The sequence below is a fragment of the Balaenoptera ricei genome, chromosome 3, assembly GCF_028023285.1.
Source record: "Balaenoptera ricei isolate mBalRic1 chromosome 3, mBalRic1.hap2, whole genome shotgun sequence".
NCBI classification, from domain to species: domain Eukaryota; kingdom Metazoa; phylum Chordata; class Mammalia; order Artiodactyla; family Balaenopteridae; genus Balaenoptera; species Balaenoptera ricei.
The window spans coordinates 160,960,141-161,104,319 of record NC_082641.1 but is presented as its reverse complement, the minus strand read 5'-3'; positions in this window follow the sequence as shown (position 1 = coordinate 161,104,319).

Here is a 144,179-nt window from a genome sequence, read left to right as displayed (position 1 = left end):
TATATCATCCCCAAAGACCTATGGAATACCAAGAGTGGTCTACTCAACACTTTGTAATAACCTACATGGACAAGGAGTCAAAGATGTATACATATATGTATATGTGTACATGAACAAGATTCTGTACACCTAGAACAAAAGACATTTTTCAATCATATTTGCTCTGATAAAAATTAAAACTTAAAGACACAAACAAGAATTAAGGAGGCTAAAACTTATGGGGGTTTGTCCTGGCACATTCCACTCTAATCTGCAACCTAAAAGCACAACTTGCAGCAAGGTTCTGTTTCCCTAGCAAGCAGAGTTGGCAACGTAGAAATGCTGCCACCCTAAGGCCGTTTCCTCAAACAGCAGCTTTAAATCCACTGCTAATGGTCACTAATATTCACAAGGACTGCAGGGCTGTAAGTGACTCATGCTCTCAAAAACTGTCCTGGGGTAGGGAATGCCCAAAGAAATCCAAACGCGGCAAATTTTTCAAGAAGGCAATTTGAAGTTGTAAGTTTAGCTCAATCTTTAAAAAAAATGAAAAGGACATTGATAAATGCAAAACATCAGGAATTATTAGACGCATACAAGTCCAATCTACACAAAGGTATCACCTCTCACCAGTCAAAATGACCATCAGCAAAATGTCAACAAACGATAGATGTTGAAGAAGTTGTGGAGAATAGCGTAAGCTCTCGGTCTAAGTGGGATGTAAACTGGTAACAGCCAATAATAGGAACAGAATGGCAGAGCGTTTAAAGGTAAAAATTGAGTTACCATATGATCCAGAAGGCCCACTATTGGGCCTGTCACATGTGAAAGGCAGAATCAAAAAGAATCAGGATGGAAAATCGTGTATTGCAGCAGTATTTACAATAGCCAAGACATGGAAGCAAACAAAATGTCCATCAACAGATAAATGGACAAAGAAGAATTGGTATACCCACCGAATGGAATAGTAGCCTCGGAAAAGAAATGAACAATGCCGTTCTCAGGACTACACATGAGCCTAGAAATAATCATATTACGTTAAGTAAGTCAAAAGGGAATGACAAATATCCTATGATATCATTTATACATGTTATCCTAAGATTGCTACCAATGAACATATTTCCACAGAAAAAGACACTCACAGACTTATAAAACAAACTAATGGTTAACCAAAATGAAAGGTGGGAGGACGGATAAATTAGGATTATGGGGCTAACATACATATACTAAGGTATGTTAAATGTATATAAACATATAACATATAAACTATATGCATTATATAATCACCAATCCATATAAAATATATAATGACAAAACACCTACCAAATACCAAGGGAGGTCTACTCAACATTCTGTAATAACATACATGGTAACAGGATCCGAAGATGAACAGACATATGTATGAATCGTTGAGCAGATTCTGTACAGCCAGACAATCACAACACTCTAATCAAATTTACTGCAATAAGAAATAGAAATTAAATTTTAAAAACAAACATAAGTAAGGAGACATAAACTTCTGGGGGCTTGTCCCAGCACATTCCACTCTAATTTACAACCTCGGAACACTACCTCCAAAAAGACTCTGTTGCCCTGGTAACAAGAGTTGAGAACGTAATAATGCTGCCGCCTTGTGGCTGTTTTCCACAACAGCAGCTTTAAACCCAGTGCTAATGGTCGCTTAATAGTCACAAGGACTGCAGGGCTGTAAAGGACACCTGCCCTCAAAAAATGTCCTGGGATAGGGAATAGGCAAGAAAATTCAACACATGACAAAGTTTTCAAAAAGTCAATATGAAGAGGGAAGTTGTACTCACTCTTTAAAAAAAAAGGAAAAGAAAAAAAAGGACATGCCTAAAGCTCAGTATAAGTAATTATTAGCCGCATGCAAATCCATCGTCCACAAAGGATTCAGCTCACACCAGTCAAATGACCATCAGCAAAAAGTCTACGAACTATAAATGCTGAAGAGGTTTTAAGGAGCTGTGTACCTTCTAGCTGCTGGTGGGATGTAAAGTGGTAACAGCACTAATGAGAACTGAATGGAGCTGCTTTAAAAGGTAAAAACTGAGCTAGGATATGATGTGGCCGAACCCCTAAATGGGCCTATACCCGAAGAAGACCACAATCGGAAAGGCACAAACAGGCAAACATGCACTGCAGCGATACTGAAATAGCCAAGACATGGAAGCAAAAAAAAGGTCCATAAACAAATGAATGGACAAAGAAGAAGTGGTACATGTACAGAATGGAATATTAGCCACGAAAAATAATAAAAGAATGGCATATGCAGCACCACAGATGAGCCTAGAGATAATCACACAACGTGAAGTAAGTCAGAATGCGAAAGACAAATGTCCTATGATATCACTTATGGTATCTGAAAATTCATAAAAATGAACATATATCCATAGAGAAAGACAATCTCAGATTGAGAAGACAAACTTATGGTCAAGCCAATGAAAAGGTGTGAGGAATGGATAAATTAGGATATTGGGATTAACAAACATATACTAAGACATATAAAATATATCATCACCAAAGACCTATGGAATACCAAGAGTGGTCTACTCAACACTTTGTAATAACCTACATGGACAAGGAGTCAAAGATGTATACATATATGTATATGTGTACATGAACAAGATTCTGTACACCTAGAACAAAAGACATTTTTCAATCATATTTGCTCTGATAAAAATTAAAACTTAAAGACACAAACAAGAATTAAGGAGGCTAAAACTTATGGGGGTTTGTCCTGGCACATTCCACTCTAATCTGCAACCTAAAAGCACAACTTGCAGCAAGGTTCTGTTTCCCTAGCAAGCAGAGTTGGCAACGTAGAAATGCTGCCACCCTAAGGCCGTTTCCTCAAACAGCAGCTTTAAATCCACTGCTAATGGTCACTAATATTCACAAGGACTGCAGGGCTGTAAGTGACTCATGCTCTCAAAAACTGTCCTGGGGTAGGGAATGCCCAAAGAAATCCAAACGCGGCAAATTTTTCAAGAAGGCAATTTGAAGTTGTAAGTTTAGCTCAATCTTTAAAAAAAATGAAAAGGACATTGATAAATGCAAAACATCAGGAATTATTAGACGCATACAAGTCCAATCTACACAAAGGTATCACCTCTCACCAGTCAAAATGACCATCAGCAAAATGTCAACAAACGATAGATGTTGAAGAAGTTGTGGAGAATAGCGTAAGCTCTCGGTCTAAGTGGGATGTAAACTGGTAACAGCCAATAATAGGAACAGAATGGCAGTGCGTTTAAAGGTAAAAATTGAGTTACCATATGATCCAGAAGGCCCACTATTGGGCCTGTCACATGTGAAAGGCAGAATCAAAAAGAATCAGGATGGAAAATCGTGTATTGCAGCAGTATTTACAATAGCCAAGACATGGAAGCAAACAAAATGTCCATCAACAGATAAATGGACAAAGAAGAATTGGTATACCCACCGAATGGAATAGTAGCCTCAGAAAAGAAATGAACAATGCCGTTCTCAGGACTACACATGAGCCTAGAAATAATCATATTACGTTAAGTAAGTCAAAAGGGAATGACAAATATCCTATGATATCATTTATACATGTTATCCTAAGATTGCTACCAATGAACATATTTCCACAGAAAAAGACACTCACAGACTTATAAAACAAACTAATGGTTAACCAAAATGAAAGGTGGGAGGACGGATAAATTAGGATTATGGGGCTAACATACATATACTAAGGTATGTTAAATGTATATAAACATATAACATATAAACTATATGCATTATATAATCACCAATCCATATAAAATATATAATGACAAAACACCTACCAAATACCAAGGGAGGTCTACTCAACATTCTGTAATAACATACATGGTAACAGGATCCGAAGATGAACAGACATATGTATGAATCGTTGAGCAGATTCTGTACAGCCAGACAATCACAACACTCTAATCAAATTTACTGCAATAAGAAATAGAAATTAAATTTTAAAAACAAACATAAGTAAGGAGACATAAACTTCTGGGGGCTTGTCCCAGCACATTCCACTCTAATTTACAACCTCGGAACACTACCTCCAAAAAGACTCTGTTGCCCTGGTAACAAGAGTTGAGAACGTAATAATGCTGCCGCCTTGTGGCTGTTTTCCACAACAGCAGCTTTAAACCCAGTGCTAATGGTCGCTTAATAGTCACAAGGACTGCAGGGCTGTAAAGGACACCTGCCCTCAAAAAATGTCCTGGGATAGGGAATAGGCAAGAAAATTCAACACATGACAAAGTTTTCAAAAAGTCAATATGAAGAGGGAAGTTGTACTCACTCTTTAAAAAAAAGGAAAAGAAAAAAAGGACATGCCTAAAGCTCAGTATAAGTAATTATTAGCCGCATGCAAATCCATCGTCCACAAAGGATTCAGCTCACACCAGTCAAATGACCATCAGCAAAAAGTCTACGAACTATAAATGCTGAAGAGGTTTTAAGGAGCTGTGTACCTTCTAGCTGCTGGTGGGATGTAAAGTGGTAACAGCACTAATGAGAACTGAATGGAGCTGCTTTAAAAGGTAAAAACTGAGCTAGGATATGATGTGGCCAAACCCCTAAATGGGCCTATACCCGAAGAAGACCACAATCGGAAAGGCACAGACAGGCAAACATGCACTGCAGCGATACTGAAATAGCCAAGACATGGAAGCAAAAAAAAGGTCCATAAACAAATGAATGGACAAAGAAGAAGTGGTACATGTACAGAATGGAATATTAGCCACGAAAAATAATAAAAGAATGGCATATGCAGCACCACAGATGAGCCTAGAGATAATCACACAACGTGAAGTAAGTCAGAATGCGAAAGACAAATATCCTACGATATCACTTATGGTATCTGAAAATTCATAAAAATGAACATATATCCATAGAGAAAGACAATCTCAGATTGAGAAGACAAACTTATGGTCAAGCCAATGAAAAGGTGTGAGGAATGGATAAATTAGGATATTGGGATTAACAAACATATACTAAGACATATAAAATATATCATCCCCAAAGACCTATGGAATACCAAGAGTGGTCTACTCAACACTTTGTAATAACCTACATGGAAAAGAACACAAAGATCAATAGATATATGTATATGTGTTCATGAACAAGATTCTGTACACCTAGAACAAAAGACATATTTCAATCAAATTTGCTCTGATAAAAATTAAAACTTAAAGACACAAACAAGAATTAAGGAGGCTAAAACTTATGGGGGTTTGTCCTGGCACATTCCACTCTAATCTGCAACCTAAAAGCACAACTTGCAGCAAGGTTCTGTTTCCCTAGCAAGCAGAGTTGGCAACGTAGAAATGCTGCCACCCTAAGGCCGTTTCCTCAAACAGCAGCTTTAAATCCACTGCTAATGGTCACTAATATTCACAAGGACTGCAGGGCTGTAAATGACTCATGCCCTCAAAAACTGTCCTGGGGTAGGGAATGCCCAAAGAAATCCAAACGCGGCAAATTTTTCAAGAAGGCAATTTGAAGTTGTAAGTTTAGCTCAATCTTTAAAAAAAATGAAAAGGACATTGATAAACGCAAAACATCAGGAATTATTAGACGCATGCAAATCCAATCTACACAAAGGTGTCACCTCTCACCAGTCAAAATGACCATCAGCAAAAAGTCAACAAACGATAGATGTTGAAGAAGTTGTGGAGAATAGCGTAAGCTCTCGGTCTAAGTGGGATGTAAACTGGTAACAAGCATATAATAGGAACAGAATGGCAGTGCGTTTAAAGGTAAAAATTGAGTCACCATATGATCCAGAAGGCCCACTATTGGGCCTGTCACCTGTGAAAGCCAGAATCAAAAAGACGCAGGATGGAAAATCGTGTATTGCAGCAGTATTTACAATAGCCAAGACCTGGAAGCAACAAAAATGTCCATCATCAGATGAATGGACGAAAAAGTGGTCCATGTACACAATGCAATATTAGACACAGAAAAGAATGAAACAATGCTGTTTGCAGCACCATAGATGAGGCTACAGATAATCACACAACTTGAAGTAAGTCAGAAAGCGAGAGACACATATCCTATGATATCACGTATAGGTCTTATCTAAAATTTCATAGGAATGAACCTCTTTCCACAGAGAAGTACACTCACGTGTTCAGAAAACAAGCTTGTGGTTAACCAAATGGAAAGGTGTGAGGAATGTATAATGGAGGATATTGTGTTTAACAGACGTATGCTAATACTTATAAAATATATAATCATCAGACATACCGAATACCAAGAGAGGTCTATACAACATTCTGTAATAACCTATATGGAACAGGAGCCAAACATGAAAAGATATATGAATCAATGAAAGACATTCTGTACACCTAGAACAAACACAACATTGAAATCAAATTTGCTCTGAGAAAAATGAAAATTCAACTGAGAATACCAACAACAAATAAGTAGACATAGTTTTCGGGGGTTTATCCTGGCACATTCCACTCTACTCTACAACCTACAAACAGGACTTCCAGGAAGGCTCTGCTGCCCTAGTAACCAGAGTTGGGAATATAGAAATGCTGCCCCCTTTTGGCCGTTGCCTGCAACAGCAGCTTTAAACGCAGAACTAATGGTCATGTGATATTCACAATTACTACAGGGCTGTAAACGACACCTGCCCTCAAAAAATGTCCTGGTGCAGGTAATGGCCACAGGAATTCAGAACATGGCACATTTTTCAAGGAAACAATTTGAAGAGGTAAGTTTCTCTGTTTCACCTAAAAAAAAGAAAGAAAACGGACGTAGATGAAAGCTCAATATCAGGAATTATTAGACGCATACAAATCCAAACTACAAAAAGGTATCACCTCCCAACACTCAAAATGCCATCAGTAAAAACTCTACAAACAATAAATGCTGAAGGGGTTTGAGAGATCTGTGTACCCTGTAGTTGCTGGTGGGATGTAAACTGGTAACAGCCAGTAGTGAGAACAGAATGGAGGTGCGTTGAAAGGTAAAAATTGAACTACCATATGATCTAGTAGGCCCACTGCTGGGCCTAATCCCTGAGAAGACCAGAATCCAAAAGACACAGGCTGGCAATCCTGCACTGCATCAATATTTAGCATAGCCAAGACTTGGAAGTCACCAAAATGTCCATCAACAGATGAATGCACAAAGAAGAAGTGGTCCGTATACACAATGGAATATTCGCCATGGAAAAGGATGAAACACTGCTCTTTGCAGCACCATAGATGAGCCTAGAGATAATCACAGAACATGAGGTAAGTCGGAAAGCAGACGACAAATAACCTGTGATATCACTCCTAGCTGTTACCTAACAACTGACACGTATGCACATATTTCCACAGAGAAAGACTCTCACAGACTTAGAAAACAAACTATGGTTATCTAAAAGGAAAGGTGGGAGGAATGGATACATTAAGATTAGGGTTACCATACGTATACAAATACATATTAAACACATGTATCAAAAAGACCGACCATAGATTGGTCCTCCATGTCTCTCAGAGGAAGGCGAAGGATGAGCGTGGCTCCTGAGTCATCTAGCTGAGCTGTCATCGTGCAAACTGATGTCCAAGAGCCCAGGCAAGAGAGGAGGCAGCCTTGACCAGAGCTTTTCTCAACCGCCAAAGAATTATATTTATAACAGCTTTTGAATGGTGTATTTATAAATCGGTGGAAGTGGAGAGAATATTTTATGGAACATAAATTTATTCATGAGTAAAATATATTAGCCAGGCTAGGAAATGCTAGATTGTTCAGAGACGTTTTAGTCTGGCCCAAGAAACCCAATATCTCGAAGAAATTGGTTTTTTTCTCTAAGTACACAAGACAATACGTATCGATGCCAAACTGACATTGTCATTGTTATTGATAATAATAGCACAGGACATTGTTATTGATAATAATAGCACAGATCTCAGCTCATCAGCTAGCATGTTCTTGTGTTCTGCTCTTATTGGGTTTACTTGTTAGTGAGTTTGTTTATCTTTGCTGAGTGTTAATGTACTATTTTCTCTTTCTGAAAGGATTTTTAATTTTTTAATCTTTTAAAACTAAATTATTGTACTACTTCTGGACCAAATATTTTGAAAAACTTAGAGTTCCAACAGCCCCATGTCCACAGAACAATGATTTTGATGTCTTAGCTTGTGTAAGAACACTCCCACAAGTTAACCATTTCATTTCGCCGAAACAATCATACCACATTCAGTTGATAATATCCTTCTCTCCCAAATTTACTTGTACTTCAAATAAAACAGAAAAAACAAACAAAAAAAAAAGACCGACCATATACCAAGGGAGGTCTACTGAACGCTCTGTAATAATTTACACGGGGGCTTGCCTGGTGGCACCGTGGTTAAGAATCCGCCTGCCAATGCAGGGGACACAGGTTCGATCCCTGGTTCAGGAAGATCCCACATGCTGCAGAGCAACAAAGCTCGTGCACCACAACTAATGATCCTACGCTCTGGAGCCCACGAGCCATAACTACTGAGCCCAGGCACCACAACTACTGAAGCCCGCACGCCTAGAGCCCGTACTCCGCAACAAGAGAAGCCACTGCAGTGAGAAGCCCGTGCACCGCAACGGAGAGTGGCCCCCGCTCACGGCAACTGGAGAAAGCCCACATGCAGCAACGAAGATCCAACTCTGCCAAAAATAAATAAATAAATAAATACAATTTACAAAAAAAATACTAGTAATTTACATGGGAAGAGGATCTGTACATGAATAGACATATATAATGTTCAATTGAACCTGATTGTGTACACCCAGAACAAACACTATTCTACTCATTACCCCAATTTAAAAAATTAAAACCACGAACGACAATTAATGAGACATAAAGTTATTGGGGCTTTCCCTGGCATATCCCATTCTAATTTACAACCTAGGAACACAACTTTCAGGAAGGCTCTGCTGCCCTAGTAACCAGATTTGGGAATGGAGAAATGCTGCCGCCTTGTGGCCGTCTCCCACAATAGCAGCTTTAAACACAGGGCTAACGGTCACTTGAGATTCACGGTAATTGTAGGGCCGTAAATGACACGTGTCCTCAAAAAATGTCCTGGGGTAGGTAATGGCCAAGAAAGTTCACAACACGGAAAATTTCTCAAGAAGACAGTTTGAAGAGGTAAGTGTTCCTCACTCTGTTGTTTTAAAAAAAGAAGAACATGGATAAAAGCTCCATATCAGGAATTATTGGTTGGATGCAAATCCAAACTACAAAAAGATGTCGCCACCCAATATTCAAAATGCCATCCGTAAAAAGTCTACAAACAATGAATGCTGACGGGTTGGAGGAGAAATGCATACCCACTGTGCTGTTGGTTGGATGTAAAGTGGTAACAGCTAATCAGGAGAACAGAATGGAGCTGCGTTTAAAAGGTAAAAATTGAGCTACCATATGATGCGGCCGATCCCCTAATGGGCCTATACCCTAAGAAGACCAGAATCGGAAAGGCACAGACAGGCAAACATGCACTGCAGCAATATTGAAATAGCCAAGACATGGAAGCAAAAAAAAGCTCCATAAACAAATGAATGGACAAAGACAAAGTGGTACATGTACAGAATGGAATATTAGCCGTGAAAAAAAATAAAAGAATGGCATATGCAGCACCACAGATGAGCCTAGAGATAATCACACAACGTGAAGTAAGTCAGAATGCGAAAGACAAATGTCCTATGATATCACTTATGGTATCTGAAAATTCATAAAAATGAACATATATCCATAGAGAAAGACAATCTCAGATTGAGAAAACAAACTTATGGTTAAGCCGATGAAAAGGTGTGAGGAATGGATAAATTAGGATATTGGGGTTAACAAACATATACTAAGACATATAAAATATATCATCCCCAAAGACCTATGGAATACCAAGAGTGGTCTACTCAACACTTTGTAATAACCTACATGGACAAGGAGTCAAAGATGTATACATATATGTATATGTGTACATGAACAAGATTCTGTACACCTAGAACAAAAGACATTTTTCAATCATATTTGCTCTGATAAAAATTAAAACTTAAAGACACAAACAAGAATTAAGGAGGCTAAAACTTATGGGGGTTTGTCCTGGCACATTCCACTCTAATCTGCAACCTAAAAGCACAACTTGCAGCAAGGTTCTGTTTCCCTAGCAAGCAGAGTTGGCAACGTAGAAATGCTGCCACCCTAAGGCCGTTTCCTCAAACAGCAGCTTTAAATCCACTGCTAATGGTCACTAATATTCACAAGGACTGCAGGGCTGTAAGTGACTCATGCTCTCAAAAACTGTCCTGGGGTAGGGAATGCCCAAAGAAATCCAAACGCGGCAAATTTTTCAAGAAGGCAATTTGAAGTTGTAAGTTTAGCTCAATCTTTAAAAAAAATGAAAAGGACATTGATAAATGCAAAACATCAGGAATTATTAGACGCATACAAGTCCAATCTACACAAAGGTATCACCTCTCACCAGTCAAAATGACCATCAGCAAAATGTCAACAAACGATAGATGTTGAAGAAGTTGTGGAGAATAGCGTAAGCTCTCGGTCTAAGTGGGATGTAAACTGGTAACAGCCAATAATAGGAACAGAATGGCAGTGCGTTTAAAGGTAAAAATTGAGTTACCATATGATCCAGAAGGCCCACTATTGGGCCTGTCACATGTGAAAGGCAGAATCAAAAAGAATCAGGATGGAAAATCGTGTATTGCAGCAGTATTTACAATAGCCAAGACATGGAAGCAAACAAAATGTCCATCAACAGATAAATGGACAAAGAAGAATTGGTATACCTACCGAATGGAATAGTAGCCTCGGAAAAGAAATGAACAATGCCGTTCTCAGGACTACACATGAGCCTAGAAATAATCATATTACGTTAAGTAAGTCAAAAGGGAATGACAAATATCCTATGATATCATTTATACATGTTATCCTAAGATTGCTACCAATGAACATATTTCCACAGAAAAAGACACTCACAGACTTATAAAACAAACTAATGGTTAACCAAAATGAAAGGTGGGAGGACGGATAAATTAGGATTATGGGGCTAACATACATATACTAAGGTATGTTAAATGTATATAAACATATAACATATAAACTATATGCATTATATAATCACCAATCCATATAAAATATATAATGACAAAACACCTACCAAATACCAAGGGAGGTCTACTCAACATTCTGTAATAACATACATGGTAACAGGATCCGAAGATGAACAGACATATGTATGAATCGTTGAGCAGATTCTGTACAGCCAGACAATCACAACACTCTAATCAAATTTACTGCAATAAGAAATAGAAATTAAATTTTAAAAACAAACATAAGTAAGGAGACATAAACTTCTGGGGGCTTGTCCCAGCACATTCCACTCTAATTTACAACCTCGGAACACTACCTCCAAAAAGACTCTGTTGCCCTGGTAACAAGAGTTGAGAACGTAATAATGCTGCCGCCTTGTGGCTGTTTTCCACAACAGCAGCTTTAAACCCAGTGCTAATGGTCGCTTAATAGTCACAAGGACTGCAGGGCTGTAAAGGACACCTGCCCTCAAAAAGTGTCCTGGGATAGGGAATAGGCAAGAAAATTCAACACATGACAAAGTTTTCAAAAAGTCAATATGAAGAGGGAAGTTGTACTCACTCTTTAAAAAAAAAGGAAAAGAAAAAAAAGGACATGCCTAAAGCTCAGTATAAGTAATTATTAGCCGCATGCAAATCCATCGTCCACAAAGGATTCAGCTCACACCAGTCAAATGACCATCAGCAAAAAGTCTACGAACTATAAATGCTGAAGAGGTTTTAAGGAGCTGTGTACCTTCTAGCTGCTGGTGGGATGTAAAGTGGTAACAGCACTAATGAGAACTGAATGGAGCTGCTTTAAAAGGTAAAAACTGAGCTAGGATATGATGTGGCCGAACCCCTAAATGGGCCTATACCCGAAGAAGACCACAATCGGAAAGGCACAGACAGGCAAACATGCACTGCAGCGATACTGAAATAGCCAAGACATGGAAGCAAAAAAAAGGTCCATAAACAAATGAATGGACAAAGAAGAAGTGGTACATGTACAGAATGGAATATTAGCCACGAAAAATAATAAAAGAATGGCATATGCAGCACCACAGATGAGCCTAGAGATAATCACACAACGTGAAGTAAGTCAGAATGCGAAAGACAAATATCCTACGATATCACTTATGGGATCTGAAAATTCATAAAAATGAACATATATCCATAGAGAAAGACAATCTCAGATTGAGAAGACAAACTTATGGTCAAGCCAATGAAAAGGTGTGAGGAATGGATAAATTAGGATATTGGGATTAACAAACATATACTAAGACATATAAAATATATCATCCCCAAAGACCTATGGAATACCAAGAGTGGTCTACTCAACACTTTGTAATAACCTACATGGAAAAGAACACAAAGATCAATAGATATATGTATATGTGTTCATGAACAAGATTCTGTACACCTAGAACAAAAGACATATTTCAATCAAATTTGCTCTGATAAAAATTAAAACTTAAAGACACAAACAAGAATTAAGGAGGCTAAAACTTATGGGGGTTTGTCCTGGCACATTCCACTCTAATCTGCAACCTAAAAGCACAACTTGCAGCAAGGTTCTGTTTCCCTAGCAAGCAGAGTTGGCAACGTAGAAATGCTGCCACCCTAAGGCCGTTTCCTCAAACAGCAGCTTTAAATCCACTGCTAATGGTCACTAATATTCACAAGGACTGCAGGGCTGTAAATGACTCATGCCCTCAAAAACTGTCCTGGGGTAGGGAATGCCCAAAGAAATCCAAACGCGGCAAATTTTTCAAGAAGGCAATTTGAAGTTGTAAGTTTAGCTCAATCTTTAAAAAAAATGAAAAGGACATTGATAAACGCAAAACATCAGGAATTATTAGACGCATGCAAATCCAATCTACACAAAGGTGTCACCTCTCACCAGTCAAAATGACCATCAGCAAAAAGTCAACAAACGATAGATGTTGAAGAAGTTGTGGAGAATAGCGTAAGCTCTCGGTCTAAGTGGGATGTAAACTGGTAACAAGCATATAATAGGAACAGAATGGCAGTGCGTTTAAAGGTAAAAATTGAGTCACCATATGATCCGGAAGGCCCACTATTGGGCCTGTCACCTGTGAAAGCCAGAATCAAAAAGACGCAGGATGGAAAATCGTGTATTGCAGCAGTATTTACAATAGCCAAGACCTGGAAGCAACAAAAATGTCCATCATCAGATGAATGGACGAAAAAGTGGTCCATGTACACAATGCAATATTAGACACAGAAAAGAATGAAACAATGCTGTTTGCAGCACCATAGATGAGGCTACAGATAATCACACAACTTGAAGTAAGTCAGAAAGCGAGAGACACATATCCTATGATATCACGTATAGGTCTTATCTAAAATTTCATAGGAATGAACCTCTTTCCACAGAGAAGTACACTCACGTGTTCAGAAAACAAGCTTGTGGTTAACCAAATGGAAAGGTGTGAGGAATGTATAATGGAGGATATTGTGTTTAACAGACGTATGCTAATACTTATAAAATATATAATCATCAGACATACCGAATACCAAGAGAGGTCTATACAACATTCTGTAATAACCTATATGGAACAGGATCCAAACATGAAAAGATATATGAATCAATGAAAGACATTCTGTACACCTAGAACAAACACAACATTGCAATCAAATTTGCTCTGAGAAAAATGAAAATTCAACTGAGAATACCAACAACAAATAAGTAGACATAGTTTCCGGGGGTTTATCCTGGCACATTCCACTCTACTCTACAACCTACAAACAGGACTTCCAGGAAGGCTCTGCTGCCCTAGTAACCAGAGTTGGGAATATAGAAATGCTGCCCCCTTTTGGCCGTTGCCTGCAACAGCAGCTTTAAACGCAGAACTAATGGTCATGTGATATTCACAATTACTACAGGGCTGTAAACGACACCTGCCCTCAAAAAATGTCCTGGTGCAGGTAATGGCCACAGGAATTCAGAACATGGCACATTTTTCAAGGAAACAATTTGAAGAGGTAAGTTTCTCTGTTTCACCTAAAAAAAAGAAAGAAAACGGACGTAGATGAAAGCTCAATATCAGGAATTATTAGACGCATACAAATCCAAACTACAAAAAGGTATCACCTCCCAACACTCAACATGCCATCAGTAAAAAGTCTACAAACAATAAATGCTGAAGGGGTTTTAGAGATCTGTGTACCCTGTAGTTGCTGGTGGGATGTAAACTGGTAACAGCCAGTAGTGAGAACAGAATGGAGGTGCGTTGAAAGGTAAAAATTGAACTACCATATGATCTAGTAGGCCCACTGCTGGGCCTAACCCCTGAGAAGACCAGAATCCAAAAGACACAGGCTGGCAATCCTGCACTGCATCAATATTTAGCATAGCCAAGACTTGGAAGTCACCAAAATGTCCATCAACAGATGAATGCACAAAGAAGAAGTGGTCCATATACACAATGGAATATTCGCCATGGAAAAGGATGAAACACTGCTCTTTGCAGCACCATAGATGAGCCTAGAGATAATCACAGAACATGAGGTAAGTCGGAAAGCAGACGACAAATAACCTGTGATATCACTCCTAGCTGTTACCTAACAACTGACACGTATGCACATATTTCCACAGAGAAAGACTCTCACAGACTTAGAAAACAAACTATGGTTATCTAAAAGGAAAGGTGGGAGGAATGGATACATTAAGATTAGGGTTACCAAACGTATACAAATACATATTAAACACATGTATCAAAAAGACCGACCATAGATTGGTCCTCCATGTCTCTCAGAGGAAGGCGAAGGATGAGCGTGGCTCCTGAGTCATCTAGCTGAGCTGTCATCGTGCAAACTGATGTCCAAGAGCCCAGGCAAGAGAGGAGGCAGCCTTGACCAGAGCTTTTCTCAACCGCCAAAGAATTATATTTATAACAGCTTTTGAATGGTGTATTTATAAATCGGTGGAAGTGGAGAGAATATTTTATGGAACATAAATTTATTCATGAGTAAAATATATTAGCCAGGCTAGGAAATGCTAGATTGTTCAGAGACGTTTTAGTCTGGCCCAAGAAACCCAATATCTCGAAGAAATTGGTTTTTTTCTCTAAGTACACAAGACAATACGTATCGATGCCAAACTGACATTGTCATTGTTATTGATAATAATAGCACAGGACATTGTTATTGATAATAATAGCACAGATCTCAGCTCATCAGCTAGCATGTTCTTGTGTTCTGCTCTTATTGGGTTTACTTGTTAGTGAGTTTGTTTATCTTTGCTGAGTGTTAATGTACTATTTTCTCTTTCTGAAAGGATTTTTAATTTTTTAATCTTTTAAAACTAAATTATTGTACTACTTCTGGACCAAATATTTTGAAAAACTTAGAGTTCCAACAGCCCCATGTCCACAGAACAATGATTTTGATGTCTTAGCTTGTGTAAGAACACTCCCACAAGTTAACCATTTCATTTCACCGAAACAATCATACCACATTCAGTTGATAATATCCTTCTCTCCCAAATTTACTTGTACTTCAAATAAAACAGAAAAAACAAACAAACAAAAAAAGACCGACCATATACCAAGGGAGGTCTACTGAACGCTCTGTAATAATTTACACGGGGGCTTGCCTGGTGGCACCGTGGTTAAGAATCCGCCTGCCAATGCAGGGGACACAGGTTCGATCCCTGGTTCAGGAAGATCCCACATGCTGCAGAGCAACAAAGCTCGTGCACCACAACTAATGATCCTACGCTCTGGAGCCCACGAGCCATAACTACTGAGCCCAGGCACCACAACTACTGAAGCCCGCACGCCTAGAGCCCGTACTCCGCAACAAGAGAAGCCACTGCAGTGAGAAGCCCGTGCACCGCAACGGAGAGTGGCCCCCGCTCACGGCAACTGGAGAAAGCCCACATGCAGCAACGAAGATCCAACTCTGCCAAAAATAAATAAATAAATAAATAAAATTTACCAAAAAAATACTAGTAATTTACATGGGAAGAGGATCTGTACATGAATAGACATATATAATGTTCAATTGAACCTGATTGTGTACACCCAGAACAAACACTATTCTACTCATTACCCCAATTTAAAAAATTAAAACCACGAACGACAATTAATGAGACATAAAGTTATTGGGGCTTTCCCTGGCATATCCCATTCTAATTTACAACCTAGGAACACGACTTTCAGGAAGGCTCTGCTGCCCTAGTAACCAGATTTGGGAATGGAGAAATGCTGCCGCCTTGTGGCCGTCTCCCACAATAGCAGCTTTAAACACAGGGCTAACGGTCACTTGAGATTCACGGTAATTGTAGGGCCGTAAATGACACGTGTCCTCAAAAAATGTCCTGGGGTAGGTAATGGCCAAGAAAGTTCACAACACGGAAAATTTCTCAAGAAGACAGTTTGAAGAGGTAAGTGTTCCTCACTCTGTTGTTTTAAAAAAAGAAGAACATGGATAAAAGCTCCATATCAGGAATTATTGGTTGGATGCAAATCCAAACTACAAAAAGATGTCGCCACCCAATATTCAAAATGCCATCCGTAAAAAGTCTACAAACAATGAATGCTGACGGGTTGGAGGAGAAATGCATACCCACTGTGCTGTTGGTTGGATGTAAAGTGGTAACAGCTAATCAGGAGAACAGAATGGAGCTGCGTTTAAAAGGTAAAAATTGAGCTACCATATGATGCGGCCGATCCCCTAATGGGCCTATACCCTAAGAAGACCAGAATCGGAAAGGCACAGACAGGCAAACATGCACTGCAGCAATATTGAAATAGCGAAGACATGGAAGCAAAAAAAAGCTCCATAAACAAATGAATGGACAAAGACAAAGTGGTACATGTACAGAATGGAATATTAGCCGTGAAAAAAAATAAAAGAATGGCATATGCAGCACCACAGATGAGCCTAGAGATAATCACACAACGTGAAGTAAGTCAGAATGCGAAAGACAAATGTCCTATGATATCACTTATGGTATCTGAAAATTCATAAAAATGAACATATATCCATAGAGAAAGACAATCTCAGATTGAGAAAACAAACTTATGGTTAAGCCGATGAAAAGGTGTGAGGAATGGATAAATTAGGATATTGGGGTTAACAAACATATACTAAGACATATAAAATATATCATCCCCAAAGACCTATGGAATACCAAGAGTGGTCTACTCAACACTTTGTAATAACCTACATGGACAAGGAGTCAAAGATGTATACATATATGTATATGTGTACATGAACAAGATTCTGTACACCTAGAACAAAAGACATTTTTCAATCATATTTGCTCTGATAAAAATTAAAACTTAAAGACACAAACAAGAATTAAGGAGGCTAAAACTTATGGGGGTTTGTCCTGGCACATTCCACTCTAATCTGCAACCTAAAAGCACAACTTGCAGCAAGGTTCTGTTTCCCTAGCAAGCAGAGTTGGCAACGTAGAAATGCTGCCACCCTAAGGCCGTTTCCTCAAACAGCAGCTTTAAATCCACTGCTAATGGTCACTAATATTCACAAGGACTGCAGGGCTGTAAGTGACTCATGCTCTCAAAAACTGTCCTGGGGTAGGGAATGCCCAAAGAAATCCAAACGCGGCAAATTTTTCAAGAAGGCAATTTGAAGTTGTAAGTTTAGCTCAATCTTTAAAAAAAATGAAAAGGACATTGATAAATGCAAAACATCAGGAATTATTAGACGCATACAAGTCCAATCTACACAAAGGTATCACCTCTCACCAGTCAAAATGACCATCAGCAAAATGTCAACAAACGATAGATGTTGAAGAAGTTGTGGAGAATAGCGTAAGCTCTCGGTCTAAGTGGGATGTAAACTGGTAACAGCCAATAATAGGAACAGAATGGCAGTGCGTTTAAAGGTAAAAATTGAGTTACCATATGATCCAGAAGGCCCACTATTGGGCCTGTCACATGTGAAAGGCAGAATCAAAAAGAATCAGGATGGAAAATCGTGTATTGCAGCAGTATTTACAATAGCCAAGACATGGAAGCAAACAAAATGTCCATCAACAGATAAATGGACAAAGAAGAATTGGTATACCTACCGAATGGAATAGTAGCCTCGGAAAAGAAATGAACAATGCCGTTCTCAGGACTACACATGAGCCTAGAAATAATCATATTACGTTAAGTAAGTCAAAAGGGAATGACAAATATCCTATGATATCATTTATACATGTTATCCTAAGATTGCTACCAATGAACATATTTCCACAGAAAAAGACACTCACAGACTTATAAAACAAACTAATGGTTAACCAAAATGAAAGGTGGGAGGACGGATAAATTAGGATTATGGGGCTAACATACATATACTAAGGTATGTTAAATGTATATAAACATATAACATATAAACTATATGCATTATATAATCACCAATCCATATAAAATATATAATGACAAAACACCTACCAAATACCAAGGGAGGTCTACTCAACATTCTGTAATAACATACATGGTAACAGGATCCGAAGATGAACAGACATATGTATGAATCGTTGAGCAGATTCTGTACAGCCAGACAATCACAACACTCTAATCAAATTTACTGCAATAAGAAATAGAAATTAAATTTTAAAAACAAACATAAGTAAGGAGACATAAACTTCTGGGGGCTTGTCCCAGCACATTCCACTCTAATTTACAACCTCGGAACACTACCTCCAAAAAGACTCTGTTGCCCTGGTAACAAGAGTTGAGAACGTAATAATGCTGCCGCCTTGTGGCTGTTTTCCACAACAGCAGCTTTAAACCCAGTGCTAATGGTCGCTTAATAGTCACAAGGACTGCAGGGCTGTAAAGGACACCTGCCCTCAAAAAATGTCCTGGGATAGGGAATAGGCAAGAAAATTCAACACATGACAAAGTTTTCAAAAAGTCAATATGAAGAGGGAAGTTGTACTCACTCTTTAAAAAAAAAGGAAAAGAAAAAAAAGGACATGCCTAAAGCTCAGTATAAGTAATTATTAGCCGCATGCAAATCCATCGTCCACAAAGGATTCAGCTCACACCAGTCAAATGACCATCAGCAAAAAGTCTACGAACTATAAATGCTGAAGAGGTTTTAAGGAGCTGTGTACCTTCTAGCTGCTGGTGGGATGTAAAGTGGTAACAGCACTAATGAGAACTGAATGGAGTTGCTTTAAAAGGTAAAAACTGAGCTAGGATATGATGTGGCCGAACCCCTAAATGGGCCTATACCCGAAGAAGACCACAATCGGAAAGGCACAGACAGGCAAACATGCACTGCAGTGATACTGAAATAGCCAAGACATGGAAGCAAAAAAAAGGTCCATAAACAAATGAATGGACAAAGAAGAAGTGGTACATGTACAGAATGGAATATTAGCCACGAAAAATAATAAAAGAATGGCATATGCAGCACCACAGATGAGCCTAGAGATAATCACACAACGTGAAGTAAGTCAGAATGCGAAAGACAAATGTCCTATGATATCACTTATGGTATCTGAAAATTCATAAAAATGAACATATATCCATAGAGAAAGACAATCTCAGATTGAGAAGACAAACTTATGGTCAAGCCAATGAAAAGGTGTGAGGAATGGATAAATTAGGATATTGGGATTAACAAACATATACTAAGACATATAAAATATATCATCCCCAAAGACCTATGGAATACCAAGAGTGGTCTACTCAACACTTTGTAATAACCTACATGGAAAAGAACACAAAGATAAATAGATATATGTATATGTGTTCATGAACAAGATTCTGTACACCTAGAACAAAAGACATTTTTCAATCATATTTGCTCTGATAAAAATTAAAACTTAAAGACACAAACAAGAATTAAGGAGGCTAAAACTTATGGGGGTTTGTCCTGGCACATTCCACTCTAATCTGCAACCTAAAAGCACAACTTGCAGCAAGGTTCTGTTTCCCTAGCAAGCAGAGTTGGCAACGTAGAAATGCTGCCACCCTAAGGCCGTTTCCTCAAACAGCAGCTTTAAATCCACTGCTAATGGTCACTAATATTCACAAGGACTGCAGGGCTGTAAGTGACTCATGCTCTCAAAAACTGTCCTGGGGTAGGGAATGCCCAAAGAAATCCAAACGCGGCAAATTTTTCAAGAAGGCAATTTGAAGTTGTAAGTTTAGCTCAATCTTTAAAAAAAATGAAAAGGACATTGATAAATGCAAAACATCAGGAATTATTAGACGCATACAAGTCCAATCTACACAAAGGTATCACCTCTCACCAGTCAAAATGACCATCAGCAAAATGTCAACAAACGATAGATGTTGAAGAAGTTGTGGAGAATAGCGTAAGCTCTCGGTCTAAGTGGGATGTAAACTGGTAACAGCCAATAATAGGAACAGAATGGCAGTGCGTTTAAAGGTAAAAATTGAGTTACCATATGATCCAGAAGGCCCACTATTGGGCCTGTCACATGTGAAAGGCAGAATCAAAAAGAATCAGGATGGAAAATCGTGTATTGCAGCAGTATTTACAATAGCCAAGACATGGAAGCAAACAAAATGTCCATCAACAGATAAATGGACAAAGAAGAATTGGTATACCTACCGAATGGAATAGTAGCCTCGGAAAAGAAATGAACAATGCCGTTCTCAGGACTACACATGAGCCTAGAAATAATCATATTACGTTAAGTAAGTCAAAAGGGAATGACAAATATCCTATGATATCATTTATACATGTTATCCTAAGATTGCTACCAATGAACATATTTCCACAGAAAAAGACACTCACAGACTTATAAAACAAACTAATGGTTAACCAAAATGAAAGGTGGGAGGACGGATAAATTAGGATTATGGGGCTAACATACATATACTAAGGTATGTTAAATGTATATAAACATATAACATATAAACTATATGCATTATATAATCACCAATCCATATAAAATATATAATGACAAAACACCTACCAAATACCAAGGGAGGTCTACTCAACATTCTGTAATAACATACATGGTAACAGGATCCGAAGATGAACAGACATATGTATGAATCGTTGAGCAGATTCTGTACAGCCAGACAATCACAACACTCTAATCAAATTTACTGCAATAAGAAATAGAAATTAAATTTTAAAAACAAACATAAGTAAGGAGACATAAACTTCTGGGGGCTTGTCCCAGCACATTCCACTCTAATTTACAACCTCGGAACACTACCTCCAAAAAGACTCTGTTGCCCTGGTAACAAGAGTTGAGAACGTAATAATGCTGCCGCCTTGTGGCTGTTTTCCACAACAGCAGCTTTAAACCCAGTGCTAATGGTCGCTTAATAGTCACAAGGACTGCAGGGCTGTAAAGGACACCTGCCCTCAAAAAATGTCCTGGGATAGGGAATAGGCAAGAAAATTCAACACATGACAAAGTTTTCAAAAAGTCAATATGAAGAGGGAAGTTGTACTCACTCTTTAAAAAAAAAGGAAAAGAAAAAAAAGGACATGCCTAAAGCTCAGTATAAGTAATTATTAGCCGCATGCAAATCCATCGTCCACAAAGGATTCAGCTCACACCAGTCAAATGACCATCAGCAAAAAGTCTACGAACTATAAATGCTGAAGAGGTTTTAAGGAGCTGTGTACCTTCTAGCTGCTGGTGGGATGTAAAGTGGTAACAGCACTAATGAGAACTGAATGGAGCTGCTTTAAAAGGTAAAAACTGAGCTAGGATATGATGTGGCCGAACCCCTAAATGGGCCTATACCCGAAGAAGACCACAATCGGAAAGGCACAGACAGGCAAACATGCACTGCAGCGATACTGAAATAGCCAAGACATGGAAGCAAAAAAAAGGTCCATAAACAAATGAATGGACAAAGAAGAAGTGGTACATGTACAGAATGGAATATTAGCCACGAAAAATAATAAAAGAATGGCATATGCAGCACCACAGATGAGCCTAGAGATAATCACACAACGTGAAGTAAGTCAGAATGCGAAAGACAAATGTCCTATGATATCACTTATGGTATCTGAAAATTCATAAAAATGAACATATATCCATAGAGAAAGACAATCTCAGATTGAGAAGACAAACTTATGGTCAAGCCAATGAAAAGGTGTGAGGAATGGATAAATTAGGATATTGGGATTAACAAACATATACTAAGACATATAAAATATATCATCCCCAAAGACCTATGGAATACCAAGAGTGGTCTACTCAACACTTTGTAATAACCTACATGGAAAAGAACACAAAGATAAATAGATATATGTATATGTGTTCATGAACAAGATTCTGTACACCTAGAACAAAAGACATTTTTCAATCATATTTGCTCTGATAAAAATTAAAACTTAAAGACACAAACAAGAATTAAGGAGGCTAAAACTTATGGGGGTTTGTCCTGGCACATTCCACTCTAATCTGCAACCTAAAAGCACAACTTGCAGCAAGGTTCTGTTTCCCTAGCAAGCAGAGTTGGCAACGTAGAAATGCTGCCACCCTAAGGCCGTTTCCTCAAACAGCAGCTTTAAATCCACTGCTAATGGTCACTAATATTCACAAGGACTGCAGGGCTGTAAGTGACTCATGCTCTCAAAAACTGTCCTGGGGTAGGGAATGCCCAAAGAAATCCAAACGCGGCAAATTTTTCAAGAAGGCAATTTGAAGTTGTAAGTTTAGCTCAATCTTTAAAAAAAATGAAAAGGACATTGATAAATGCAAAACATCAGGAATTATTAGACGCATACAAGTCCAATCTACACAAAGGTATCACCTCTCACCAGTCAAAATGACCATCAGCAAAATGTCAACAAACGATAGATGTTGAAGAAGTTGTGGAGAATAGCGTAAGCTCTCGGTCTAAGTGGGATGTAAACTGGTAACAGCCAATAATAGGAACAGAATGGCAGTGCGTTTAAAGGTAAAAATTGAGTTACCATATGATCCAGAAGGCCCACTATTGGGCCTGTCACATGTGAAAGGCAGAATCAAAAAGAATCAGGATGGAAAATCGTGTATTGCAGCAGTATTTACAATAGCCAAGACATGGAAGCAAACAAAATGTCCATCAACAGATAAATGGACAAAGAAGAATTGGTATACCCACCGAATGGAATAGTAGCCTCGGAAAAGAAATGAACAATGCCGTTCTCAGGACTACACATGAGCCTAGAAATAATCATATTACGTTAAGTAAGTCAAAAGGGAATGACAAATATCCTATGATATCATTTATACATGTTATCCTAAGATTGCTACCAATGAACATATTTCCACAGAAAAAGACACTCACAGACTTATAAAACAAACTAATGGTTAACCAAAATGAAAGGTGGGAGGACGGATAAATTAGGATTATGGGGCTAACATACATATACTAAGGTATGTTAAATGTATATAAACATATAACATATAAACTATATGCATTATATAATCACCAATCCATATAAAATATATAATGACAAAACACCTACCAAATACCAAGGGAGGTCTACTCAACATTCTGTAATAACATACATGGTAACAGGATCCGAAGATGAACAGACATATGTATGAATCGTTGAGCAGATTCTGTACAGCCAGACAATCACAACACTCTAATCAAATTTACTGCAATAAGAAATAGAAATTAAATTTTAAAAACAAACATAAGTAAGGAGACATAAACTTCTGGGGGCTTGTCCCAGCACATTCCACTCTAATTTACAACCTCGGAACACTACCTCCAAAAAGACTCTGTTGCCCTGGTAACAAGAGTTGAGAACGTAATAATGCTGCCGCCTTGTGGCTGTTTTCCACAACAGCAGCTTTAAACCCAGTGCTAATGGTCGCTTAATAGTCACAAGGACTGCAGGGCTGTAAAGGACACCTGCCCTCAAAAAATGTCCTGGGATAGGGAATAGGCAAGAAAATTCAACACATGACAAAGTTTTCAAAAAGTCAATATGAAGAGGGAAGTTGTACTCACTCTTTAAAAAAAAAGGAAAAGAAAAAAAAGGACATGCCTAAAGCTCAGTATAAGTAATTATTAGCCGCATGCAAATCCATCGTCCACAAAGGATTCAGCTCACACCAGTCAAATGACCATCAGCAAAAAGTCTACGAACTATAAATGCTGAAGAGGTTTTAAGGAGCTGTGTACCTTCTAGCTGCTGGTGGGATGTAAAGTGGTAACAGCACTAATGAGAACTGAATGGAGCTGCTTTAAAAGGTAAAAACTGAGCTAGGATATGATGTGGCCGAACCCCTAAATGGGCCTATACCCGAAGAAGACCACAATCGGAAAGGCACAGACAGGCAAACATGCACTGCAGCGATACTGAAATAGCCAAGACATGGAAGCAAAAAAAAGGTCCATAAACAAATGAATGGACAAAGAAGAAGTGGTACATGTACAGAATGGAATATTAGCCACGAAAAATAATAAAAGAATGGCATATGCAGCACCACAGATGAGCCTAGAGATAATCACACAACGTGAAGTAAGTCAGAATGCGAAAGACAAATGTCCTACGATATCACTTATGGTATCTGAAAATTCATAAAAATGAACATATATCCATAGAGAAAGACAATCTCAGATTGAGAAGACAAACTTATGGTCAAGCCAATGAAAAGGTGTGAGGAATGGATAAATTAGGATATTGGGATTAACAAACATATACTAAGACATATAAAATATATCATCCCCAAAGACCTATGGAATACCAAGAGTGGTCTACTCAACACTTTGTAATAACCTACATGGAAAAGAACACAAAGATAAATAGATATATGTATATGTGTTCATGAACAAGATTCTGTACACCTAGAACAAAAGACATATTTCAATCAAATTTGCTCTGATAAAAATTAAAACTTAAAGACACAAACAAGAATTAAGGAGGCTAAAACTTATGGGGGTTTGTCCTGGCACATTCCACTCTAATCTGCAACCTAAAAGCACAACTTGCAGCAAGGTTCTGTTTCCCTAGCAAGCAGAGTTGGCAACGTAGAAATGCTGCCACCCTAAGGCCGTTTCCTCAAACAGCAGCTTTAAATCCACTGCTAATGGTCACTAATATTCACAAGGACTGCAGGGCTGTAAATGACTCATGCCCTCAAAAACTGTCCTGGGGTAGGGAATGCCCAAAGAAATCCAAACGCGGCAAATTTTTCAAGAAGGCAATTTGAAGTTGTAAGTTTAGCTCAATCTTTAAAAAAAATGAAAAGGACATTGATAAACGCAAAACATCAGGAATTATTAGACGCATGCAAATCCAATCTACACAAAGGTGTCACCTCTCACCAGTCAAAATGACCATCAGCAAAAAGTCAACAAACGATAAATGTTGAAGAAGTTGTGGAGAATAGCGTAAGCTCTCGGTCTAAGTGGGATGTAAACTGGTAACAAGCATATAATAGGAACAGAATGGCAGTGCGTTTAAAGGTAAAAATTGAGTCACCATATGATCCGGAAGGCCCACTATTGGGCCTGTCACCTGTGAAAGCCAGAATCAAAAAGACGCAGGATGGAAAATCGTGTATTGCAGCAGTATTTACAATAGCCAAGACCTGGAAGCAACAAAAATGTCCATCATCAGATGAATGGACGAAAAAGTGGTCCATGTACACAATGCAATATTAGACACAGAAAAGAATGAAACAATGCTGTTTGCAGCACCATAGATGAGGCTACAGATAATCACACAACTTGAAGTAAGTCAGAAAGCGAGAGACACATATCCTATGATATCACGTATAGGTCTTATCTAAAATGTCATAGGAATGAACCTCTTTCCACAGAGAAGTACACTCACGTGTTCAGAAAACAAGCTTGTGGTTAACCAAATGGAAAGGTGTGAGGAATGTATAATGGAGGATATTGTGTTTAACAGACGTATGCTAATACTTATAAAATATATAATCATCAGACATACCGAATACCAAGAGAGGTCTATACAACATTCTGTAATAACCTATATGGAACAGGATCCAAACATGAAAAGATATATGAATCAATGAAAGACATTCTGTACACCTAGAACAAACACAACATTGCAATCAAATTTGCTCTGAGAAAAATGAAAATTAAACTGAGAATACCAACAACAAATAAGTAGACATAGTTTTCGGGGGTTTATCCTGGCACATTCCACTCTACTCTACAACCTACAAACAGGACTTCCAGGAAGGCTCTGCTGCCCTAGTAACCAGAGTGGGGAATATAGAAATGCTGCCCCCTTTTGGCCGTTGCCTGCAACAGCAGCTTTAAACGCAGAACTAATGGTCATGTGATACTCACAATTACTACAGGGCTGTAAACGACACCTGCCCTCAAAAAATGTCCTGGGGCAGGTAATGGCCACAGGAATTCAGAACATGGCACATTTTTCAAGGAAACAATTTGAAGAGGTAAGTTTCTCTGTTTCACCTAAAAAAAAGAAAGAAAACGGACGTAGATGAAAGCTCAATATCAGGAATTATTAGACGCATACAAATCCAAACTACAAAAAGGTATCACCTCCCAACACTCAACATGCCATCAGTAAAAAGTCTACAAACAATAAATGCTGAAGGGGTTTTAGAGATCTGTGTACCCTGTAGTTGCTGGTGGGATGTAAACTGGTAACAGCCAGTAGTGAGAACAGAATGGAGGTGCGTTGAAAGGTAAAAATTGAACTACCATATGATCTAGTAGGCCCACTGCTGGGCCTAACCCCTGAGAAGACCAGAATCCAAAAGACACAGGCTGGCAATCCTGCACTGCATCAATATTTAGCATAGCCAAGACTTGGAAGTCACCAAAATGTCCATCAACAGATGAATGCACAAAGAAGAAGTGGTCCGTATACACAATGGAATATTCGCCATGGAAAAGGATGAAACACTGCTCTTTGCAGCACCATAGATGAGCCTAGAGATAATCACAGAACATGAGGTAAGTCGGAAAGCAGACGACAAATAACCTGTGATATCACTCCTAGCTGTTACCTAACAACTGACACGTATGCACATATTTCCACAGAGAAAGACTCTCACAGACTTAGAAAACAAACTATGGTTATCTAAAAGGAAAGGTGGGAGGAATGGATACATTAAGATTAGGGTTACCAAACGTATACAAATACATATTAAACACATGTATCAAAAAGACCGACCATAGATTGGTCCTCCATGTCTCTCAGAGGAAGGCGAAGGATGAGCGTGGCTCCTGAGTCATCTAGCTGAGCTGTCATCATGCAAACTGATGTCCAAGAGCCCAGGCAAGAGAGGAGGCAGCCTTGACCAGAGCTTTTCTCAACCGCCAAAGAATTATATTTATAACAGCTTTTGAATGGTGTATTTATAAATCGGTGGAAGTGGAGAGAATATTTTATGGAACATAAATTTATTCATGAGTAAAATATATTAGCCAGGCTAGGAAATGCTAGATTGTTCAGAGACGTTTTAGTCTGGCCCAAGAAACCCAATATCTCGAAGAAATTGGTTTTTTTCTCTAAGTACACAAGACAATACGTATCGATGCCAAACTGACATTGTCATTGTTATTGATAATAATAGCACAGGACATTGTTATTGATAATAATAGCACAGATCTCAGCTCATCAGCTAGCATGTTCTTGTGTTCTGCTCTTATTGGGTTTACTTGTTAGTGAGTTTGTTTATCTTTGCTGAGTGTTAATGTACTATTTTCTCTTTCTGAAAGGATTTTTAATTTTTTAATCTTTTAAAACTAAATTATTGTACTACTTCTGGACCAAATATTTTGAAAAACTTAGAGTTCCAACAGCCCCATGTCCACAGAACAATGATTTTGATGTCTTAGCTTGTGTAAGAACACTCCCACAAGTTAACCATTTCATTTCGCCGAAACAATCATACCACATTCAGTTGATAATATCCTTCTCTCCCAAATTTACTTGTACTTCAAATAAAACAGAAAAAACAAACAAACAAAAAAAGACCGACCATATACCAAGGGAGGTCTACTGAATGCTCTGTAATAATTTACACGGGGGCTTGCCTGGTGGCACCGTGGTTAAGAATCCGCCTGCCAATGCAGGGGACACAGGTTCGATCCCTGGTTCAGGAAGATCCCACATGCTGCAGAGCAACAAAGCTCGTGCACCACAACTAATGATCCTACGCTCTGGAGCCCACGAGCCATAACTACTGAGCCCAGGCACCACAACTACTGAAGCCCGCACGCCTAGAGCCCGTACTCCGCAACAAGAGAAGCCACTGCAGTGAGAAGCCCATGCACCGCAACAGAGAGTGGCCCCCGCTCACGGCAACTGGAGAAAGCCCACATGCAGCAACGAAGATCCAACTCTGCCAAAAATAAATAAATAAATAAATAAAATTTACCAAAAAAATACTAGTAATTTACATGGGAAGAGGATCTGTACATGAATAGACATATATAATGTTCAATTGAACCTGATTGTGTACACCCAGAACAAACACTATTCTACTCATTACCCCAATTTAAAAAATTAAAACCACGAACGACAATTAATGAGACATAAAGTTATTGGGGCTTTCCCTGGCATATCCCATTCTAATTTACAACCTAGGAACACGACTTTCAGGAAGGCTCTGCTGCCCTAGTAACCAGATTTGGGAATGGAGAAATGCTGCCGCCTTGTGGCCGTCTCCCACAATAGCAGCTTTAAACACAGGGCTAACGGTCACTTGAGATTCACGGTAATTGTAGGGCCGTAAATGACACGTGTCCTCAAAAAATGTCCTGGGGTAGGTAATGGCCAAGAAAGTTCACAACACGGAAAATTTCTCAAGAAGACAGTTTGAAGAGGTAAGTGTTCCTCACTCTGTTGTTTTAAAAAAAGAAGAACATGGATAAAAGCTCCATATCAGGAATTATTGGTTGGATGCAAATCCAAACTACAAAAAGATGTCGCCACCCAATATTCAAAATGCCATCCGTAAAAAGTCTACAAACAATGAATGCTGACGGGTTGGAGGAGAAATGCATACCCACTGTGCTGTTGGTTGGATGTAAAGTGGTAACAGCTAATCAGGAGAACAGAATGGAGCTGCGTTTAAAAGGTAAAAATTGAGCTACCATATGATGCGGCCGATCCCCTAATGGGCCTATACCCTAAGAAGACCAGAATCGGAAAGGCACAGACAGGCAAACATGCACTGCAGCAATATTGAAATAGCCAAGACATGGAAGCAAAAAAAAGCTCCATAAACAAATGAATGGACAAAGACAAAGTGGTACATGTACAGAATGGAATATTAGCCGTGAAAAAAAATAAAAGAATGGCATATGCAGCACCACAGATGAGCCTAGAGATAATCACACAACGTGAAGTAAGTCAGAATGCGAAAGACAAATGTCCTATGATATCACTTATGGTATCTGAAAATTCATAAAAATGAACATATATCCATAGAGAAAGACAATCTCAGATTGAGAAAACAAACTTATGGTTAAGCCGATGAAAAGGTGTGAGGAATGGATAAATTAGGATATTGGGGTTAACAAACATATACTAAGACATATAAAATATATCATCCCCAAAGACCTATGGAATACCAAGAGTGGTCTACTCAACACTTTGTAATAACCTACATGGACAAGGAGTCAAAGATGTATACATATATGTATATGTGTACATGAACAAGATTCTGTACACCTAGAACAAAAGACATTTTTCAATCATATTTGCTCTGATAAAAATTAAAACTTAAAGACACAAACAAGAATTAAGGAGGCTAAAACTTATGGGGGTTTGTCCTGGCACATTCCACTCTAATCTGCAACCTAAAAGCACAACTTGCAGCAAGGTTCTGTTTCCCTAGCAAGCAGAGTTGGCAACGTAGAAATGCTGCCACCCTAAGGCCGTTTCCTCAAACAGCAGCTTTAAATCCACTGCTAATGGTCACTAATATTCACAAGGACTGCAGGGCTGTAAGTGACTCATGCTCTCAAAAACTGTCCTGGGGTAGGGAATGCCCAAAGAAATCCAAACGCGGCAAATTTTTCAAGAAGGCAATTTGAAGTTGTAAGTTTAGCTCAATCTTTAAAAAAAATGAAAAGGACATTGATAAATGCAAAACATCAGGAATTATTAGACGCATACAAGTCCAATCTACACAAAGGTATCACCTCTCACCAGTCAAAATGACCATCAGCAAAATGTCAACAAACGATAGATGTTGAAGAAGTTGTGGAGAATAGCGTAAGCTCTCGGTCTAAGTGGGATGTAAACTGGTAACAGCCAATAATAGGAACAGAATGGCAGTGCGTTTAAAGGTAAAAATTGAGTTACCATATGATCCAGAAGGCCCACTATTGGGCCTGTCACATGTGAAAGGCAGAATCAAAAAGAATCAGGATGGAAAATCGTGTATTGCAGCAGTATTTACAATAGCCAAGACATGGAAGCAAACAAAATGTCCATCAACAGATAAATGGACAAAGAAGAATTGGTATACCTACCGAATGGAATAGTAGCCTCGGAAAAGAAATGAACAATGCCGTTCTCAGGACTACACATGAGCCTAGAAATAATCATATTACGTTAAGTAAGTCAAAAGGGAATGACAAATATCCTATGATATCATTTATACATGTTATCCTAAGATTGCTACCAATGAACATATTTCCACAGAAAAAGACACTCACAGACTTATAAAACAAACTAATGGTTAACCAAAATGAAAGGTGGGAGGACGGATAAATTAGGATTATGGGGCTAACATACATATACTAAGGTATGTTAAATGTATATAAACATATAACATATAAACTATATGCATTATATAATCACCAATCCATATAAAATATATAATGACAAAACACCTACCAAATACCAAGGGAGGTCTACTCAACATTCTGTAATAACATACATGGTAACAGGATCCGAAGATGAACAGACATATGTATGAATCGTTGAGCAGATTCTGTACAGCCAGACAATCACAACACTCTAATCAAATTTACTGCAATAAGAAATAGAAATTAAATTTTAAAAACAAACATAAGTAAGGAGACATAAACTTCTGGGGGCTTGTCCCAGCACATTCCACTCTAATTTACAACCTCGGAACACTACCTCCAAAAAGACTCTGTTGCCCTGGTAACAAGAGTTGAGAACGTAATAATGCTGCCGCCTTGTGGCTGTTTTCCACAACAGCAGCTTTAAACCCAGTGCTAATGGTCGCTTAATAGTCACAAGGACTGCAGGGCTGTAAAGGACACCTGCCCTCAAAAAATGTCCTGGGATAGGGAATAGGCAAGAAAATTCAACACATGACAAAGTTTTCAAAAAGTCAATATGAAGAGGGAAGTTGTACTCACTCTTTAAAAAAAAAGGAAAAGAAAAAAAAGGACATGCCTAAAGCTCAGTATAAGTAATTATTAGCCGCATGCAAATCCATCGTCCACAAAGGATTCAGCTCACACCAGTCAAATGACCATCAGCAAAAAGTCTACGAACTATAAATGCTGAAGAGGTTTTAAGGAGCTGTGTACCTTCTAGCTGCTGGTGGGATGTAAAGTGGTAACAGCACTAATGAGAACTGAATGGAGTTGCTTTAAAAGGTAAAAACTGAGCTAGGATATGATGTGGCCGAACCCCTAAATGGGCCTATACCCGAAGAAGACCACAATCGGAAAGGCACAGACAGGCAAACATGCACTGCAGCGATACTGAAATAGCCAAGACATGGAAGCAAAAAAAAGGTCCATAAACAAATGAATGGACAAAGAAGAAGTGGTACATGTACAGAATGGAATATTAGCCACGAAAAATAATAAAAGAATGGCATATGCAGCACCACAGATGAGCCTAGAGATAATCACACAACGTGAAGTAAGTCAGAATGCGAAAGACAAATATCCTACGATATCACTTATGGTATCTGAAAATTCATAAAAATGAACATATATCCATAGAGAAAGACAATCTCAGATTGAGAAGACAAACTTATGGTCAAGCCAATGAAAAGGTGTGAGGAATGGATAAATTAGGATATTGGGATTAACAAACATATACTAAGACATATAAAATATATCATCCCCAAAGACCTATGGAATACCAAGAGTGGTCTACTCAACACTTTGTAATAACCTACATGGAAAAGAACACAAAGATAAATAGATATATGTATATGTGTTCATGAACAAGATTCTGTACACCTAGAACAAAAGACATTTTTCAATCATATTTGCTCTGATAAAAATTAAAACTTAAAGACACAAACAAGAATTAAGGAGGCTAAAACTTATGGGGGTTTGTCCTGGCACATTCCACTCTAATCTGCAACCTAAAAGCACAACTTGCAGCAAGGTTCTGTTTCCCTAGCAAGCAGAGTTGGCAACGTAGAAATGCTGCCACCCTAAGGCCGTTTCCTCAAACAGCAGCTTTAAATCCACTGCTAATGGTCACTAATATTCACAAGGACTGCAGGGCTGTAAGTGACTCATGCTCTCAAAAACTGTCCTGGGGTAGGGAATGCCCAAAGAAATCGAAACGCGGCAAATTTTTCAAGAAGGCAATTTGAAGTTGTAAGTTTAGCTCAATCTTTAAAAAAAATGAAAAGGACATTGATAAATGCAAAACATCAGGAATTATTAGACGCATACAAGTCCAATCTACACAAAGGTATCACCTCTCACCAGTCAAAATGACCATCAGCAAAATGTCAACAAACGATAGATGTTGAAGAAGTTGTGGAGAATAGCGTAAGCTCTCGGTCTAAGTGGGATGTAAACTGGTAACAGCCAATAATAGGAACAGAATGGCAGTGCGTTTAAAGGTAAAAATTGAGTTACCATATGATCCAGAAGGCCCACTATTGGGCCTGTCACATGTGAAAGGCAGAATCAAAAAGAATCAGGATGGAAAATCGTGTATTGCAGCAGTATTTACAATAGCCAAGACATGGAAGCAAACAAAATGTCCATCAACAGATAAATGGACAAAGAAGAATTGGTATACCTACCGAATGGAATAGTAGCCTCGGAAAAGAAATGAACAATGCCGTTCTCAGGACTACACATGAGCCTAGAAATAATCATATTACGTTAAGTAAGTCAAAAGGGAATGACAAATATCCTATGATATCATTTATACATGTTATCCTAAGATTGCTACCAATGAACATATTTCCACAGAAAAAGACACTCACAGACTTATAAAACAAACTAATGGTTAACCAAAATGAAAGGTGGGAGGACGGATAAATTAGGATTATGGGGCTAACATACATATACTAAGGTATGTTAAATGTATATAAACATATAACATATAAACTATATGCATTATATAATCACCAATCCATATAAAATATATAATGACAAAACACCTACCAAATACCAAGGGAGGTCTACTCAACATTCTGTAATAACATACATGGTAACAGGATCCGAAGATGAACAGACATATGTATGAATCGTTGAGCAGATTCTGTACAGCCAGACAATCACAACACTCTAATCAAATTTACTGCAATAAGAAATAGAAATTAAATTTTAAAAACAAACATAAGTAAGGAGACATAAACTTCTGGGGGCTTGTCCCAGCACATTCCACTCTAATTTACAACCTCGGAACACTACCTCCAAAAAGACTCTGTTGCCCTGGTAACAAGAGTTGAGAACGTAATAATGCTGCCGCCTTGTGGCTGTTTTCCACAACAGCAGCTTTAAACCCAGTGCTAATGGTCGCTTAATAGTCACAAGGACTGCAGGGCTGTAAAGGACACCTGCCCTCAAAAAATGTCCTGGGATAGGGAATAGGCAAGAAAATTCAACACATGACAAAGTTTTCAAAAAGTCAATATGAAGAGGGAAGTTGTACTCACTCTTTAAAAAAAAAGGAAAAGAAAAAAAAGGACATGCCTAAAGCTCAGTATAAGTAATTATTAGCCGCATGCAAATCCATCGTCCACAAAGGATTCAGCTCACACCAGTCAAATGACCATCAGCAAAAAGTCTACGAACTATAAATGCTGAAGAGGTTTTAAGGAGCTGTGTACCTTCTAGCTGCTGGTGGGATGTAAAGTGGTAACAGCACTAATGAGAACTGAATGGAGTTGCTTTAAAAGGTAAAAACTGAGCTAGGATATGATGTGGCCGAACCCCTAAATGGGCCTATACCCGAAGAAGACCACAATCGGAAAGGCACAGACAGGCAAACATGCACTGCAGCGATACTGAAATAGCCAAGACATGGAAGCAAAAAAAAGGTCCATAAACAAATGAATGGACAAAGAAGAAGTGGTACATGTACAGAATGGAATATTAGCCACGAAAAATAATAAAAGAATGGCATATGCAGCACCACAGATGAGCCTAGAGATAATCACACAACGTGAAGTAAGTCAGAATGCGAAAGACAAATATCCTACGATATCACTTATGGTATCTGAAAATTCATAAAAATGAACATATATCCATAGAGAAAGACAATCTCAGATTGAGAAGACAAACTTATGGTCAAGCCAATGAAAAGGTGTGAGGAATGGATAAATTAGGATATTGGGATTAACAAACATATACTAAGACATATAAAATATATCATCCCCAAAGACCTATGGAATACCAAGAGTGGTCTACTCAACACTTTGTAATAACCTACATGGAAAAGAACACAAAGATCAATAGATATATGTATATGTGTTCATGAACAAGATTCTGTACACCTAGAACAAAAGACATATTTCAATCAAATTTGCTCTGATAAAAATTAAAACTTAAAGACACAAACAAGAATTAAGGAGGCTAAAACTTATGGGGGTTTGTCCTGGCACATTCCACTCTAATCTGCAACCTAAAAGCACAACTTGCAGCAAGGTTCTCTTTCCCTAGCAAGCAGAGTTGGCAACGTAGAAATGCTGCCACCCTAAGGCCGTTTCCTCAAACAGCAGCTTTAAATCCACTGCTAATGGTCACTAATATTCACAAGGACTGCAGGGCTGTAAATGACTCATGCCCTCAAAAACTGTCCTGGGGTAGGGAATGCCCAAAGAAATCCAAACGCGGCAAATTTTTCAAGAAGGCAATTTGAAGTTGTAAGTTTAGCTCAATCTTTAAAAAAAATGAAAAGGACATTGATAAACGCAAAACATCAGGAATTATTAGACGCATGCAAATCCAATCTACACAAAGGTGTCACCTCTCACCAGTCAAAATGACCATCAGCAAAAAGTCAACAAACGATAGATGTTGAAGAAGTTGTGGAGAATAGCGTAAGCTCTCGGTCTAAGTGGGATGTAAACTGGTAACAAGCATATAATAGGAACAGAATGGCAGTGCGTTTAAAGGTAAAAATTGAGTCACCATATGATCCGGAAGGCCCACTATTGGGCCTGTCACCTGTGAAAGCCAGAATCAAAAAGACGCAGGATGGAAAATCGTGTATTGCAGCAGTATTTACAATAGCCAAGACCTGGAAGCAACAAAAATGTCCATCATCAGATGAATGGACGAAAAAGTGGTCCATGTACACAATGCAATATTAGACACAGAAAAGAATGAAACAATGCTGTTTGCAGCACCATAGATGAGGCTACAGATAATCACACAACTTGAAGTAAGTCAGAAAGCGAGAGACACATATCCTATGATATCACGTATAGGTCTTATCTAAAATGTCATAGGAATGAACCTCTTTCCACAGAGAAGTACACTCACGTGTTCAGAAAACAAGCTTGTGGTTAACCAAATGGAAAGGTGTGAGGAATGTATAATGGAGGATATTGTGTTTAACAGACGTATGCTAATACTTATAAAATATATAATCATCAGACATACCGAATACCAAGAGAGGTCTATACAACATTCTGTAATAACCTATATGGAACAGGATCCAAACATGAAAAGATATATGAATCAATGAAAGACATTCTGTACACCTAGAACAAACACAACATTGCAATCAAATTTGCTCTGAGAAAAATGAAAATTAAACTGAGAATACCAACAACAAATAAGTAGACATAGTTTTCGGGGGTTTATCCTGGCACATTCCACTCTACTCTACAACCTACAAACAGGACTTCCAGGAAGGCTCTGCTGCCCTAGTAACCAGAGTGGGGAATATAGAAATGCTGCCCCCTTTTGGCCGTTGCCTGCAACAGCAGCTTTAAACGCAGAACTAATGGTCATGTGATACTCACAATTACTACAGGGCTGTAAACGACACCTGCCCTCAAAAAATGTCCTGGGGCAGGTAATGGCAACAGGAATTCAGAACATGGCACATTTTTCAAGGAAACAATTTGAAGAGGTAAGTTTCTCTGTTTCACCTAAAAAAAAGAAAGAAAACGGACGTAGATGAAAGCTCAATATCAGGAATTATTAGACGCATACAAATCCAAACTACAAAAAGGTATCACCTCCCAACACTCAACATGCCATCAGTAAAAAGTCTACAAACAATAAATGCTGAAGGGGTTTTAGAGATCTGTGTACCCTGTAGTTGCTGGTGGGATGTAAACTGGTAACAGCCAGTAGTGAGAACAGAATGGAGGTGCGTTGAAAGGTAAAAATTGAACTACCATATGATCTAGTAGGCCCACTGCTGGGCCTAACCCCTGAGAAGACCAGAATCCAAAAGACACAGGCTGGCAATCCTGCACTGCATCAATATTTAGCATAGCCAAGACTTGGAAGTCACCAAAATGTCCATCAACAGATGAATGCACAAAGAAGAAGTGGTCCGTATACACAATGGAATATTCGCCATGGAAAAGGATGAAACACTGCTCTTTGCAGCACCATAGATGAGCCTAGAGATAATCACAGAACATGAGGTAAGTCGGAAAGCAGACGACAAATAACCTGTGATATCACTCCTAGCTGTTACCTAACAACTGACACGTATGCACATATTTCCACAGAGAAAGACTCTCACAGACTTAGAAAACAAACTATGGTTATGTAAAAGGAAAGGTGGGAGGAATGGATACATTAAGATTAGGGTTACCAAACGTATACAAATACATATTAAACACATGTATCAAAAAGACCGACCATAGATTGGTCCTCCATGTCTCTCAGAGGAAGGCGAAGGATGAGCGTGGCTCCTGAGTCATCTAGCTGAGCTGTCATCATGCAAACTGATGTCCAAGAGCCCAGGCAAGAGAGGAGGCAGCCTTGACCAGAGCTTTTCTCAACCGCCAAAGAATTATATTTATAACAGCTTTTGAATGGTGTATTTATAAATCGGTGGAAGTGGAGAGAATATTTTATGGAACATAAATTTATTCATGAGTAAAATATATTAGCCAGGCTAGGAAATGCTAGATTGTTCAGAGACGTTTTAGTCTGGCCCAAGAAACCCAATATCTCGAAGAAATTGGTTTTTTTCTCTAAGTACACAAGACAATACGTATCGATGCCAAACTGACATTGTCATTGTTATTGATAATAATAGCACAGGACATTGTTATTGATAATAATAGCACAGATCTCAGCTCATCAGCTAGCATGTTCTTGTGTTCTGCTCTTATTGGGTTTACTTGTTAGTGAGTTTGTTTATCTTTGCTGAGTGTTAATGTACTATTTTCTCTTTCTGAAAGGATTTTTAATTTTTTAATCTTTTAAAACTAAATTATTGTACTACTTCTGGACCAAATATTTTGAAAAACTTAGAGTTCCAACAGCCCCATGTCCACAGAACAATGATTTTGATGTCTTAGCTTGTGTAAGAACACTCCCACAAGTTAACCATTTCATTTCGCCGAAACAATCATACCACATTCAGTTGATAATATCCTTCTCTCCCAAATTTACTTGTACTTCAAATAAAACAGAAAAAACAAACAAAAAAAAAAAGACCGACCATATACCAAGGGAGGTCTACTGAACGCTCTGTAATAATTTACACGGGGGCTTGCCTGGTGGCACCGTGGTTAAGAATCCGCCTGCCAATGCAGGGGACACAGGTTCGATCCCTGGTTCAGGAAGATCCCACATGCTGCAGAGCAACAAAGCTCGTGCACCACAACTAATGATCCTACGCTCTGGAGCCCACGAGCCATAACTACTGAGCCCAGGCACCACAACTACTGAAGCCCGCACGCCTAGAGCCCGTACTCCGCAACAAGAGAAGCCACTGCAGTGAGAAGCCCGTGCACCGCAACGGAGAGTGGCCCCCGCTCACGGCAACTGGAGAAAGCCCACATGCAGCAACGAAGATCCAACTCTGACAAAAATAAATAAATAAATAAATAAAATTTACCAAAAAAATACTAGTAATTTACATGGGAAGAGGATCTGTACATGAATAGACATATATAATGTTCAATTGAACCTGATTGTGTACACCCAGAACAAACACTATTCTACTCATTACCCCAATTTAAAAAATTAAAACCACGAACGACAATTAATGAGACATAAAGTTATTGGGGCTTTCCCTGGCATATCCCATTCTAATTTACAACCTAGGAACACGACTTTCAGGAAGGCTCTGCTGCCCTAGTAACCAGATTTGGGAATGGAGAAATGCTGCCGCCTTGTGGCCGTCTCCCACAATAGCAGCTTTAAACACAGGGCTAACGGTCACTTGAGATTCACGGTAATTGTAGGGCCGTAAATGACACGTGTCCTCAAAAAATGTCCTGGGGTAGGTAATGGCCAAGAAAGTTCACAACACGGAAAATTTCTCAAGAAGACAGTTTGAAGAGGTAAGTGTTCCTCACTCTGTTGTTTTAAAAAAAGAAGAACATGGATAAAAGCTCCATATCAGGAATTATTGGTTGGATGCAAATCCAAACTACAAAAAGATGTCGCCACCCAATATTCAAAATGCCATCCGTAAAAAGTCTACAAACAATGAATGCTGACGGGTTGGAGGAGAAATGCATACCCACTGTGCTGTTGGTTGGATGTAAAGTGGTAACAGCTAATCAGGAGAACAGAATGGAGCTGCGTTTAAAAGGTAAAAATTGAGCTACCATATGATGCGGCCGATCCCCTAATGGGCCTATACCCTAAGAAGACCAGAATCGGAAAGGCACAGACAGGCAAACATGCACTGCAGCAATATTGAAATAGCGAAGACATGGAAGCAAAAAAAAGCTCCATAAACAAATGAATGGACAAAGACAAAGTGGTACATGTACAGAATGGAATATTAGCCGTGAAAAAAAATAAAAGAATGGCATATGCAGCACCACAGATGAGCCTAGAGATAATCACACAACGTGAAGTAAGTCAGAATGCGAAAGACAAATGTCCTATGATATCACTTATGGTATCTGAAAATTCATAAAAATGAACATATATCCATAGAGAAAGACAATCTCAGATTGAGAAAACAAACTTATGGTTAAGCCGATGAAAAGGTGTGAGGAATGGATAAATTAGGATATTGGGGTTAACAAACATATACTAAGACATATAAAATATATCATCCCCAAAGACCTATGGAATACCAAGAGTGGTCTACTCAACACTTTGTAATAACCTACATGGACAAGGAGTCAAAGATGTATACATATATGTATATGTGTACATGAACAAGATTCTGTACACCTAGAACAAAAGACATTTTTCAATCATATTTGCTCTGATAAAAATTAAAACTTAAAGACACAAACAAGAATTAAGGAGGCTAAAACTTATGGGGGTTTGTCCTGGCACATTCCACTCTAATCTGCAACCTAAAAGCACAACTTGCAGCAAGGTTCTGTTTCCCTAGCAAGCAGAGTTGGCAACGTAGAAATGCTGCCACCCTAAGGCCGTTTCCTCAAACAGCAGCTTTAAATCCACTGCTAATGGTCACTAATATTCACAAGGACTGCAGGGCTGTAAGTGACTCATGCTCTCAAAAACTGTCCTGGGGTAGGGAATGCCCAAAGAAATCCAAACGCGGCAAATTTTTCAAGAAGGCAATTTGAAGTTGTAAGTTTAGCTCAATCTTTAAAAAAAATGAAAAGGACATTGATAAATGCAAAACATCAGGAATTATTAGACGCATACAAGTCCAATCTACACAAAGGTATCACCTCTCACCAGTCAAAATGACCATCAGCAAAATGTCAACAAACGATAGATGTTGAAGAAGTTGTGGAGAATAGCGTAAGCTCTCGGTCTAAGTGGGATGTAAACTGGTAACAGCCAATAATAGGAACAGAATGGCAGTGCGTTTAAAGGTAAAAATTGAGTTACCATATGATCCAGAAGGCCCACTATTGGGCCTGTCACATGTGAAAGGCAGAATCAAAAAGAATCAGGATGGAAAATCGTGTATTGCAGCAGTATTTACAATAGCCAAGACATGGAAGCAAACAAAATGTCCATCAACAGATAAATGGACAAAGAAGAATTGGTATACCTACCGAATGGAATAGTAGCCTCGGAAAAGAAATGAACAATGCCGTTCTCAGGACTACACATGAGCCTAGAAATAATCATATTACGTTAAGTAAGTCAAAAGGGAATGACAAATATCCTATGATATCATTTATACATGTTATCCTAAGATTGCTACCAATGAACATATTTCCACAGAAAAAGACACTCACAGACTTATAAAACAAACTAATGGTTAACCAAAATGAAAGGTGGGAGGACGGATAAATTAGGATTATGGGGCTAACATACATATACTAAGGTATGTTAAATGTATATAAACATATAACATATAAACTATATGCATTATATAATCACCAATCCATATAAAATATATAATGACAAAACACCTACCAAATACCAAGGGAGGTCTACTCAACATTCTGTAATAACATACATGGTAACAGGATCCGAAGATGAACAGACATATGTATGAATCGTTGAGCAGATTCTGTACAGCCAGACAATCACAACACTCTAATCAAATTTACTGCAATAAGAAATAGAAATTAAATTTTAAAAACAAACATAAGTAAGGAGACATAAACTTCTGGGGGCTTGTCCCAGCACATTCCACTCTAATTTACAACCTCGGAACACTACCTCCAAAAAGACTCTGTTGCCCTGGTAACAAGAGTTGAGAACGTAATAATGCTGCCGCCTTGTGGCTGTTTTCCACAACAGCAGCTTTAAACCCAGTGCTAATGGTCGCTTAATAGTCACAAGGACTGCAGGGCTGTAAAGGACACCTGCCCTCAAAAAATGTCCTGGGATAGGGAATAGGCAAGAAAATTCAACACATGACAAAGTTTTCAAAAAGTCAATATGAAGAGGGAAGTTGTACTCACTCTTTAAAAAAAAAGGAAAAGAAAAAAAAGGACATGCCTAAAGCTCAGTATAAGTAATTATTAGCCGCATGCAAATCCATCGTCCACAAAGGATTCAGCTCACACCAGTCAAATGACCATCAGCAAAAAGTCTACGAACTATAAATGCTGAAGAGGTTTTAAGGAGCTGTGTACCTTCTAGCTGCTGGTGGGATGTAAAGTGGTAACAGCACTAATGAGAACTGAATGGAGTTGCTTTAAAAGGTAAAAACTGAGCTAGGATATGATGTGGCCGAACCCCTAAATGGGCCTATACCCGAAGAAGACCACAATCGGAAAGGCACAGACAGGCAAACATGCACTGCAGCGATACTGAAATAGCCAAGACATGGAAGCAAAAAAAAGGTCCATAAACAAATGAATGGACAAAGAAGAAGTGGTACATGTACAGAATGGAATATTAGCCACGAAAAATAATAAAAGAATGGCATATGCAGCACCACAGATGAGCCTAGAGATAATCACACAACGTGAAGTAAGTCAGAATGCGAAAGACAAATATCCTACGATATCACTTATGGTATCTGAAAATTCATAAAAATGAACATATATCCATAGAGAAAGACAATCTCAGATTGAGAAGACAAACTTATGGTCAAGCCAATGAAAAGGTGTGAGGAATGGATAAATTAGGATATTGGGATTAACAAACATATTCTAAGACATATAAAATATATCATCCCCAAAGACCTATGGAATACCAAGAGTGGTCTACTCAACACTTTGTAATAACCTACATGGAAAAGAACACAAAGATAAATAGATATATGTATATGTGTTCATGAACAAGATTCTGTACACCTAGAACAAAAGACATTTTTCAATCATATTTGCTCTGATAAAAATTAAAACTTAAAGACACAAACAAGAATTAAGGAGGCTAAAACTTATGGGGGTTTGTCCTGGCACATTCCACTCTAATCTGCAACCTAAAAGCACAACTTGCAGCAAGGTTCTGTTTCCCTAGCAAGCAGAGTTGGCAACGTAGAAATGCTGCCACCCTAAGGCCGTTTCCTCAAACAGCAGCTTTAAATCCACTGCTAATGGTCACTAATATTCACAAGGACTGCAGGGCTGTAAGTGACTCATGCTCTCAAAAACTGTCCTGGGGTAGGGAATGCCCAAAGAAATCCAAACGCGGCAAATTTTTCAAGAAGGCAATTTGAAGTTGTAAGTTTAGCTCAATCTTTAAAAAAAATGAAAAGGACATTGATAAATGCAAAACATCAGGAATTATTAGACGCATACAAGTCCAATCTACACAAAGGTATCACCTCTCACCAGTCAAAATGACCATCAGCAAAATGTCAACAAACGATAGATGTTGAAGAAGTTGTGGAGAATAGCGTAAGCTCTCAGTCTAAGTGGGATGTAAACTGGTAACAGCCAATAATAGGAACAGAATGGCAGTGCGTTTAAAGGTAAAAATTGAGTTACCATATGATCCAGAAGGCCCACTATTGGGCCTGTCACATGTGAAAGGCAGAATCAAAAAGAATCAGGATGGAAAATCGTGTATTGCAGCAGTATTTACAATAGCCAAGACATGGAAGCAAACAAAATGTCCATCAACAGATAAATGGACAAAGAAGAATTGGTATACCTACCGAATGGAATAGTAGCCTCGGAAAAGAAATGAACAATGCCGTTCTCAGGACTACACATGAGCCTAGAAATAATCATATTACGTTAAGTAAGTCAAAAGGGAATGACAAATATCCTATGATATCATTTATACATGTTATCCTAAGATTGCTACCAATGAACATATTTCCACAGAAAAAGACACTCACAGACTTATAAAACAAACTAATGGTTAACCAAAATGAAAGGTGGGAGGACGGATAAATTAGGATTATGGGGCTAACATACATATACTAAGGTATGTTAAATGTATATAAACATATAACATATAAACTATATGCATTATATAATCACCAATCCATATAAAATATATAATGACAAAACACCTACCAAATACCAAGGGAGGTCTACTCAACATTCTGTAATAACATACATGGTAACAGGATCCGAAGATGAACAGACATATGTATGAATCGTTGAGCAGATTCTGTACAGCCAGACAATCACAACACTCTAATCAAATTTACTGCAATAAGAAATAGAAATTAAATTTTAAAAACAAACATAAGTAAGGAGACATAAACTTCTGGGGGCTTGTCCCAGCACATTCCACTCTAATTTACAACCTCGGAACACTACCTCCAAAAAGACTCTGTTGCCCTGGTAACAAGAGTTGAGAACGTAATAATGCTGCCGCCTTGTGGCTGTTTTCCACAACAGCAGCTTTAAACCCAGTGCTAATGGTCGCTTAATAGTCACAAGGACTGCAGGGCTGTAAAGGACACCTGCCCTCAAAAAATGTCCTGGGATAGGGAATAGGCAAGAAAATTCAACACATGACAAAGTTTTCAAAAAGTCAATATGAAGAGGGAAGTTGTACTCACTCTTTAAAAAAAAAGGAAAAGAAAAAAAAGGACATGCCTAAAGCTCAGTATAAGTAATTATTAGCCGCATGCAAATCCATCGTCCACAAAGGATTCAGCTCACACCAGTCAAATGACCATCAGCAAAAAGTCTACGAACTATAAATGCTGAAGAGGTTTTAAGGAGCTGTGTACCTTCTAGCTGCTGGTGGGATGTAAAGTGGTAACAGCACTAATGAGAACTGAATGGAGTTGCTTTAAAAGGTAAAAACTGAGCTAGGATATGATGTGGCCGAACCCCTAAATGGGCCTATACCCGAAGAAGACCACAATCGGAAAGGCACAGACAGGCAAACATGCACTGCAGCGATACTGAAATAGCCAAGACATGGAAGCAAAAAAAAGGTCCATAAACAAATGAATGGACAAAGAAGAAGTGGTACATGTACAGAATGGAATATTAGCCACGAAAAATAATAAAAGAATGGCATATGCAGCACCACAGATGAGCCTAGAGATAATCACACAACGTGAAGTAAGTCAGAATGCGAAAGACAAATATCCTACGATATCACTTATGGTATCTGAAAATTCATAAAAATGAACATATATCCATAGAGAAAGACAATCTCAGATTGAGAAGACAAACTTATGGTCAAGCCAATGAAAAGGTGTGAGGAATGGATAAATTAGGATATTGGGATTAACAAACATATACTAAGACATATAAAATATATCATCCCCAAAGACCTATGGAATACCAAGAGTGGTCTACTCAACACTTTGTAATAACCTACATGGAAAAGAACACAAAGATCAATAGATATATGTATATGTGTTCATGAACAAGATTCTGTACACCTAGAACAAAAGACATATTTCAATCAAATTTGCTCTGATAAAAATTAAAACTTAAAGACACAAACAAGAATTAAGGAGGCTAAAACTTATGGGGGTTTGTCCTGGCACATTCCACTCTAATCTGCAACCTAAAAGCACAACTTGCAGCAAGGTTCTCTTTCCCTAGCAAGCAGAGTTGGCAACGTAGAAATGCTGCCACCCTAAGGCCGTTTCCTCAAACAGCAGCTTTAAATCCACTGCTAATGGTCACTAATATTCACAAGGACTGCAGGGCTGTAAATGACTCATGCCCTCAAAAACTGTCCTGGGGTAGGGAATGCCCAAAGAAATCCAAACGCGGCAAATTTTTCAAGAAGGCAATTTGAAGTTGTAAGTTTAGCTCAATCTTTAAAAAAAATGAAAAGGACATTGATAAACGCAAAACATCAGGAATTATTAGACGCATGCAAATCCAATCTACACAAAGGTGTCACCTCTCACCAGTCAAAATGACCATCAGCAAAAAGTCAACAAACGATAGATGTTGAAGAAGTTGTGGAGAATAGCGTAAGCTCTCGGTCTAAGTGGGATGTAAACTGGTAACAAGCATATAATAGGAACAGAATGGCAGTGCGTTTAAAGGTAAAAATTGAGTCACCATATGATCCGGAAGGCCCACTATTGGGCCTGTCACCTGTGAAAGCCAGAATCAAAAAGACGCAGGATGGAAAATCGTGTATTGCAGCAGTATTTACAATAGCCAAGACCTGGAAGCAACAAAAATGTCCATCATCAGATGAATGGACGAAAAAGTGGTCCATGTACACAATGCAATATTAGACACAGAAAAGAATGAAACAATGCTGTTTGCAGCACCATAGATGAGGCTACAGATAATCACACAACTTGAAGTAAGTCAGAAAGCGAGAGACACATATCCTATGATATCACGTATAGGTCTTATCTAAAATGTCATAGGAATGAACCTCTTTCCACAGAGAAGTACACTCACGTGTTCAGAAAACAAGCTTGTGGTTAACCAAATGGAAAGGTGTGAGGAATGTATAATGGAGGATATTGTGTTTAACAGACGTATGCTAATACTTATAAAATATATAATCATCAGACATACCGAATACCAAGAGAGGTCTATACAACATTCTGTAATAACCTATATGGAACAGGATCCAAACATGAAAAGATATATGAATCAATGAAAGACATCCTGTACACCTAGAACAAACACAACATTGCAATCAAATTTGCTCTGAGAAAAATGAAAATTCAACTGAGAATACCAACAACAAATAAGTAGACATAGTTTTCGGGGGTTTATCCTGGCACATTCCACTCTACTCTACAACCTACAAACAGGACTTCCAGGAAGGCTCTGCTGCCCTAGTAACCAGAGTGGGGAATATAGAAATGCTGCCCCCTTTTGGCCGTTGCCTGCAACAGCAGCTTTAAACGCAGAACTAATGGTCATGTGATACTCACAATTACTACAGGGCTGTAAACGACACCTGCCCTCAAAAAATGTCCTGGGGCAGGTAATGGCCACAGGAATTCAGAACATGGCACATTTTTCAAGGAAACAATTTGAAGAGGTAAGTTTCTCTGTTTCACCTAAAAAAAAGAAAGAAAACGGACGTAGATGAAAGCTCAATATCAGGAATTATTAGACGCATACAAATCCAAACTACAAAAAGGTATCACCTCCCAACACTCAACATGCCATCAGTAAAAAGTCTACAAACAATAAATGCTGAAGGGGTTTTAGAGATCTGTGTACCCTGTAGTTGCTGGTGGGATGTAAACTGGTAACAGCCAGTAGTGAGAACAGAATGGAGGTGCGTTGAAAGGTAAAAATTGAACTACCATATGATCTAGTAGGCCCACTGCTGGGCCTAACCCCTGAGAAGACCAGAATCCAAAAGACACAGGCTGGCAATCCTGCACTGCATCAATATTTAGCATAGCCAAGACTTGGAAGTCACCAAAATGTCCATCAACAGATGAATGCACAAAGAAGAAGTGGTCGGTATACACAATGGAATATTCGCCATGGAAAAGGATGAAACACTGCTCTTTGCAGCACCATAGATGAGCCTAGAGATAATCACAGAACATGAGGTAAGTCGGAAAGCAGACGACAAATAACCTGTGATATCACTCCTAGCTGTTACCTAACAACTGACACGTATGCACATATTTCCACAGAGAAAGACTCTCACAGACTTAGAAAACAAACTATGGTTATCTAAAAGGAAAGGTGGGAGGAATGGATACATTAAGATTAGGGTTACCAAACGTATACAAATACATATTAAACACATGTATCAAAAAGACCGACCATAGATTGGTCCTCCATGTCTCTCAGAGGAAGGCGAAGGATGAGCGTGGCTCCTGAGTCATCTAGCTGAGCTGTCATCGTGCAAACTGATGTCCAAGAGCCCAGGCAAGAGAGGAGGCAGCCTTGACCAGAGCTTTTCTCAACCGCCAAAGAATTATATTTATAACAGCTTTTGAATGGTGTATTTATAAATCGGTGGAAGTGGAGAGAATATTTTATGGAACATAAATTTATTCATGAGTAAAATATATTAGCCAGGCTAGGAAATGCTAGATTGTTCAGAGACGTTTTAGTCTGGCCCAAGAAACCCAATATCTCGAAGAAATTGGTTTTTTTCTCTAAGTACACAAGACAATACGTATCGATGCCAAACTGACATTGTCATTGTTATTGATAATAATAGCACAGGACATTGTTATTGATAATAATAGCACAGATCTCAGCTCATCAGCTAGCATGTTCTTGTGTTCTGCTCTTATTGGGTTTACTTGTTAGTGAGTTTGTTTATCTTTGCTGAGTGTTAATGTACTATTTTCTCTTTCTGAAAGGATTTTTAATTTTTTAATCTTTTAAAACTAAATTATTGTACTACTTCTGGACCAAATATTTTGAAAAACTTAGAGTTCCAACAGCCCCATGTCCACAGAACAATGATTTTGATGTCTTAGCTTGTGTAAGAACACTCCCACAAGTTAACCATTTCATTTCGCCGAAACAATCATACCACATTCAGTTGATAATATCCTTCTCTCCCAAATTTACTTGTACTTCAAATAAAACAGAAAAAACAAACAAAAAAAAAAAGACCGACCATATACCAAGGGAGGTCTACTGAACGCTCTGTAATAATTTACACGGGGGCTTGCCTGGTGGCACCGTGGTTAAGAATCCGCCTGCCAATGCAGGGGACACAGGTTCGATCCCTGGTTCAGGAAGATCCCACATGCTGCAGAGCAACAAAGCTCGTGCACCACAACTAATGATCCTACGCTCTGGAGCCCACGAGCCATAACTACTGAGCCCAGGCACCACAACTACTGAAGCCCGCACGCCTAGAGCCCGTACTCCGCAACAAGAGAAGCCACTGCAGTGAGAAGCCCGTGCACCGCAACGGAGAGTGGCCCCCGCTCACGGCAACTGGAGAAAGCCCACATGCAGCAACGAAGATCCAACTCTGCCAAAAATAAATAAATAAATAAATAAAATTTACCAAAAAAATACTAGTAATTTACATGGGAAGAGGATCTGTACATGAATAGACATATATAATGTTCAATTGAACCTGATTGTGTACACCCAGAACAAACACTATTCTACTCATTACCCCAATTTAAAAAATTAAAACCACGAACGACAATTAATGAGACATAAAGTTATTGGGGCTTTCCCTGGCATATCCCATTCTAATTTACAACCTAGGAACACGACTTTCAGGAAGGCTCTGCTGCCCTAGTAACCAGATTTGGGAATGGAGAAATGCTGCCGCCTTGTGGCCGTCTCCCACAATAGCAGCTTTAAACACAGGGCTAACGGTCACTTGAGATTCACGGTAATTGTAGGGCCGTAAATGACACGTGTCCTCAAAAAATGTCCTGGGGTAGGTAATGGCCAAGAAAGTTCACAACACGGAAAATTTCTCAAGAAGACAGTTTGAAGAGGTAAGTGTTCCTCACTCTGTTGTTTTAAAAAAAGAAGAACATGGATAAAAGCTCCATATCAGGAATTATTGGTTGGATGCAAATCCAAACTACAAAAAGATGTCGCCACCCAATATTCAAAATGCCATCCGTAAAAAGTCTACAAACAATGAATGCTGACGGGTTGGAGGAGAAATGCATACCCACTGTGCTGTTGGTTGGATGTAAAGTGGTAACAGCTAATCAGGAGAACAGAATGGAGCTGCGTTTAAAAGGTAAAAATTGAGCTACCATATGATGCGGCCGATCCCCTAATGGGCCTATACCCTAAGAAGACCAGAATCGGAAAGGCACAGACAGGCAAACATGCACTGCAGCAATATTGAAATAGCCAAGACATGGAAGCAAAAAAAAGCTCCATAAACAAATGAATGGACAAAGACAAAGTGGTACATGTACAGAATGGAATATTAGCCGTGAAAAAAAATAAAAGAATGGCATATGCAGCACCACAGATGAGCCTAGAGATAATCACACAACGTGAAGTAAGTCAGAATGCGAAAGACAAATGTCCTATGATATCACTTATGGTATCTGAAAATTCATAAAAATGAACATATATCCATAGAGAAAGACAATCTCAGATTGAGAAAACAAACTTATGGTTAAGCCGATGAAAAGGTGTGAGGAATGGATAAATTAGGATATTGGGGTTAACAAACATATACTAAGACATATAAAATATATCATCCCCAAAGACCTATGGAATACCAAGAGTGGTCTACTCAACACTTTGTAATAACCTACATGGACAAGGAGTCAAAGATGTATACATATATGTATATGTGTACATGAACAAGATTCTGTACACCTAGAACAAAAGACATTTTTCAATCATATTTGCTCTGATAAAAATTAAAACTTAAAGACACAAACAAGAATTAAGGAGGCTAAAACTTATGGGGGTTTGTCCTGGCACATTCCACTCTAATCTGCAACCTAAAAGCACAACTTGCAGCAAGGTTCTGTTTCCCTAGCAAGCAGAGTTGGCAACGTAGAAATGCTGCCACCCTAAGGCCGTTTCCTCAAACAGCAGCTTTAAATCCACTGCTAATGGTCACTAATATTCACAAGGACTGCAGGGCTGTAAGTGACTCATGCTCTCAAAAACTGTCCTGGGGTAGGGAATGCCCAAAGAAATCCAAACGCGGCAAATTTTTCAAGAAGGCAATTTGAAGTTGTAAGTTTAGCTCAATCTTTAAAAAAAATGAAAAGGACATTGATAAATGCAAAACATCAGGAATTATTAGACGCATACAAGTCCAATCTACACAAAGGTATCACCTCTCACCAGTCAAAATGACCATCAGCAAAATGTCAACAAACGATAGATGTTGAAGAAGTTGTGGAGAATAGCGTAAGCTCTCGGTCTAAGTGGGATGTAAACTGGTAACAGCCAATAATAGGAACAGAATGGCAGTGCGTTTAAAGGTAAAAATTGAGTTACCATATGATCCAGAAGGCCCACTATTGGGCCTGTCACATGTGAAAGGCAGAATCAAAAAGAATCAGGATGGAAAATCGTGTATTGCAGCAGTATTTACAATAGCCAAGACATGGAAGCAAACAAAATGTCCATCAACAGATAAATGGACAAAGAAGAATTGGTATACCCACCGAATGGAATAGTAGCCTCGGAAAAGAAATGAACAATGCCGTTCTCAGGACTACACATGAGCCTAGAAATAATCATATTACGTTAAGTAAGTCAAAAGGGAATGACAAATATCCTATGATATCATTTATACATGTTATCCTAAGATTGCTACCAATGAACATATTTCCACAGAAAAAGACACTCACAGACTTATAAAACAAACTAATGGTTAACCAAAATGAAAGGTGGGAGGACGGATAAATTAGGATTATGGGGCTAACATACATATACTAAGGTATGTTAAATGTATATAAACATATAACATATAAACTATATGCATTATATAATCACCAATCCATATAAAATATATAATGACAAAACACCTACCAAATACCAAGGGAGGTCTACTCAACATTCTGTAATAACATACATGGTAACAGGATCCGAAGATGAACAGACATATGTATGAATCGTTGAGCAGATTCTGTACAGCCAGACAATCACAACACTCTAATCAAATTTACTGCAATAAGAAATAGAAATTAAATTTTAAAAACAAACATAAGTAAGGAGACATAAACTTCTGGGGGCTTGTCCCAGCACATTCCACTCTAATTTACAACCTCGGAACACTACCTCCAAAAAGACTCTGTTGCCCTGGTAACAAGAGTTGAGAACGTAATAATGCTGCCGCCTTGTGGCTGTTTTCCACAACAGCAGCTTTAAACCCAGTGCTAATGGTCGCTTAATAGTCACAAGGACTGCAGGGCTGTAAAGGACACCTGCCCTCAAAAAATGTCCTGGGATAGGGAATAGGCAAGAAAATTCAACACATGACAAAGTTTTCAAAAAGTCAATATGAAGAGGGAAGTTGTACTCACTCTTTAAAAAAAAGGAAAAGAAAAAAAAGGACATGCCTAAAGCTCAGTATAAGTAATTATTAGCCGCATGCAAATCCATCGTCCACAAAGGATTCAGCTCACACCAGTCAAATGACCATCAGCAAAAAGTCTACGAACTATAAATGCTGAAGAGGTTTTAAGGAGCTGTGTACCTTCTAGCTGCTGGTGGGATGTAAAGTGGTAACAGCACTAATGAGAACTGAATGGAGCTGCTTTAAAAGGTAAAAACTGAGCTAGGATATGATGTGGCCGAACCCCTAAATGGGCCTATACCCGAAGAAGACCACAATCGGAAAGGCACAGACAGGCAAACATGCACTGCAGCGATACTGAAATAGCCAAGACATGGAAGCAAAAAAAAGGTCCATAAACAAATGAATGGACAAAGAAGAAGTGGTACATGTACAGAATGGAATATTAGCCACGAAAAATAATAAAAGAATGGCATATGCAGCACCACAGATGAGCCTAGAGATAATCACACAACGTGAAGTAAGTCAGAATGCGAAAGACAAATATCCTACGATATCACTTATGGGATCTGAAAATTCATAAAAATGAACATATATCCATAGAGAAAGACAATCTCAGATTGAGAAGACAAACTTATGGTCAAGCCAATGAAAAGGTGTGAGGAATGGATAAATTAGGATATTGGGATTAACAAACATATACTAAGACATATAAAATATATCATCCCCAAAGACCTATGGAATACCAAGAGTGGTCTACTCAACACTTTGTAATAACCTACATGGAAAAGAACACAAAGATCAATAGATATATGTATATGTGTTCATGAACAAGATTCTGTACACCTAGAACAAAAGACATATTTCAATCAAATTTGCTCTGATAAAAATTAAAACTTAAAGACACAAACAAGAATTAAGGAGGCTAAAACTTATGGGGGTTTGTCCTGGCACATTCCACTCTAATCTGCAACCTAAAAGCACAACTTGCAGCAAGGTTCTCTTTCCCTAGCAAGCAGAGTTGGCAACGTAGAAATGCTGCCACCCTAAGGCCGTTTCCTCAAACAGCAGCTTTAAATCCACTGCTAATGGTCACTAATATTCACAAGGACTGCAGGGCTGTAAATGACTCATGCCCTCAAAAACTGTCCTGGGGTAGGGAATGCCCAAAGAAATCCAAACGCGGCAAATTTTTCAAGAAGGCAATTTGAAGTTGTAAGTTTAGCTCAATCTTTAAAAAAAATGAAAAGGACATTGATAAACGCAAAACATCAGGAATTATTAGACGCATGCAAATCCAATCTACACAAAGGTGTCACCTCTCACCAGTCAAAATGACCATCAGCAAAAAGTCAACAAACGATAGATGTTGAAGAAGTTGTGGAGAATAGCGTAAGCTCTCGGTCTAAGTGGGATGTAAACTGGTAACAAGCATATAATAGGAACAGAATGGCAGTGCGTTTAAAGGTAAAAATTGAGTCACCATATGATCCGGAAGGCCCACTATTGGGCCTGTCACCTGTGAAAGCCAGAATCAAAAAGACGCAGGATGGAAAATCGTGTATTGCAGCAGTATTTACAATAGCCAAGACCTGGAAGCAACAAAAATGTCCATCATCAGATGAATGGACGAAAAAGTGGTCCATGTACACAATGCAATATTAGACACAGAAAAGAATGAAACAATGCTGTTTGCAGCACCATAGATGAGGCTACAGATAATCACACAACTTGAAGTAAGTCAGAAAGCGAGAGACACATATCCTATGATATCACGTATAGGTCTTATCTAAAATGTCATAGGAATGAACCTCTTTCCACAGAGAAGTACACTCACGTGTTCAGAAAACAAGCTTGTGGTTAACCAAATGGAAAGGTGTGAGGAATGTATAATGGAGGATATTGTGTTTAACAGACGTATGCTAATACTTATAAAATATATAATCATCAGACATACCGAATACCAAGAGAGGTCTATACAACATTCTGTAATAACCTATATGGAACAGGATCCAAACATGAAAAGATATATGAATCAATGAAAGACATTCTGTACACCTAGAACAAACACCACATTGCAATCAAATTTGCTCTGAGAAAAATGAAAATTCAACTGAGAATACCAACAACAAATAAGTAGACATAGTTTTCGGGGGTTTATCCTGGCACATTCCACTCTACTCTACAACCTACAAACAGGACTTCCAGGAAGGCTCTGCTGCCCTAGTAACCAGAGTGGGGAATATAGAAATGCTGCCCCCTTTTGGCCGTTGCCTGCAACAGCAGCTTTAAACGCAGAACTAATGGTCATGTGATATTCACAATTACTACAGGGCTGTAAACGACACCTGCCCTCAAAAAATGTCCTGGGGCCGGTAATGGCCACAGGAATTCAGAACATGGCACATTTTTCAAGGAAACAATTTGAAGAGGTAAGTTTCTCTGTTTCACCTAAAAAAAAGAAAGAAAACGGACGTAGATGAAAGCTCAATATCAGGAATTATTAGACGCATACAAATCCAAACTACAAAAAGGTATCACCTCCCAACACTCAAAATGCCATCAGTAAAAAGTCTACAAACAATAAATGCTGAAGGGGTTTGAGAGATCTGTGTACCCTGTAGTTGCTGGTGGGATGTAAACTGGTAACAGCCAGTAGTGAGAACAGAATGGAGGTGCGTTGAAAGGTAAAAATTGAACTACCATATGATCTAGTAGGCCCACTGCTGGGCCTAACCCCTGAGAAGACCAGAATCCAAAAGACACAGGCTGGCAATCCTGCACTGCATCAATATTTAGCATAGCCAAGACTTGGAAGTCACCAAAATGTCCATCAACAGATGAATGCGCAAAGAAGAAGTGGTCCGTATACACAATGGAATATTCGCCATGGAAAAGGATGAAACACTGCTCTTTGCAGCACCATAGATGAGCCTAGAGATAATCACAGAACATGAGGTAAGTCGGAAAGCAGACGACAAATAACCTGTGATATCACTCCTAGCTGTTACCTAACAACTGACACGTATGCACATATTTCCACAGAGAAAGACTCTCACAGACTTAGAAAACAAACTATGGTTATCTAAAAGGAAAGGTGGGAGGAATGGATACATTAAGATTAGGGTTACCATACGTATACAAATACATATTAAACACATGTATCAAAAAGACCGACCATAGATTGGTCCTCCATGTCTCTCAGAGGAAGGCGAAGGATGAGCGTGGCTCCTGAGTCATCTAGCTGAGCTGTCATCGTGCAAACTGATGTCCAAGAGCCCAGGCAAGAGAGGAGGCAGCCTTGACCAGAGCTTTTCTCAACCGCCAAAGAATTATATTTATAACAGCTTTTGAATGGTGTATTTATAAATCGGTGGAAGTGGAGAGAATATTTTATGGAACATAAATTTATTCATGAGTAAAATATATTAGCCAGGCTAGGAAATGCTAGATTGTTCAGAGACGTTTTAGTCTGGCCCAAGAAACCCAATATCTCGAAGAAATTGGTTTTTTTCTCTAAGTACACAAGACAATACGTATCGATGCCAAACTGACATTGTCATTGTTATTGATAATAATAGCACAGGACATTGTTATTGATAATAATAGCACAGATCTCAGCTCATCAGCTAGCATGTTCTTGTGTTCTGCTCTTATTGGGTTTACTTGTTAGTGAGTTTGTTTATCTTTGCTGAGTGTTAATGTACTATTTTCTCTTTCTGAAAGGATTTTTAATTTTTTAATCTTTTAAAACTAAATTATTGTACTGCTTCTGGACCAAATATTTTGAAAAACTTAGAGTTCCAACAGCCCCATGTCCACAGAACAATGATTTTGATGTCTTAGCTTGTGTAAGAACACTCCCACAAGTTAACCATTTCATTTCGCCGAAACAATCATACCACATTCAGTTGATAATATCCTTCTCTCCCAAATTTACTTGTACTTCAAATAAAACAGAAAAAAAAAAAAAAAAAAGACCGACCATATACCAAGGGAGGTCTACTGAACGCTCTGTAATAATTTACACGGGGGCTTGCCTGGTGGCACCGTGGTTAAGAATCCGCCTGCCAATGCAGGGGACACAGGTTCGATCCCTGGTTCAGGAAGATCCCACATGCTGCAGAGCAACTAAGCTCGTGCACCACAACTAATGATCCTACGCTCTGGAGCCCACGAGCCATAACTACTGAGCCCAGGCACCACAACTACTGAAGCCCGCACGCCTAGAGCCCGTACTCCGCAACAAGAGAAGCCACTGCAGTGAGAAGCCCGTGCACCGCAACGGAGAGTGGCCCCCGCTCACGGCAACTGGAGAAAGCCCACATGCAGCAACGAAGATCCAACTCTGCCAAAAATAAATAAATAAATAAATACAATTTACCAAAAAAATACTAGTAATTTACATGGGAAGAGGATCTGTACATGAATAGACATATATAATGTTCAATTGAACCTGATTGTGTACACCCAGAACAAACACTATTCTACTCATTACCCCAATTTAAAAAATTAAAACCACGAACGACAATTAATGAGACATAAAGTTATTGGGGCTTTCCCTGGCATATCCCATTCTAATTTACAACCTAGGAACACGACTTTGAGGAAGGCTCTGCTGCCCTAGTAACCAGATTTGGGAATGGAGAAATGCTGCCGCCTTGTGGCCGTCTCCCACAATAGCAGCTTTAAACACAGGGCTAACGGTCACTTGAGATTCACGGTAATTGTAGGGCCGTAAATGACACGTGTCCTCAAAAAATGTCCTGGGGTAGGTAATGGCCAAGAAAGTTCACAACACGGAAAATTTCTCAAGAAGACAGTTTGAAGAGGTAAGTGTTCCTCACTCTGTTGTTTTAAAAAAAGAAGAACATGGATAAAAGCTCCATATCAGGAATTATTGGTTGGATGCAAATCCAAACTACAAAAAGATGTCGCCACCCAATATTCAAAATGCCATCCGTAAAAAGTCTACAAACAATGAATGCTGACGGGTTGGAGGAGAAATGCATACCCACTATGCTGTTGGTTGGATGTAAAGTGGTAACAGCTAATCAGGAGAACAGAATGGAGCTGCGTTTAAAAGGTAAAAATTGAGCTACCATATGATGCGGCCGATCCCCTAATGGGCCTATACCCTAAGAAGACCAGAATCGGAAAGGCACAGACAGGCAAACATGCACTGCAGCAATATTGAAATAGCCAAGACATGGAAGCAAAAAAAAGCTCCATAAACAAATGAATGGACAAAGACAAAGTGGTACATGTACAGAATGGAATATTAGCCGTGAAAAAAAATAAAAGAATGGCATATGCAGCACCACAGATGAGCCTAGAGATAATCACACAACGTGAAGTAAGTCAGAATGCGAAAGACAAATGTCCTATGATATCACTTATGGTATCTGAAAATTCATAAAAATGAACATATATCCATAGAGAAAGACAATCTCAGATTGAGAAAACAAACTTATGGTTAAGCCGATGAAAAGGTGTGAGGAATGGATAAATTAGGATATTGGGGTTAACAAACATATACTAAGACATATAAAATATATCATCCCCAAAGACCTATGGAATACCAAGAGTGGTCTACTCAACACTTTGTAATAACCTACATGGACAAGGAGTCAAAGATGTATACATATATGTATATGTGTACATGAACAAGATTCTGTACACCTAGAACAAAAGACATTTTTCAATCATATTTGCTCTGATAAAAATTAAAACTTAAAGACACAAACAAGAATTAAGGAGGCTAAAACTTATGGGGGTTTGTCCTGGCACATTCCACTCTAATCTGCAACCTAAAAGCACAACTTGCAGCAAGGTTCTGTTTCCCTAGCAAGCAGAGTTGGCAACGTAGAAATGCTGCCACCCTAAGGCCGTTTCCTCAAACAGCAGCTTTAAATCCACTGCTAATGGTCACTAATATTCACAAGGACTGCAGGGCTGTAAGTGACTCATGCTCTCAAAAACTGTCCTGGGGTAGGGAATGCCCAAAGAAATCCAAACGCGGCAAATTTTTCAAGAAGGCAATTTGAAGTTGTAAGTTTAGCTCAATCTTTAAAAAAAATGAAAAGGACATTGATAAATGCAAAACATCAGGAATTATTAGACGCATACAAGTCCAATCTACACAAAGGTATCACCTCTCACCAGTCAAAATGACCATCAGCAAAATGTCAACAAACGATAGATGTTGAAGAAGTTGTGGAGAATAGCGTAAGCTCTCGGTCTAAGTGGGATGTAAACTGGTAACAGCCAATAATAGGAACAGAATGGCAGTGCGTTTAAAGGTAAAAATTGAGTTACCATATGATCCAGAAGGCCCACTATTGGGCCTGTCACATGTGAAAGGCAGAATCAAAAAGAATCAGGATGGAAAATCGTGTATTGCAGCAGTATTTACAATAGCCAAGACATGGAAGCAAACAAAATGTCCATCAACAGATAAATGGACAAAGAAGAATTGGTATACCTACCGAATGGAATAGTAGCCTCGGAAAAGAAATGAACAATGCCGTTCTCAGGACTACACATGAGCCTAGAAATAATCATATTACGTTAAGTAAGTCAAAAGGGAATGACAAATATCCTATGATATCATTTATACATGTTATCCTAAGATTGCTACCAATGAACATATTTCCACAGAAAAAGACACTCACAGACTTATAAAACAAACTAATGGTTAACCAAAATGAAAGGTGGGAGGACGGATAAATTAGGATTATGGGGCTAACATACATATACTAAGGTATGTTAAATGTATATAAACATATAACATATAAACTATATGCATTATATAATCACCAATCCATATAAAATATATAATGACAAAACACCTACCAAATACCAAGGGAGGTCTACTCAACATTCTGTAATAACATACATGGTAACAGGATCCGAAGATGAACAGACATATGTATGAATCGTTGAGCAGATTCTGTACAGCCAGACAATCACAACACTCTAATCAAATTTACTGCAATAAGAAATAGAAATTAAATTTTAAAAACAAACATAAGTAAGGAGACATAAACTTCTGGGGGCTTGTCCCAGCACATTCCACTCTAATTTACAACCTCGGAACACTACCTCCAAAAAGACTCTGTTGCCCTGGTAACAAGAGTTGAGAACGTAATAATGCTGCCGCCTTGTGGCTGTTTTCCACAACAGCAGCTTTAAACCCAGTGCTAATGGTCGCTTAATAGTCACAAGGACTGCAGGGCTGTAAAGGACACCTGCCCTCAAAAAATGTCCTGGGATAGGGAATAGGCAAGAAAATTCAACACATGACAAAGTTTTCAAAAAGTCAATATGAAGAGGGAAGTTGTACTCACTCTTTAAAAAAAAGGAAAAGAAAAAAAAGGACATGCCTAAAGCTCAGTATAAGTAATTATTAGCCGCATGCAAATCCATCGTCCACAAAGGATTCAGCTCACACCAGTCAAATGACCATCAGCAAAAAGTCTACGAACTATAAATGCTGAAGAGGTTTTAAGGAGCTGTGTACCTTCTAGCTGCTGGTGGGATGTAAAGTGGTAACAGCACTAATGAGAACTGAATGGAGCTGCTTTAAAAGGTAAAAACTGAGCTAGGATATGATGTGGCCGAACCCCTAAATGGGCCTATACCCGAAGAAGACCACAATCGGAAAGGCACAGACAGGCAAACATGCACTGCAGCGATACTGAAATAGCCAAGACATGGAAGCAAAAAAAAGGTCCATAAACAAATGAATGGACAAAGAAGAAGTGGTACATGTACAGAATGGAATATTAGCCACGAAAAATAATAAAAGAATGGCATATGCAGCACCACAGATGAGCCTAGAGATAATCACACAACGTGAAGTAAGTCAGAATGCGAAAGACAAATATCCTACGATATCACTTATGGGATCTGAAAATTCATAAAAATGAACATATATCCATAGAGAAAGACAATCTCAGATTGAGAAGACAAACTTATGGTCAAGCCAATGAAAAGGTGTGAGGAATGGATAAATTAGGATATTGGGATTAACAAACATATACTAAGACATATAAAATATATCATCCCCAAAGACCTATGGAATACCAAGAGTGGTCTACTCAACACTTTGTAATAACCTACATGGAAAAGAACACAAAGATCAATAGATATATGTATATGTGTTCATGAACAAGATTCTGTACACCTAGAACAAAAGACATATTTCAATCAAATTTGCTCTGATAAAAATTAAAACTTAAAGACACAAACAAGAATTAAGGAGGCTAAAACTTATGGGGGTTTGTCCTGGCACATTCCACTCTAATCTGCAACCTAAAAGCACAACTTGCAGCAAGGTTCTCTTTCCCTAGCAAGCAGAGTTGGCAACGTAGAAATGCTGCCACCCTAAGGCCGTTTCCTCAAACAGCAGCTTTAAATCCACTGCTAATGGTCACTAATATTCACAAGGACTGCAGGGCTGTAAATGACTCATGCCCTCAAAAACTGTCCTGGGGTAGGGAATGCCCAAAGAAATCCAAACGCGGCAAATTTTTCAAGAAGGCAATTTGAAGTTGTAAGTTTAGCTCAATCTTTAAAAAAAATGAAAAGGACATTGATAAACGCAAAACATCAGGAATTATTAGACGCATGCAAATCCAATCTACACAAAGGTGTCACCTCTCACCAGTCAAAATGACCATCAGCAAAAAGTCAACAAACGATAGATGTTGAAGAAGTTGTGGAGAATAGCGTAAGCTCTCGGTCTAAGTGGGATGTAAACTGGTAAGAAGCATATAATAGGAACAGAATGGCAGTGCGTTTAAAGGTAAAAATTGAGTCACCATATGATCCGGAAGGCCCACTATTGGGCCTGTCACCTGTGAAAGCCAGAATCAAAAAGACACAGGATGGAAAATCGTGTATTGCAGCAGTATTTACAATAGCCAAGACCTGGAAGCAACAAAAATGTCCATCATCAGATGAATGGACGAAAAAGTGGTCCATGTACACAATGCAATATTAGACACAGAAAAGAATGAAACAATGCTGTTTGCAGCACCATAGATGAGGCTACAGATAATCACACAACTTGAAGTAAGTCAGAAAGCGAGAGACACATATCCTATGATATCACGTATAGGTCTTATCTAAAATTTCATAGGAATGAACCTCTTTCCACAGAGAAGTACACTCACGTGTTCAGAAAACAAGCTTGTGGTTAACCAAATGGAAAGGTGTGAGGAATGTATAATGGAGGATATTGTGTTTAACAGACGTATGCTAATACTTATAAAATATATAATCATCAGACATACCGAATACCAAGAGAGGTCTATACAACATTCTGTAATAACCTATATGGAACAGGATCCAAACATGAAAAGATATATGAATCAATGAAAGACATTCTGTACACCTAGAACAAACACCACATTGCAATCAAATTTGCTCTGAGAAAAATGAAAATTCAACTGAGAATACCAACAACAAATAAGTAGACATAGTTTTCGGGGGTTTATCCTGGCACATTCCACTCTACTCTACAACCTACAAACAGGACTTCCAGGAAGGCTCTGCTGCCCTAGTAACCAGAGTGGGGAATATAGAAATGCTGCCCCCTTTTGGCCGTTGCCTGCAACAGCAGCTTTAAACGCAGAACTAATGGTCATGTGATATTCACAATTACTACAGGGCTGTAAACGACACCTGCCCTCAAAAAATGTCCTGGGGCAGGTAATGGCCACAGGAATTCAGAACATGGCACATTTTTCAAGGAAACAATTTGAAGAGGTAAGTTTCTCTGTTTCACCTAAAAAAAAGAAAGAAAACGGACGTAGATGAAAGCTCAATATCAGGAATTATTAGACGCATACAAATCCAAACTACAAAAAGGTATCACCTCCCAACACTCAAAATGCCATCAGTAAAAAGTCTACAAACAATAAATGCTGAAGGGGTTTGAGAGATCTGTGTACCCTGTAGTTGCTGGTGGGATGTAAACTGGTAACAGCCAGTAGTGAGAACAGAATGGAGGTGCGTTGAAAGGTAAAAATTGAACTACCATATGATCTAGTAGGCCCACTGCTGGGCCTAACCCCTGAGAAGACCAGAATCCAAAAGACACAGGCTGGCAATCCTGCACTGCATCAATATTTAGCATAGCCAAGACTTGGAAGTCACCAAAATGTCCATCAACAGATGAATGCGCAAAGAAGAAGTGGTCCGTATACACAATGGAATATTCGCCATGGAAAAGGATGAAACACTGCTCTTTGCAGCACCATAGATGAGCCTAGAGATAATCACAGAACATGAGGTAAGTCGGAAAGCAGACGACAAATAACCTGTGATATCACTCCTAGCTGTTACCTAACAACTGACACGTATGCACATATTTCCACAGAGAAAGACTCTCACAGACTTAGAAAACAAACTATGGTTATCTAAAAGGAAAGGTGGGAGGAATGGATACATTAAGATTAGGGTTACCATACGTATACAAATACATATTAAACACATGTATCAAAAAGACCGACCATAGATTGGTCCTCCATGTCTCTCAGAGGAAGGCGAAGGATGAGCGTGGCTCCTGAGTCATCTAGCTGAGCTGTCATCGTGCAAACTGATGTCCAAGAGCCCAGGCAAGAGAGGAGGCAGCCTTGACCAGAGCTTTTCTCAACCGCCAAAGAATTATATTTATAACAGCTTTTGAATGGTGTATTTATAAATCGGTGGAAGTGGAGAGAATATTTTATGGAACATAAATTTATTCATGAGTAAAATATATTAGCCAGGCTAGGAAATGCTAGATTGTTCAGAGACGTTTTAGTCTGGCCCAAGAAACCCAATATCTCGAAGAAATTGGTTTTTTTCTCTAAGTACACAAGACAATACGTATCGATGCCAAACTGACATTGTCATTGTTATTGATAATAATAGCACAGGACATTGTTATTGATAATAATAGCACAGATCTCAGCTCATCAGCTAGCATGTTCTTGTGTTCTGCTCTTATTGGGTTTACTTGTTAGTGAGTTTGTTTATCTTTGCTGAGTGTTAATGTACTATTTTCTCTTTCTGAAAGGATTTTTAATTTTTTAATCTTTTAAAACTAAATTATTGTACTGCTTCTGGACCAAATATTTTGAAAAACTTAGAGTTCCAACAGCCCCATGTCCACAGAACAATGATTTTGATGTCTTAGCTTGTGTAAGAACACTCCCACAAGTTAACCATTTCATTTCGCCGAAACAATCATACCACATTCAGTTGATAATATCCTTCTCTCCCAAATTTACTTGTACTTCAAATAAAACAGAAAAAAAAAAAAAAAAAAGACCGACCATATACCAAGGGAGGTCTACTGAACGCTCTGTAATAATTTACACGGGGGCTTGCCTGGTGGCACCGTGGTTAAGAATCCGCCTGCCAATGCAGGGGACACAGGTTCGATCCCTGGTTCAGGAAGATCCCACATGCTGCAGAGCAACTAAGCTCGTGCACCACAACTAATGATCCTACGCTCTGGAGCCCACGAGCCATAACTACTGAGCCCAGGCACCACAACTACTGAAGCCCGCACGCCTAGAGCCCGTACTCCGCAACAAGAGAAGCCACTGCAGTGAGAAGCCCGTGCACCGCAACGGAGAGTGGCCCCTGCTCACGGCAACTGGAGAAAGCCCACATGCAGCAACGAAGATCCAACTCTGCCAAAAATAAATAAATAAATAAATACAATTTACCAAAAAAATACTAGTAATTTACATGGGAAGAGGATCTGTACATGAATAGACATATATAATGTTCAATTGAACCTGATTGTGTACACCCAGAACAAACACTATTCTACTCATTACCCCAATTTAAAAAATTAAAACCACGAACGACAATTAATGAGACATAAAGTTATTGGGGCTTTCCCTGGCATATCCCATTCTAATTTACAACCTAGGAACACGACTTTGAGGAAGGCTCTGCTGCCCTAGTAACCAGATTTGGGAATGGAGAAATGCTGCCGCCTTGTGGCCGTCTCCCACAATAGCAGCTTTAAACACAGGGCTAACGGTCACTTGAGATTCACGGTAATTGTAGGGCCGTAAATGACACGTGTCCTCAAAAAATGTCCTGGGGTAGGTAATGGCCAAGAAAGTTCACAACACGGAAAATTTCTCAAGAAGACAGTTTGAAGAGGTAAGTGTTCCTCACTCTGTTGTTTTAAAAAAAGAAGAACATGGATAAAAGCTCCATATCAGGAATTATTGGTTGGATGCAAATCCAAACTACAAAAAGATGTCGCCACCCAATATTCAAAATGCCATCCGTAAAAAGTCTACAAACAATGAATGCTGACGGGTTGGAGGAGAAATGCATACCCACTATGCTGTTGGTTGGATGTAAAGTGGTAACAGCTAATCAGGAGAACAGAATGGAGCTGCGTTTAAAAGGTAAAAATTGAGCTACCATATGATGCGGCCGATCCCCTAATGGGCCTATACCCTAAGAAGACCAGAATCGGAAAGGCACAGACAGGCAAACATGCACTGCAGCAATATTGAAATAGCCAAGACATGGAAGCAAAAAAAAGCTCCATAAACAAATGAATGGACAAAGACAAAGTGGTACATGTACAGAATGGAATATTAGCCGTGAAAAAAAATAAAAGAATGGCATATGCAGCACCACAGATGAGCCTAGAGATAATCACACAACGTGAAGTAAGTCAGAATGCGAAAGACAAATGTCCTATGATATCACTTATGGTATCTGAAAATTCATAAAAATGAACATATATCCATAGAGAAAGACAATCTCAGATTGAGAAAACAAACTTATGGTTAAGCCGATGAAAAGGTGTGAGGAATGGATAAATTAGGATATTGGGGTTAACAAACATATACTAAGACATATAAAATATATCATCCCCAAAGACCTATGGAATACCAAGAGTGGTCTACTCAACACTTTGTAATAACCTACATGGACAAGGAGTCAAAGATGTATACATATATGTATATGTGTACATGAACAAGATTCTGTACACCTAGAACAAAAGACATTTTTCAATCATATTTGCTCTGATAAAAATTAAAACTTAAAGACACAAACAAGAATTAAGGAGGCTAAAACTTATGGGGGTTTGTCCTGGCACATTCCACTCTAATCTGCAACCTAAAAGCACAACTTGCAGCAAGGTTCTGTTTCCCTAGCAAGCAGAGTTGGCAACGTAGAAATGCTGCCACCCTAAGGCCGTTTCCTCAAACAGCAGCTTTAAATCCACTGCTAATGGTCACTAATATTCACAAGGACTGCAGGGCTGTAAGTGACTCATGCTCTCAAAAACTGTCCTGGGGTAGGGAATGCCCAAAGAAATCCAAACGCGGCAAATTTTTCAAGAAGGCAATTTGAAGTTGTAAGTTTAGCTCAATCTTTAAAAAAAATGAAAAGGACATTGATAAATGCAAAACATCAGGAATTATTAGACGCATACAAGTCCAATCTACACAAAGGTATCACCTCTCACCAGTCAAAATGACCATCAGCAAAATGTCAACAAACGATAGATGTTGAAGAAGTTGTGGAGAATAGCGTAAGCTCTCGGTCTAAGTGGGATGTAAACTGGTAACAGCCAATAATAGGAACAGAATGGCAGTGCGTTTAAAGGTAAAAATTGAGTTACCATATGATCCAGAAGGCCCACTATTGGGCCTGTCACATGTGAAAGGCAGAATCAAAAAGAATCAGGATGGAAAATCGTGTATTGCAGCAGTATTTACAATAGCCAAGACATGGAAGCAAACAAAATGTCCATCAACAGATAAATGGACAAAGAAGAATTGGTATACCTACCGAATGGAATAGTAGCCTCGGAAAAGAAATGAACAATGCCGTTCTCAGGACTACACATGAGCCTAGAAATAATCATATTACGTTAAGTAAGTCAAAAGGGAATGACAAATATCCTATGATATCATTTATACATGTTATCCTAAGATTGCTACCAATGAACATATTTCCACAGAAAAAGACACTCACAGACTTATAAAACAAACTAATGGTTAACCAAAATGAAAGGTGGGAGGACGGATAAATTAGGATTATGGGGCTAACATACATATACTAAGGTATGTTAAATGTATATAAACATATAACATATAAACTATATGCATTATATAATCACCAATCCATATAAAATATATAATGATACAACACCTACCAAATACCAAGGGAGGTCTACTCAACATTCTGTAATAACATACATGGTAACAGGATCCGAAGATGAACAGACATATGTATGAATCGTTGAGCAGATTCTGTACAGCCAGACAATCACAACACTCTAATCAAATTTACTGCAATAAGAAATAGAAATTAAATTTTAAAAACAAACATAAGTAAGGAGACATAAACTTCTGGGGGCTTGTCCCAGCACATTCCACTCTAATTTACAACCTCGGAACACTACCTCCAAAAAGACTCTGTTGCCCTAGTAACAAGAGTTGAGAACGTAATAATGCTGCCGCCTTGTGGCTGTTTTCCACAACAGCAGCTTTAAACCCAGTGCTAATGGTCGCTTAATAGTCACAAGGACTGCAGGGCTGTAAAGGACACCTGCCCTCAAAAAATGTCCTGGGATAGGGAATAGGCAAGAAAATTCAACACATGACAAAGTTTTCAAAAAGTCAATATGAAGAGGGAAGTTGTACTCACTCTTTAAAAAAAAAGGAAAAGAAAAAAAAGGACATGCCTAAAGCTCAGTATAAGTAATTATTAGCCGCATGCAAATCCATCGTCCACAAAGGATTCAGCTCACACCAGTCAAATGACCATCAGCAAAAAGTCTACGAACTATAAATGCTGAAGAGGTTTTAAGGAGCTGTGTACCTTCTAGCTGCTGGTGGGATGTAAAGTGGTAACAGCACTAATGAGAACTGAATGGAGCTGCTTTAAAAGGTAAAAACTGAGCTAGGATATGATGTGGCCGAACCCCTAAATGGGCCTATACCCGAAGAAGACCACAATCGGAAAGGCACAGACAGGCAAACATGCACTGCAGCGATACTGAAATAGCCAAGACATGGAAGCAAAAAAAAAGGTCCATAAACAAATGAATGGACAAAGAAGAAGTGGTACGTGTACAGAATGGAATATTAGCCACGAAAAATAATAAAAGAATGGCATATGCAGCACCACAGATGAGCCTAGAGATAATCACACAACGTGAAGTAAGTCAGAATGCGAAAGACAAATATCCTACGATATCACTTATGGGATCTGAAAATTCATAAAAATGAACATATATCCATAGAGAAAGACAATCTCAGATTGAGAAGACAAACTTATGGTCAAGCCAATGAAAAGGTGTGAGGAATGGATAAATTAGGATATTGGGATTAACAAACATATACTAAGACATATAAAATATATCATCCCCAAAGACCTATGGAATACCAAGAGTGGTCTACTCAACACTTTGTAATAACCTACATGGAAAAGAACACAAAGATCAATAGATATATGTATATGTGTTCATGAACAAGATTCTGTACACCTAGAACAAAAGACATATTTCAATCAAATTTGCTCTGATAAAAATTAAAACTTAAAGACACAAACAAGAATTAAGGAGGCTAAAACTTATGGGGGTTTGTCCTGGCACATTCCACTCTAATCTGCAACCTAAAAGCACAACTTGCAGCAAGGTTCTCTTTCCCTAGCAAGCAGAGTTGGCAACGTAGAAATGCTGCCACCCTAAGGCCGTTTCCTCAAACAGCAGCTTTAAATCCACTGCTAATGGTCACTAATATTCACAAGGACTGCAGGGCTGTAAATGACTCATGCCCTCAAAAACTGTCCTGGGGTAGGGAATGCCCAAAGAAATCCAAACGCAGCAAATTTTTCAAGAAGGCAATTTGAAGTTGTAAGTTTAGTTCAATCTTTAAAAAAAATGAAAAGGACATTGATAAACGCAAAACATCAGGAATTATTAGACGCATGCAAATCCAATCTACACAAAGGTATCACCTCTCACCAGTCAAAATGACCATCAGCAAAAAGTCAACAAACGATAGATGTTGAAGAAGTTGTGGAGAATAGCGTAAGCTCTCGGTCTAAGTGGGATGTAAACTGGTAACAAGCATATAATAGGAACAGAATGGCAGTGCGTTTAAAGGTAAAAATTGAGTCACCATATGATCCGGAAGGCCCACTATTGGGCCTGTCACCTGTGAAAGCCAGAATCAAAAAGACACAGGATGGAAAATCGTGTATTGCAGCAGTATTTACAATAGCCAAGACCTGGAAGCAACAAAAATGTCCATCATCAGATGAATGGACGAAAAAGTGGTCCATGTACACAATGCAATATTAGACACAGAAAAGAATGAAACAATGCTGTTTGCAGCACCATAGATGAGGCTACAGATAATCACACAACTTGAAGTAAGTCAGAAAGCGAGAGACACATATCCTATGATATCACGTATAGGTCTTATCTAAAATTTCATAGGAATGAACCTCTTTCCACAGAGAAGTACACTCACGTGTTCAGAAAACAAGCTTGTGGTTAACCAAATGGAAAGGTGTGAGGAATGTATAATGGAGGATATTGTGTTTAACAGACGTATGCTAATACTTATAAAATATATAATCATCAGACATACCGAATACCAAGAGAGGTCTATACAACATTCTGTAATAACCTATATGGAACAGGATCCAAACATGAAAAGATATATGAATCAATGAAAGACATTCTGTACACCTAGAACAAACACCACATTGCAATCAAATTTGCTCTGAGAAAAATGAAAATTCAACTGAGAATACCAACAACAAATAAGTAGACATAGTTTTCGGGGGTTTATCCTGGCACATTCCACTCTACTCTACAACCTACAAACAGGACTTCCAGGAAGGCTCTGCTGCCCTAGTAACCAGAGTTGGGAATATAGAAATGCTGCCCCCTTTTGGCCGTTGCCTGCAACAGCAGCTTTAAACGCAGAACTAATGGTCATGTGATATTCACAATTACTACAGGGCTGTAAACGACACCTGCCCTCAAAAAATGTCCTGGGGCAGGTAATGGCCACAGGAATTCAGAACATGGCACATTTTTCAAGGAAACAATTTGAAGAGGTAAGTTTCTCTGTTTCACCTAAAAAAAAGAAAGAAAACGGACGTAGATGAAAGCTCAATATCAGGAATTATTAGACGCATACAAATCCAAACTACAAAAAGGTATCACCTCCCAACACTCAAAATGCCATCAGTAAAAAGTCTACAAACAATAAATGCTGAAGGGGTTTGAGAGATCTGTGTACCCTGTAGTTGCTGGTGGGATGTAAACTGGTAACAGCCAGTAGTGAGAACAGAATGGAGGTGCGTTGAAAGGTAAAAATTGAACTACCATATGATCTAGTAGGCCCACTGCTGGGCCTAACCCCTGAGAAGACCAGAATCCAAAAGACACAGGCTGGCAATCCTGCACTGCATCAATATTTAGCATAGCCAAGACTTGGAAGTCACCAAAATGTCCATCAACAGATGAATGCGCAAAGAAGAAGTGGTCCGTATACACAATGGAATATTCGCCATGGAAAAGGATGAAACACTGCTCTTTGCAGCACCATAGATGAGCCTAGAGATAATCACAGAACATGAGGTAAGTCGGAAAGCAGACGACAAATAACCTGTGATATCACTCCTAGCTGTTACCTAACAACTGACACGTATGCACATATTTCCACAGAGAAAGACTCTCACAGACTTAGAAAACAAACTATGGTTATCTAAAAGGAAAGGTGGGAGGAATGGATACATTAAGATTAGGGTTACCATACGTATACAAATACATATTAAACACATGTATCAAAAAGACCGACCATAGATTGGTCCTCCATGTCTCTCAGAGGAAGGCGAAGGATGAGCGTGGCTCCTGAGTCATCTAGCTGAGCTGTCATCGTGCAAACTGATGTCCAAGAGCCCAGGCAAGAGAGGAGGCAGCCTTGACCAGAGCTTTTCTCAACCGCCAAAGAATTATATTTATAACAGCTTTTGAATGGTGTATTTATAAATCGGTGGAAGTGGAGAGAATATTTTATGGAACATAAATTTATTCATGAGTAAAATATATTAGCCAGGCTAGGAAATGCTAGATTGTTCAGAGACGTTTTAGTCTGGCCCAAGAAACCCAATATCTCGAAGAAATTGGTTTTTTTCTCTAAGTACACAAGACAATACGTATCGATGCCAAACTGACATTGTCATTGTTATTGATAATAATAGCACAGGACATTGTTATTGATAATAATAGCACAGATCTCAGCTCATCAGCTAGCATGTTCTTGTGTTCTGCTCTTATTGGGTTTACTTGTTAGTGAGTTTGTTTATCTTTGCTGAGTGTTAATGTACTATTTTCTCTTTCTGAAAGGATTTTTAATTTTTTAATCTTTTAAAACTAAATTATTGTACTGCTTCTGGACCAAATATTTTGAAAAACTTAGAGTTCCAACAGCCCCATGTCCACAGAACAATGATTTTGATGTCTTAGCTTGTGTAAGAACACTCCCACAAGTTAACCATTTCATTTCGCCGAAACAATCATACCACATTCAGTTGATAATATCCTTCTCTCCCAAATTTACTTGTACTTCAAATAAAACAGAAAAAAAAAAAAAAAAGACCGACCATATACCAAGGGAGGTCTACTGAACGCTCTGTAATAATTTACACGGGGGCTTGCCTGGTGGCACCGTGGTTAAGAATCCGCCTGCCAATGCAGGGGACACAGGTTCGATCCCTGGTTCAGGAAGATCCCACATGCTGCAGAGCAACTAAGCTCGTGCACCACAACTAATGATCCTACGCTCTGGAGCCCACGAGCCATAACTACTGAGCCCAGGCACCACAACTACTGAAGCCCGCACGCCTAGAGCCCGTACTCCGCAACAAGAGAAGCCACTGCAGTGAGAAGCCCGTGCACCGCAACGGAGAGTGGCCCCCGCTCACGGCAACTGGAGAAAGCCCACATGCAGCAACGAAGATCCAACTCTGCCAAAAATAAATAAATAAATAAATACAATTTACCAAAAAAATACTAGTAATTTACATGGGAAGAGGATCTGTACATGAATAGACATATATAATGTTCAATTGAACCTGATTGTGTACACCCAGAACAAACACTATTCTACTCATTACCCCAATTTAAAAAATTAAAACCACGAACGACAATTAATGAGACATAAAGTTATTGGGGCTTTCCCTGGCATATCCCATTCTAATTTACAACCTAGGAACACGACTTTGAGGAAGGCTCTGCTGCCCTAGTAACCAGATTTGGGAATGGAGAAATGCTGCCGCCTTGTGGCCGTCTCCCACAATAGCAGCTTTAAACACAGGGCTAACGGTCACTTGAGATTCACGGTAATTGTAGGGCCGTAAATGACACGTGTCCTCAAAAAATGTCCTGGGGTAGGTAATGGCCAAGAAAGTTCACAACACGGAAAATTTCTCAAGAAGACAGTTTGAAGAGGTAAGTGTTCCTCACTCTGTTGTTTTAAAAAAAGAAGAACATGGATAAAAGCTCCATATCAGGAATTATTGGTTGGATGCAAATCCAAACTACAAAAAGATGTCGCCACCCAATATTCAAAATGCCATCCGTAAAAAGTCTACAAACAATGAATGCTGACGGGTTGGAGGAGAAATGCATACCCACTATGCTGTTGGTTGGATGTAAAGTGGTAACAGCTAATCAGGAGAACAGAATGGAGCTGCGTTTAAAAGGTAAAAATTGAGCTACCATATGATGCGGCCGATCCCCTAATGGGCCTATACCCTAAGAAGACCAGAATCGGAAAGGCACAGACAGGCAAACATGCACTGCAGCAATATTGAAATAGCCAAGACATGGAAGCAAAAAAAAGCTCCATAAACAAATGAATGGACAAAGACAAAGTGGTACATGTACAGAATGGAATATTAGCCGTGAAAAAAAATAAAAGAATGGCATATGCAGCACCACAGATGAGCCTAGAGATAATCACACAACGTGAAGTAAGTCAGAATGCGAAAGACAAATGTCCTATGATATCACTTATGGTATCTGAAAATTCATAAAAATGAACATATATCCATAGAGAAAGACAATCTCAGATTGAGAAAACAAACTTATGGTTAAGCCGATGAAAAGGTGTGAGGAATGGATAAATTAGGATATTGGGGTTAACAAACATATACTAAGACATATAAAATATATCATCCCCAAAGACCTATGGAATACCAAGAGTGGTCTACTCAACACTTTGTAATAACCTACATGGACAAGGAGTCAAAGATGTATACATATATGTATATGTGTACATGAACAAGATTCTGTACACCTAGAACAAAAGACATTTTTCAATCATATTTGCTCTGATAAAAATTAAAACTTAAAGACACAAACAAGAATTAAGGAGGCTAAAACTTATGGGGGTTTGTCCTGGCACATTCCACTCTAATCTGCAACCTAAAAGCACAACTTGCAGCAAGGTTCTGTTTCCCTAGCAAGCAGAGTTGGCAACGTAGAAATGCTGCCACCCTAAGGCCGTTTCCTCAAACAGCAGCTTTAAATCCACTGCTAATGGTCACTAATATTCACAAGGACTGCAGGGCTGTAAGTGACTCATGCTCTCAAAAACTGTCCTGGGGTAGGGAATGCCCAAAGAAATCCAAACGCGGCAAATTTTTCAAGAAGGCAATTTGAAGTTGTAAGTTTAGCTCAATCTTTAAAAAAAATGAAAAGGACATTGATAAATGCAAAACATCAGGAATTATTAGACGCATACAAGTCCAATCTACACAAAGGTATCACCTCTCACCAGTCAAAATGACCATCAGCAAAATGTCAACAAACGATAGATGTTGAAGAAGTTGTGGAGAATAGCGTAAGCTCTCGGTCTAAGTGGGATGTAAACTGGTAACAGCCAATAATAGGAACAGAATGGCAGTGCGTTTAAAGGTAAAAATTGAGTTACCATATGATCCAGAAGGCCCACTATTGGGCCTGTCACATGTGAAAGGCAGAATCAAAAAGAATCAGGATGGAAAATCGTGTATTGCAGCAGTATTTACAATAGCCAAGACATGGAAGCAAACAAAATGTCCATCAACAGATAAATGGACAAAGAAGAATTGGTATACCTACCGAATGGAATAGTAGCCTCGGAAAAGAAATGAACAATGCCGTTCTCAGGACTACACATGAGCCTAGAAATAATCATATTACGTTAAGTAAGTCAAAAGGGAATGACAAATATCCTATGATATCATTTATACATGTTATCCTAAGATTGCTACCAATGAACATATTTCCACAGAAAAAGACACTCACAGACTTATAAAACAAACTAATGGTTAACCAAAATGAAAGGTGGGAGGACGGATAAATTAGGATTATGGGGCTAACATACATATACTAAGGTATGTTAAATGTATATAAACATATAACATATAAACTATATGCATTATATAATCACCAATCCATATAAAATATATAATGACAAAACACCTACCAAATACCAAGGGAGGTCTACTCAACATTCTGTAATAACATACATGGTAACAGGACCCGAAGATGAACAGACATATGTATGAATCGTTGAGCAGATTCTGTACAGCCAGACAATCACAACACTCTAATCAAATTTACTGCAATAAGAAATAGAAATTAAATTTTAAAAACAAACATAAGTAAGGAGACATAAACTTCTGGGGGCTTGTCCCAGCACATTCCACTCTAATTTACAACCTCGGAACACTACCTCCAAAAAGACTCTGTTGCCCTGGTAACAAGAGTTGAGAACGTAATAATGCTGCCGCCTTGTGGCTGTTTTCCACAACAGCAGCTTTAAACCCAGTGCTAATGGTCGCTTAATAGTCACAAGGACTGCAGGGCTGTAAAGGACACCTGCCCTCAAAAAATGTCCTGGGATAGGGAATAGGCAAGAAAATTCAACACATGACAAAGTTTTCAAAAAGTCAATATGAAGAGGGAAGTTGTACTCACTCTTTAAAAAAAAGGAAAAGAAAAAAAAGGACATGCCTAAAGCTCAGTATAAGTAATTATTAGCCACATGCAAATCCATCGTCCACAAAGGATTCAGCTCACACCAGTCAATTGACCATCAGCAAAAAGTCTACGAACTATAAATGCTGAAGAGGTTTTAAGGAGCTGTGTACCTTCTAGCTGCTGGTGGGATGTAAAGTGGTAACAGCACTAATGAGAACTGAATGGAGCTGCTTTAAAAGGTAAAAACTGAGCTAGGATATGATGTGGCCGAACCCCTAAATGGGCCTATACCCGAAGAAGACCACAATCGGAAAGGCACAGACAGGCAAACATGCACTGCAGCGATACTGAAATAGCCAAGACATGGAAGCAAAAAAAAGGTCCATAAACAAATGAATGGACAAAGAAGAAGTGGTACATGTACAGAATGGAATATTAGCCACGAAAAATAATAAAAGAATGGCATATGCAGCACCACAGATGAGCCTAGAGATAATCACACAACGTGAAGTAAGTCAGAATGCGAAAGACAAATATCCTACGATATCACTTATGGGATCTGAAAATTCATAAAAATGAACATATATCCATAGAGAAAGACAATCTCAGATTGAGAAGACAAACTTATGGTCAAGCCAATGAAAAGGTGTGAGGAATGGATAAATTAGGATATTGGGATTAACAAACATATACTAAGACATATAAAATATATCATCCCCAAAGACCTATGGAATACCAACAGTGGTCTACTCAACACTTTGTAATAACCTACATGGAAAAGAACACAAAGATCAATAGATATATGTATATGTGTTCATGAACAAGATTCTGTACACCTAGAACAAAAGACATATTTCAATCAAATTTGCTCTGATAAAAATTAAAACTTAAAGACACAAACAAGAATTAAGGAGGCTAAAACTTATGGGGGCTTGTCCTGGCACATTCCACTCTAATCTGCAACCTAAAAGCACAACTTGCAGCAAGGTTCTCTTTCCCTAGCAAGCAGAGTTGGCAACGTAGAAATGCTGCCACCCTAAGGCCGTTTCCTCAAACAGCAGCTTTAAATCCACTGCTAATGGTCACTAATATTCACAAGGACTGCAGGGCTGTAAATGACTCATGCCCTCAAAAACTGTCCTGGGGTAGGGAATGCCCAAAGAAATCCAAACGCGGCAAATTTTTCAAGAAGGCAATTTGAAGTTGTAAGTTTAGCTCAATCTTTAAAAAAAATGAAAAGGACATTGATAAACGCAAAACATCAGGAATTATTAGACGCATGCAAATCCAATCTACACAAAGGTGTCACCTCTCACCAGTCAAAATGACCATCAGCAAAAAGTCAACAAACGATAGATGTTGAAGAAGTTGTGGAGAATAGCGTAAGCTCTCGGTCTAAGTGGGATGTAAACTGGTAACAAGCATATAATAGGAACAGAATGGCAGTGCGTTTAAAGGTAAAAATTGAGTCACCATATGATCCGGAAGGCCCACTATTGGGCCTGTCACCTGTGAAAGCCAGAATCAAAAAGACGCAGGATGGAAAATCGTGTATTGCAGCAGTATTTACAATAGCCAAGACCTGGAAGCAACAAAAATGTCCATCATCAGATGAATGGACGAAAAAGTGGTCCATGTACACAATGCAATATTAGACACAGAAAAGAATGAAACAATGCTGTTTGCAGCACCATAGATGAGGCTACAGATAATCACACAACTTGAAGTAAGTCAGAAAGCGAGAGACACATATCCTATGATATCACGTATAGGTCTTATCTAAAATTTCATAGGAATGAACCTCTTTCCACAGAGAAGTACACTCACGTGTTCAGAAAACAAGCTTGTGGTTAACCAAATGGAAAGGTGTGAGGAATGTATAATGGAGGATATTGTGTTTAACAGACGTATGCTAATACTTATAAAATATATAATCATCAGACATACCGAATACCAAGAGAGGTCTATACAACATTCTGTAATAACCTATATGGAACAGGATCCAAACATGAAAAGATATATGAATCAATGAAAGACATTCTGTACACCTAGAACAAACACCACATTGCAATCAAATTTGCTCTGAGAAAAATGAAAATTCAACTGAGAATACCAACAACAAATAAGTAGACATAGTTTTCGGGGGTTTATCCTGGCACATTCCACTCTACTCTACAACCTACAAACAGGACTTCCAGGAAGGCTCTGCTGCCCTAGTAACCAGAGTGGGGAATATAGAAATGCTGCCCCCTTTTGGCCGTTGCCTGCAACAGCAGCTTTAAACGCAGAACTAATGGTCATGTGATATTCACAATTACTACAGGGCTGTAAACGACACCTGCCCTCAAAAAATGTCCTGGGGCAGGTAATGGCCACAGGAATTCAGAACATGGCACATTTTTCAAGGAAACAATTTGAAGAGGTAAGTTTCTCTGTTTCACCTAAAAAAAAGAAAGAAAACGGACGTAGATGAAAGCTCAATATCAGGAATTATTAGACGCATACAAATCCAAACTACAAAAAGGTATCACCTCCCAACACTCAAAATGCCATCAGTAAAAAGTCTACAAACAATAAATGCTGAAGGGGTTTGAGAGATCTGTGTACCCTGTAGTTGCTGGTGGGATGTAAACTGGTAACAGCCAGTAGTGAGAACAGAATGGAGGTGCGTTGAAAGGTAAAAATTGAACTACCATATGATCTAGTAGGCCCACTGCTGGGCCTAACCCCTGAGAAGACCAGAATCCAAAAGACACAGGCTGGCAATCCTGCACTGCATCAATATTTAGCATAGCCAAGACTTGGAAGTCACCAAAATGTCCATCAACAGATGAATGCACAAAGAAGAAGTGGTCCGTATACACAATGGAATATTCGCCATGGAAAAGGATGAAACACTGCTCTTTGCAGCACCATAGATGAGCCTAGAGATAATCACAGAACATGAGGTAAGTCGGAAAGCAGACGACAAATAACCTGTGATATCACTCCTAGCTGTTACCTAACAACTGACACGTATGCACATATTTCCACAGAGAAAGACTCTCACAGACTTAGAAAACAAACTATGGTTATCTAAAAGGAAAGGTGGGAGGAATGGATACATTAAGATTAGGGTTACCATACGTATACAAATACATATTAAACACATGTATCAAAAAGACCGACCATAGATTGGTCCTCCATGTCTCTCAGAGGAAGGCGAAGGATGAGCGTGGCTCCTGAGTCATCTAGCTGAGCTGTCATCGTGCAAACTGATGTCCAAGAGCCCAGGCAAGAGAGGAGGCAGCCTTGACCAGAGCTTTTCTCAACCGCCAAAGAATTATATTTATAACAGCTTTTGAATGGTGTATTTATAAATCGGTGGAAGTGGAGAGAATATTTTATGGAACATAAATTTATTCATGAGTAAAATATATTAGCCAGGCTAGGAAATGCTAGATTGTTCAGAGACGTTTTAGTCTGGCCCAAGAAACCCAATATCTCGAAGAAATTGGTTTTTTTCTCTAAGTACACAAGACAATACGTATCGATGCCAAACTGACATTGTCATTGTTATTGATAATAATAGCACAGGACATTGTTATTGATAATAATAGCACAGATCTCAGCTCATCAGCTAGCATGTTCTTGTGTTCTGCTCTTATTGGGTTTACTTGTTAGTGAGTTTGTTTATCTTTGCTGAGTGTTAATGTACTATTTTCTCTTTCTGAAAGGATTTTTAATTTTTTAATCTTTTAAAACTAAATTATTGTACTACTTCTGGACCAAATATTTTGAAAAACTTAGAGTTCCAACAGCCCCATGTCCACAGAACAATGATTTTGATGTCTTAGCTTGTGTAAGAACACTCCCACAAGTTAACCATTTCATTTCGCCGAAACAATCATACCACATTCAGTTGATAATATCCTTCTCTCCCAAATTTACTTGTACTTCAAATAAAACAGAAAAAACAAACAAACAAAAAAAGACCGACCATATACCAAGGGAGGTCTACTGAACGCTCTGTAATAATTTACACGGGGGCTTGCCTGGTGGCACCGTGGTTAAGAATCCGCCTGCCAATGCAGGGGACACAGGTTCGATCCCTGGTTCAGGAAGATCCCACATGCTGCAGAGCAACAAAGCTCGTGCACCACAACTAATGATCCTACGCTCTGGAGCCCACGAGCCATAACTACTGAGCCCAGGCACCACAACTACTGAAGCCCGCACGCCTAGAGCCCGTACTCCGCAACAAGAGAAGCCACTGCAGTGAGAAGCCCGTGCACCGCAACGGAGAGTGGCCCCCGCTCACGGCAACTGGAGAAAGCCCACATGCAGCAACGAAGATCCAACTCTGCCAAAAATAAATAAATAAATAAATAAAATTTACCAAAAAAATACTAGTAATTTACATGGGAAGAGGATCTGTACATGAATAGATATATATAATGTTCAATTGAACCTGATTGTGTACACCCAGAACAAACACTATTCTACTCATTACCCCAATTTAAAAAATTAAAACCACGAACGACAATTAATGAGACATAAAGTTATTGGGGCTTTCCCTGGCATATCCCATTCTAATTTACAACCTAGGAACACGACTTTCAGGAAGGCTCTGCTGCCCTAGTAACCAGATTTGGGAATGGAGAAATGCTGCCGCCTTGTGGCCGTCTCCCACAATAGCAGCTTTAAACACAGGGCTAACGGTCACTTGAGATTCACAGTAATTGTAGGGCCGTAAATGACACGTGTCCTCAAAAAATGTCCTGGGGTAGGTAATGGCCAAAAAAGTTCACAACACGGAAAATTTCTCAAGAAGACAGTTTGAAGAGGTAAGTGTTCCTCACTCTGTTGTTTTAAAAAAAGAAGAACATGGATAAAAGCTCCATATCAGGAATTATTGGTTGGATGCAAATCCAAACTACAAAAAGATGTCGCCACCCAATATTCAAAATGCCATCCGTAAAAAGTCTACAAACAATGAATGCTGACGGGTTGGAGGAGAAATGCATACCCACTATGCTGTTGGTTGGATGTAAAGTGGTAACAGCTAATCAGGAGAACAGAATGGAGCTGCGTTTAAAAGGTAAAAATTGAGCTACCATATGATGCGGCCGATCCCCTAATGGGCCTATACCCTAAGAAGACCAGAATCGGAAAGGCACAGACAGGCAAACATGCACTGCAGCAATATTGAAATAGCCAAGACATGGAAGCAAAAAAAAGCTCCATAAACAAATGAATGGACAAAGACAAAGTGGTACATGTACAGAATGGAATATTAGCCGTGAAAAAAAATAAAAGAATGGCATATGCAGCACCACAGATGAGCCTAGAGATAATCACACAACGTGAAGTAAGTCAGAATGCGAAAGACAAATGTCCTATGATATCACTTATGGTATCTGAAAATTCATAAAAATGAACATATATCCATAGAGAAAGACAATCTCAGATTGAGAAAACAAACTTATGGTTAAGCCGATGAAAAGGTGTGAGGAATGGATAAATTAGGATATTGGGGTTAACAAACATATACTAAGACATATAAAATATATCATCCCCAAAGACCTATGGAATACCAAGAGTGGTCTACTCAACACTTTGTAATAACCTACATGGACAAGGAGTCAAAGATGTATACATATATGTATATGTGTACATGAACAAGATTCTGTACACCTAGAACAAAAGACATTTTTCAATCATATTTGCTCTGATAAAAATTAAAACTTAAAGACACAAACAAGAATTAAGGAGGCTAAAACTTATGGGGGTTTGTCCTGGCACATTCCACTCTAATCTGCAACCTAAAAGCACAACTTGCAGCAAGGTTCTGTTTCCCTAGCAAGCAGAGTTGGCAACGTAGAAATGCTGCCACCCTAAGGCCGTTTCCTCAAACAGCAGCTTTAAATCCACTGCTAATGGTCACTAATATTCACAAGGACTGCAGGGCTGTAAGTGACTCATGCTCTCAAAAACTGTCCTGGGGTAGGGAATGCCCAAAGAAATCCAAACGCGGCAAATTTTTCAAGAAGGCAATTTGAAGTTGTAAGTTTAGCTCAATCTTTAAAAAAAATGAAAAGGACATTGATAAATGCAAAACATCAGGAATTATTAGACGCATACAAGTCCAATCTACACAAAGGTATCACCTCTCACCAGTCAAAATGACCATCAGCAAAATGTCAACAAACGATAGATGTTGAAGAAGTTGTGGAGAATAGCGTAAGCTCTCGGTCTAAGTGGGATGTAAACTGGTAACAGCCAATAATAGGAACAGAATGGCAGTGCGTTTAAAGGTAAAAATTGAGTTACCATATGATCCATAAGGCCCACTATTGGGCCTGTCACATGTGAAAGGCAGAATCAAAAAGAATCAGGATGGAAAATCGTGTATTGCAGCAGTATTTACAATAGCCAAGACATGGAAGCAAACAAAATGTCCATCAACAGATAAATGGACAAAGAAGAATTGGTATACCCACCGAATGGAATAGTAGCCTCGGAAAAGTAATGAACAATGCCGTTCTCAGGACTACACATGAGCCTAGAAATAATCATATTACGTTAAGTAAGTCAAAAGGGAATGACAAATATCCTATGATATCATTTATACATGTTATCCTAAGATTGCTACCAATGAACATATTTCCACAGAAAAAGACACTCACAGACTTATAAAACAAACTAATGGTTAACCAAAATGAAAGGTGGGAGGACGGATAAATTAGGATTATGGGGCTAACATACATATACTAAGGTATGTTAAATGTATATAAACATATAACATATAAACTATATGCATTATATAATCACCAATCCATATAAAATATATAATGACAAAACACCTACCAAATACCAAGGGAGGTCTACTCAACATTCTGTAATAACATACATGGTAACAGGATCCGAAGATGAACAGACATATGTATGAATCGTTGAGCAGATTCTGTACAGCCAGACAATCACAACACTCTAATCAAATTTACTGCAATAAGAAATAGAAATTAAATTTTAAAAACAAACATAAGTAAGGAGACATAAACTTCTGGGGGCTTGTCCCAGCACATTCCACTCTAATTTACAACCTCGGAACACTACCTCCAAAAAGACTCTGTTGCCCTGGTAACAAGAGTTGAGAACGTAATAATGCTGCCGCCTTGTGGCTGTTTTCCACAACAGCAGCTTTAAACCCAGTGCTAATGGTCGCTTAATAGTCACAAGGACTGCAGGGCTGTAAAGGACACCTGCCCTCAAAAAATGTCCTGGGATAGGGAATAGGCAAGAAAATTCAACACATGACAAAGTTTTCAAAAAGTCAATATGAAGAGGGAAGTTGTACTCACTCTTTAAAAAAAAAGGAAAAGAAAAAAAAGGACATGCCTAAAGCTCAGTATAAGTAATTATTAGCCGCATGCAAATCCATCGTCCACAAAGGATTCAGCTCACACCAGTCAAATGACCATCAGCAAAAAGTCTACGAACTATAAATGCTGAAGAGGTTTTAAGGAGCTGTGTACCTTCTAGCTGCTGGTGGGATGTAAAGTGGTAACAGCACTAATGAGAACTGAATGGAGCTGCTTTAAAAGGTAAAAACTGAGCTAGGATATGATGTGGCCGAACCCCTAAATGGGCCTATACCCGAAGAAGACCACAATCGGAAAGGCACAGACAGGCAAACATGCACTGCAGCGATACTGAAATAGCCAAGACATGGAAGCAAAAAAAAGGTCCATAAACAAATGAATGGACAAAGAAGAAGTGGTACATGTACAGAATGGAATATTAGCCACGAAAAATAATAAAAGAATGGCATATGCAGCACCACAGATGAGCCTAGAGATAATCACACAACGTGAAGTAAGTCAGAATGCGAAAGACAAATGTCCTATGATATCACTTATGGTATCTGAAAATTCATAAAAATGAACATATATCCATAGAGAAAGACAATCTCAGATTGAGAAGACAAACTTATGGTCAAGCCAATGAAAAGGTGTGAGGAATGGATAAATTAGGATATTGGGATTAACAAACATATACTAAGACATATAAAATATATCATCCCCAAAGACCTATGGAATACCAAGAGTGGTCTACTCAACACTTTGTAATAACCTACATGGAAAAGAACACAAAGATAAATAGATATATGTATATGTGTTCATGAACAAGATTCTGTACACCTAGAACAAAAGACATTTTTCAATCATATTTGCTCTGATAAAAATTAAAACTTAAAGACACAAACAAGAATTAAGGAGGCTAAAACTTATGGGGGTTTGTCCTGGCACATTCCACTCTAATCTGCAACCTAAAAGCACAACTTGCAGCAAGGTTCTGTTTCCCTAGCAAGCAGAGTTGGCAACGTAGAAATGCTGCCACCCTAAGGCCGTTTCCTCAAACAGCAGCTTTAAATCCACTGCTAATGGTCACTAATATTCACAAGGACTGCAGGGCTGTAAGTGACTCATGCTCTCAAAAACTGTCCTGGGGTAGGGAATGCCCAAAGAAATCCAAACGCGGCAAATTTTTCAAGAAGGCAATTTGAAGTTGTAAGTTTAGCTCAATCTTTAAAAAAAATGAAAAGGACATTGATAAATGCAAAACATCAGGAATTATTAGACGCATACAAGTCCAATCTACACAAAGGTATCACCTCTCACCAGTCAAAATGACCATCAGCAAAATGTCAACAAACGATAGATGTTGAAGAAGTTGTGGAGAATAGCGTAAGCTCTCGGTCTAAGTGGGATGTAAACTGGTAACAGCCAATAATAGGAACAGAATGGCAGTGCGTTTAAAGGTAAAAATTGAGTTACCATATGATCCATAAGGCCCACTATTGGGCCTGTCACATGTGAAAGGCAGAATCAAAAAGAATCAGGATGGAAAATCGTGTATTGCAGCAGTATTTACAATAGCCAAGACATGGAAGCAAACAAAATGTCCATCAACAGATAAATGGACAAAGAAGAATTGGTATACCCACCGAATGGAATAGTAGCCTCGGAAAAGTAATGAACAATGCCGTTCTCAGGACTACACATGAGCCTAGAAATAATCATATTACGTTAAGTAAGTCAAAAGGGAATGACAAATATCCTATGATATCATTTATACATGTTATCCTAAGATTGCTACCAATGAACATATTTCCACAGAAAAAGACACTCACAGACTTATAAAACAAACTAATGGTTAACCAAAATGAAAGGTGGGAGGACGGATAAATTAGGATTATGGGGCTAACATACATATACTAAGGTATGTTAAATGTATATAAACATATAACATATAAACTATATGCATTATATAATCACCAATCCATATAAAATATATAATGACAAAACACCTACCAAATACCAAGGGAGGTCTACTCAACATTCTGTAATAACATACATGGTAACAGGATCCGAAGATGAACAGACATATGTATGAATCGTTGAGCAGATTCTGTACAGCCAGACAATCACAACACTCTAATCAAATTTACTGCAATAAGAAATAGAAATTAAATTTTAAAAACAAACATAAGTAAGGAGACATAAACTTCTGGGGGCTTGTCCCAGCACATTCCACTCTAATTTACAACCTCGGAACACTACCTCCAAAAAGACTCTGTTGCCCTGGTAACAAGAGTTGAGAACGTAATAATGCTGCCGCCTTGTGGCTGTTTTCCACAACAGCAGCTTTAAACCCAGTGCTAATGGTCGCTTAATAGTCACAAGGACTGCAGGGCTGTAAAGGACACCTGCCCTCAAAAAATGTCCTGGGATAGGGAATAGGCAAGAAAATTCAACACATGACAAAGTTTTCAAAAAGTCAATATGAAGAGGGAAGTTGTACTCACTCTTTAAAAAAAAAGGAAAAGAAAAAAAAGGACATGCCTAAAGCTCAGTATAAGTAATTATTAGCCGCATGCAAATCCATCGTCCACAAAGGATTCAGCTCACACCAGTCAAATGACCATCAGCAAAAAGTCTACGAACTATAAATGCTGAAGAGGTTTTAAGGAGCTGTGTACCTTCTAGCTGCTGGTGGGATGTAAAGTGGTAACAGCACTAATGAGAACTGAATGGAGCTGCTTTAAAAGGTAAAAACTGAGCTAGGATATGATGTGGCCGAACCCCTAAATGGGCCTATACCCGAAGAAGACCACAATCGGAAAGGCACAGACAGGCAAACATGCACTGCAGCGATACTGAAATAGCCAAGACATGGAAGCAAAAAAAAGGTCCATAAACAAATGAATGGACAAAGAAGAAGTGGTACATGTACAGAATGGAATATTAGCCCCGAAAAATAATAAAAGAATGGCATATGCAGCACCACAGATGAGCCTAGAGATAATCACACAACGTGAAGTAAGTCAGAATGCGAAAGACAAATATCCTATGATATCACTTATGGTATCTGAAAATTCATAAAAATGAACATATATCCATAGAGAAAGACAATCTCAGATTGAGAAGACAAACTTATGGTCAAGCCAATGAAAAGGTGTGAGGAATGGATAAATTAGGATATTGGGATTAACAAACATATACTAAGACATATAAAATATATCATCCCCAAAGACCTATGGAATACCAAGAGTGGTCTACTCAACACTTTGTAATAACCTACATGGAAAAGAACACAAAGATCAATAGATATATGTATATGTGTTCATGAACAAGATTCTGTACACCTAGAACAAAAGACATATTTCAATCAAATTTGCTCTGATAAAAATTAAAACTTAAAGACACAAACAAGAATTAAGGAGGCTAAAACTTATGGGGGTTTGTCCTGGCACATTCCACTCTAATCTGCAACCTAAAAGCACAACTTGCAGCAAGGTTCTCTTTCCCTAGCAAGCAGAGTTGGCAACGTAGAAATGCTGCCACCCTAAGGCCGTTTCCTCAAACAGCAGCTTTAAATCCACTGCTAATGGTCACTAATATTCACAAGGACTGCAGGGCTGTAAATGACTCATGCCCTCAAAAACTGTCCTGGGGTAGGGAATGCCCAAAGAAATCCAAACGCGGCAAATTTTTCAAGAAGGCAATTTGAAGTTGTAAGTTTAGCTCAATCTTTAAAAAAAATGAAAAGGACATTGATAAACGCAAAACATCAGGAATTATTAGACGCATGCAAATCCAATCTACACAAAGGTGTCACCTCTCACCAGTCAAAATGACCATCAGCAAAAAGTCAACAAACGATAGATGTTGAAGAAGTTGTGGAGAATAGCGTAAGCTCTCGGTCTAAGTGGGATGTAAACTGGTAACAAGCATATAATAGGAACAGAATGGCAGTGCGTTTAAAGGTAAAAATTGAGTCACCATATGATCCGGAAGGCCCACTATTGGGCCTGTCACCTGTGAAAGCCAGAATCAAAAAGACGCAGGATGGAAAATCGTGTATTGCAGCAGTATTTACAATAGCCAAGACCTGGAAGCAACAAAAATGTCCATCATCAGATGAATGGACGAAAAAGTGGTCCATGTACACAATGCAATATTAGACACAGAAAAGAATGAAACAATGCTGTTTGCAGCACCATAGATGAGGCTACAGATAATCACACAACTTGAAGTAAGTCAGAAAGCGAGAGACACATATCCTATGATATCACGTATAGGTCTTATCTAAAATTTCATAGGAATGAACCTCTTTCCACAGAGAAGTACACTCACGTGTTCAGAAAACAAGCTTGTGGTTAACCAAATGGAAAGGTGTGAGGAATGTATAATGGAGGATATTGTGTTTAACAGACGTATGCTAATACTTATAAAATATATAATCATCAGACATACCGAATACCAAGAGAGGTCTATACAACATTCTGTAATAACCTATATGGAACAGGATCCAAACATGAAAAGATATATGAATCAATGAAAGACATTCTGTACACCTAGAACAAACACAACATTGCAATCAAATTTGCTCTGAGAAAAATGAAAATTCAACTGAGAATACCAACAACAAATAAGTAGACATAGTTTTCGGGGGTTTATCCTGGCACATTCCACTCTACTCTACAACCTACAAACAGGACTTCCAGGAAGGCTCTGCTGCCCTAGTAACCAGAGTGGGGAATATAGAAATGCTGCCCCCTTTTGGCCGTTGCCTGCAACAGCAGCTTTAAACGCAGAACTAATGGTCATGTGATATTCACAATTACTACAGGGCTGTAAACGACACCTGCCCTCAAAAAATGTCCTGGTGCAGGTAATGGCCACAGGAATTCAGAACATGGCACATTTTTCAAGGAAACAATTTGAAGAGGTAAGTTTCTCTGTTTCACCTAAAAAAAAGAAAGAAAACGGACGTAGATGAAAGCTCAATATCAGGAATTATTAGACGCATACAAATCCAAACTACAAAAAGGTATCACCTCCCAACACTCAACATGCCATCAGTAAAAAGTCTACAAACAATAAATGCTGAAGGGGTTTGAGAGATCTGTGTACCCTGTAGTTGCTGGTGGGATGTAAACTGGTAACAGCCAGTAGTGAGAACAGAATGGAGGTGCGTTGAAAGGTAAAAATTGAACTACCATATGATCTAGTAGGCCCACTGCTGGGCCTAACCCCTGAGAAGACCAGAATCCAAAAGACACAGGCTGGCAATCCTGCACTGCATCAATATTTAGCATAGCCAAGACTTGGAAGTCACCAAAATGTCCATCAACAGATGAATGCACAAAGAAGAAGTGGTCCGTATACACAATGGAATATTCGCCATGGAAAAGGATGAAACACTGCTCTTTGCAGCACCATAGATGAGCCTAGAGATAATCACAGAACATGAGGTAAGTCGGAAAGCAGACGACAAATAACCTGTGATATCACTCCTAGCTGTTACCTAACAACTGACACGTATGCACATATTTCCACAGAGAAAGACTCTCACAGACTTAGAAAACAAACTATGGTTATCTAAAAGGAAAGGTGGGAGGAATGGATACATTAAGATTAGGGTTACCATACGTATACAAATACATATTAAACACATGTATCAAAAAGACCGACCATAGATTGGTCCTCCATGTCTCTCAGAGGAAGGCGAAGGATGAGCGTGGCTCCTGAGTCATCTAGCTGAGCTGTCATCGTGCAAACTGATGTCCAAGAGCCCAGGCAAGAGAGGAGGCAGCCTTGACCAGAGCTTTTCTCAACCGCCAAAGAATTATATTTATAACAGCTTTTGAATGGTGTATTTATAAATCGGTGGAAGTGGAGAGAATATTTTATGGAACATAAATTTATTCATGAGTAAAATATATTAGCCAGGCTAGGAAATGCTAGATTGTTCAGAGACGTTTTAGTCTGGCCCAAGAAACCCAATATCTCGAAGAAATTGGTTTTTTTCTCTAAGTACACAAGACAATACGTATCGATGCCAAACTGACATTGTCATTGTTATTGATAATAATAGCACAGGACATTGTTATTGATAATAATAGCACAGATCTCAGCTCATCAGCTAGCATGTTCTTGTGTTCTGCTCTTATTGGGTTTACTTGTTAGTGAGTTTGTTTATCTTTGCTGAGTGTTAATGTACTATTTTCTCTTTCTGAAAGGATTTTTAATTTTTTAATCTTTTAAAACTAAATTATTGTACTACTTCTGGACCAAATATTTTGAAAAACTTAGAGTTCCAACAGCCCCATGTCCACAGAACAATGATTTTGATGTCTTAGCTTGTGTAAGAACACTCCCACAAGTTAACCATTTCATTTCACCGAAACAATCATACCACATTCAGTTGATAATATCCTTCTCTCCCAAATTTACTTGTACTTCAAATAAAACAGAAAAAACAAACAAACAAAAAAAGACCGACCATATACCAAGGGAGGTCTACTGAACGCTCTGTAATAATTTACACGGGGGCTTGCCTGGTGGCACCGTGGTTAAGAATCCGCCTGCCAATGCAGGGGACACAGGTTCGATCCCTGGTTCAGGAAGATCCCACATGCTGCAGAGCAACAAAGCTCGTGCAACACAACTAATGATCCTACGCTCTGGAGCCCACGAGCCATAACTACTGAGCCCAGGCACCACAACTACTGAAGCCCGCACGCCTAGAGCCCGTACTCCGCAACAAGAGAAGCCACTGCAGTGAGAAGCCCGTGCACCGCAACGGAGAGTGGCCCCCGCTCACGGCAACTGGAGAAAGCCCACATGCAGCAACGAAGATCCAACTCTGCCAAAAATAAATAAATAAATAAATAAAATTTACCAAAAAAATACTAGTAATTTACATGGGAAGAGGATCTGTACATGAATAGATATATATAATGTTCAATTGAACCTGATTGTGTACACCCAGAACAAACACTATTCTACTCATTACCCCAATTTAAAAAATTAAAACCACGAACGACAATTAATGAGACATAAAGTTATTGGGGCTTTCCCTGGCATATCCCATTCTAATTTACAACCTAGGAACACGACTTTCAGGAAGGCTCTGCTGCCCTAGTAACCAGATTTGGGAATGGAGAAATGCTGCCGCCTTGTGGCCGTCTCCCACAATAGCAGCTTTAAACACAGGGCTAACGGTCACTTGAGATTCACGGTAATTGTAGGGCCATAAATGACACGTGTCCTCAAAAAATGTCCTGGGGTAGGTAATGGCCAAGAAAGTTCACAACACGGAAAATTTCTCAAGAAGACAGTTTGAAGAGGTAAGTGTTCCTCACTCTGTTGTTTTAAAAAAAGAAGAACATGGATAAAAGCTCCATATCAGGAATTATTGGTTGGATGCAAATCCAAACTACAAAAAGATGTCGCCACCCAATATTCAAAATGCCATCCGTAAAAAGTCTACAAACAATGAATGCTGACGGGTTGGAGGAGAAATGCATACCCACTATGCTGTTGGTTGGATGTAAAGTGGTAACAGCTAATCAGGAGAACAGAATGGAGCTGCGTTTAAAAGGTAAAAATTGAGCTACCATATGATGCGGCCGATCCCCTAATGGGCCTATACCCTAAGAAGACCAGAATCGGAAAGGCACAGACAGGCAAACATGCACTGCAGCAATATTGAAATAGCCAAGACATGGAAGCAAAAAAAAGCTCCATAAACAAATGAATGGACAAAGACAAAGTGGTACATGTACAGAATGGAATATTAGCCGTGAAAAAAAATAAAAGAATGGCATATGCAGCACCACAGATGAGCCTAGAGATAATCACACAACGTGAAGTAAGTCAGAATGCGAAAGACAAATGTCCTATGATATCACTTATGGTATCTGAAAATTCATAAAAATGAACATATATCCATAGAGAAAGACAATCTCAGATTGAGAAAACAAACTTACGGTTAAGCCGATGAAAAGGTGTGAGGAATGGATAAATTAGGATATTGGGGTTAACAAACATATACTAAGACATATAAAATATATCATCCCCAAAGACCTATGGAATACCAAGAGTGGTCTACTCAACACTTTGTAATAACCTACATGGACAAGGAGTCAAAGATGTATACATATATGTATATGTGTACATGAACAAGATTCTGTACACCTAGAACAAAAGACATTTTTCAATCATATTTGCTCTGATAAAAATTAAAACTTAAAGACACAAACAAGAATTAAGGAGGCTAAAACTTATGGGGGTTTGTCCTGGCACATTCCACTCTAATCTGCAACCTAAAAGCACAACTTGCAGCAAGGTTCTGTTTCCCTAGCAAGCAGAGTTGGCAACGTAGAAATGCTGCCACCCTAAGGCCGTTTCCTCAAACAGCAGCTTTAAATCCACTGCTAATGGTCACTAATATTCACAAGGACTGCAGGGCTGTAAGTGACTCATGCTCTCAAAAACTGTCCTGGGGTAGGGAATGCCCAAAGAAATCCAAACGCGGCAAATTTTTCAAGAAGGCAATTTGAAGTTGTAAGTTTAGCTCAATCTTTAAAAAAAATGAAAAGGACATTGATAAATGCAAAACATCAGGAATTATTAGACGCATACAAGTCCAATCTACACAAAGGTATCACCTCTCACCAGTCAAAATGACCATCAGCAAAATGTCAACAAACGATAGATGTTGAAGAAGTTGTGGAGAATAGCGTAAGCTCTCGGTCTAAGTGGGATGTAAACTGGTAACAGCCAATAATAGGAACAGAATGGCAGTGCGTTTAAAGGTAAAAATTGAGTTACCATATGATCCAGAAGGCCCACTATTGGGCCTGTCACATGTGAAAGGCAGAATCAAAAAGAATCAGGATGGAAAATCGTGTATTGCAGCAGTATTTACAATAGCCAAGACATGGAAGCAAACAAAATGTCCATCAACAGATAAATGGACAAAGAAGAATTGGTATACCTACCGAATGGAATAGTAGCCTCGGAAAAGAAATGAACAATGCCGTTCTCAGGACTACACATGAGCCTAGAAATAATCATATTACGTTAAGTAAGTCAAAAGGGAATGACAAATATCCTATGATATCATTTATACATGTTATCCTAAGATTGCTACCAATGAACATATTTCCACAGAAAAAGACACTCACAGACTTATAAAACAAACTAATGGTTAACCAAAATGAAGGGTGGGAGGACGGATAAATTAGGATTATGGGGCTAACATACATATACTAAGGTATGTTAAATGTATATAAACATATAACATATAAACTATATGCATTATATAATCACCAATCCATATAAAATATATAATGACAAAACACCTACCAAATACCAAGGGAGGTCTACTCAACATTCTGTAATAACATACATGGTAACAGGATCCGAAGATGAACAGACATATGTATGAATCGTTGAGCAGATTCTGTACAGCCAGACAATCACAACACTCTAATCAAATTTACTGCAATAAGAAATAGAAATTAAATTTTAAAAACAAACATAAGTAAGGAGACATAAACTTCTGGGGGCTTGTCCCAGCACATTCCACTCTAATTTACAACCTCGGAACACTACCTCCAAAAAGACTCTGTTGCCCTGGTAACAAGAGTTGAGAACGTAATAATGCTGCCGCCTTGTGGCTGTTTTCCACAACAGCAGCTTTAAACCCAGTGCTAATGGTCGCTTAATAGTCACAAGGACTGCAGGGCTGTAAAGGACACCTGCCCTCAAAAAGTGTCCTGGGATAGGGAATAGGCAAGAAAATTCAACACATGACAAAGTTTTCAAAAAGTCAATATGAAGAGGGAAGTTGTACTCACTCTTTAAAAAAAAAGGAAAAGAAAAAAAGGACATGCCTAAAGCTCAGTATAAGTAATTATTAGCCGCATGCAAATCCATCGTCCACAAAGGATTCAGCTCACACCAGTCAAATGACCATCAGCAAAAAGTCTACGAACTATAAATGCTGAAGAGGTTTTAAGGAGCTGTGTACCTTCTAGCTGCTGGTGGGATGTAAAGTGGTAACAGCACTAATGAGAACTGAATGGAGCTGCTTTAAAAGGTAAAAACTGAGCTAGGATATGATGTGGCCGAACCCCTAAATGGGCCTATACCCGAAGAAGACCACAATCGGAAAGGCACAGACAGGCAAACATGCACTGCAGCGATACTGAAATAGCCAAGACATGGAAGCAAAAAAAAGGTCCATAAACAAATGAATGGACAAAGAAGAAGTGGTACATGTACAGAATGGAATATTAGCCACGAAAAATAATAAAAGAATGGCATATGCAGCACCACAGATGAGCCTAGAGATAATCACACAACGTGAAGTAAGTCAGAATGCGAAAGACAAATATCCTACGATATCACTTATGGGATCTGAAAATTCATAAAAATGAACATATATCCATAGAGAAAGACAATCTCAGATTGAGAAGACAAACTTATGGTCAAGCCAATGAAAAGGTGTGAGGAATGGATAAATTAGGATATTGGGATTAACAAACATATACTAAGACATATAAAATATATCATCCCCAAAGACCTATGGAATACCAAGAGTGGTCTACTCAACACTTTGTAATAACCTACATGGAAAAGAACACAAAGATAAATAGATATATGTATATGTGTACATGAACAAGATTCTGTACACCTAGAACAAAAGACATATTTCAATCAAATTTGCTCTGATAAAAATTAAAACTTAAAGACACAAACAAGAATTAAGGAGGCTAAAACTTATGGGGGTTTGTCCTGGCACATTCCACTCTAATCTGCAACCTAAAAGCACAACTTGCAGCAAGGTTCTGTTTCCCTAGCAAGCAGAGTTGGCAACGTAGAAATGCTGCCACCCTAAGGCCGTTTCCTCAAACAGCAGCTTTAAATCCACTGCTAATGGTCACTAATATTCACAAGGACTGCAGGGCTGTAAATGACTCATGCCCTCAAAAACTGTCCTGGGGTAGGGAATGCCCAAAGAAATCCAAACGCGGCAAATTTTTCAAGAAGGCAATTTGAAGTTGTAAGTTTAGCTCAATCTTTAAAAAAAATGAAAAGGACATTGATAAACGCAAAACATCAGGAATTATTAGACGCATGCAAATCCAATCTACACAAAGGTGTCACCTCTCACCAGTCAAAATGACCATCAGCAAAAAGTCAACAAACGATAGATGTTGAAGAAGTTGTGGAGAATAGCGTAAGCTCTCGGTCTAAGTGGGATGTAAACTGGTAACAAGCATATAATAGGAACAGAATGGCAGTGCGTTTAAAGGTAAAAATTGAGTCACCATATGATCCGGAAGGCCCACTATTGGGCCTGTCACCTGTGAAAGCCAGAATCAAAAAGACGCAGGATGGAAAATCGTGTATTGCAGCAGTATTTACAATAGCCAAGACCTGGAAGCAACAAAAATGTCCATCATCAGATGAATGGACGAAAAAGTGGTCCATGTACACAATGCAATATTAGACACAGAAAAGAATGAAACAATGCTGTTTGCAGCACCATAGATGAGGCTACAGATAATCACACAACTTGAAGTAAGTCAGAAAGCGAGAGACACATATCCTATGATATCACGTATAGGTCTTATCTAAAATGTCATAGGAATGAACCTCTTTCCACAGAGAAGTACACTCACGTGTTCAGAAAACAAGCTTGTGGTTAACCAAATGGAAAGGTGTGAGGAATGTATAATGGAGGATATTGTGTTTAACAGACGTATGCTAATACTTATAAAATATATAATCATCAGACATACCGAATACCAAGAGAGGTCTATACAACATTCTGTAATAACCTATATGGAACAGGATCCAAACATGAAAAGATATATGAATCAATGAAAGACATTCTGTACACCTAGAACAAACACAACATTGCAATCAAATTTGCTCTGAGAAAAATGAAAATTCAACTGAGAATACCAACAACAAATAAGTAGACATAGTTTTCGGGGGTTTATCCTGGCACATTCCACTCTACTCTACAACCTACAAACAGGACTTCCAGGAAGGCTCTGCTGCCCTAGTAACCAGAGTGGGGAATATAGAAATGCTGCCCCCTTTTGGCCGTTGCCTGCAACAGCAGCTTTAAACGCAGAACTAATGGTCATGTGATATTCACAATTACTACAGGGCTGTAAACGACACCTGCCCTCAAAAAATGTCCTGGTGCAGGTAATGGCCACAGGAATTCAGAACATGGCACATTTTTCAAGGAAACAATTTGAAGAGGTAAGTTTCTCTGTTTCACCTAAAAAAAAGAAAGAAAACGGACGTAGATGAAAGCTCAATATCAGGAATTATTAGACGCATACAAATCCAAACTACAAAAAGGTATCACCTCCCAACACTCAAAATGCCATCAGTAAAAAGTCTACAAACAATAAATGCTGAAGGGGTTTTAGAGATCTGTGTACCCTGTAGTTGCTGGTGGGATGTAAACTGGTAACAGCCAGTAGTGAGAACAGAATGGAGGTGCGTTGAAAGGTAAAAATTGAACTACCATATGATCTAGTAGGCCCACTGCTGGGCCTAACCCCTGAGAAGACCAGAATCCAAAAGACACAGGCTGGCAATCCTGCACTGCATCAATATTTAGCATAGCCAAGACTTGGAAGTCACCAAAATGTCCATCAACAGATGAATGCACAAAGAAGAAGTGGTCCGTATACACAATGGAATATTCGCCATGGAAAAGGATGAAACACTGCTCTTTGCAGCATCATAGATGAGCCTAGAGATAATCACAGAACATGAGGTAAGTCGGAAAGCAGACGACAAATAACCTGTGATATCACTCCTAGCTGTTACCTAACAACTGACACGTATGCACATATTTCCACAGAGAAAGACTCTCACAGACTTAGAAAACAAACTATGGTTATCTAAAAGGAAAGGTGGGAGGAATGGATACATTAAGATTAGGGTTACCATACGTATACAAATACATATTAAACACATGTATCAAAAAGACCGACCATAGATTGGTCCTCCATGTCTCTCAGAGGAAGGCGAAGGATGAGCGTGGCTCCTGAGTCATCTAGCTGAGCTGTCATCGTGCAAACTGATGTCCAAGAGCCCAGGCAAGAGAGGAGGCAGCCTTGACCAGAGCTTTTCTCAACCGCCAAAGAATTATATTTATAACAGCTTTTGAATGGTGTATTTATAAATCGGTGGAAGTGGAGAGAATATTTTATGAAACATAAATTTATTCATGAGTAAAATATATTAGCCAGGCTAGGAAATGCTAGATTGTTCAGAGACGTTTTAGTCTGGCCCAAGAAACCCAATATCTCGAAGAAATTGGTTTTTTTCTCTAAGTACACAAGACAATACGTATCGATGCCAAACTGACATTGTCATTGTTATTGATAATAATAGCACAGGACATTGTTATTGATAATAATAGCACAGATCTCAGCTCATCAGCTAGCATGTTCTTGTGTTCTGCTCTTATTGGGTTTACTTGTTAGTGAGTTTGTTTATCTTTGCTGAGTGTTAATGTACTATTTTCTCTTTCTGAAAGGATTTTTAATTTTTTAATCTTTTAAAACTAAATTATTGTACTACTTCTGGACCAAATATTTTGAAAAACTTAGAGTTCCAACAGCCCCATGTCCACAGAACAATGATTTTGATGTCTTAGCTTGTGTAAGAACACTCCCACAAGTTAACCATTTCATTTCACCGAAACAATCATACCACATTCAGTTGATAATATCCTTCTCTCCCAAATTTACTTGTACTTCAAATAAAACAGAAAAAACAAACAAACAAAAAAAGACCGACCATATACCAAGGGAGGTCTACTGAACGCTCTGTAATAATTTACACGGGGGCTTGCCTGGTGGCACCGTGGTTAAGAATCCGCCTGCCAATGCAGGGGACACAGGTTCGATCCCTGGTTCAGGAAGATCCCACATGCTGCAGAGCAACAAAGCTCGTGCAACACAACTAATGATCCTACGCTCTGGAGCCCACGAGCCATAACTACTGAGCCCAGGCACCACAACTACTGAAGCCCGCACGCCTAGAGCCCGTACTCCGCAACAAGAGAAGCCACTGCAGTGAGAAGCCCGTGCACCGCAACGGAGAGTGGCCCCCGCTCACGGCAACTGGAGAAAGCCCACATGCAGCAACGAAGATCCAACTCTGCCAAAAATAAATAAATAAATAAATAAAATTTACCAAAAAAATACTAGTAATTTACATGGGAAGAGGATCTGTACATGAATAGATATATATAATGTTCAATTGAACCTGATTGTGTACACCCAGAACAAACACTATTCTACTCATTACCCCAATTTAAAAAATTAAAACCACGAATGACAATTAATGAGACATAAAGTTATTGGGGCTTTCCCTGGCATATCCCATTCTAATTTACAACCTAGGAACACGACTTTCAGGAAGGCTCTGCTGCCCTAGTAACCAGATTTGGGAATGGAGAAATGCTGCCGCCTTGTGGCCGTCTCCCACAATAGCAGCTTTAAACACAGGGCTAACGGTCACTTGAGATTCACAGTAATTGTAGGGCCGTAAATGACACGTGTCCTCAAAAAATGTCCTGGGGTAGGTAATGGCCAAAAAAGTTCACAACACGGAAAATTTCTCAAGAAGACAGTTTGAAGAGGTAAGTGTTCCTCACTCTGTTGTTTTAAAAAAAGAAGAACATGGATAAAAGCTCCATATCAGGAATTATTGGTTGGATGCAAATCCAAACTACAAAAAGATGTCGCCACCCAATATTCAAAATGCCATCCGTAAAAAGTCTACAAACAATGAATGCTGACGGGTTGGAGGAGAAATGCATACCCACTATGCTGTTGGTTGGATGTAAAGTGGTAACAGCTAATCAGGAGAACAGAATGGAGCTGCGTTTAAAAGGTAAAAATTGAGCTACCATATGATGCGGCCGATCCCCTAATGGGCCTATACCCTAAGAAGACCAGAATCGGAAAGGCACAGACAGGCAAACATGCACTGCAGCAATATTGAAATAGCCAAGACATGGAAGCAAAAAAAAGCTCCATAAACAAATGAATGGACAAAGACAAAGTGGTACATGTACAGAATGGAATATTAGCCGTGAAAAAAAATAAAAGAATGGCATATGCAGCACCACAGATGAGCCTAGAGATAATCACACAACGTGAAGTAAGTCAGAATGCGAAAGACAAATGTCCTATGATATCACTTATGGTATCTGAAAATTCATAAAAATGAACATATATCCATAGAGAAAGACAATCTCAGATTGAGAAAACAAACTTATGGTTAAGCCGATGAAAAGGTGTGAGGAATGGATAAATTAGGATATTGGGGTTAACAAACATATACTAAGACATATAAAATATATCATCCCCAAAGACCTATGGAATACCAAGAGTGGTCTACTCAACACTTTGTAATAACCTACATGGACAAGGAGTCAAAGATGTATACATATATGTATATGTGTACATGAACAAGATTCTGTACACCTAGAACAAAAGACATTTTTCAATCATATTTGCTCTGATAAAAATTAAAACTTAAAGACACAAACAAGAATTAAGGAGGCTAAAACTTATGGGGGTTTGTCCTGGCACATTCCACTCTAATCTGCAACCTAAAAGCACAACTTGCAGCAAGGTTCTGTTTCCCTAGCAAGCAGAGTTGGCAACGTAGAAATGCTGCCACCCTAAGGCCGTTTCCTCAAACAGCAGCTTTAAATCCACTGCTAATGGTCACTAATATTCACAAGGACTGCAGGGCTGTAAGTGACTCATGCTCTCAAAAACTGTCCTGGGGTAGGGAATGCCCAAAGAAATCCAAACGCGGCAAATTTTTCAAGAAGGCAATTTGAAGTTGTAAGTTTAGCTCAATCTTTAAAAAAAATGAAAAGGACATTGATAAATGCAAAACATCAGGAATTATTAGACGCATACAAGTCCAATCTACACAAAGGTATCACCTCTCACCAGTCAAAATGACCATCAGCAAAATGTCAACAAACGATAGATGTTGAAGAAGTTGTGGAGAATAGCGTAAGCTCTCGGTCTAAGTGGGATGTAAACTGGTAACAGCCAATAATAGGAACAGAATGGCAGTGCGTTTAAAGGTAAAAATTGAGTTACCATATGATCCAGAAGGCCCACTATTGGGCCTGTCACATGTGAAAGGCAGAATCAAAAAGAATCAGGATGGAAAATCGTGTATTGCAGCAGTATTTACAATAGCCAAGACATGGAAGCAAACAAAATGTCCATCAACAGATAAATGGACAAAGAAGAATTGGTATACCTACCGAATGGAATAGTAGCCTCGGAAAAGAAATGAACAATGCCGTTCTCAGGACTACACATGAGCCTAGAAATAATCATATTACGTTAAGTAAGTCAAAAGGGAATGACAAATATCCTATGATATCATTTATACATGTTATCCTAAGATTGCTACCAATGAACATATTTCCACAGAAAAAGACACTCACAGACTTATAAAACAAACTAATGGTTAACCAAAATGAAAGGTGGGAGGACGGATAAATTAGGATTATGGGGCTAACATACATATACTAAGGTATGTTAAATGTATATAAACATATAACATATAAACTATATGCATTATATAATCACCAATCCATATAAAATATATAATGACAAAACACCTACCAAATACCAAGGGAGGTCTACTCAACATTCTGTAATAACATACATGGTAACAGGATCCGAAGATGAACAGACATATGTATGAATCGTTGAGCAGATTCTGTACAGCCAGACAATCACAACACTCTAATCAAATTTACTGCAATAAGAAATAGAAATTAAATTTTAAAAACAAACATAAGTAAGGAGACATAAACTTCTGGGGGCTTGTCCCAGCACATTCCACTCTAATTTACAACCTCGGAACACTACCTCCAAAAAGACTCTGTTGCCCTGGTAACAAGAGTTGAGAACGTAATAATGCTGCCGCCTTGTGGCTGTTTTCCACAACAGCAGCTTTAAACCCAGTGCTAATGGTCGCTTAATAGTCACAAGGACTGCAGGGCTGTAAAGGACACCTGCCCTCAAAAAGTGTCCTGGGATAGGGAATAGGCAAGAAAATTCAACACATGACAAAGTTTTCAAAAAGTCAATATGAAGAGGGAAGTTGTACTCACTCTTTAAAAAAAAAGGAAAAGAAAAAAAAGGACATGCCTAAAGCTCAGTATAAGTAATTATTAGCCGCATGCAAATCCATCGTCCACAAAGGATTCAGCTCACACCAGTCAAATGACCATCAGCAAAATGTCTACGAACTATAAATGCTGAAGAGGTTTTAAGGAGCTGTGTACCTTCTAGCTGCTGGTGGGATGTAAAGTGGTAACAGCACTAATGAGAACTGAATGGAGCTGCTTTAAAAGGTAAAAACTGAGCTAGGATATGATGTGGCCGAACCCCTAAATGGGCCTATACCCGAAGAAGACCACAATCGGAAAGGCACAGACAGGCAAACATGCACTGCAGCGATACTGAAATAGCCAAGACATGGAAGCAAAAAAAAGGTCCATAAACAAATGAATGGACAAAGAAGAAGTGGTACATGTACAGAATGGAATATTAGCCACGAAAAATAATAAAAGAATGGCATATGCAGCACCACAGATGAGCCTAGAGATAATCACACAACGTGAAGTAAGTCAGAATGCGAAAGACAAATATCCTACGATATCACTTATGGTATCTGAAAATTCATAAAAATGAACATATATCCATAGAGAAAGACAATCTCAGATTGAGAAGACAAACTTATGGTCAAGCCAATGAAAAGGTGTGAGGAATGGATAAATTAGGATATTGGGATTAACAAACATATACTAAGACATATAAAATATATCATCCCCAAAGACCTATGGAATACCAAGAGTGGTCTACTCAACACTTTGTAATAACCTACATGGAAAAGAACACAAAGATCAATAGATATATGTATATGTGTTCATGAACAAGATTCTGTACACCTAGAACAAAAGACATATTTCAATCAAATTTGCTCTGATAAAAATTAAAACTTAAAGACACAAACAAGAATTAAGGAGGCTAAAACTTATGGGGGTTTGTCCTGGCACATTCCACTCTAATCTGCAACCTAAAAGCACAACTTGCAGCAAGGTTCTGTTTCCCTAGCAAGCAGAGTTGGCAACGTAGAAATGCTGCCACCCTAAGGCCGTTTCCTCAAACAGCAGCTTTAAATCCACTGCTAATGGTCACTAATATTCACAAGGACTGCAGGGCTGTAAATGACTCATGCCCTCAAAAACTGTCCTGGGGTAGGGAATGCCCAAAGAAATCCAAACGCGGCAAATTTTTCAAGAAGGCAATTTGAAGTTGTAAGTTTAGCTCAATCTTTAAAAAAAATGAAAAGGACATTGATAAACGCAAAACATCAGGAATTATTAGACGCATGCAAATCCAATCTACACAAAGGTGTCACCTCTCACCAGTCAAAATGACCATCAGCAAAAAGTCAACAAACGATAGATGTTGAAGAAGTTGTGGAGAATAGCGTAAGCTCTCGGTCTAAGTGGGATGTAAACTGGTAACAAGCATATAATAGGAACAGAATGGCAGTGCGTTTAAAGGTAAAAATTGAGTCACCATATGATCCGGAAGGCCCACTATTGGGCCTGTCACCTGTGAAAGCCAGAATCAAAAAGACGCAGGATGGAAAATCGTGTATTGCAGCAGTATTTACAATAGCCAAGACCTGGAAGCAACAAAAATGTCCATCATCAGATGAATGGACGAAAAAGTGGTCCATGTACACAATGCAATATTAGACACAGAAAAGAATGAAACAATGCTGTTTGCAGCACCATAGATGAGGCTACAGATAATCACACAACTTGAAGTAAGTCAGAAAGCGAGAGACACATATCCTATGATATCACGTATAGGTCTTATCTAAAATGTCATAGGAATGAACCTCTTTCCACAGAGAAGTACACTCACGTGTTCAGAAAACAAGCTTGTGGTTAACCAAATGGAAAGGTGTGAGGAATGTATAATGGAGGATATTGTGTTTAACAGACGTATGCTAATACTTATAAAATATATAATCATCAGACATACCGAATACCAAGAGAGGTCTATACAACATTCTGTAATAACCTATATGGAACAGGATCCAAACATGAAAAGATATATGAATCAATGAAAGACATTCTGTACACCTAGAACAAACACAACATTGCAATCAAATTTGCTCTGAGAAAAATGAAAATTCAACTGAGAATACCAACAACAAATAAGTAGACATAGTTTTCGGGGGTTTATCCTGGCACATTCCACTCTACTCTACAACCTACAAACAGGACTTCCAGGAAGGCTCTGCTGCCCTAGTAACCAGAGTGGGGAATATAGAAATGCTGCCCCCTTTTGGCCGTTGCCTGCAACAGCAGCTTTAAACGCAGAACTAATGGTCATGTGATATTCACAATTACTACAGGGCTGTAAACGACACCTGCCCTCAAAAAATGTCCTGGGGCAGGTAATGGCCACAGGAATTCAGAACATGGCACATTTTTCAAGGAAACAATTTGAAGAGGTAAGTTTCTCTGTTTCACCTAAAAAAAAGAAAGAAAACGGACGTAGATGAAAGCTCAATATCAGGAATTATTAGACGCATACAAATCCAAACTACAAAAAGGTATCACCTCCCAACACTCAACATGCCATCAGTAAAAAGTCTACAAACAATAAATGCTGAAGGGGTTTTAGAGATCTGTGTACCCTGTAGTTGCTGGTGGGATGTAAACTGGTAACAGCCAGTAGTGAGAACAGAATGGAGGTGCGTTGAAAGGTAAAAATTGAACTACCATATGATCTAGTAGGCCCACTGCTGGGCCTAACCCCTGAGAAGACCAGAATCCAAAAGACACAGGCTGGCAATCCTGCACTGCATCAATATTTAGCATAGCCAAGACTTGGAAGTCACCAAAATGTCCATCAACAGATGAATGCACAAAGAAGAAGTGGTCCGTATACACAATGGAATATTCACCATGGAAAAGGATGAAACACTGCTCTTTGCAGCACCATAGATGAGCCTAGAGATAATCACAGAACATGAGGTAAGTCGGAAAGCAGACGACAAATAACCTGTGATATCACTCCTAGCTGTTACCTAACAACTGACACGTATGCACATATTTCCACAGAGAAAGACTCTCACAGACTTAGAAAACAAACTATGGTTATCTAAAAGGAAAGGTGGGAGGAATGGATACATTAAGATTAGGGTTACCAAACGTATACAAATACATATTAAACACATGTATCAAAAAGACCGACCATAGATTGGTCCTCCATGTCTCTCAGAGGAAGGCGAAGGATGAGCGTGGCTCCTGAGTCATCTAGCTGAGCTGTCATCATGCAAACTGATGTCCAAGAGCCCAGGCAAGAGAGGAGGCAGCCTTGACCAGAGCTTTTCTCAACCGCCAAAGAATTATATTTATAACAGCTTTTGAATGGTGTATTTATAAATCGGTGGAAGTGGAGAGAATATTTTATGGAACATAAATTTATTCATGAGTAAAATATATTAGCCAGGCTAGGAAATGCTAGATTGTTCAGAGACGTTTTAGTCTGGCCCAAGAAACCCAATATCTCGAAGAAATTGGTTTTTTTCTCTAAGTACACAAGACAATACGTATCGATGCCAAACTGACATTGTCATTGTTATTGATAATAATAGCACAGGACATTGTTATTGATAATAATAGCACAGATCTCAGCTCATCAGCTAGCATGTTCTTGTGTTCTGCTCTTATTGGGTTTACTTGTTAGTGAGTTTGTTTATCTTTGCTGAGTGTTAATGTACTATTTTCTCTTTCTGAAAGGATTTTTAATTTTTTAATCTTTTAAAACTAAATTATTGTACTACTTCTGGACCAAATATTTTGAAAAACTTAGAGTTCCAACAGCCCCATGTCCACAGAACAATGATTTTGATGTCTTAGCTTGTGTAAGAACACTCCCACAAGTTAACCATTTCATTTCGCCGAAACAATCATACCACATTCAGTTGATAATATCCTTCTCTCCCAAATTTACTTGTACTTCAAATAAAACAGAAAAAACAAACAAAAAAAAAAAAGACCGACCATATACCAAGGGAGGTCTACTGAACGCTCTGTAATAATTTACACGGGGGCTTGCCTGGTGGCACCGTGGTTAAGAATCCGCCTGCCAATGCAGGGGACACAGGTTCGATCCCTGGTTCAGGAAGATCCCACATGCTGCAGAGCAACAAAGCTCGTGCACCACAACTAATGATCCTACGCTCTGGAGCCCACGAGCCATAACTACTGAGCCCAGGCACCACAACTACTGAAGCCCGCACGCCTAGAGCCCGTACTCCGCAACAAGAGAAGCCACTGCAGTGAGAAGCCCGTGCACCGCAACGGAGAGTGGCCCCCGCTCACGGCAACTGGAGAAAGCCCACATGCAGCAACGAAGATCCAACTCTGACAAAAATAAATAAATAAATAAATAAAATTTACCAAAAAAATACTAGTAATTTACATGGGAAGAGGATCTGTACATGAATAGACATATATAATGTTCAATTGAACCTGATTGTGTACACCCAGAACAAACACTATTCTACTCATTACCCCAATTTAAAAAATTAAAACCACGAACGACAATTAATGAGACATAAAGTTATTGGGGCTTTCCCTGGCATATCCCATTCTAATTTACAACCTAGGAACACGACTTTCAGGAAGGCTCTGCTGCCCTAGTAACCAGATTTGGGAATGGAGAAATGCTGCCGCCTTGTGGCCGTCTCCCACAATAGCAGCTTTAAACACAGGGCTAACGGTCACTTGAGATTCACGGTAATTGTAGGGCCGTAAATGACACGTGTCCTCAAAAAATGTCCTGGGGTAGGTAATGGCCAAGAAAGTTCACAACACGGAAAATTTCTCAAGAAGACAGTTTGAAGAGGTAAGTGTTCCTCACTCTGTTGTTTTAAAAAAAGAAGAACATGGATAAAAGCTCCATATCAGGAATTATTGGTTGGATGCAAATCCAAACTACAAAAAGATGTCGCCACCCAATATTCAAAATGCCATCCGTAAAAAGTCTACAAACAATGAATGCTGACGGGTTGGAGGAGAAATGCATACCCACTGTGCTGTTGGTTGGATGTAAAGTGGTAACAGCTAATCAGGAGAACAGAATGGAGCTGCGTTTAAAAGGTAAAAATTGAGCTACCATATGATGCGGCCGATCCCCTAATGGGCCTATACCCTAAGAAGACCAGAATCGGAAAGGCACAGACAGGCAAACATGCACTGCAGCAATATTGAAATAGCCAAGACATGGAAGCAAAAAAAAGCTCCATAAACAAATAAATGGACAAAGACAAAGTGGTACATGTACAGAATGGAATATTAGCCGTGAAAAAAAATAAAAGAATGGCATATGCAGCACCACAGATGAGCCTAGAGATAATCACACAACGTGAAGTAAGTCAGAATGCGAAAGACAAATGTCCTATGATATCACTTATGGTATCTGAAAATTCATAAAAATGAACATATATCCATAGAGAAAGACAATCTCAGATTGAGAAAACAAACTTATGGTTAAGCCGATGAAAAGGTGTGAGGAATGGATAAATTAGGATATTGGGGTTAACAAACATATACTAAGACATATAAAATATATCATCCCCAAAGACCTATGGAATACCAAGAGTGGTCTACTCAACACTTTGTAATAACCTACATGGACAAGGAGTCAAAGATGTATACATATATGTATATGTGTACATGAACAAGATTCTGTACACCTAGAACAAAAGACATTTTTCAATCATATTTGCTCTGATAAAAATTAAAACTTAAAGACACAAACAAGAATTAAGGAGGCTAAAACTTATGGGGGTTTGTCCTGGCACATTCCACTCTAATCTGCAACCTAAAAGCACAACTTGCAGCAAGGTTCTCTTTCCCTAGCAAGCAGAGTTGGCAACGTAGAAATGCTGCCACCCTAAGGCCGTTTCCTCAAACAGCAGCTTTAAATCCACTGCTAATGGTCACTAATATTCACAAGGACTGCAGGGCTGTAAGTGACTCATGCTCTCAAAAACTGTCCTGGGGTAGGGAATGCCCAAAGAAATCCAAACGCGGCAAATTTTTCAAGAAGGCAATTTGAAGTTGTAAGTTTAGCTCAATCTTTAAAAAAAATGAAAAGGACATTGATAAATGCAAAACATCAGGAATTATTAGACGCATACAAGTCCAATCTACACAAAGGTATCACCTCTCACCAGTCAAAATGACCATCAGCAAAATGTCAACAAACGATAGATGTTGAAGAAGTTGTGGAGAATAGCGTAAGCTCTCGGTCTAAGTGGGATGTAAACTGGTAACAGCCAATAATAGGAACAGAATGGCAGTGCGTTTAAAGGTAAAAATTGAGTTACCATATGATCCAGAAGGCCCACTATTGGGCCTGTCACATGTGAAAGGCAGAATCAAAAAGAATCAGGATGGAAAATCGTGTATTGCAGCAGTATTTACAATAGCCAAGACATGGAAGCAAACAAAATGTCCATCAACAGATAAATGGACAAAGAAGAATTGGTATACCTACCGAATGGAATAGTAGCCTCGGAAAAGAAATGAACAATGCCGTTCTCAGGACTACACATGAGCCTAGAAATAATCATATTACGTTAAGTAAGTCAAAAGGGAATGACAAATATCCTATGATATCATTTATACATGTTATCCTAAGATTGCTACCAATGAACATATTTCCACAGAAAAAGACACTCACAGACTTATAAAACAAACTAATGGTTAACCAAAATGAAAGGTGGGAGGACGGATAAATTAGGATTATGGGGCTAACATACATATACTAAGGTATGTTAAATGTATATAAACATATAACATATAAACTATATGCATTATATAATCACCAATCCATATAAAATATATAATGACAAAACACCTACCAAATACCAAGGGAGGTCTACTCAACATTCTGTAATAACATACATGGTAACAGGATCCGAAGATGAACAGACATATGTATGAATCGTTGAGCAGATTCTGTACAGCCAGACAATCACAACACTCTAATCAAATTTACTGCAATAAGAAATAGAAATTAAATTTTAAAAACAAACATAAGTAAGGAGACATAAACTTCTGGGGGCTTGTCCCAGCACATTCCACTCTAATTTACAACCTCGGAACACTACCTCCAAAAAGACTCTGTTGCCCTGGTAACAAGAGTTGAGAACGTAATAATGCTGCCGCCTTGTGGCTGTTTTCCACAACAGCAGCTTTAAACCCAGTGCTAATGGTCGCTTAATAGTCACAAGGACTGCAGGGCTGTAAAGGACACCTGCCCTCAAAAAGTGTCCTGGGATAGGGAATAGGCAAGAAAATTCAACACATGACAAAGTTTTCAAAAAGTCAATATGAAGAGGGAAGTTGTACTCACTCTTTAAAAAAAAAGGAAAAGAAAAAAAAGGACATGCCTAAAGCTCAGTATAAGTAATTATTAGCCGCATGCAAATCCATCGTCCACAAAGGATTCAGCTCACACCAGTCAAATGACCATCAGCAAAAAGTCTACGAACTATAAATGCTGAAGAGGTTTTAAGGAGCTGTGTACCTTCTAGCTGCTGGTGGGATGTAAAGTGGTAACAGCACTAATGAGAACTGAATGGAGCTGCTTTAAAAGGTAAAAACTGAGCTAGGATATGATGTGGCCGAACCCCTAAATGGGCCTATACCCGAAGAAGACCACAATTGGAAAGGCACAGACAGGCAAACATGCACTGCAGCGATACTGAAATAGCCAAGACATGGAAGCAAAAAAAAGGTCCATAAACAAATGAATGGACAAAGAAGAAGTGGTACATGTACAGAATGGAATATTAGCCACGAAAAATAATAAAAGAATGGCATATGCAGCACCACAGATGAGCCTAGAGATAATCACACAACGTGAAGTAAGTCAGAATGCGAAAGACAAATATCCTACGATATCACTTATGGTATCTGAAAATTCATAAAAATGAACATATATCCATAGAGAAAGACAATCTCAGATTGAGAAGACAAACTTATGGTCAAGCCAATGAAAAGGTGTGAGGAATGGATAAATTAGGATATTGGGATTAACAAACATATACTAAGACATATAAAATATATCATCCCCAAAGACCTATGGAATACCAAGAGTGGTCTACTCAACACTTTGTAATAACCTACATGGAAAAGAACACAAAGATCAATAGATATATGTATATGTGTTCATGAACAAGATTCTGTACACCTAGAACAAAAGACATATTTCAATCAAATTTGCTCTGATAAAAATTAAAACTTAAAGACACAAACAAGAATTAAGGAGGCTAAAACTTATGGGGGTTTGTCCTGGCACATTCCACTCTAATCTGCAACCTAAAAGCACAACTTGCAGCAAGGTTCTGTTTCCCTAGCAAGCAGAGTTGGCAACGTAGAAATGCTGCCACCCTAAGGCCGTTTCCTCAAACAGCAGCTTTAAATCCACTGCTAATGGTCACTAATATTCACAAGGACTGCAGGGCTGTAAATGACTCATGCCCTCAAAAACTGTCCTGGGGTAGGGAATGCCCAAAGAAATCCAAACGCGGCAAATTTTTCAAGAAGGCAATTTGAAGTTGTAAGTTTAGCTCAATCTTTAAAAAAAATGAAAAGGACATTGATAAACGCAAAACATCAGGAATTATTAGACGCATGCAAATCCAATCTACACAAAGGTGTCACCTCTCACCAGTCAAAATGACCATCAGCAAAAAGTCAACAAACGATAGATGTTGAAGAAGTTGTGGAGAATAGCGTAAGCTCTCGGTCTAAGTGGGATGTAAACTGGTAACAAGCATATAATAGGAACAGAATGGCAGTGCGTTTAAAGGTAAAAATTGAGTCACCATATGATCCGGAAGGCCCACTATTGGGCCTGTCACCTGTGAAAGCCAGAATCAAAAAGACGCAGGATGGAAAATCGTGTATTGCAGCAGTATTTACAATAGCCAAGACCTGGAAGCAACAAAAATGTCCATCATCAGATGAATGGACGAAAAAGTGGTCCATGTACACAATGCAATATTAGACACAGAAAAGAATGAAACAATGCTGTTTGCAGCACCATAGATGAGGCTACAGATAATCACACAACTTGAAGTAAGTCAGAAAGCGAGAGACACATATCCTATGATATCACGTATAGGTCTTATCTAAAATGTCATAGGAATGAACCTCTTTCCACAGAGAAGTACACTCACGTGTTCAGAAAACAAGCTTGTGGTTAACCAAATGGAAAGGTGTGAGGAATGTATAATGGAGGATATTGTGTTTAACAGACGTATGCTAATACTTATAAAATATATAATCATCAGACATACCGAATACCAAGAGAGGTCTATACAACATTCTGTAATAACCTATATGGAACAGGATCCAAACATGAAAAGATATATGAATCAATGAAAGACATTCTGTACACCTAGAACAAACACAACATTGCAATCAAATTTGCTCTGAGAAAAATGAAAATTCAACTGAGAATACCAACAACAAATAAGTAGACATAGTTTTCGGGGGTTTATCCTGGCACATTCCACTCTACTCTACAACCTACAAACAGGACTTCCAGGAAGGCTCTGCTGCCCTAGTAACCAGAGTGGGGAATATAGAAATGCTGCCCCCTTTTGGCCGTTGCCTGCAACAGCAGCTTTAAACGCAGAACTAATGGTCATGTGATATTCACAATTACTACAGGGCTGTAAACGACACCTGCCCTCAAAAAATGTCCTGGGGCAGGTAATGGCCACAGGAATTCAGAACATGGCACATTTTTCAAGGAAACAATTTGAAGAGGTAAGTTTCTCTGTTTCACCTAAAAAAAAGAAAGAAAACGGACGTAGATGAAAGCTCAATATCAGGAATTATTAGACGCATACAAATCCAAACTACAAAAAGGTATCACCTCCCAACACTCAACATGCCATCAGTAAAAAGTCTACAAACAATAAATGCTGAAGGGGTTTTAGAGATCTGTGTACCCTGTAGTTGCTGGTGGGATGTAAACTGGTAACAGCCAGTAGTGAGAACAGAATGGAGGTGCGTTGAAAGGTAAAAATTGAACTACCATATGATCTAGTAGGCCCACTGCTGGGCCTAACCCCTGAGAAGACCAGAATCCAAAAGACACAGGCTGGCAATCCTGCACTGCATCAATATTTAGCATAGCCAAGACTTGGAAGTCACCAAAATGTCCATCAACAGATGAATGCACAAAGAAGAAGTGGTCCGTATACACAATGGAATATTCGCCATGGAAAAGGATGAAACACTGCTCTTTGCAGCACCATAGATGAGCCTAGAGATAATCACAGAACATGAGGTAAGTCGGAAAGCAGACGACAAATAACCTGTGATATCACTCCTAGCTGTTACCTAACAACTGACACGTATGCACATATTTCCACAGAGAAAGACTCTCACAGACTTAGAAAACAAACTATGGTTATCTAAAAGGAAAGGTGGGAGGAATGGATACATTAAGATTAGGGTTACCAAACGTATACAAATACATATTAAACACATGTATCAAAAAGACCGACCATAGATTGGTCCTCCATGTCTCTCAGAGGAAGGCGAAGGATGAGCGTGGCTCCTGAGTCATCTAGCTGAGCTGTCATCATGCAAACTGATGTCCAAGAGCCCAGGCAAGAGAGGAGGCAGCCTTGACCAGAGCTTTTCTCAACCGCCAAAGAATTATATTTATAACAGCTTTTGAATGGTGTATTTATAAATCGGTGGAAGTGGAGAGAATATTTTATGGAACATAAATTTATTCATGAGTAAAATATATTAGCCAGGCTAGGAAATGCTAGATTGTTCAGAGACGTTTTAGTCTGGCCCAAGAAACCCAATATCTCGAAGAAATTGGTTTTTTTCTCTAAGTACACAAGACAATACGTATCGATGCCAAACTGACATTGTCATTGTTATTGATAATAATAGCACAGGACATTGTTATTGATAATAATAGCACAGATCTCAGCTCATCAGCTAGCATGTTCTTGTGTTCTGCTCTTATTGGGTTTACTTGTTAGTGAGTTTGTTTATCTTTGCTGAGTGTTAATGTACTATTTTCTCTTTCTGAAAGGATTTTTAATTTTTTAATCTTTTAAAACTAAATTATTGTACTACTTCTGGACCAAATATTTTGAAAAACTTAGAGTTCCAACAGCCCCATGTCCACAGAACAATGATTTTGATGTCTTAGCTTGTGTAAGAACACTCCCACAAGTTAACCATTTCATTTCGCCGAAACAATCATACCACATTCAGTTGATAATATCCTTCTCTCCCAAATTTACTTGTACTTCAAATAAAACAGAAAAAACAAACAAAAAAAAAAAGACCGACCATATACCAAGGGAGGTCTACTGAACGCTCTGTAATAATTTACACGGGGGCTTGCCTGGTGGCACCGTGGTTAAGAATCCGCCTGCCAATGCAGGGGACACAGGTTCGATCCCTGGTTCAGGAAGATCCCACATGCTGCAGAGCAACAAAGCTCGTGCACCACAACTAATGATCCTACGCTCTGGAGCCCACGAGCCATAACTACTGAGCCCAGGCACCACAACTACTGAAGCCCGCACGCCTAGAGCCCGTACTCCGCAACAAGAGAAGCCACTGCAGTGAGAAGCCCGTGCACCGCAACGGAGAGTGGCCCCCGCTCACGGCAACTGGAGAAAGCCCACATGCAGCAACGAAGATCCAACTCTGCCAAAAATAAATAAATAAATAAATAAAATTTACCAAAAAAATACTAGTAATTTACATGGGAAGAGGATCTGTACATGAATAGACATATATAATGTTCAATTGAACCTGATTGTGTACACCCAGAACAAACACTATTCTACTCATTACCCCAATTTAAAAAATTAAAACCACGAACGACAATTAATGAGACATAAAGTTATTGGGGCTTTCCCTGGCATATCCCATTCTAATTTACAACCTAGGAACACGACTTTCAGGAAGGCTCTGCTGCCCTAGTAACCAGATTTGGGAATGGAGAAATGCTGCCGCCTTGTGGCCGTCTCCCACAATAGCAGCTTTAAACACAGGGCTAACGGTCACTTGAGATTCACGGTAATTGTAGGGCCGTAAATGACACGTGTCCTCAAAAAATGTCCTGGGGTAGGTAATGGCCAAGAAAGTTCACAACACGGAAAATTTCTCAAGAAGACAGTTTGAAGAGGTAAGTGTTCCTCACTCTGTTGTTTTAAAAAAAGAAGAACATGGATAAAAGCTCCATATCAGGAATTATTGGTTGGATGCAAATCCAAACTACAAAAAGATGTCGCCACCCAATATTCAAAATGCCATCCGTAAAAAGTCTACAAACAATGAATGCTGACGGGTTGGAGGAGAAATGCATACCCACTGTGCTGTTGGTTGGATGTAAAGTGGTAACAGCTAATCAGGAGAACAGAATGGAGCTGCGTTTAAAAGGTAAAAATTGAGCTACCATATGATGCGGCCGATCCCCTAATGGGCCTATACCCTAAGAAGACCAGAATCGGAAAGGCACAGACAGGCAAACATGCACTGCAGCAATATTGAAATAGCCAAGACATGGAAGCAAAAAAAAGCTCCATAAACAAATGAATGGACAAAGACAAAGTGGTACATGTACAGAATGGAATATTAGCCGTGAAAAAAAATAAAAGAATGGCATATGCAGCACCACAGATGAGCCTAGAGATAATCACACAACGTGAAGTAAGTCAGAATGCGAAAGACAAATGTCCTATGATATCACTTATGGTATCTGAAAATTCATAAAAATGAACATATATCCATAGAGAAAGACAATCTCAGATTGAGAAGACAAACTTATGGTCAAGCCAATGAAAAGGTGTGAGGAATGGATAAATTAGGATATTGGGATTAACAAACATATACTAAGACATATAAAATATATCATCCCCAAAGACCTATGGAATACCAAGAGTGGTCTACTCAACACTTTGTAATAACCTACATGGAAAAGAACACAAAGATCAATAGATATATGTATATGTGTTCATGAACAAGATTCTGTACACCTAGAACAAAAGACATATTTCAATCAAATTTGCTCTGATAAAAATTAAAACTTAAAGACACAAACAAGAATTAAGGAGGCTAAAACTTATGGGGGTTTGTCCTGGCACATTCCACTCTAATCTGCAACCTAAAAGCACAACTTGCAGCAAGGTTCTCTTTCCCTAGCAAGCAGAGTTGGCAACGTAGAAATGCTGCCACCCTAAGGCCGTTTCCTCAAACAGCAGCTTTAAATCCACTGCTAATGGTCACTAATATTCACAAGGACTGCAGGGCTGTAAATGACTCATGCCCTCAAAAACTGTCCTGGGGTAGGGAATGCCCAAAGAAATCCAAACGCGGCAAATTTTTCAAGAAGGCAATTTGAAGTTGTAAGTTTAGCTCAATCTTTAAAAAAAATGAAAAGGACATTGATAAACGCAAAACATCAGGAATTATTAGACGCATGCAAATCCAATCTACACAAAGGTGTCACCTCTCACCAGTCAAAATGACCATCAGCAAAAAGTCAACAAACGATAGATGTTGAAGAAGTTGTGGAGAATAGCGTAAGCTCTCGGTCTAAGTGGGATGTAAACTGGTAACAAGCATATAATAGGAACAGAATGGCAGTGCGTTTAAAGGTAAAAATTGAGTCACCATATGATCCGGAAGGCCCACTATTGGGCCTGTCACCTGTGAAAGCCAGAATCAAAAAGACGCAGGATGGAAAATCGTGTATTGCAGCAGTATTTACAATAGCCAAGACCTGGAAGCAACAAAAATGTCCATCATCAGATGAATGGACGAAAAAGTGGTCCATGTACACAATGCAATATTAGACACAGAAAAGAATGAAACAATGCTGTTTGCAGCACCATAGATGAGGCTACAGATAATCACACAACTTGAAGTAAGTCAGAAAGCGAGAGACACATATCCTATGATATCACGTATAGGTCTTATCTAAAATTTCATAGGAATGAACCTCTTTCCACAGAGAAGTACACTCACGTGTTCAGAAAACAAGCTTGTGGTTAACCAAATGGAAAGGTGTGAGGAATGTATAATGGAGGATATTGTGTTTAACAGACGTATGCTAATACTTATAAAATATATAATCATCAGACATACCGAATACCAAGAGAGGTCTATACAACATTCTGTAATAACCTATATGGAACAGGATCCAAACATGAAAAGATATATGAATCAATGAAAGACATTCTGTACACCTAGAACAAACACCACATTGCAATCAAATTTGCTCTGAGAAAAATGAAAATTAAACTGAGAATACCAACAACAAATAAGTAGACATAGTTTTCGGGGGTTTATCCTGGCACATTCCACTCTACTCTACAACCTACAAACAGGACTTCCAGGAAGGCTCTGCTGCCCTAGTAACCAGAGTGGGGAATATAGAAATGCTGCCCCCTTTTGGCCATTGCCTGCAACAGCAGCTTTAAACGCAGAACTAATGGTCATGTGATATTCACAATTACTACAGGGCTGTAAACGACACCTGCCCTCAAAAAATGTCCTGGGGCAGGTAATGGCCACAGGAATTCAGAACATGGCACATTTTTCAAGGAAACAATTTGAAGAGGTAAGTTTCTCTGTTTCACCTAAAAAAAAGAAAGAAAACGGACGTAGATGAAAGCTCAATATCAGGAATTATTAGACGCATACAAATCCAAACTACAAAAAGGTATCACCTCCCAACACTCAACATGCCATCAGTAAAAAGTCTACAAACAATAAATGCTGAAGGGGTTTTAGAGATCTGTGTACCCTGTAGTTGCTGGTGGGATGTAAACTGGTAACAGCCAGTAGTGAGAACAGAATGGAGGTGCGTTGAAAGGTAAAAATTGAACTACCATATGATCTAGTAGGCCCACTGCTGGGCCTAACCCCTGAGAAGACCAGAATCCAAAAGACACAGGCTGGCAATCCTGCACTGCATCAATATTTAGCATAGCCAAGACTTGGAAGTCACCAAAATGTCCATCAACAGATGAATGCACAAAGAAGAAGTGGTCCGTATACACAATGGAATATTCGCCATGGAAAAGGATGAAACACTGCTCTTTGCAGCACCATAGATGAGCCTAGAGATAATCACAGAACATGAGGTAAGTCGGAAAGCAGACGACAAATAACCTGTGATATCACTCCTAGCTGTTACCTAACAACTGACACGTATGCACATATTTCCACAGAGAAAGACTCTCACAGACTTAGAAAACAAACTATGGTTATCTAAAAGGAAAGGTGGGAGGAATGGATACATTAAGATTAGGGTTACCATACGTATACAAATACATATTAAACACATGTATCAAAAAGACCGACCATAGATTGGTCCTCCATGTCTCTCAGAGGAAGGCGAAGGATGAGCGTGGCTCCTGAGTCATCTAGCTGAGCTGTCATCGTGCAAACTGATGTCCAAGAGCCCAGGCAAGAGAGGAGGCAGCCTTGACCAGAGCTTTTCTCAACCGCCAAAGAATTATATTTATAACAGCTTTTGAATGGTGTATTTATAAATCGGTGGAAGTGGAGAGAATATTTTATGGAACATAAATTTATTCATGAGTAAAATATATTAGCCAGGCTAGGAAATGCTAGATTGTTCAGAGACGTTTTAGTCTGGCCCAAGAAACCCAATATCTCGAAGAAATTGGTTTTTTTCTCTAAGTACACAAGACAATACGTATCGATGCCAAACTGACATTGTCATTGTTATTGATAATAATAGCACAGATCTCAGCTCATCAGCTAGCATGTTCTTGTGTTCTGCTCTTATTGGGTTTACTTGTTAGTGAGTTTGTTTATCTTTGCTGAGTGTTAATGTACTATTTTCTCTTTCTGAAAGGATTTTTAATTTTTTAATCTTTTAAAACTAAATTATTGTACTACTTCTGGACCAAATATTTTGAAAAACTTAGAGTTCCAACAGCCCCATGTCCACAGAACAATGATTTTGATGTCTTAGCTTGTGTAAGAACACTCCCACAAGTTAACCATTTCATTTCGCCGAAACAATCATACCACATTCAGTTGATAATATCCTTCTCTCCCAAATTTACTTGTACTTCAAATAAAACAGAAAAAACAAACAAAAAAAAAAAGACCGACCATATACCAAGGGAGGTCTACTGAACGCTCTGTAATAATTTACACGGGGGCTTGCCTGGTGGCACCGTGGTTAAGAATCCGCCTGCCAATGCAGGGGACACAGGTTCGATCCCTGGTTCAGGAAGATCCCACATGCTGCAGAGCAACAAAGCTCGTGCACCACAACTAATGATCCTACGCTCTGGAGCCCACGAGCCATAACTACTGAGCCCAGGCACCACAACTACTGAAGCCCGCACGCCTAGAGCCCGTACTCCGCAACAAGAGAAGCCACTGCAGTGAGAAGCCCGTGCACCGCAACGGAGAGTGGCCCCCGCTCACGGCAACTGGAGAAAGCCCACATGCAGCAACGAAGATCCAACTCTGCCAAAAATAAATAAATAAATAAATAAAATTTACCAAAAAAATACTAGTAATTTACATGGGAAGAGGATCTGTACATGAATAGACATATATAATGTTCAATTGAACCTGATTGTGTACACCCAGAACAAACACTATTCTACTCATTACCCCAATTTAAAAAATTAAAACCACGAACGACAATTAATGAGACATAAAGTTATTGGGGCTTTCCCTGGCATATCCCATTCTAATTTACAACCTAGGAACACGACTTTCAGGAAGGCTCTGCTGCCCTAGTAACCAGATTTGGGAATGGAGAAATGCTGCCGCCTTGTGGCCGTCTCCCACAATAGCAGCTTTAAACACAGGGCTAACGGTCACTTGAGATTCACGGTAATTGTAGGGCCGTAAATGACACGTGTCCTCAAAAAATGTCCTGGGGTAGGTAATGGCCAAGAAAGTTCACAACACGGAAAATTTCTCAAGAAGACAGTTTGAAGAGGTAAGTGTTCCTCACTCTGTTGTTTTAAAAAAAGAAGAACATGGATAAAAGCTCCATATCAGGAATTATTGGTTGGATGCAAATCCAAACTACAAAAAGATGTCGCCACCCAATATTCAAAATGCCATCCGTAAAAAGTCTACAAACAATGAATGCTGACGGGTTGGAGGAGAAATGCATACCCACTGTGCTGTTGGTTGGATGTAAAGTGGTAACAGCTAATCAGGAGAACAGAATGGAGCTGCGTTTAAAAGGTAAAAATTGAGCTACCATATGATGCGGCCGATCCCCTAATGGGCCTATACCCTAAGAAGACCAGAATCGGAAAGGCACAGACAGGCAAACATGCACTGCAGCAATATTGAAATAGCCAAGACATGGAAGCAAAAAAAAGCTCCATAAACAAATGAATGGACAAAGACAAAGTGGTACATGTACAGAATGGAATATTAGCCGTGAAAAAAAATAAAAGAATGGCATATGCAGCACCACAGATGAGCCTAGAGATAATCACACAACGTGAAGTAAGTCAGAATGCGAAAGACAAATGTCCTATGATATCACTTATGGTATCTGAAAATTCATAAAAATGAACATATATCCATAGAGAAAGACAATCTCAGATTGAGAAAACAAACTTATGGTTAAGCCGATGAAAAGGTGTGAGGAATGGATAAATTAGGATATTGGGGTTAACAAACATATACTAAGACATATAAAATATATCATCCCCAAAGACCTATGGAATACCAAGAGTGGTCTACTCAACACTTTGTAATAACCTACATGGACAAGGAGTCAAAGATGTATACATATATGTATATGTGTACATGAACAAGATTCTGTACACCTAGAACAAAAGACATTTTTCAATCATATTTGCTCTGATAAAAATTAAAACTTAAAGACACAAACAAGAATTAAGGAGGCTAAAACTTATGGGGGTTTGTCCTGGCACATTCCACTCTAATCTGCAACCTAAAAGCACAACTTGCAGCAAGGTTCTGTTTCCCTAGCAAGCAGAGTTGGCAACGTAGAAATGCTGCCACCCTAAGGCCGTTTCCTCAAACAGCAGCTTTAAATCCACTGCTAATGGTCACTAATATTCACAAGGACTGCAGGGCTGTAAGTGACTCATGCTCTCAAAAACTGTCCTGGGGTAGGGAATGCCCAAAGAAATCCAAACGCGGCAAATTTTTCAAGAAGGCAATTTGAAGTTGTAAGTTTAGCTCAATCTTTAAAAAAAATGAAAAGGACATTGATAAATGCAAAACATCAGGAATTATTAGACGCATACAAGTCCAATCTACACAAAGGTATCACCTCTCACCAGTCAAAATGACCATCAGCAAAATGTCAACAAACGATAGATGTTGAAGAAGTTGTGGAGAATAGCGTAAGCTCTCGGTCTAAGTGGGATGTAAACTGGTAACAGCCAATAATAGGAACAGAATGGCAGTGCGTTTAAAGGTAAAAATTGAGTTACCATATGATCCAGAAGGCCCACTATTGGGCCTGTCACATGTGAAAGGCAGAATCAAAAAGAATCAGGATGGAAAATCGTGTATTGCAGCAGTATTTACAATAGCCAAGACATGGAAGCAAACAAAATGTCCATCAACAGATAAATGGACAAAGAAGAATTGGTATACCTACCGAATGGAATAGTAGCCTCGGAAAAGAAATGAACAATGCCGTTCTCAGGACTACACATGAGCCTAGAAATAATCATATTATGTTAAGTAAGTCAAAAGGGAATGACAAATATCCTATGATATCATTTATACATGTTATCCTAAGATTGCTACCAATGAACATATTTCCACAGAAAAAGACACTCACAGACTTATAAAACAAACTAATGGTTAACCAAAATGAAAGGTGGGAGGACGGATAAATTAGGATTATGGGGCTAACATACATATACTAAGGTATGTTAAATGTATATAAACATATAACATATAAACTATATGCATTATATAATCACCAATCCATATAAAATATATAATGACAAAACACCTACCAAATACCAAGGGAGGTCTACTCAACATTCTGTAATAACATACATGGTAACAGGATCCGAAGATGAACAGACATATGTATGAATCGTTGAGCAGATTCTGTACAGCCAGACAATCACAACACTCTAATCAAATTTACTGCAATAAGAAATAGAAATTAAATTTTAAAAACAAACATAAGTAAGGAGACATAAACTTCTGGGGGCTTGTCCCAGCACATTCCACTCTAATTTACAACCTCGGAACACTACCTCCAAAAAGACTCTGTTGCCCTAGTAACAAGAGTTGAGAACGTAATAATGCTGCCGCCTTGTGGCTGTTTTCCACAACAGCAGCTTTAAACCCAGTGCTAATGGTCGCTTAATAGTCACAAGGACTGCAGGGCTGTAAAGGACACCTGCCCTCAAAAAATGTCCTGGGATAGGGAATAGGCAAGAAAATTCAACACATGACAAAGTTTTCAAAAAGTCAATATGAAGAGGGAAGTTGTACTCACTCTTTAAAAAAAAAGGAAAAGAAAAAAAAGGACATGCCTAAAGCTCAGTATAAGTAATTATTAGCCGCATGCAAATCCATCGTCCACAAAGGATTCAGCTCACACCAGTCAAATGACCATCAGCAAAAAGTCTACGAACTATAAATGCTGAAGAGGTTTTAAGGAGCTGTGTACCTTCTAGCTGCTGGTGGGATGTAAAGTGGTAACAGCACTAATGAGAACTGAATGGAGCTGCTTTAAAAGGTAAAAACTGAGCTAGGATATGATGTGGCCGAACCCCTAAATGGGCCTATACCCGAAGAATACCACAATCGGAAAGGCACAGACAGGCAAACATGCACTGCAGCGATACTGAAATAGCCAAGACATGGAAGCAAAAAAAAGGTCCATAAACAAATGAATGGACAAAGAAGAAGTGGTACATGTACAGAATGGAATATTAGCCACGAAAAATAATAAAAGAATGGCATATGCAGCACCACAGATGAGCCTAGAGATAATCACACAACGTGAAGTAAGTCAGAATGCGAAAGACAAATATCCTACGATATCACTTATGGTATCTGAAAATTCATAAAAATGAACATATATCCATAGAGAAAGACAATCTCAGATTGAGAAGACAAACTTATGGTCAAGCCAATGAAAAGGTGTGAGGAATGGATAAATTAGGATATTGGGATTAACAAACATATACTAAGACATATAAAATATATCATCCCCAAAGACCTATGGAATACCAAGAGTGGTCTACTCAACACTTTGTAATAACCTACATGGAAAAGAACACAAAGATAAATAGATATATGTATATGTGTTCATGAACAAGATTCTGTACACCTAGAACAAAAGACATATTTCAATCAAATTTGCTCTGATAAAAATTAAAACTTAAAGACACAAACAAGAATTAAGGAGGCTAAAACTTATGGGGGTTTGTCCTGGCACATTCCACTCTAATCTGCAACCTAAAAGCACAACTTGCAGCAAGGTTCTGTTTCCCTAGCAAGCAGAGTTGGCAACGTAGAAATGCTGCCACCCTAAGGCCGTTTCCTCAAACAGCAGCTTTAAATCCACTGCTAATGGTCACTAATATTCACAAGGACTGCAGGGCTGTAAATGACTCATGCCCTCAAAAACTGTCCTGGGGTAGGGAATGCCCAAAGAAATCCAAACGCGGCAAATTTTTCAAGAAGGCAATTTGAAGTTGTAAGTTTAGCTCAATCTTTAAAAAAAATGAAAAGGACATTGATAAACGCAAAACATCAGGAATTATTAGACGCATGCAAATCCAATCTACACAAAGGTGTCACCTCTCACCAGTCAAAATGACCATCAGCAAAAAGTCAACAAACGATAGATGTTGAAGAAGTTGTGGAGAATAGCGTAAGCTCTCGGTCTAAGTGGGATGTAAACTGGTAACAAGCATATAATAGGAACAGAATGGCAGTGCGTTTAAAGGTAAAAATTGAGTCACCATATGATCCGGAAGGCCCACTATTGGGCCTGTCACCTGTGAAAGCCAGAATCAAAAAGACGCAGGATGGAAAATCGTGTATTGCAGCAGTATTTACAATAGCCAAGACCTGGAAGCAACAAAAATGTCCATCATCAGATGAATGGACGAAAAAGTGGTCCATGTACACAATGCAATATTAGACACAGAAAAGAATGAAACAATGCTGTTTGCAGCACCATAGATGAGGCTACAGATAATCACACAACTTGAAGTAAGTCAGAAAGCGAGAGACACATATCCTATGATATCACGTATAGGTCTTATCTAAAATTTCATAGGAATGAACCTCTTTCCACAGAGAAGTACACTCACGTGTTCAGAAAACAAGCTTGTGGTTAACCAAATGGAAAGGTGTGAGGAATGTATAATGGAGGATATTGTGTTTAACAGACGTATGCTAATACTTATAAAATATATAATCATCAGACATACCGAATACCAAGAGAGGTCTATACAACATTCTGTAATAACCTATATGGAACAGGATCCAAACATGAAAAGATATATGAATCAATGAAAGACATTCTGTACACCTAGAACAAACACAACATTGCAATCAAATTTGCTCTGAGAAAAATGAAAATTCAACTGAGAATACCAACAACAAATAAGTAGACATAGTTTTCGGGGGTTTATCCTGGCACATTCCACTCTACTCTACAACCTACAAACAGGACTTCCAGGAAGGCTCTGCTGCCCTAGTAACCAGAGTGGGGAATATAGAAATGCTGCCCCCTTTTGGCCGTTGCCTGCAACAGCAGCTTTAAACGCAGAACTAATGGTCATGTGATACTCACAATTACTACAGGGCTGTAAACGACACCTGCCCTCAAAAAATGTCCTGGGGCAGGTAATGGCCACAGGAATTCAGAACATGGCACATTTTTCAAGGAAACAATTTGAAGAGGTAAGTTTCTCTGTTTCACCTAAAAAAAAGAAAGAAAACGGACGTAGATGAAAGCTCAATATCAGGAATTATTAGACGCATACAAATCCAAACTACAAAAAGGTATCACCTCCCAACACTCAAAATGCCATCAGTAAAAAGTCTACAAACAATAAATGCTGAAGGGGTTTGAGAGATCTGTGTACCCTGTAGTTGCTGGTGGGATGTAAACTGGTAACAGCCAGTAGTGAGAACAGAATGGAGGTGCGTTGAAAGGTAAAAATTGAACTACCATATGATCTAGTAGGCCCACTGCTGGGCCTAACCCCTGAGAAGACCAGAATCCAAAAGACACAGGCTGGCAATCCTGCACTGCATCAATATTTAGCATAGCCAAGACTTGGAAGTCACCAAAATGTCCATCAACAGATGAATGCACAAAGAAGAAGTGGTCCGTATACACAATGGAATATTCGCCATGGAAAAGGATGAAACACTGCTCTTTGCAGCACCATAGATGAGCCTAGAGATAATCACAGAACATGAGGTAAGTCGGAAAGCAGACGACAAATAACCTGTGATATCACTCCTAGCTGTTACCTAACAACTGACACGTATGCACATATTTCCACAGAGAAAGACTCTCACAGACTTAGAAAACAAACTATGGTTATCTAAAAGGAAAGGTGGGAGGAATGGATACATTAAGATTAGGGTTACCATACGTATACAAATACATATTAAACACATGTATCAAAAAGACCGACCATAGATTGGTCCTCCATGTCTCTCAGAGGAAGGCGAAGGATGAGCGTGGCTCCTGAGTCATCTAGCTGAGCTGTCATCGTGCAAACTGATGTCCAAGAGCCCAGGCAAGAGAGGAGGCAGCCTTGACCAGAGCTTTTCTCAACCGCCAAAGAATTATATTTATAACAGCTTTTGAATGGTGTATTTATAAATCGGTGGAAGTGGAGAGAATATTTTATGGAACATAAATTTATTCATGAGTAAAATATATTAGCCAGGCTAGGAAGTGCTAGATTGTTCAGAGACGTTTTAGTCTGGCCCAAGAAACCCAATATCTCGAAGAAATTGGTTTTTTTCTCTAAGTACACAAGACAATACGTATCGATGCCAAACTGACATTGTCATTGTTATTGATAATAATAGCACAGGACATTGTTATTGATAATAATAGCACAGATCTCAGCTCATCAGCTAGCATGTTCTTGTGTTCTGCTCTTATTGGGTTTACTTGTTAGTGAGTTTGTTTATCTTTGCTGAGTGTTAATGTACTATTTTCTCTTTCTGAAAGGATTTTTAATTTTTTAATCTTTTAAAACTAAATTATTGTACTACTTCTGGACCAAATATTTTGAAAAACTTAGAGTTCCAACAGCCCCATGTCCACAGAACAATGATTTTGATGTCTTAGCTTGTGTAAGAACACTCCCACAAGTTAACCATTTCATTTCGCCGAAACAATCATACCACATTCAGTTGATAATATCCTTCTCTCCCAAATTTACTTGTACTTCAAATAAAACAGAAAAAACAAACAAACAAAAAAAGACCGACCATATACCAAGGGAGGTCTACTGAACGCTCTGTAATAATTTACACGGGGGCTTGCCTGGTGGCACCGTGGTTAAGAATCCGCCTGCCAATGCAGGGGACACAGGTTCGATCCCTGGTTCAGGAAGATCCCACATGCTGCAGAGCAACTAAGCTCGTGCACCACAACTAATGATCCTACGCTCTGGAGCCCACGAGCCATAACTACTGAGCCCAGGCACCACAACTACTGAAGCCCGCACGCCTAGAGCCCGTACTCCGCAACAAGAGAAGCCACTGCAGTGAGAAGCCCGTGCACCGCAACGGAGAGTGGCCCCCGCTCACGGCAACTGGAGAAAGCCCACATGCAGCAACGAAGATCCAACTCTGCCAAAAATAAATAAATAAATAAATAAAATTTACCAAAAAAATACTAGTAATTTACATGGGAAGAGGATCTGTACATGAATAGACATATATAATGTTCAATTGAACCTGATTGTGTACACCCAGAACAAACACTATTCTACTCATTACCCCAATTTAAAAAATTAAAACCACGAACGACAATTAATGAGACATAAAGTTATTGGGGCTTTCCCTGGCATATCCCATTCTAATTTACAACCTAGGAACACGACTTTCAGGAAGGCTCTGCTGCCCTAGTAACCAGATTTGGGAATGGAGAAATGCTGCCGCCTTGTGGCCGTCTCCCACAATAGCAGCTTTAAACACAGGGCTAACGGTCACTTGAGATTCACGGTAATTGTAGGGCCGTAAATGACACGTGTCCTCAAAAAATGTCCTGGGGTAGGTAATGGCCAAGAAAGTTCACAACACGGAAAATTTCTCAAGAAGACAGTTTGAAGAGGTAAGTGTTCCTCACTCTGTTGTTTTAAAAAAAGAAGAACATGGATAAAAGCTCCATATCAGGAATTATTGGTTGGATGCAAATCCAAACTACAAAAAGATGTCGCCACCCAATATTCAAAATGCCATCCGTAAAAAGTCTACAAACAATGAATGCTGACGGGTTGGAGGAGAAATGCATACCCACTGTGCTGTTGGTTGGATGTAAAGTGGTAACAGCTAATCAGGAGAACAGAATGGAGCTGCGTTTAAAAGGTAAAAATTGAGCTACCATATGATGCGGCCGATCCCCTAATGGGCCTATACCCTAAGAAGACCAGAATCGGAAAGGCACAGACAGGCAAACATGCACTGCAGCAATATTGAAATAGCCAAGACATGGAAGCAAAAAAAAGCTCCATAAACAAATGAATGGACAAAGACAAAGTGGTACATGTACAGAATGGAATATTAGCCGTGAAAAAAAATAAAAGAATGGCATATGCAGCACCACAGATGAGCCTAGAGATAATCACACAACGTGAAGTAAGTCAGAATGCGAAAGACAAATGTCCTATGATATCACTTATGGTATCTGAAAATTCATAAAAATGAACATATATCCATAGAGAAAGACAATCTCAGATTGAGAAAACAAACTTATGGTTAAGCCGATGAAAAGGTGTGAGGAATGGATAAATTAGGATATTGGGGTTAACAAACATATACTAAGACATATAAAATATATCATCCCCAAAGACCTATGGAATACCAAGAGTGGTCTACTCAACACTTTGTAATAACCTACATGGACAAGGAGTCAAAGATGTATACATATATGTATATGTGTACATGAACAAGATTCTGTACACCTAGAACAAAAGACATTTTTCAATCATATTTGCTCTGATAAAAATTAAAACTTAAAGACACAAACAAGAATTAAGGAGGCTAAAACTTATGGGGGTTTGTCCTGGCACATTCCACTCTAATCTGCAACCTAAAAGCACAACTTGCAGCAAGGTTCTGTTTCCCTAGCAAGCAGAGTTGGCAACGTAGAAATGCTGCCACCCTAAGGCCGTTTCCTCAAACAGCAGCTTTAAATCCACTGCTAATGGTCACTAATATTCACAAGGACTGCAGGGCTGTAAGTGACTCATGCTCTCAAAAACTGTCCTGGGGTAGGGAATGCCCAAAGAAATCCAAACGCGGCAAATTTTTCAAGAAGGCAATTTGAAGTTGTAAGTTTAGCTCAATCTTTAAAAAAAATGAAAAGGACATTGATAAATGCAAAACATCAGGAATTATTAGACGCATACAAGTCCAATCTACACAAAGGTATCACCTCTCACCAGTCAAAATGACCATCAGCAAAATGTCAACAAACGATAGATGTTGAAGAAGTTGTGGAGAATAGCGTAAGCTCTCGGTCTAAGTGGGATGTAAACTGGTAACAGCCAATAATAGGAACAGAATGGCAGTGCGTTTAAAGGTAAAAATTGAGTTACCATATGATCCAGAAGGCCCACTATTGGGCCTGTCACATGTGAAAGGCAGAATCAAAAAGAATCAGGATGGAAAATCGTGTATTGCAGCAGTATTTACAATAGCCAAGACATGGAAGCAAACAAAATGTCCATCAACAGATAAATGGACAAAGAAGAATTGGTATACCTACCGAATGGAATAGTAGCCTCGGAAAAGAAATGAACAATGCCGTTCTCAGGACTACACATGAGCCTAGAAATAATCATATTACGTTAAGTAAGTCAAAAGGGAATGACAAATATCCTATGATATCATTTATACATGTTATCCTAAGATTGCTACCAATGAACATATTTCCACAGAAAAAGACACTCACAGACTTATAAAACAAACTAATGGTTAACCAAAATGAAAGGTGGGAGGACGGATAAATTAGGATTATGGGGCTAACATACATATACTAAGGTATGTTAAATGTATATAAACATATAACATATAAACTATATGCATTATATAATCACCAATCCATATAAAATATATAATGACAAAACACCTACCAAATACCAAGGGAGGTCTACTCAACATTCTGTAATAACATACATGGTAACAGGATCCGAAGATGAACAGACATATGTATGAATCGTTGAGCAGATTCTGTACAGCCAGACAATCACAACACTCTAATCAAATTTACTGCAATAAGAAATAGAAATTAAATTTTAAAAACAAACATAAGTAAGGAGACATAAACTTCTGGGGGCTTGTCCCAGCACATTCCACTCTAATTTACAACCTCGGAACACTACCTCCAAAAAGACTCTGTTGCCCTGGTAACAAGAGTTGAGAACGTAATAATGCTGCCGCCTTGTGGCTGTTTTCCACAACAGCAGCTTTAAACCCAGTGCTAATGGTCGCTTAATAGTCACAAGGACTGCAGGGCTGTAAAGGACACCTGCCCTCAAAAAATGTCCTGGGATAGGGAATAGGCAAGAAAATTCAACACATGACAAAGTTTTCAAAAAGTCAATATGAAGAGGGAAGTTGTACTCACTCTTTAAAAAAAAAGGAAAAGAAAAAAAAGGACATGCCTAAAGCTCAGTATAAGTAATTATTAGCCGCATGCAAATCCATCGTCCACAAAGGATTCAGCTCACACCAGTCAAATGACCATCAGCAAAAAGTCTACGAACTATAAATGCTGAAGAGGTTTTAAGGAGCTGTGTACCTTCTAGCTGCTGGTGGGATGTAAAGTGGTAACAGCACTAATGAGAACTGAATGGAGCTGCTTTAAAAGGTAAAAACTGAGCTAGGATATGATGTGGCCGAACCCCTAAATGGGCCTATACCCGAAGAAGACCACAATCGGAAAGGCACAGACAGGCAAACATGCACTGCAGCGATACTGAAATAGCCAAGACATGGAAGCAAAAAAAAGGTCCATAAACAAATGAATGGACAAAGAAGAAGTGGTACATGTACAGAATGGAATATTAGCCACGAAAAATAATAAAAGAATGGCATATGCAGCACCACAGATGAGCCTAGAGATAATCACACAACGTGAAGTAAGTCAGAATGCGAAAGACAAATATCCTACGATATCACTTATGGTATCTGAAAATTCATAAAAATGAACATATATCCATAGAGAAAGACAATCTCAGATTGAGAAGACAAACTTATGGTCAAGCCAATGAAAAGGTGTGAGGAATGGATAAATTAGGATATTGGGATTAACAAACATATACTAAGACATATAAAATATATCATCCCCAAAGACCTATGGAATACCAAGAGTGGTCTACTCAACACTTTGTAATAACCTACATGGAAAAGAACACAAAGATCAATAGATATATGTATATGTGTTCATGAACAAGATTCTGTACACCTAGAACAAAAGACATATTTCAATCAAATTTGCTCTGATAAAAATTAAAACTTAAAGACACAAACAAGAATTAAGGAGGCTAAAACTTATGGGGGTTTGTCCTGGCACATTCCACTCTAATCTGCAACCTAAAAGCACAACTTGCAGCAAGGTTCTGTTTCCCTAGCAAGCAGAGTTGGCAACGTAGAAATGCTGCCACCCTAAGGCCGTTTCCTCAAACAGCAGCTTTAAATCCACTGCTAATGGTCACTAATATTCACAAGGACTGCAGGGCTGTAAATGACTCATGCCCTCAAAAACTGTCCTGGGGTAGGGAATGCCCAAAGAAATCCAAACGCGGCAAATTTTTCAAGAAGGCAATTTGAAGTTGTAAGTTTAGCTCAATCTTTAAAAAAAATGAAAAGGACATTGATAAACGCAAAACATCAGGAATTATTAGACGCATGCAAATCCAATCTACACAAAGGTGTCACCTCTCACCAGTCAAAATGACCATCAGCAAAAAGTCAACAAACGATAGATGTTGAAGAAGTTGTGGAGAATAGCGTAAGCTCTCGGTCTAAGTGGGATGTAAACTGGTAACAAGCATATAATAGGAACAGAATGGCAGTGCGTTTAAAGGTAAAAATTGAGTCACCATATGATCCGGAAGGCCCACTATTGGGCCTGTCACCTGTGAAAGCCAGAATCAAAAAGACGCAGGATGGAAAATCGTGTATTGCAGCAGTATTTACAATAGCCAAGACCTGGAAGCAACAAAAATGTCCATCATCAGATGAATGGACGAAAAAGTGGTCCATGTACACAATGCAATATTAGACACAGAAAAGAATGAAACAATGCTGTTTGCAGCACCATAGATGAGGCTACAGATAATCACACAACTTGAAGTAAGTCAGAAAGCGAGAGACACATATCCTATGATATCACGTATAGGTCTTATCTAAAATGTCATAGGAATGAACCTCTTTCCACAGAGAAGTACACTCACGTGTTCAGAAAACAAGCTTGTGGTTAACCAAATGGAAAGGTGTGAGGAATGTATAATGGAGGATATTGTGTTTAACAGACGTATGCTAATACTTATAAAATATATAATCATCAGACATACCGAATACCAAGAGAGGTCTATACAACATTCTGTAATAACCTATATGGAACAGGATCCAAACATGAAAAGATATATGAATCAATGAAAGACATTCTGTACACCTAGAACAAACACCACATTGCAATCAAATTTGCTCTGAGAAAAATGAAAATTCAACTGAGAATACCAACAACAAATAAGTAGACATAGTTTTCGGGGGTTTATCCTGGCACATTCCACTCTACTCTACAACCTACAAACAGGACTTCCAGGAAGGCTCTGCTGCCCTAGTAACCAGAGTGGGGAATATAGAAATGCTGCCCCCTTTTGGCCGTTGCCTGCAACAGCAGCTTTAAACGCAGAACTAATGGTCATGTGATATTCACAATTACTACAGGGCTGTAAACGACACCTGCCCTCAAAAAATGTCCTGGTGCAGGTAATGGCCACAGGAATTCAGAACATGGCACATTTTTCAAGGAAACAATTTGAAGAGGTAAGTTTCTCTGTTTCACCTAAAAAAAAGAAAGAAAACGGACGTAGATGAAAGCTCAATATCAGGAATTATTAGACGCATACAAATCCAAACTACAAAAAGGTATCACCTCCCAACACTCAAAATGCCATCAGTAAAAAGTCTACAAACAATAAATGCTGAAGGGGTTTTAGAGATCTGTGTACCCTGTAGTTGCTGGTGGGATGTAAACTGGTAACAGCCAGTAGTGAGAACAGAATGGAGGTGCGTTGAAAGGTAAAAATTGAACTACCATATGATCTAGTAGGCCCACTGCTGGGCCTAACCCCTGAGAAGACCAGAATCCAAAAGACACAGGCTGGCAATCCTGCACTGCATCAATATTTAGCATAGCCAAGACTTGGAAGTCACCAAAATGTCCATCAACAGATGAATGCACAAAGAAGAAGTGGTCCGTATACACAATGGAATATTCGCCATGGAAAAGGATGAAACACTGCTCTTTGCAGCACCATAGATGAGCCTAGAGATAATCACAGAACATGAGGTAAGTCGGAAAGCAGACGACAAATAACCTGTGATATCACTCCTAGCTGTTACCTAACAACTGACACGTATGCACATATTTCCACAGAGAAAGACTCTCACAGACTTAGAAAACAAACTATGGTTATCTAAAAGGAAAGGTGGGAGGAATGGATACATTAAGATTAGGGTTACCATACGTATACAAATACATATTAAACACATGTATCAAAAAGACCGACCATAGATTGGTCCTCCATGTCTCTCAGAGGAAGGCGAAGGATGAGCGTGGCTCCTGAGTCATCTAGCTGAGCTGTCATCGTGCAAACTGATGTCCAAGAGCCCAGGCAAGAGAGGAGGCAGCCTTGACCAGAGCTTTTCTCAACCGCCAAAGAATTATATTTATAACAGCTTTTGAATGGTGTATTTATAAATCGGTGGAAGTGGAGAGAATATTTTATGGAACATAAATTTATTCATGAGTAAAATATATTAGCCAGGCTAGGAAATGCTAGATTGTTCAGAGACGTTTTAGTCTGGCCCAAGAAACCCAATATCTCGAAGAAATTGGTTTTTTTCTCTAAGTACACAAGACAATACGTATCGATGCCAAACTGACATTGTCATTGTTATTGATAATAATAGCACAGGACATTGTTATTGATAATAATAGCACAGATCTCAGCTCATCAGCTAGCATGTTCTTGTGTTCTGCTCTTATTGGGTTTACTTGTTAGTGAGTTTGTTTATCTTTGCTGAGTGTTAATGTACTATTTTCTCTTTCTGAAAGGATTTTTAATTTTTTAATCTTTTAAAACTAAATTATTGTACTACTTCTGGACCAAATATTTTGAAAAACTTAGAGTTCCAACAGCCCCATGTCCACAGAACAATGATTTTGATGTCTTAGCTTGTGTAAGAACACTCCCACAAGTTAACCATTTCATTTCGCCGAAACAATCATACCACATTCAGTTGATAATATCCTTCTCTCCCAAATTTACTTGTACTTCAAATAAAACAGAAAAAACAAACAAAAAAAAAAGACCGACCATATACCAAGGGAGGTCTACTGAACGCTCTGTAATAATTTACACGGGGGCTTGCCTGGTGGCACCGTGGTTAAGAATCCGCCTGCCAATGCAGGGGACACAGGTTCGATCCCTGGTTCAGGAAGATCCCACATGCTGCAGAGCAACAAAGCTCGTGCACCACAACTAATGATCCTACGCTCTGGAGCCCACGAGCCATAACTACTGAGCCCAGGCACCACAACTACTGAAGCCCGCACGCCTAGAGCCCGTACTCCGCAACAAGAGAAGCCACTGCAGTGAGAAGCCCGTGCACCGCAACGGAGAGTGGCCCCCGCTCACCGCAACTGGAGAAAGCCCACATGCAGCAACGAAGATCCAACTCTGCCAAAAATAAATAAATAAATAAATAAAATTTACCAAAAAAATACTAGTAATTTACATGGGAAGAGGATCTGTACATGAATAGATATATATAATGTTCAATTGAACCTGATTGTGTACACCCAGAACAAACACTATTCTACTCATTACCCCAATTTAAAAAATTAAAACCACGAACGACAATTAATGAGACATAAAGTTATTGGGGCTTTCCCTGGCATATCCCATTCTAATTTACAACCTAGGAACACGACTTTCAGGAAGGCTCTGCTGCCCTAGTAACCAGATTTGGGAATGGAGAAATGCTGCCGCCTTGTGGCCGTCTCCCACAATAGCAGCTTTAAACACAGGGCTAACGGTCACTTGAGATTCACAGTAATTGTAGGGCCGTAAATGACACGTGTCCTCAAAAAATGTCCTGGGGTAGGTAATGGCCAAAAAAGTTCACAACACGGAAAATTTCTCAAGAAGACAGTTTGAAGAGGTAAGTGTTCCTCACTCTGTTGTTTTAAAAAAAGAAGAACATGGATAAAAGCTCCATATCAGGAATTATTGGTTGGATGCAAATCCAAACTACAAAAAGATGTCGCCACCCAATATTCAAAATGCCATCCGTAAAAAGTCTACAAACAATGAATGCTGACGGGTTGGAGGAGAAATGCATACCCACTATGCTGTTGGTTGGATGTAAAGTGGTAACAGCTAATCAGGAGAACAGAATGGAGCTGCGTTTAAAAGGTAAAAATTGAGCTACCATATGATGCGGCCGATCCCCTAATGGGCCTATACCCTAAGAAGACCAGAATCAGAAAGGCACAGACAGGCAAACATGCACTGCAGCAATATTGAAATAGCGAAGACATGGAAGCAAAAAAAAGCTCCATAAACAAATGAATGGACAAAGACAAAGTGGTACATGTACAGAATGGAATATTAGCCGTGAAAAAAAATAAAAGAATGGCATATGCAGCACCACAGATGAGCCTAGAGATAATCACACAACGTGAAGTAAGTCAGAATGCGAAAGACAAATGTCCTATGATATCACTTATGGTATCTGAAAATTCATAAAAATGAACATATATCCATAGAGAAAGACAATCTCAGATTGAGAAAACAAACTTATGGTTAAGCCGATGAAAAGGTGTGAGGAATGGATAAATTAGGATATTGGGGTTAACAAACATATACTAAGACATATAAAATATATCATCCCCAAAGACCTATGGAATACCAAGAGTGGTCTACTCAACACTTTGTAATAACCTACATGGACAAGGAGTCAAAGATGTATACATATATGTATATGTGTACATGAACAAGATTCTGTACACCTAGAACAAAAGACATTTTTCAATCATATTTGCTCTGATAAAAATTAAAACTTAAAGACACAAACAAGAATTAAGGAGGCTAAAACTTATGGGGGTTTGTCCTGGCACATTCCACTCTAATCTGCAACCTAAAAGCACAACTTGCAGCAAGGTTCTGTTTCCCTAGCAAGCAGAGTTGGCAACGTAGAAATGCTGCCACCCTAAGGCCGTTTCCTCAAACAGCAGCTTTAAATCCACTGCTAATGGTCACTAATATTCACAAGGACTGCAGGGCTGTAAGTGACTCATGCTCTCAAAAACTGTCCTGGGGTAGGGAATGCCCAAAGAAATCCAAACGCGGCAAATTTTTCAAGAAGGCAATTTGAAGTTGTAAGTTTAGCTCAATCTTTAAAAAAAATGAAAAGGACATTGATAAATGCAAAACATCAGGAATTATTAGACGCATACAAGTCCAATCTACACAAAGGTATCACCTCTCACCAGTCAAAATGACCATCAGCAAAATGTCAACAAACGATAGATGTTGAAGAAGTTGTGGAGAATAGCGTAAGCTCTCGGTCTAAGTGGGATGTAAACTGGTAACAGCCAATAATAGGAACAGAATGGCAGTGCGTTTAAAGGTAAAAATTGAGTTACCATATGATCCAGAAGGCCCACTATTGGGCCTGTCACATGTGAAAGGCAGAATCAAAAAGAATCAGGATGGAAAATCGTGTATTGCAGCAGTATTTACAATAGCCAAGACATGGAAGCAAACAAAATGTCCATCAACAGATAAATGGACAAAGAAGAATTGGTATACCTACCGAATGGAATAGTAGCCTCGGAAAAGAAATGAACAATGCCGTTCTCAGGACTACACATGAGCCTAGAAATAATCATATTACGTTAAGTAAGTCAAAAGGGAATGACAAATATCCTATGATATCATTTATACATGTTATCCTAAGATTGCTACCAATGAACATATTTCCACAGAAAAAGACACTCACAGACTTATAAAACAAACTAATGGTTAACCAAAATGAAAGGTGGGAGGACGGATAAATTAGGATTATGGGGCTAACATACATATACTAAGGTATGTTAAATGTATATAAACATATAACATATAAACTATATGCATTATATAATCACCAATCCATATAAAATATATAATGACAAAACACCTACCAAATACCAAGGGAGGTCTACTCAACATTCTGTAATAACATACATGGTAACAGGATCCGAAGATGAACAGACATATGTATGAATCGTTGAGCAGATTCTGTACAGCCAGACAATCACAACACTCTAATCAAATTTACTGCAATAAGAAATAGAAATTAAATTTTAAAAACAAACATAAGTAAGGAGACATAAACTTCTGGGGGCTTGTCCCAGCACATTCCACTCTAATTTACAACCTCGGAACACTACCTCCAAAAAGACTCTGTTGCCCTAGTAACAAGAGTTGAGAACGTAATAATGCTGCCGCCTTGTGGCTGTTTTCCACAACAGCAGCTTTAAACCCAGTGCTAATGGTCGCTTAATAGTCACAAGGACTGCAGGGCTGTAAAGGACACCTGCCCTCAAAAAATGTCCTGGGATAGGGAATAGGCAAGAAAATTCAACACATGACAAAGTTTTCAAAAAGTCAATATGAAGAGGGAAGTTGTACTCACTCTTTAAAAAAAAAGGAAAAGAAAAAAAAGGACATGCCTAAAGCTCAGTATAAGTAATTATTAGCCGCATGCAAATCCATCGTCCACAAAGGATTCAGCTCACACCAGTCAAATGACCATCAGCAAAAAGTCTACGAACTATAAATGCTGAAGAGGTTTTAAGGAGCTGTGTACCTTCTAGCTGCTGGTGGGATGTAAAGTGGTAACAGCACTAATGAGAACTGAATGGAGCTGCTTTAAAAGGTAAAAACTGAGCTAGGATATGATGTGGCCGAACCCCTAAATGGGCCTATACCCGAAGAAGACCACAATCGGAAAGGCACAGACAGGCAAACATGCACTGCAGCGATACTGAAATAGCCAAGACATGGAAGCAAAAAAAAGGTCCATAAACAAATGAATGGACAAAGAAGAAGTGGTACATGTACAGAATGGAATATTAGCCACGAAAAATAATAAAAGAATGGCATATGCAGCACCACAGATGAGCCTAGAGATAATCACACAACGTGAAGTAAGTCAGAATGCGAAAGACAAATGTCCTATGATATCACTTATGGTATCTGAAAATTCATAAAAATGAACATATATCCATAGAGAAAGACAATCTCAGATTGAGAAGACAAACTTATGGTCAAGCCAATGAAAAGGTGTGAGGAATGGATAAATTAGGATATTGGGATTAACAAACATATACTAAGACATATAAAATATATCATCCCCAAAGACCTATGGAATACCAAGAGTGGTCTACTCAACACTTTGTAATAACCTACATGGACAAGGAGTCAAAGATGTATACATATATGTATATGTGTACATGAACAAGATTCTGTACACCTAGAACAAAAGACATTTTTCAATCATATTTGCTCTGATAAAAATTAAAACTTAAAGACACAAACAAGAATTAAGGAGGCTAAAACTTATGGGGGTTTGTCCTGGCACATTCCACTCTAATCTGCAACCTAAAAGCACAACTTGCAGCAAGGTTCTGTTTCCCTAGCAAGCAGAGTTGGCAACGTAGAAATGCTGCCACCCTAAGGCCGTTTCCTCAAACAGCAGCTTTAAATCCACTGCTAATGGTCACTAATATTCACAAGGACTGCAGGGCTGTAAGTGACTCATGCTCTCAAAAACTGTCCTGGGGTAGGGAATGCCCAAAGAAATCCAAACGCGGCAAATTTTTCAAGAAGGCAATTTGAAGTTGTAAGTTTAGCTCAATCTTTAAAAAAAATGAAAAGGACATTGATAAATGCAAAACATCAGGAATTATTAGACGCATACAAGTCCAATCTACACAAAGGTATCACCTCTCACCAGTCAAAATGACCATCAGCAAAATGTCAACAAACGATAGATGTTGAAGAAGTTGTGGAGAATAGCGTAAGCTCTCGGTCTAAGTGGGATGTAAACTGGTAACAGCCAATAATAGGAACAGAATGGCAGTGCGTTTAAAGGTAAAAATTGAGTTACCATATGATCCAGAAGGCCCACTATTGGGCCTGTCACATGTGAAAGGCAGAATCAAAAAGAATCAGGATGGAAAATCGTGTATTGCAGCAGTATTTACAATAGCCAAGACATGGAAGCAAACAAAATGTCCATCAACAGATAAATGGACAAAGAAGAATTGGTATACCCACCGAATGGAATAGTAGCCTCGGAAAAGAAATGAACAATGCCGTTCTCAGGACTACACATGAGCCTAGAAATAATCATATTACGTTAAGTAAGTCAAAAGGGAATGACAAATATCCTATGATATCATTTATACATGTTATCCTAAGATTGCTACCAATGAACATATTTCCACAGAAAAAGACACTCACAGACTTATAAAACAAACTAATGGTTAACCAAAATGAAAGGTGGGAGGACGGATAAATTAGGATTATGGGGCTAACATACATATACTAAGGTATGTTAAATGTATATAAACATATAACATATAAACTATATGCATTATATAATCACCAATCCATATAAAATATATAATGACAAAACACCTACCAAATACCAAGGGAGGTCTACTCAACATTCTGTAATAACATACATGGTAACAGGATCCGAAGATGAACAGACATATGTATGAATCGTTGAGCAGATTCTGTACAGCCAGACAATCACAACACTCTAATCAAATTTACTGCAATAAGAAATAGAAATTAAATTTTAAAAACAAACATAAGTAAGGAGACATAAACTTCTGGGGGCTTGTCCCAGCACATTCCACTCTAATTTACAACCTCGGAACACTACCTCCAAAAAGACTCTGTTGCCCTGGTAACAAGAGTTGAGAACGTAATAATGCTGCCGCCTTGTGGCTGTTTTCCACAACAGCAGCTTTAAACCCAGTGCTAATGGTCGCTTAATAGTCACAAGGACTGCAGGGCTGTAAAGGACACCTGCCCTCAAAAAATGTCCTGGGATAGGGAATAGGCAAGAAAATTCAACACATGACAAAGTTTTCAAAAAGTCAATATGAAGAGGGAAGTTGTACTCACTCTTTAAAAAAAAAGGAAAAGAAAAAAAAGGACATGCCTAAAGCTCAGTATAAGTAATTATTAGCCGCATGCAAATCCATCGTCCACAAAGGATTCAGCTCACACCAGTCAAATGACCATCAGCAAAAAGTCTACGAACTATAAATGCTGAAGAGGTTTTAAGGAGCTGTGTACCTTCTAGCTGCTGGTGGGATGTAAAGTGGTAACAGCACTAATGAGAACTGAATGGAGCTGCTTTAAAAGGTAAAAACTGAGCTAGGATATGATGTGGCCGAACCCCTAAATGGGCCTATACCCGAAGAAGACCACAATCGGAAAGGCACAGACAGGCAAACATGCACTGCAGCGATACTGAAATAGCCAAGACATGGAAGCAAAAAAAAGGTCCATAAACAAATGAATGGACAAAGAAGAAGTGGTACATGTACAGAATGGAATATTAGCCACGAAAAATAATAAAAGAATGGCATATGCAGCACCACAGATGAGCCTAGAGATAATCACACAACGTGAAGTAAGTCAGAATGCGAAAGACAAATGTCCTATGATATCACTTATGGTATCTGAAAATTCATAAAAATGAACATATATCCATAGAGAAAGACAATCTCAGATTGAGAAGACAAACTTATGGTCAAGCCAATGAAAAGGTGTGAGGAATGGATAAATTAGGATATTGGGATTAACAAACATATACTAAGACATATAAAATATATCATCCCCAAAGACCTATGGAATACCAAGAGTGGTCTACTCAACACTTTGTAATAACCTACATGGACAAGGAGTCAAAGATGTATACATATATGTATATGTGTACATGAACAAGATTCTGTACACCTAGAACAAAAGACATTTTTCAATCATATTTGCTCTGATAAAAATTAAAACTTAAAGACACAAACAAGAATTAAGGAGGCTAAAACTTATGGGGGTTTGTCCTGGCACATTCCACTCTAATCTGCAACCTAAAAGCACAACTTGCAGCAAGGTTCTGTTTCCCTAGCAAGCAGAGTTGGCAACGTAGAAATGCTGCCACCCTAAGGCCGTTTCCTCAAACAGCAGCTTTAAATCCACTGCTAATGGTCACTAATATTCACAAGGACTGCAGGGCTGTAAGTGACTCATGCTCTCAAAAACTGTCCTGGGGTAGGGAATGCCCAAAGAAATCCAAACGCGGCAAATTTTTCAAGAAGGCAATTTGAAGTTGTAAGTTTAGCTCAATCTTTAAAAAAAATGAAAAGGACATTGATAAATGCAAAACATCAGGAATTATTAGACGCATACAAGTCCAATCTACACAAAGGTATCACCTCTCACCAGTCAAAATGACCATCAGCAAAATGTCAACAAACGATAGATGTTGAAGAAGTTGTGGAGAATAGCGTAAGCTCTCGGTCTAAGTGGGATGTAAACTGGTAACAGCCAATAATAGGAACAGAATGGCAGTGCGTTTAAAGGTAAAAATTGAGTTACCATATGATCCAGAAGGCCCACTATTGGGCCTGTCACATGTGAAAGGCAGAATCAAAAAGAATCAGGATGGAAAATCGTGTATTGCAGCAGTATTTACAATAGCCAAGACATGGAAGCAAACAAAATGTCCATCAACAGATAAATGGACAAAGAAGAATTGGTATACCCACCGAATGGAATAGTAGCCTCAGAAAAGAAATGAACAATGCCGTTCTCAGGACTACACATGAGCCTAGAAATAATCATATTACGTTAAGTAAGTCAAAAGGGAATGACAAATATCCTATGATATCATTTATACATGTTATCCTAAGATTGCTACCAATGAACATATTTCCACAGAAAAAGACACTCACAGACTTATAAAACAAACTAATGGTTAACCAAAATGAAAGGTGGGAGGACGGATAAATTAGGATTATGGGGCTAACATACATATACTAAGGTATGTTAAATGTATATAAACATATAACATATAAACTATATGCATTATATAATCACCAATCCATATAAAATATATAATGACAAAACACCTACCAAATACCAAGGGAGGTCTACTCAACATTCTGTAATAACATACATGGTAACAGGATCCGAAGATGAACAGACATATGTATGAATCGTTGAGCAGATTCTGTACAGCCAGACAATCACAACACTCTAATCAAATTTACTGCAATAAGAAATAGAAATTAAATTTTAAAAACAAACATAAGTAAGGAGACATAAACTTCTGGGGGCTTGTCCCAGCACATTCCACTCTAATTTACAACCTCGGAACACTACCTCCAAAAAGACTCTGTTGCCCTGGTAACAAGAGTTGAGAACGTAATAATGCTGCCGCCTTGTGGCTGTTTTCCACAACAGCAGCTTTAAACCCAGTGCTAATGGTCGCTTAATAGTCACAAGGACTGCAGGGCTGTAAAGGACACCTGCCCTCAAAAAGTGTCCTGGGATAGGGAATAGGCAAGAAAATTCAACACATGACAAAGTTTTCAAAAAGTCAATATGAAGAGGGAAGTTGTACTCACTCTTTAAAAAAAAGGAAAAGAAAAAAAGGACATGCCTAAAGCTCAGTATAAGTAATTATTAGCCGCATGCAAATCCATCGTCCACAAAGGATTCAGCTCACACCAGTCAAATGACCATCAGCAAAAAGTCTACGAACTATAAATGCTGAAGAGGTTTTAAGGAGCTGTGTACCTTCTAGCTGCTGGTGGGATGTAAAGTGGTAACAGCACTAATGAGAACTGAATGGAGCTGCTTTAAAAGGTAAAAACTGAGCTAGGATATGATGTGGCCAAACCCCTAAATGGGCCTATACCTGAAGAAGACCACAATCGGAAAGGCACAGACAGGCAAACATGCACTGCAGCGATACTGAAATAGCCAAGACATGGAAGCAAAAAAAAGGTCCATAAACAAATGAATGGACAAAGAAGAAGTGGTACATGTACAGAATGGAATATTAGCCACGAAAAATAATAAAAGAATGGCATATGCAGCACCACAGATGAGCCTAGAGATAATCACACAACGTGAAGTAAGTCAGAATGCGAAAGACAAATATCCTACGATATCACTTATGGTATCTGAAAATTCATAAAAATGAACATATATCCATAGAGAAAGACAATCTCAGATTGAGAAGACAAACTTATGGTCAAGCCAATGAAAAGGTGTGAGGAATGGATAAATTAGGATATTGGGATTAACAAACATATACTAAGACATATAAAATATATCATCCCCAAAGACCTATGGAATACCAAGAGTGGTCTACTCAACACTTTGTAATAACCTACATGGAAAAGAACACAAAGATCAATAGATATATGTATATGTGTTCATGAACAAGATTCTGTACACCTAGAACAAAAGACATATTTCAATCAAATTTGCTCTGATAAAAATTAAAACTTAAAGACACAAACAAGAATTAAGGAGGCTAAAACTTATGGGGGTTTGTCCTGGCACATTCCACTCTAATCTGCAACCTAAAAGCACAACTTGCAGCAAGGTTCTCTTTCCCTAGCAAGCAGAGTTGGCAACGTAGAAATGCTGCCACCCTAAGGCCGTTTCCTCAAACAGCAGCTTTAAATCCACTGCTAATGGTCACTAATATTCACAAGGACTGCAGGGCTGTAAATGACTCATGCCCTCAAAAACTGTCCTGGGGTAGGGAATGCCCAAAGAAATCCAAACGCGGCAAATTTTTCAAGAAGGCAATTTGAAGTTGTAAGTTTAGCTCAATCTTTAAAAAAAATGAAAAGGACATTGATAAACGCAAAACATCAGGAATTATTAGACGCATGCAAATCCAATCTACACAAAGGTGTCACCTCTCACCAGTCAAAATGACCATCAGCAAAAAGTCAACAAACGATAGATGTTGAAGAAGTTGTGGAGAATAGCGTAAGCTCTCGGTCTAAGTGGGATGTAAACTGGTAACAAGCATATAATAGGAACAGAATGGCAGTGCGTTTAAAGGTAAAAATTGAGTCACCATATGATCCGGAAGGCCCACTATTGGGCCTGTCACCTGTGAAAGCCAGAATCAAAAAGACGCAGGATGGAAAATCGTGTATTGCAGCAGTATTTACAATAGCCAAGACCTGGAAGCAACAAAAATGTCCATCATCAGATGAATGGACGAAAAAGTGGTCCATGTACACAATGCAATATTAGACACAGAAAAGAATGAAACAATGCTGTTTGCAGCACCATAGATGAGGCTACAGATAATCACACAACTTGAAGTAAGTCAGAAAGCGAGAGACACATATCCTATGATATCACGTATAGGTCTTATCTAAAATGTCATAGGAATGAACCTCTTTCCACAGAGAAGTACACTCACGTGTTCAGAAAACAAGCTTGTGGTTAACCAAATGGAAAGGTGTGAGGAATGTATAATGGAGGATATTGTGTTTAACAGACGTATGCTAATACTTATAAAATATATAATCATCAGACATACCGAATACCAAGAGAGGTCTATACAACATTCTGTAATAACCTATATGGAACAGGATCCAAACATGAAAAGATACATGAATCAATGAAAGACATTCTGTACACCTAGAACAAACACCACATTGCAATCAAATTTGCTCTGAGAAAAATGAAAATTCAACTGAGAATACCAACAACAAATAAGTAGACATAGTTTTCGGGGGTTTATCCTGGCACATTCCACTCTACTCTACAACCTACAAACAGGACTTCCAGGAAGGCTCTGCTGCCCTAGTAACCAGAGTGGGGAATATAGAAATGCTGCCCCCTTTTGGCCGTTGCCTGCAACAGCAGCTTTAAACGCAGAACTAATGGTCATGTGATATTCACAATTACTACAGGGCTGTAAACGACACCTGCCCTCAAAAAATGTCCTGGGGCAGGTAATGGCCACAGGAATTCAGAACATGGCACATTTTTCAAGGAAACAATTTGAAGAGGTAAGTTTCTCTGTTTCACCTAAAAAAAAGAAAGAAAACGGACGTAGATGAAAGCTCAATATCAGGAATTATTAGACGCATACAAATCCAAACTACAAAAAGGTATCACCTCCCAACACTCAACATGCCATCAGGAAAAAGTCTACAAACAATAAATGCTGAAGGGGTTTGAGAGATCTGTGTACCCTGTAGTTGCTGGTGGGATGTAAACTGGTAACAGCCAGTAGTGAGAACAGAATGGAGGTGCGTTGAAAGGTAAAAATTGAACTACCATATGATCTAGTAGGCCCACTGCTGGGCCTAACCCCTGAGAAGACCAGAATCCAAAAGACACAGGCTGGCAATCCTGCACTGCATCAATATTTAGCATAGCCAAGACTTGGAAGTCACCAAAATGTCCATCAACAGATGAATGCACAAAGAAGAAGTGGTCCGTATACACAATGGAATATTCGCCATGGAAAAGGATGAAACACTGCTCTTTGCAGCACCATAGATGAGCCTAGAGATAATCACAGAACATGAGGTAAGTCGGAAAGCAGACGACAAATAACCTGTGATATCACTCCTAGCTGTTACCTAACAACTGACACGTATGCACATATTTCCACAGAGAAAGACTCTCACAGACTTAGAAAACAAACTATGGTTATCTAAAAGGAAAGGTGGGAGGAATGGATACATTAAGATTAGGGTTACCATACGTATACAAATACATATTAAACACATGTATCAAAAAGACCGACCATAGATTGGTCCTCCATGTCTCTCAGAGGAAGGCGAAGGATGAGCGTGGCTCCTGAGTCATCTAGCTGAGCTGTCATCGTGCAAACTGATGTCCAAGAGCCCAGGCAAGAGAGGAGGCAGCCTTGACCAGAGCTTTTCTCAACCGCCAAAGAATTATATTTATAACAGCTTTTGAATGGTGTATTTATAAATCGGTGGAAGTGGAGAGAATATTTTATGGAACATAAATTTATTCATGAGTAAAATATATTAGCCAGGCTAGGAAATGCTAGATTGTTCAGAGACGTTTTAGTCTGGCCCAAGAAACCCAATATCTCGAAGAAATTGGTTTTTTTCTCCAAGTACACAAGACAATACGTATCGATGCCAAACTGACATTGTCATTGTTATTGATAATAATAGCACAGGACATTGTTATTGATAATAATAGCACAGATCTCAGCTCATCAGCTAGCATGTTCTTGTGTTCTGCTCTTATTGGGTTTACTTGTTAGTGAGTTTGTTTATCTTTGCTGAGTGTTAATGTACTATTTTCTCTTTCTGAAAGGATTTTTAATTTTTTAATCTTTTAAAACTAAATTATTGTACTACTTCTGGACCAAATATTTTGAAAAACTTAGAGTTCCAACAGCCCCATGTCCACAGAACAATGATTTTGATGTCTTAGCTTGTGTAAGAACACTCCCACAAGTTAACCATTTCATTTCGCCGAAACAATCATACCACATTCAGTTGATAATATCCTTCTCTCCCAAATTTACTTGTACTTCAAATAAAACAGAAAAAACAAACAAACAAAAAAAGACCGACCATATACCAAGGGAGGTCTACTGAACGCTCTGTAATAATTTACACGGGGGCTTGCCTGGTGGCACCGTGGTTAAGAATCCGCCTGCCAATGCAGGGGACACAGGTTCGATCCCTGGTTCAGGAAGATCCCACATGCTGCAGAGCAACAAAGCTCGTGCACCACAACTAATGATCCTACGCTCTGGAGCCCACGAGCCATAACTACTGAGCCCAGGCACCACAACTACTGAAGCCCGCACGCCTAGAGCCCGTACTCCGCAACAAGAGAAGCCACTGCAGTGAGAAGCCCGTGCACCGCAACGGAGAGTGGCCCCCGCTCACGGCAACTGGAGAAAGCCCACATGCAGCAACGAAGATCCAACTCTGCCAAAAATAAATAAATAAATAAATAAAATTTACCAAAAAAATACTAGTAATTTACATGGGAAGAGGATCTGTACATGAATAGACATATATAATGTTCAATTGAACCTGATTGTGTACACCCAGAACAAACACTATTCTACTCATTACCCCAATTTAAAAAATTAAAACCACGAACGACAATTAATGAGACATAAAGTTATTGGGGCTTTCCCTGGCATATCCCATTCTAATTTACAACCTAGGAACACGACTTTCAGGAAGGCTCTGCTGCCCTAGTAACCAGATTTGGGAATGGAGAAATGCTGCCGCCTTGTGGCCGTCTCCCACAATAGCAGCTTTAAACACAGGGCTAACGGTCACTTGAGATTCACGGTAATTGTAGGGCCGTAAATGACACGTGTCCTCAAAAAATGTCCTGGGGTAGGTAATGGCCAAGAAAGTTCACAACACGGAAAATTTCTCAAGAAGACAGTTTGAAGAGGTAAGTGTTCCTCACTCTGTTGTTTTAAAAAAAGAAGAACATGGATAAAAGCTCCATATCAGGAATTATTGGTTGGATGCAAATCCAAACTACAAAAAGATGTCGCCACCCAATATTCAAAATGCCATCCGTAAAAAGTCTACAAACAATGAATGCTGACGGGTTGGAGGAGAAATGCATACCCACTGTGCTGTTGGTTGGATGTAAAGTGCTAACAGCTAATCAGGAGAACAGAATGGAGCTGCGTTTAAAAGGTAAAAATTGAGCTACCATATGATGCGGCCGATCCCCTAATGGGCCTATACCCTAAGAAGACCAGAATCGGAAAGGCACAGACAGGCAAACATGCACTGCAGCAATATTGAAATAGCCAAGACATGGAAGCAAAAAAAAGCTCCATAAACAAATGAATGGACAAAGACAAAGTGGTACATGTACAGAATGGAATATTAGCCGTGAAAAAAAATAAAAGAATGGCATATGCAGCACCACAGATGAGCCTAGAGATAATCACACAACGTGAAGTAAGTCAGAATGCGAAAGACAAATGTCCTATGATATCACTTATGGTATCTGAAAATTCATAAAAATGAACATATATCCATAGAGAAAGACAATCTCAGATTGAGAAGACAAACTTATGGTTAAGCCGATGAAAAGGTGTGAGGAATGGATAAATTAGGATATTGGGGTTAACAAACATATACTAAGACATATAAAATATATCATCCCCAAAGACCTATGGAATACCAAGAGTGGTCTACTCAACACTTTGTAATAACCTACATGGACAAGGAGTCAAAGATGTATACATATATGTATATGTGTACATGAACAAGATTCTGTACACCTAGAACAAAAGACATTTTTCAATCATATTTGCTCTGATAAAAATTAAAACTTAAAGACACAAACAAGAATTAAGGAGGCTAAAACTTATGGGGGTTTGTCCTGGCACATTCCACTCTAATCTGCAACCTAAAAGCACAACTTGCAGCAAGGTTCTGTTTCCCTAGCAAGCAGAGTTGGCAACGTAGAAATGCTGCCACCCTAAGGCCGTTTCCTCAAACAGCAGCTTTAAATCCACTGCTAATGGTCACTAATATTCACAAGGACTGCAGGGCTGTAAGTGACTCATGCTCTCAAAAACTGTCCTGGGGTAGGGAATGCCCAAAGAAATCCAAACGCGGCAAATTTTTCAAGAAGGCAATTTGAAGTTGTAAGTTTAGCTCAATCTTTAAAAAAAATGAAAAGGACATTGATAAATGCAAAACATCAGGAATTATTAGACGCATACAAGTCCAATCTACACAAAGGTATCACCTCTCACCAGTCAAAATGACCATCAGCAAAATGTCAACAAACGATAGATGTTGAAGAAGTTGTGGAGAATAGCGTAAGCTCTCGGTCTAAGTGGGATGTAAACTGGTAACAGCCAATAATAGGAACAGAATGGCAGTGCGTTTAAAGGTAAAAATTGAGTTACCATATGATCCAGAAGGCCCACTATTGGGCCTGTCACATGTGAAAGGCAGAATCAAAAAGAATCAGGATGGAAAATCGTGTATTGCAGCAGTATTTACAATAGCCAAGACATGGAAGCAAACAAAATGTCCATCAACAGATAAATGGACAAAGAAGAATTGGTATACCTACCGAATGGAATAGTAGCCTCGGAAAAGAAATGAACAATGCCGTTCTCAGGACTACACATGAGCCTAGAAATAATCATATTACGTTAAGTAAGTCAAAAGGGAATGACAAATATCCTATGATATCATTTATACATGTTATCCTAAGATTGCTACCAATGAACATATTTCCACAGAAAAAGACACTCACAGACTTATAAAACAAACTAATGGTTAACCAAAATGAAAGGTGGGAGGACGGATAAATTAGGATTATGGGGCTAACATACATATACTAAGGTATGTTAAATGTATATAAACATATAACATATAAACTATATGCATTATATAATCACCAATCCATATAAAATATATAATGACAAAACACCTACCAAATACCAAGGGAGGTCTACTCAACATTCTGTAATAACATACATGGTAACAGGATCCGAAGATGAACAGACATATGTATGAATCGTTGAGCAGATTCTGTACAGCCAGACAATCACAACACTCTAATCAAATTTACTGCAATAAGAAATAGAAATTAAATTTTAAAAACAAACATAAGTAAGGAGACATAAACTTCTGGGGGCTTGTCCCAGCACATTCCACTCTAATTTACAACCTCGGAACACTACCTCCAAAAAGACTCTGTTGCCCTGGTAACAAGAGTTGAGAACGTAATAATGCTGCCGCCTTGTGGCTGTTTTCCACAACAGCAGCTTTAAACCCAGTGCTAATGGTCGCTTAATAGTCACAAGGACTGCAGGGCTGTAAAGGACACCTGCCCTCAAAAAGTGTCCTGGGATAGGGAATAGGCAAGAAAATTCAACACATGACAAAGTTTTCAAAAAGTCAATATGAAGAG